The 139,008-nt window shown below is 33.9% G+C and overlaps 22 protein-coding genes and 1 non-coding gene across 31 annotated transcripts; 11 read left to right on the top strand and 12 right to left on the bottom strand.

Annotated features, from left to right (window-relative positions):
- Positions 1-7,792: 7,792 nt before the first annotated feature.
- On the bottom strand, positions 7,793-14,702 carry LOC105179115 (short-chain dehydrogenase TIC 32 B, chloroplastic). Its single transcript, XM_011102712.3, has 8 exons — positions 14,460-14,702; positions 12,251-12,482; positions 11,690-11,769; positions 11,415-11,571; positions 9,627-9,708; positions 9,405-9,492; positions 9,237-9,283; positions 7,793-8,117 (listed from the first exon to the last, which is right to left on the bottom strand). Exons 1-8 carry the CDS (start codon positions 14,581-14,583, stop codon positions 7,893-7,895), a joined length of 1,035 nt encoding a protein of 344 aa, XP_011101014.1. The 5' UTR covers positions 14,584-14,702; the 3' UTR covers positions 7,793-7,892.
- Positions 14,703-20,278: 5,576 nt separating this feature from the next.
- LOC105179116 (uncharacterized) lies at positions 20,279-24,589 on the bottom strand. 2 transcript variants are annotated; one of them, XM_020691246.2, is made up of 6 exons: positions 24,469-24,589; positions 24,245-24,347; positions 22,614-24,140; positions 21,855-22,016; positions 20,866-21,391; positions 20,279-20,713 (listed from the first exon to the last, which is right to left on the bottom strand). In XM_020691246.2, the coding sequence occupies exons 3-6, from the start codon at positions 24,043-24,045 to the stop codon at positions 20,530-20,532; spliced, it is 2,304 nt and encodes a 767-aa protein (XP_020546905.1). In that variant the 5' UTR covers positions 24,046-24,140; positions 24,245-24,347; positions 24,469-24,589; the 3' UTR covers positions 20,279-20,529. The 2 variants fall into 2 exon arrangements, with proteins under 2 accessions (XP_020546905.1, XP_088737400.1); XM_088881274.1 differs by having other exon boundaries at positions 24,454-24,581.
- Positions 24,590-26,908: 2,319 nt separating this feature from the next.
- On the top strand, positions 26,909-38,311 carry LOC105179156 (uncharacterized). The gene is made up of 5 exons (XM_020691247.2): positions 26,909-26,999; positions 27,466-27,618; positions 27,963-30,244; positions 35,056-35,194; positions 35,336-38,311. The coding sequence occupies exons 2-5, from the start codon at positions 27,528-27,530 to the stop codon at positions 37,966-37,968; spliced, it is 5,145 nt and encodes a 1,714-aa protein (XP_020546906.1). The 5' UTR covers positions 26,909-26,999; positions 27,466-27,527; the 3' UTR covers positions 37,969-38,311.
- Positions 38,312-42,094: 3,783 nt separating this feature from the next.
- LOC105179117 (uncharacterized) lies at positions 42,095-47,484 on the top strand. The gene is made up of 6 exons (XM_088881308.1): positions 42,095-42,725; positions 42,830-42,976; positions 43,532-45,782; positions 46,251-46,311; positions 46,453-46,676; positions 47,033-47,484. The coding sequence occupies exons 2-6, from the start codon at positions 42,862-42,864 to the stop codon at positions 47,097-47,099; spliced, it is 2,718 nt and encodes a 905-aa protein (XP_088737434.1). The 5' UTR covers positions 42,095-42,725; positions 42,830-42,861; the 3' UTR covers positions 47,100-47,484.
- Positions 47,485-48,585: 1,101 nt separating this feature from the next.
- Positions 48,586-51,765, top strand: TBL23 (TRICHOME BIREFRINGENCE-LIKE 23). The gene is made up of 3 exons (XM_011102716.3): positions 48,586-49,117; positions 49,451-49,758; positions 50,652-51,765. Exons 1-3 carry the CDS (start codon positions 48,874-48,876, stop codon positions 51,423-51,425), a joined length of 1,326 nt encoding a protein of 441 aa, XP_011101018.1. The 5' UTR covers positions 48,586-48,873; the 3' UTR covers positions 51,426-51,765.
- Positions 51,766-52,176: 411 nt separating this feature from the next.
- LOC105179119 (high mobility group B protein 13) lies at positions 52,177-54,676 on the top strand. The gene is made up of 9 exons (XM_088881717.1): positions 52,177-52,716; positions 52,842-52,961; positions 53,053-53,324; positions 53,408-53,513; positions 53,603-53,668; positions 53,759-53,929; positions 54,032-54,132; positions 54,221-54,305; positions 54,385-54,676. Exons 1-9 carry the CDS (start codon positions 52,246-52,248, stop codon positions 54,511-54,513), a joined length of 1,521 nt encoding a protein of 506 aa, XP_088737843.1. The 5' UTR covers positions 52,177-52,245; the 3' UTR covers positions 54,514-54,676.
- Positions 54,677-54,914: 238 nt separating this feature from the next.
- LOC105179120 (Transmembrane amino acid transporter family protein) lies at positions 54,915-60,189 on the top strand. 3 transcript variants are annotated; one of them, XM_020691236.2, is made up of 9 exons: positions 54,940-55,071; positions 56,683-56,817; positions 56,972-57,049; positions 57,189-57,419; positions 58,034-58,131; positions 58,316-58,502; positions 58,922-59,052; positions 59,291-59,527; positions 59,614-60,189. In XM_020691236.2, the coding sequence occupies exons 4-9, from the start codon at positions 57,308-57,310 to the stop codon at positions 60,001-60,003; spliced, it is 1,155 nt and encodes a 384-aa protein (XP_020546895.1). In that variant the 5' UTR covers positions 54,940-55,071; positions 56,683-56,817; positions 56,972-57,049; positions 57,189-57,307; the 3' UTR covers positions 60,004-60,189. The 3 variants fall into 3 exon arrangements, with proteins under 3 accessions (XP_020546894.1, XP_011101019.1, XP_020546895.1); XM_020691235.1 differs by lacking the exon at positions 56,683-56,817 and having other exon boundaries at positions 54,915-55,071; XM_011102717.3 differs by having other exon boundaries at positions 54,932-55,071; positions 56,683-57,049.
- A 3,243-nt stretch (positions 60,190-63,432) lies between these two features.
- On the top strand, positions 63,433-64,254 carry LOC105179157 (Avr9/Cf-9 rapidly elicited protein). Its single transcript, XM_011102757.3, has one exon. It carries the CDS (start codon positions 63,501-63,503, stop codon positions 63,975-63,977), a length of 477 nt encoding a protein of 158 aa, XP_011101059.1. The 5' UTR covers positions 63,433-63,500; the 3' UTR covers positions 63,978-64,254.
- Positions 64,255-66,848: 2,594 nt separating this feature from the next.
- On the top strand, positions 66,849-71,993 carry SEH1H (Transducin/WD40 repeat-like superfamily protein). Its single transcript, XM_011102718.2, has 8 exons — positions 66,849-67,123; positions 67,449-67,560; positions 67,812-67,912; positions 69,544-69,621; positions 70,253-70,408; positions 70,736-70,848; positions 71,309-71,435; positions 71,670-71,993. Exons 1-8 carry the CDS (start codon positions 66,965-66,967, stop codon positions 71,799-71,801), a joined length of 978 nt encoding a protein of 325 aa, XP_011101020.1. The 5' UTR covers positions 66,849-66,964; the 3' UTR covers positions 71,802-71,993.
- LOC148787643 (small nucleolar RNA snoR104) lies at positions 68,744-68,859 on the top strand. Its single transcript, XR_016066262.1, has one exon. It is a non-coding gene; the product is annotated as a small nucleolar RNA snoR104 (small nucleolar RNA).
- A 1,033-nt stretch (positions 71,994-73,026) lies between the features above and the next one.
- On the top strand, positions 73,027-73,854 carry LOC105179122 (agamous-like MADS-box protein AGL61). The gene has a single exon (XM_011102719.3). The coding sequence runs from the start codon at positions 73,162-73,164 to the stop codon at positions 73,657-73,659; it is 498 nt and encodes a 165-aa protein (XP_011101021.2). The 5' UTR covers positions 73,027-73,161; the 3' UTR covers positions 73,660-73,854.
- A 1,571-nt stretch (positions 73,855-75,425) lies between these two features.
- LOC105179123 (uncharacterized) lies at positions 75,426-77,191 on the top strand. Its single transcript, XM_011102720.3, has 3 exons — positions 75,426-75,972; positions 76,567-76,584; positions 76,684-77,191. Exons 1-3 carry the CDS (start codon positions 75,429-75,431, stop codon positions 76,812-76,814), a joined length of 693 nt encoding a protein of 230 aa, XP_011101022.2. The 5' UTR covers positions 75,426-75,428; the 3' UTR covers positions 76,815-77,191.
- A 426-nt stretch (positions 77,192-77,617) lies between these two features.
- LOC105179124 (putative WRKY transcription factor 53) lies at positions 77,618-79,464 on the bottom strand. Its single transcript, XM_011102721.3, has 3 exons — positions 78,842-79,464; positions 78,620-78,748; positions 77,618-78,452 (listed from the first exon to the last, which is right to left on the bottom strand). The coding sequence occupies exons 1-3, from the start codon at positions 79,162-79,164 to the stop codon at positions 77,837-77,839; spliced, it is 1,068 nt and encodes a 355-aa protein (XP_011101023.1). The 5' UTR covers positions 79,165-79,464; the 3' UTR covers positions 77,618-77,836.
- Positions 79,465-87,010: 7,546 nt separating this feature from the next.
- LOC105179126 (uncharacterized) lies at positions 87,011-88,127 on the bottom strand. Its single transcript, XM_011102722.3, has 2 exons — positions 87,420-88,127; positions 87,011-87,290 (listed from the first exon to the last, which is right to left on the bottom strand). The coding sequence occupies exons 1-2, from the start codon at positions 88,059-88,061 to the stop codon at positions 87,285-87,287; spliced, it is 648 nt and encodes a 215-aa protein (XP_011101024.1). The 5' UTR covers positions 88,062-88,127; the 3' UTR covers positions 87,011-87,284.
- Positions 88,128-89,766: 1,639 nt separating this feature from the next.
- On the bottom strand, positions 89,767-93,340 carry LOC105179127 (alpha/beta-Hydrolases superfamily protein). 3 transcript variants are annotated; one of them, XM_020691232.2, is made up of 6 exons: positions 92,939-93,340; positions 91,503-91,564; positions 91,157-91,292; positions 90,992-91,064; positions 90,598-90,642; positions 89,767-90,305 (listed from the first exon to the last, which is right to left on the bottom strand). In XM_020691232.2, exons 1-6 carry the CDS (start codon positions 93,130-93,132, stop codon positions 90,090-90,092), a joined length of 726 nt encoding a protein of 241 aa, XP_020546891.1. In that variant the 5' UTR covers positions 93,133-93,340; the 3' UTR covers positions 89,767-90,089. The 3 variants fall into 3 exon arrangements, with proteins under 3 accessions (XP_020546891.1, XP_011101025.1, XP_020546892.1); XM_011102723.3 differs by having other exon boundaries at positions 90,577-90,642; positions 92,939-93,339; XM_020691233.2 differs by lacking the exon at positions 90,598-90,642.
- A 1,063-nt stretch (positions 93,341-94,403) lies between these two features.
- Positions 94,404-95,469, bottom strand: LOC105179128 (uncharacterized). Its single transcript, XM_011102724.3, has 2 exons — positions 94,833-95,469; positions 94,404-94,703 (listed from the first exon to the last, which is right to left on the bottom strand). The coding sequence occupies exons 1-2, from the start codon at positions 95,397-95,399 to the stop codon at positions 94,698-94,700; spliced, it is 573 nt and encodes a 190-aa protein (XP_011101026.1). The 5' UTR covers positions 95,400-95,469; the 3' UTR covers positions 94,404-94,697.
- Positions 95,470-99,885: 4,416 nt separating this feature from the next.
- LOC105179129 (uncharacterized) lies at positions 99,886-100,766 on the bottom strand. The gene is made up of 3 exons (XM_011102727.3): positions 100,576-100,766; positions 100,308-100,455; positions 99,886-100,194 (listed from the first exon to the last, which is right to left on the bottom strand). Exons 1-3 carry the CDS (start codon positions 100,650-100,652, stop codon positions 100,132-100,134), a joined length of 288 nt encoding a protein of 95 aa, XP_011101029.3. The 5' UTR covers positions 100,653-100,766; the 3' UTR covers positions 99,886-100,131.
- Positions 100,767-106,687: 5,921 nt separating this feature from the next.
- LOC105179158 (putative inactive receptor kinase RLK902) lies at positions 106,688-108,718 on the bottom strand. The gene is made up of 2 exons (XM_020691248.2): positions 108,124-108,718; positions 106,688-107,214 (listed from the first exon to the last, which is right to left on the bottom strand). The coding sequence occupies exons 1-2, from the start codon at positions 108,635-108,637 to the stop codon at positions 106,688-106,690; spliced, it is 1,041 nt and encodes a 346-aa protein (XP_020546907.2). The 5' UTR covers positions 108,638-108,718.
- A 3,758-nt stretch (positions 108,719-112,476) lies between these two features.
- Positions 112,477-113,424, top strand: LOC105179131 (uncharacterized). Its single transcript, XM_011102729.3, has one exon. It carries the CDS (start codon positions 112,515-112,517, stop codon positions 113,148-113,150), a length of 636 nt encoding a protein of 211 aa, XP_011101031.1. The 5' UTR covers positions 112,477-112,514; the 3' UTR covers positions 113,151-113,424.
- Positions 113,425-113,522: 98 nt separating this feature from the next.
- Positions 113,523-117,337, bottom strand: LOC105179130 (Pectin lyase-like superfamily protein). 2 transcript variants are annotated; one of them, XM_011102728.3, is made up of 6 exons: positions 117,127-117,337; positions 116,278-116,951; positions 115,456-115,576; positions 114,945-115,119; positions 114,401-114,471; positions 113,523-114,286 (listed from the first exon to the last, which is right to left on the bottom strand). In XM_011102728.3, exons 2-6 carry the CDS (start codon positions 116,611-116,613, stop codon positions 113,646-113,648), a joined length of 1,344 nt encoding a protein of 447 aa, XP_011101030.2. In that variant the 5' UTR covers positions 116,614-116,951; positions 117,127-117,337; the 3' UTR covers positions 113,523-113,645. The 2 variants fall into 2 exon arrangements, with proteins under 2 accessions (XP_011101030.2, XP_088737386.1); XM_088881260.1 differs by having other exon boundaries at positions 116,278-117,019.
- Positions 117,338-122,751: 5,414 nt separating this feature from the next.
- LOC105179132 (abscisic acid receptor PYL8) lies at positions 122,752-124,901 on the bottom strand. Its single transcript, XM_011102730.3, has 3 exons — positions 124,549-124,901; positions 124,171-124,386; positions 122,752-123,368 (listed from the first exon to the last, which is right to left on the bottom strand). The coding sequence occupies exons 1-3, from the start codon at positions 124,684-124,686 to the stop codon at positions 123,150-123,152; spliced, it is 573 nt and encodes a 190-aa protein (XP_011101032.1). The 5' UTR covers positions 124,687-124,901; the 3' UTR covers positions 122,752-123,149.
- Positions 124,902-125,749: 848 nt separating this feature from the next.
- Positions 125,750-131,965, bottom strand: POLA3 (DNA primase POLA3). 3 transcript variants are annotated; one of them, XM_011102731.3, is made up of 17 exons: positions 131,834-131,965; positions 131,516-131,661; positions 130,587-130,637; positions 130,314-130,489; positions 129,995-130,072; positions 129,764-129,875; positions 129,073-129,157; positions 128,939-128,990; positions 128,787-128,848; positions 128,594-128,709; positions 128,400-128,512; positions 128,022-128,090; positions 127,798-127,855; positions 127,602-127,675; positions 126,957-127,005; positions 126,773-126,852; positions 125,750-126,157 (listed from the first exon to the last, which is right to left on the bottom strand). In XM_011102731.3, exons 1-17 carry the CDS (start codon positions 131,959-131,961, stop codon positions 126,095-126,097), a joined length of 1,512 nt encoding a protein of 503 aa, XP_011101033.2. In that variant the 5' UTR covers positions 131,962-131,965; the 3' UTR covers positions 125,750-126,094. The 3 variants fall into 3 exon arrangements, with proteins under 3 accessions (XP_011101033.2, XP_088737244.1, XP_011101034.1); XM_088881118.1 differs by having other exon boundaries at positions 131,516-131,631; positions 131,834-131,953; XM_011102732.3 differs by having other exon boundaries at positions 131,516-131,652; positions 131,834-131,953.
- A 2,103-nt stretch (positions 131,966-134,068) lies between these two features.
- Positions 134,069-135,379, bottom strand: LOC105179134 (Integrase-type DNA-binding superfamily protein). Its single transcript, XM_011102733.3, has one exon. It carries the CDS (start codon positions 135,075-135,077, stop codon positions 134,202-134,204), a length of 876 nt encoding a protein of 291 aa, XP_011101035.2. The 5' UTR covers positions 135,078-135,379; the 3' UTR covers positions 134,069-134,201.
- Between the last annotated feature and the right edge of the window lie 3,629 nt (positions 135,380-139,008).

Genomic DNA, 139,008 nt, shown 5'->3' on the forward strand with positions numbered 1-139,008 from the left:
CACAACCATCAGCAAACACAAATTACAGAAAGTTGATTATAATTTGTTACATGTTCACATCAACAAGACAACTAATTTAATAGAAAAGGTTCATAGTGCAGGAACACAATTTTGAGTTATTTCATTAAAATCAAAATTCTCCAATCTATTTTAACAGCATTTGTTGGTGAAGTCCACGTAGGTGCTCAAATAAAGGATATCATCAAATCAAAATCAAGTTAAAGAGGCAGATAAATAGGAAGGATTCTGAAAGAAACCAAAAGCACCTTGTTGAAAGAAACCAAAGCTGAAGCTGCTCATATCACCAGAGCACACATCTTTACTAGTATTTACTACCATGATACTCCTTTTATATTTATCTTTAGTTACTTTAGGTTAAGGTGGGGAAATAGAAGCAATTTTGTAGTACTATGAATGTAGAAAGAATAATCCACTGATTTCAAGTTTTCTGTAGTCTTTAAATTTTTCACAATGATACATCATGGAATTGCTATGCGACCTTATATCCATATGTAAATTGCTATTGCTATGAGAGACATATACATACATATAACAAAGGGGGGACCACCATGTGAAAGCAATAATAAAGCTTCAATTTTTTAACCAAACAACACCATAAAAAGCCTCATTTTTTAACCAAGCAACATTATAAAAATCCATCACATGTCGGAGCACCAGTCAGAATAAATAAACAATGATACAGAATCCATCCACTATCTACTATTTAAGGTGAAAAACCAAAAGCTTCAGTTCAAATGTGCTATATACCGTAATCGGGAGGGGGTTTTCGTTTTCTGAGGGGTCGCGTAGAGCCATGTCAATTACCCACGCTCACCAAAACCTTGCCTTCAACAATGGCCGACACTTTGCTCACCAAAATCTTGCCTTCAAAGCGGGGAACAATAGTATTTCAAAAGAAAAAAAACTGAGCAAAAAGAATTTTTTTCAAAGCAGGGAACAGTGAACGAAGAAGAAGCGCAGGTGACCGAACGAAGAAGAAGCGCAGGTGAACGAACAAAGAAGAAGCGCCGGTGAACGAAGAAGAAGAAGCGCAGGTGAAAAGGGGAAAAAATTAGGGCTTTTGACTGCTGTAAATTTGGGTCTTTTCCTTCTAATTCAGCGTAAGATGAAGTAAAATTTCTCACTTGCAAATCACGTGAGAAACGACCGAACGGCAATCGGCAGCAGCTGTCAAGTTTAACGGAAATCCCCAACTGGGATTGAAATTGGAAAAAAAATCCACTTACGGGACCAAATGTGCGAATTGCACTTAGTATGGGACTAAAATTGGAATCGGGTCCACTTATGGGACCAAAAATGTAATTTACCCGTTACATGTCCTATCCTAACACTATAAATAGGAGAGGTCCTAAGGGTCTAGGCACACACACAACTCACTCTTGCATCTAATTCTCACACTCTTATTCTTCTTATTACATTAACCAACATTTTCAAAACAGTCTAAGATCGTGATGTTTTAATCTTAAATAGTTAGATTTAACGATACATTTTATTTCTCTCTATTACAACTTAATTTTTTTTTGAAATATTTATTCGTTATTGTCCTCATCATTGTGACAAACTTGTTCATATTGATATTGCATGTGGTATAGTTAATATTTACATATATTGAAGTTAATAGTCTATATATTGCTTCACAAATCAAGTTTATTATTTAAATTTTATTCATGCTTGTACAAAAATTTATCATTAATTAATTCTTATATTCAAATTTTGGAAACCAAAACGCATTATATGCATTAGAATTATCTTATAATAACAAGTCATTTTCTTGAATCCTTCCATACATTTTTGTTAAAAGTAGTTTATAAAAGATCGAAAGGGTATACAGATTTTCATTTAATAATTGCATTGTTAAATTAGAATTTATATATGTTGCAATACTAATATAATATATATTGCTCTTATTGTTGATTATTGATATTGTTATTTTTTGACTCCTACAGTGACATCTCCTTTTTTTGCCTTATTATTTCCCAACTTATTTTGGAATAATGGCTTCTCTTGAATATGCTAAACAGTGTTAAGCCTGAAAATTTTAATGGAGTTAATTTTAAAAGATGGCAAAACCAAATGAGATATTGGTTAACTGTTCTTGGATTTATTTATGCTATTAATGATAATGTTGAACCAAATTCTTGGCATACTCGTGAAGAGGTAGATTATCATTGTCATAATCGTTTTTTAAGTGCTTTATCAGAAAGGCTCTATGATATGTTTTGTACTTATGCTAATGCTAAAGAACTTTGGAAAGCCTTAGAAACTGAATATGGGATTGATGATTCTGGAATACAAAGATTTAATGCCTCTACTTTTATGAAATATACTATGGTTGATGGAAAATCTATTAATAAACAAATACATGAATTTCAAGATTTGTTAAGACCATTGGAAGAAAGTGGTTCAAAATTTAGTGAAGATTATAAAGTTTCATGTTTGATTGATAAGCTTCCACCGTCTTGGTCTAATTTTGCTAAAAGTTTAAGACATCAACAAGGTGTATTGATTTTAACACAATTTTTTAAATCATTGAGAATAGAGGAGCAACATAGGATCAATGTTAAATAAGAAGAGATGAAGACCAAAGTTAATATAGTGGAGAATAAAAGAAATTATAATAAAAAGAACTTCAAGTAAAACAATATTAAGTTTAAGAACAATAAAAAAAGGTTGGAGGAACAATTATCGCCACAATAATGCTCAACCTAAAATTCAAAGTCATAGGAATGATAAAGGCAAAGAAGAGGAAGAAAGGAGTGCTTTGTATGTAGAAGGACTAATCATATGGCTAACTATTGTTACTTTCGAAAAACTGAAAAGAATGCTTCTAAGATCAACTTTAAGCCTAACAAACAGCATGAACAAGTGAATATGTTGGTTGAAGAGGGACCGTCTTTCAGGTTACAATCTATACCTTCATTAGTAAACTTTACATATCAAAGCAATGATTGGTGGCTAGACTCTGGAGCTAATATACATGTTTGTTTTGATAAATCAATGTTTAAATCCTATCAGAACTCAAGTGGAGGAAGCGTGACACTAGGAAACAATACTGCCATACAAATTCATGGGATTGGGAGTGTTGATCTAAAGATGACATCTGGAAAGATATTAACTCTTGAAAGAGTGCGACATATTCTCGACAATAGAAAGAATTTAATTAGTGGGTCTTGTTTAGTGCAAAATGGTTACAAACTAGTCATGGAGTCTAATAAAGTTGTAATCACTAGAAATAATATTTTTATTGGGAAATGATTTGTTAGTGATGGATTATTTAAATTGAAATTGCAAATGAAATCAAAGAAGGTTCCAATTTAATTCTCAATATTGAATCTAGTATTTTATGGCATGAAAGATTGGGACATGTAAGTAATAGAAAGGTTAAAAAACTTATGGAACTTAGTTTGATTCCTAAATTTCAAGTAAATATTGATTATAAATGTGAAATATGTGCCCAAGCAAAACAAACTAAAAGGCCTTATAAATCAGTTGAAAGAAATTCAAATATTTTGGATCTTGTACATAGTGATGTTTGTGATTCAAATAGGTCTCCAACTAGAGGTGGTAATAAATATTTTGTAACTTTTGTAGATGATTTTTCCAAGTATTGTTATATTTATCTTATTAAAACTAAGAATAAAGTTTTTGATAAGTTTAAGGTTTAAAAAAATAACGTCGAAAATCAATTAGAGAAAAAGATTAAAATATTGAGGTCTGATAGAGGAGGAGAATATTCTTCAGGAGAGTTGTCAAAATTTTGTGAAGATAATGGTATAATACATGAGTTCACACCTCTTATTCACCACAATCAAATGGTGTAGCTGAAAGAAAAAACAGGACCTTGATGGATATATTTAATGCAATGCTAACAAACTCAGGAGCACCAGAAAATTTATGGGGAGAAGCTATTTTAGCTTCTTGTTGTACATTAAATCGTATAATTGTTAAAGATAATACTAAAACACCTTATAAGTTATGAAAAAATAGGACTCCTAGACTAAATTTTCTCAAAGTGTGGGAGTGTCTAGCGAAAGTAATTATAACTGAATTCAAAACAAAGAAAATAGGTCCTAAAACTGTAGATACTATCTTTATTGGATACGCCCAAAATAGTACTGCAAATAGGTTTTTAGAGTTTAATTTTGAGGTTAGTGGAATATCTAACAATACAATTATTGAAGCTAGAGATGCTGCATACTTTGAAGATATTTTTCCTCTTAAGACTAAAATTCAAAATGAGTCTTACATTTCAAAAATTGAATCTTCTATAGCTGAATCATCTTGTAGTGCGGTGTTAGAAAATAAGCAAGGAGAATCTATAGAACTAAGGAGAAGTAAAAGAGCTAGGGTTGAAAAGAATTTTGGTGATGATTTTATCACATTTTTAGTTGAAGGGGATCCACAAACTTATGATGAAGTAATATCTTCTATTAATGCACCTTTTGGAAAGAAGCGATTAATGATGAATATAGTTCAATTATTCAAAATAATACTTGGGTTTTATCTGATTTACCCCTTGACAGTAAATCAATAGGATGTAGATGGATCTTTAAGAAAAAGTTAAAAGCTGATGGATCAGTAGATAAATATAAGGCAAGATTAGTAGCGAAAGGATTTACTCAACAAGAAGGGATAGATTATTTTGATACTTATTCTCCGGTTGCTAGAATTTCAACTATTAGAACTTTGTTGGCTTTAGCATCTATATATAAGCTGATGATTCATCAAATGGACGTTAAGACTGCATTTTTAAATGGGGATTTAGATGAAGAAATTTATATGGAACAACCTGAAAGTTTTAAGGTTAAAGGACAAGAACATAAGGTGTGAAGGTTAGTGAGATCTTTATATGGATTGAAACAAGCTCCTAAACAATGGCATGAGAAATTTAATAAGGTGATTATAGACTATGGATTCAAATCAAATGAGCATGATAGGTGAGTATATTGTAAAGAAGAAAATGGTGAGCATGTGATCCTATGCCTATATGTAGATGACACATTAATTTTTGGGTCTAGTTTAAAAATTATAGGAAATGTTAAAAGCTATCTATCAAATAGTTTTGAAATGAAAGATATGGGAGAAGTGAATATAATTTTGGGTATGAAAGTTAGTGTAACTCAAGAAGGAATTTTATTAGACCAATCTGTAGCAATTGAAAAATTTATAAGGAAATTCAATTATTATGATCATAAAGTCTGTTTCTACCCCATTTGATTCAAATACACATTTAAATAAAAATTTGGGTGAACCTATTTCTCAATTAAAATATTCTCAAATTAAGGATCATTGTTATATTTTTCTAATAGGACAAGACCAGATATTTCCTATGCAGTTGGTAGACTTAGTAGGTACACTCATAATCCAAGTAAAGATCATTGGAATGCTTTGGAAAGAATTATTAAATATCTCAGAGGAACAATAAACTATTCTTTATATTACAAAGGTTTTTCCAATGTACTTGAAGGATATAGTGATGCTAATTGAATTACTGATAGCTCTGAGGTTAAGTCTACTAGCGGATTTATTTTTATGATGGGTGGAGCAGCAATAACTTGGGGTTCAAATAAACAAACAGTTATATCCAAAAGTACTATGGAAGCTGAATTAATAGCTCTAGATACGGCTTGTACAACTGCTGAATGGTCAAAAGACCTATTACTTGATATCCCATTAGTTAATAAAACTTTGCCAGCTATTTCTATATATTGTGATTGTAAAACAACTATAGATCTTGTGAAGCAGACACATTCTAATAAGAAAATGACTAGACTTCTACAAGCTAGGTGTAAGAGTGTGAAGTCATTATTAAAAAGAAATGTCACTTAATTTTGTGAAATCAGAGAAAAACTTGGCAGATAATTTGACCAAAGGTTTACCCAGAAAGGGTGTATATGAATCATCGAAGTGGATGGGCATAAGCCTACCAGGGAGTCACCTCCAGGAGTAACCCAACCTTTGTGATTGGAGACCGCATGAAGAAGGTTTAATGGGTAGGAACAACCTGTAATGCGTGACTCGTTTAGTACTACTTTATGAGTAGAGCGTCTCCTTCCCATCCCTATGGTGATAGTGCTTTAGAGTGTGATGTTAGGTTGGGATTTAACCCTTAATGAGACCAAGGCGGAAATTCCGCAGGGTATAGTTCACACGTACTGTTGGAGGTTTCACTTAAATGAGAGTTGCTATGATGCCGTAGCTATGGGTTTGGGCTAACTCTAAAAAGTCTCATGAGAATCAAGATTGAGCGCATGGCCGTGAACAGCGCTAACTCGCTTTGAACAAGGACCGATGTCAGTGCTGTGTGTATAACGTATTGAAATTTCACCAAGGGACCTAATTCAAGGCGTAGTCCATTATGGCTCCCTCAAATGGAAATCGTCAATACAAAGTGTAGGCTCAAGCCCAAAAGGCTCCTGCACCAATTGCATAGTATTCAGTTGCCCTATTATATTTGTTTATATTTCATTTGAAGTTTTCAAACTTGTGGGGGATTGTTCCAATTTGATTTGAATTTGAAGTTTTAAAACTTCAAAATATTATTTCAATTTTAATTTTCAAATTAAAGTGTGTAACACCCTATTTAATTTTGTAACACCACACTAATGACTATTATTTCTATTTTAATTTTTGCGTGTTACATGTTCTATCCTAACACTATAAATAGGAGAGGTCCTAAGGGTCTAGGCACACACACAACTCACTCTTGCATCTAAATTCTCACACTCTTATTCTTCTTATTACATTGTTTTGGGCAACTTGATAAGGTCTAATTCTCTAATCTTCTTGTGAACATGCTCACAATAGAAGACACCGGTTGAGGCCTTCTTGGGTTTTATCTTGGGATGGTGGTGAGCCGATAGTACCTGCACGGAGGGAGGCCATCACGATCTTAGGACAGCGTCAAGTGACGTGACTCATACAGGCCAACCGTTTTTATATTTATCTACATATATCACATGCATTATTTATCTTGATTTGCCAAAGCCTTTTTAACAATAAACCAACATTTTCAAAACAGTGTTGGTGTACAAGAAACTTTCCACCATTTCCTTTGAAATTGAATTTAAAATCTATGAAGTCACCATATAATCGGCCCTTATCCATTGCTCCGGTTCTTTCCAATTTTCTTTAGGTCTGACTCCTTCTCCATTGATGAAGCTTAGCTTCACTTTGGCCCCTAAGGTGATTTTCGCCAATCGACTCCATGAGAGATAGTTGGAGCCGTCTAATGGAGTGGATACCAAGTTTAGACCTAGATTATCACTTGGACGCAACTTCAGGATTTCTAGGTCTTCTGCCATATCGCTGTAGAATTTTCTTGCAATTAATAAAGAAAATCAAGAAGAGAAAATGAAATTCCAAAGGAAGAATCAGAGACCATAAAAAATAGCTCTGACACCATGTTATGAAAGTAAAAGAAGGAAGAACTGTAATGTAAAACTCCATTGATGAGATATTTTCTCTGTCAACTATTGCATTCAAGACGAAGAAGAAGTCTCGTTTTGCACCGAAAGTAGTACAGCCGTTTGTTGTAATGTTCAGATCTTGTTAATCGCTAATTAACCAACTGAACTACTATTAACAACTTAACTAACTAGAAAACACTAAGGAAAGAAAAGCGCATACGCGAGTAAGCAACGACTAGCTAAACTCGCATTTACAACTTAAAATAAAGAAAACGTAAAATACAGAGAACGACTTAATAAGTCGAGTTCTTCTTCCTTCGCAGAAAACAGAGCAAGCTCAAGCTCAGGCTCAGCAAACATGGTGGATAACTGGAAGCTGACTTCACTTTATTTACAAGCTATATGTCCATAAGCCCTTCGGTCTTGATTATGACATAAATTTTCCTACTTTTCTGAAACTAACTAGCTATGATCATGAGTGGTCCTACTTAGGATATCTGAGTAATAGTTAAAGAGTGTGTTAGGGTCTGCGGAGAGCATGAATTCAGAAGCAGCCCATAGCCTTGCAGCTTCCGACAAACTGGAGCCCATTTTCGACGTCGAAGCTTCATTACAATCTAAATAGTACCTTCCACTTATGTTCGCCAGCCTTGTGTCTGTTGCCACATAGCAGGTTGTTGCAGCCCCCTGAAAAAATCATATACTATATATATCACACTCTTTTACTATTACTCAAATTTAATTAAATGATATATGCTATTTCCGCTTGTGTCGTGTGTGTAGCCAGACACGGATGGTAAATTCTTTTCTAAAACATTAATTTATAAGAAAATATTGCACTTTTGGCCCTATACGATATAGAAAATTGTACTTTTGGTCCACTTTAGTTCCATAGCATAAAAAATTGTACTACTTTTTATTTCATAGGATAAAAGTTGTAGCACATTTGGTCCTATAAGATAAAAAATTATAATATTTGCTTCCCAAATGCTATAATCTTTTAGCCTATGGGATCAACTGTACTAAGCCTATAATTTACGGGACCAAAAGTACAATTTTTATTTACTCTGTTTATAGGAATTCAAAATAAGATGGTTAGGATCTTACATAAACTTTTCAAGAAAAAAGTAAGCTCAACCCATCTTTTTTTATAAAATCTTTACGCTCGATAATTAGCATCCAACAAACAAAAGCAGTCAACAAAAATTTATTAGTATTTCATTTTTACCCTTCATATAATTGACATTCCCCCTTCAAAACAAAAGCATCTATTTATATTATTTTAAATTCTATTAATATGTTGGCTTTTTTAATAATTATTGCAATATGAAAAGCTTATTATACCGAATACTCTAATACCTTATAAGTTCTGACATCATATTTATTCAAATATTTTAAAAACTTATTTTTAATTAAAATAAGATTCAACGTCTTTAAAACTCTTAAAACATCCCACTTATAAGATTCTTTCAATAAATTTAACCAAACACCAACTTAGATTAAATCAAGAACAACACGCTAAAATCGTGGTAAATAATTATTACTAATTATGATTAAATAAAACAGATGCAAAAAATTAGTCCATCATGAAAAAATTATCTTTTACAACTAAAAGTCATATTAAAATTATTTGTTATGGCTTTTAGCTATAACAAATATTTTAATCACCCTCACAAAAACCACGGCCAACAACTGTTGCATAGTTATAATAAATGACTATATATTATAATTATTTATTAATATAAATATTTCTTATAATCACATGTGATCAGAAGCTAAAATTCAAAAACAAAAAATCAATCTTACCTGAGGAATAGTCTTCAAGAGTTTCGAAGCCAAAAAGAATACCATATCTGTAAACAAAAGAAGCGTACAGATTCTCTTTTAAATTAATTAATTCTCATAAAATAAATTTCCATGATTAGAAAACATTTAATTAATTTTCAATAAAAAAAAGATTATAATTATTATCACCAGTAATAAGGCCCTCACGATCTCTAGTAAGTCTGGTTCTCACAATACCAGGATGAACACAATTTACTGTTACATTTGCCCCCATTTCCTGAAAGAATAATAGAATTAATCAATTTTATAAAATATATTATTACCTTGGAGAATTTACAAAGCAAGAAAAATCACTTTTTTTCTTTTAATTAATTTATAATAATATTAAAATAAAATATAATAAAGGCTTGCCTCAAGTCTCCGGGCAAGTTCCTTGGTGTGCAAAACGTTGGCCAGCTTTGAGAGGGCATATGCACGTGTCCCATCGTATTCACTGTCAAACCAAACAAAACACCAACAAAAGTTATTTCTCAGTTAAGTAAAACATATCTTATGACAGCGAACTCCTCTCATATTTGTAGTATAATAATACTTTCTCATTATTTAAAAAATTATAAATATATTTTTAATATTTAATAAAATTATATAATTTTTTGATAGAGGTATAAAATTAAACTTTGTTCTTATAGTATTTTTCTAAAAAAATTTAAAAACTTATAAAAAAATCAAACGGGGATGAATGAAATTTTTTTAAATATTATAAAAAAAGTTACTAAATCTATTAAAGAGTAAATAAAATTATAATTTTAATCCATATGGGTATTTTGGTCAGTTTATCACAAAAAAATAATGAAAAATCTATCGAATTGGACACTTACCGTAAAATCAGAAGGTATTGATATTTTTCAAACAACGAGTAATATTCATAATTATATCATATCTTAAAAAAGGTCGTTGTAATTTACAGTATGATATAGTTAAAGAAACAAAACAAGTATGACCACCACTCTTTTCAATTTCACGAGTCTTACTAAATTTATTATATTATTTGAATAAGTGTTGAAACATGTAAAATTAAATAGATATTTTTAATATTATTTTAAAGACCAATGCTGATACACCTCTCATAGCAATTGTAGATGGACAGTAACACATTCTGTCCGGTAATTTAATTTTTTTTTAATTTTTGATCTAATTAGTTACGAGATTTTTATTTTTAGTTCTGTAGCTTTTAAGAAGTAGTACTTTTGATCTCATAGCATATTTGCGTTAGATATTTTAATGGCAAATGCCACGTGCTTAACACATAGTCATTAGGGCTTTTACGCTTTTGGTCACGTTCGTTATGTGATTTTTAATTTTGGTCCCACAACTTTTAGAAATGATCATTTTTGGTGCTATAACTTTCCAAAAACTATTCAATCCTATGCTCTTAATGGCCATGTGGTATTTTCTGTTAAATATCGAACAAAAAGATGTCATGAAACCAAAAGTGTTATATTATAAAAATTATGGGACCAAAAAAGTAATAAGTCTGTAAAGGACTATATGTTCCTCTTTTTGTGGCTTTTAGCTCTAAGGTCCACTATCCCTAGCTAGCAAGCCATGCTTTTAAGGTCAAAGCCAGACGATGAGCCTCACAAAACTAGAGTGGAGACTGATCACATCGCAAGCTCATAATAAATAATAGATGTCAAAAATTAAATATGTCAAATCAGTGGATTATTTTCAATATTATAATAAATATAGTTAGGAAATTATAATATACAGTTCAATACTATTAATTATGGTCAAATAAAATCTATATAAAAAATTAAATTATTAACCACATACAACTCAACTTATTAAGAAAACAATTAATTAAAGACTATGGTAATTCAAAATTCAAGAAAAAATTGAAATTATTAATCACGATCAATCAATTGTGATCGCACTCTTTATTATGGCAAAATTATTTGTTATGGTTTCTTAACAATAGCCTAGATTATGATTTCATTACAAAAGATTCGTACTATATTGAAAAAGGAACATTTTTATGGTTAGATTATAAGATTATAGATATTTGTTGCAAACTATGAACTTGAATTGATTACACAAATTTTATTAAACAACAACCCTAATTTTCAAAGTAAACTTTTTTAAGAAAATATTTAATTAGTCATAAATATTATAATTTAAATATTAATTAAGTGGGCTGACCTCTTATCCATTGATATTAAGGCAAGATAAGGGATGACATCGCCGGAAAACCAACCATGAAGATGTGAAGCCACGTTCACTATTCTTCCTTGCACGCCGCTTGCCTCCGCCGTCTCAATCATTTTCGCTAACAATAGCTTTGTTAGCAAAAAGTGACCTAATTTGCTCATTTGTCGATATCAAACACATTTAATTAGTATGTGTAGTTAGAAAATACACAAGTAGACTTTTTGAGGCGTTTATTAATAGTGTAGATGATAAGGTATATAATTTACCTAAGTAATTAGTAGCAAATGTCATCTCAATTCCATCCTCAGAAACGGCATGATCGTGTGAAAATCTCCCTGCATTGTTTCTATCCAAAACAAATACGTAAATGTAAGGGTTAAAAAATGCAACATAATTTCCAGCGAAAATAATGATACCAAAAAGACTCTCTAAAAATAATCAAAGGACAAAATAATAATAGCAAAAAGATGTTTGGGTTTTATGCCTATTAATGTTTTTTTTTACAAGGTAAAATATAATTAACCCTAAATGTTAGTAATAAAGAAAGGGGAAAATGCAAGTAAATGAGCAAATTACTCCTATGAAAAAAGAAATAACAATTTATGTCCCTATATTTTTTATAATGCAGCAATTTATCCCTTTGTGTTTTTTTATAATGGAGCAATCTATTTTAAAAAGTATTCGGAGGTAAATTGCTATTTTGTTTATAGGAGTAATTTGCTTATTTACAATATCAAATGAATGAAAATAGCATTAAACCTAATAAAACAAATGCCGGTTGAAAGAGAGAAATTAATTTTAAAAAAAAAAAATAGAGCGTTTATTACATGAGGAGGTTGAGAGGCAAATTGAGAGAGTGAAAGTTGGCAACAAATGTTCGAACAGAGTGGAGAGAGCTAAGATCAAGACTCATGACGATGATTTCTGCCTCCGGAAACTCCGAAGTTATACGAGCCTTAGTGTCCTCAGCGGCCTTTAGATTTCTGGCCGGCAGCACCAGCCGCGCCCCGCGCTTGGCCAGCACCCTCGCCGTCTCCGCCCCTATCCCAGACGTCGCACCTGTCATAGAACGATATCATATTTGTTTGTTTTCATTTTTTTACTGTTCGAAAAACAGTAAAAATTATTCAGAGTATTAGTCTATATTTTTATAAAGGGTTTAGTGTAATTTATCCCAGTGTGATATTACAAATGAGCAAATTACTTTTGTATAAAAAATATAGCATTTTGTCCTCTTTTGTATTTACAGAGTTAAATTGTTTCATTTTAAAAAATATAAAAAAGTAAATTGCTGCATTTTACAAAATACAGGGGATAAACTGCTAACAAACATTTATATAGAGATAATTTACTCATTTATAATATCATAGAGATTGCTTGCATTTTTTTCTTTTTATAAAAGACTCAGGTCAAAGTGTTTTAAGTTATTTGTATTTAATTTATGTTAAAACAAAATAAAAAATCAAATATGCTAAAAACATTAAAAAAATACATATCTCTGTCTTTCTTTGTCTATTTACTAACAATAAAAACAAAAAAACACTTAAAAAATAGAATTAAACAATGACAGGATTTTTTTTTTTAATTGCGATGTAAAGGTTTATGGTCAACTGGTCAAAAGAGCGTTTTTATTAAAATCTAATAATTAATGGTTAGCACTATTTTTTACTTTAAAATTCATATTATTTTACTATGTTAATTTTATTGCTCTATTTGTTTATATCTTAAAATAAATAATAATCCTCTCAATTTAAGTCGAATTTGACAGCAATGATTGTCAACAATTATATTTCTATTATGATTAATATATAGTTAAACATGCAAAATATTGAACTTTAATTATTAGTATTAAACCTGTAAAATAGAAATAATTAACAATGGAGAAATTATAGGGGTTAAATTCATTTTGACCTCCTGTCATATATCAAAATATCAAAAATTCCCCTATGAAATTTTTAAGATAAAAAATCATCCTTGTGTTATGAATAAATAATCACACCGCCCCCTGGTCAATTTGAACATATTTTAATTTATTTTAATTTACAATTATTTAAATATATTTATAATATATGTAATTATTATTTTTTATAAAAAAATTCAAAATAAAAATTATAATCCCCCCACCCCAACCCGCCTTCCCCCCCCCCCCCCCCAAATCGTCTTCCCCGATCAAAACCCACCTGCCCGTCTCCCCCCCACCCCCCCCCTTCCCTTTTCCCACCGCCCGTTTGGGCAACCAGCATCGCCCAGAAGTCGAGGGCGACTACATTGCCCTTGTTGGAGATGGCGACGGTCGTCACCTTCACTGAGTTGGGCGACAGCCGTTGCCCATGGGTGAGGAGGGCGCACGCCCTCTTCGTTGTCGCCGCCGCTATTTTTTTTTTAAATAAATAATTTTTAATTAATTTAATTAAATTTATATTGTATTATATAAATAATTAAATAATCAGTAATATAAAATAATATTTATTATTAATAAATATATAATATTTTTTAATTAAATAATTATTATATAAAATAATATTTATAAATATATAATATTATATATATTAGATGTGAGAGAAGGGCAAAAATATAAAAAAAAATGCATTTTTATAACAAATTCGCAGTCAAGCGTGTAGGTCAAATTTCTGTACGGAGGGGGTTTTTTCAAATTTATTTTATATCATAGGAGGGTATTCGATATTTTAATTTTTATAGGGGGATTTTTAAATATTCCTATTATCAAAGGGGGGTCTCTGGATTTTTCCCAAAAATTATATTTCAAATCATAACCAAATTTAAACCAATCACATGACAAATCATCAACAATTGAGTAAAAATAATTAATCACATCAAATATATATCACGTGATTAATTCAATTCGATCAAAATTAATCTATTTCTTTTTTCCTTAAGGAAGTGTATCTAAAGTTTACATTTCAACGGGGAAAGAAAAAAAAAAACTGGATGTAAAATTTGCAATTATTATTTGGCATTTATATATATTTTTTTTATTTTGATCAGTTTGTACGATTCTTGTTTGATTCCTGTTACCTGTGATGACGGCGGTGATGGAGCGGAGATGCGGGCAGCGATCGGTGACTTGCTCGGCGGTGGACTTGGAGCTGAAGCCACTCGCTCCGGCGAAGCCTATCAGATACTTCACTGTTTCCAGCATTTCTTTACGAAGGTTATTTCTCTCTGTTGGGTGTGTGTGTGTGTGGGTGTACGTATAGATATAGATGAAAACGAAGGAGATGGGAGAGGTAGTACGTATAGATATAATACAGTAAGGTTTAGGTATATATTGTGAGGGTTGAAAATGGTGGGTGGTGGGGATTAATTAGAGGATCAGATTAAGATAGGATTACACTTTGAATTTATTACTATTTTCCTAATTGTTTTTGAATTCTTACTATATTTGATGTAAGTGAGTAAAGATAGAGAGTGGGATTGGATTTTTTATTTTAAATTATATTATTATCTTTGATTTTATTTGATATATATATCATGTGTATAAAAATGATGAAAAATAAATATTTTTATATATAATGTAATGCATATATATTAAAGAAAATAAAACATAAAATAAGATTTAAAATTAAAATTTTCAATCTGGAAGTCGAGGGCACTGTCGAGTTTATTTTCTTGTAGGATTAGTCTGCAGTGCAAAAATACCTTAATATTTGCAAAGGGTAAGTGGATTCAAGAAATTCTTATTCCAATTATTGTCATCTCCTATTCTATTTAATGTATATATATATATATAGATTTTGTGTATAGAAAGTATGTCATTTACTTTATTTGAATAGATTATATAGAAAAATGCCATAATAAGATTTGGAAAAGAAAGTACCACCCGAAAAATCCGTGGTTGAAAATTTGGCTGGCAAAAATATAGTTTAGCTTTTAATGTCTTTATCTTTTTATTTCTTTAAAGGAATTGATTTCTCAATTCTTTCCTTGGAAATTGAACCCCAATTCATCTTTTATAGGAAGATAGGGGGATACTTTTAGAATATATTTGGTTGGAGTGAAAATTGAGAATATAAGAGAAGTAGAAATAAAAAAAAGTGTATAACATATTGTTTGATGTTTGATGTTTGATGTTTAGCTGTTTTGTTCGATTTTATTAAAATAAATTTGTCTCCATTTTATACTAACTTGAAGTTATCATTACGCTTAGCAAATTTACTATATAAATGCTTCGGTCGAGACCAACGTTTGGGTCAAGTTTCGTGAAATTTTGAAAACGTTCAAAATTTAACTATTTTACATGGTTTTATTAAAACAAGTTTGTTTTCCTTTTATACAAACTTGTAGTTATTATTAAACTTAACAAATTTACCACACAAATGCATGGGTATAGAACTACATTTGGGTCAAATTTTGTGGAATTCTGATAACATTCAAAATTTAGCTGTTTTGCACGATTTTATTAAAGCAAGTTTGTTTTCCCTTTATACTAACTTGTAGTTATTATTACGCTTAGCAAATTTACCACACAAATGCTTTGATCTAGACCAACATTTGGGTCAAGTTTTGTGGAATTTTGAGAACGTTCAAAGTTTAGCTGTTTTGCACGGTTTTATTAAAGCAAGTTTGTTTCTCTTTTATACTAACTTGTAGTTATTATTACGCTTAGAAAATTTTCCACATAAATGATTGGGTCTAGACCTACGTTTGGGTCAAATTTCGTGGAATTCTGAGAACGTTCAAAATTTAACTGTTTTGCACGGTTTTATTAAAAGAAGTTTGTTTTCCTTTTATACTAACTTGTAGTTATTATTACGCTTAGCAAATTTACCACACAAATGCTTGGGTCTAGACCTACGTTTGGGTCAGTTTCGTGGAATTCTGAGAACGTTCAAAATTTAACTGTTCTACACGGTTTTATTAAAGAAAGTTTATTTCCCTTTCATACTAACTTATAGTTATTATTACGCTTAGAAAAGTTACCATGTAAATGCATGGGTTTAGACCAACGATTGAGTCATGTTTCGTGGAATTATGACAACGTAGAAATTTCACTGTTTTACGCAATTTTATTAACGAAAGTTTGTTTCCCTGTCATACTAACTTGTAGTTATTAATATGTTTAGATAATTTGCCATACAAATGCATGGGTTTAGACCTACGTTTGGATCAAGTTTCGTGGAATTTTGAGAACGTAGAAAATTTCGCTATTTTACCCAATTTTATTAAAGAAAGTTTGTTTCCATTTCATACTAACTTGTATTTATTATTACACTTAGAAAATTTAAAGTTTCTTTCCCTTTCATACTAACTTGTAGTTATTATTATGCTTCAAAAATTTAGCATATAAATACATGGGTTTAGACATACTTTTGGCCAAGTTTTTTCGAATTCTGAGAATGTTGAAACTTTCGTTGTTTTACGGGGTTTTTTAAAAGAAAGTTTCCTTCCCTTTCATACTAATTTGTAGTTATTATTACGTTTAGAAAATTTACCACACAAATGCATGGGTTTTGACCTACGTTTGCATCATGATTCGTCGAATTCTGAGAACATTCAAAATTTAGTTGTTTTACGCGGTTTTATTAAAGAAAGTTTGTTTCCCTTTCATATTAACATGTAGTTATTATTACGCTTAGAAAACTTTTCATACAAATGCATGGGTTTTAAACCTTCGTTTGGGTCAAGTTTTATGAAATTCTGAGAAAGTTGAAATTTAGTTGTTTTACGAGGTTTTATTAAAGAAATTTTGATTCCCTTTCACACTATCTTCTAGTTATTATTACGCTTAGAAAATTTACCATACAAATTCAAGGGTTTAAACCTACGTTAGGGTCAAGTTTCATGAAATTCTGAGAACGTTGAAAATTTAGTTGTTTTACACGGTTTTATGAAAGAAAGTTTATTTCCCTTTCATACTAAATTATAGTTATTATTATGGTTAGAAAATTTACGATACAAATGTATGGGTTTAGACCTACATTTGGGTCAAGTTTGGTGTAAATCTTAGAACGTTGAAAATTTAGCTGTTTTGCGCGGTTTTATTAAAGAAAGTTTGATCCCCTTTCACACTAACTTTTTGTTATTATTACGTTTAGAAAATTTACCATACAATTGCATGGGTTTAGACCTATGTTTGGGTCAAGTTTCGTGGAATTTTGATAACATTGAAAATCTAGATATTTGACGCAGTTTTATTAAAGAAAGTTTGATTCCCTTTTACTCTAACATTTATTTATTATTACGGTTAGAAAATTTACCATACAATTGCATGGATTTAGACCTACATTTAGGTCAAGTTTCGTAGAATTATGAGAACGTTGAAAATTTAGTTGTTTTACCCGGTTTTATTAAAGAAAGTTTGTTTCCCTTTCATGCTAACTTTTAGTTATTATTACGCTTAGAAAATTTACCATACATGTGCATGGGTGTATACCTACGTCTGGGTCAAGTTTCGTGAAATTTTGAGAACGTAGAAAATTTCGTTATTTTACGCAGTTTATTAAACAAAGTTTGTTTCCCTTTCATAATAACTTGTAGTTATTATTACGCTTAGAAAATTTAAAGTTTCTTTCCCTTTTATACTAACTTGTAGTTATTATTATGTTCAAAATTTAGCTGTTTTACATGGTTTTATTATAGAAAGTTTATTTCTCTTTCATATTAACTTGTAGTTATTATTACACTTAGAAATTTCACCATGCTAATGCATGGGTTTTGACCTACGTTTGGATCAAGTTTTGTAGAATTTTTATAACGTTCAAAATTTCGTTGTTTAACGCTGTTTTATTAAAAAAAAAATTGTTTTCCTTTCATACTAACTAGAATGTATTATTACGCTTAAAATATTTACGATACAAATGCATGGGTTTAGACCTACGTTTGGGCCAAATTTCATCGAATTTTGAGAACGTTCGAAATTTAATTGTTTTACGCGCTTTTATTAAAAAAAGTTTGTTTTCCTTTCATACTAAGTTGTATTTGTTATTATCCCTTAGAAAATTTATCATACAAATTCATGGGTTTAGACCTACCTTTGGGTCAAATTTCATCGAATTCTGAAAACGTTCAAACTTTAGTTGTTTTACGCGGTTTATTAAAAAAAGTTTGTTTTCCTTTCATATTAACTTGTAGTTATTATTTCGTTTAGAAAATTTTTCATACAAATTCATAGGTTCTAACCTAACGTTGAGGTCAAGTTTCGTCGAATTTTGAAAACGTTGAAAATTTCCCTTTTTTACGCTGTTCAATAAGAACTCGTTCTCTTTATTTCGGTTGTGTGCAACATCAACAGGTTCTGCCACCTCATCATCTACTACTTCGTCCATATCTTGTAAGATCTTCTCATTTGGTCAAATGATTGTTTTTCACTACAAAAAGCTCACGACGTATGGATATCAAATAAACATGTCTAGACTTAAATATATATGCAGTAGATGATGAAAACAGCGACAACAATGATAATCCATATTCTAAGTAGCAATGACAAATATGTGATGAGAACAAGCCATATTCTAAGTAGCAAATGTACATTCTAATCTAGCAGTCAGGTAACCAAGACGAGCATCTTCTGATGCAAACAACTGAACAGAAGTATTTCGACGGATCATATGAGTAGGCATTCAAAATAACAACCAGAAATATCACAGTCCAAAGTCCACAAAAAACCATAAACTCTAAAACCCCATCCCTCATTCCAAAAACTCAACTAGAAAGGCAAGCAAATGCATCACATACAAACAACACACCGTTCCACCATTGCAGAACCACTATTAGCACCCAAACAGTATTGAAATCCCATCAGGAAGCAGAAAAAAGCTGAACACCACAAATTTCCAGGTCACCAACATTGTCAACTAAAAATAGACACCGAAAATCGAATTTAAAACTCAGAGATTGAGCTGAAGCATACCTAAATTGGGCAGAAGACGAAGATTAACCGAGAGATTGAAGAGTGAGGAGAAGTGAGTAAAGTAAAAGGGGAAATTTATGAACCATTGATTTAATTATTGAAAAGCCCTAACAACAAACAGGAGTTAAAGATGTGTGGACTGACATGCTTCTTTAGGAAACATAGATTCTTACCTGAAATGGAAGTAAATATCTCTTCTTCATCTCAAACCTACCCACCCACACATTCTTCCTTAATTTTTCTTAATCACAGTTTAAATTCCTCTAACCAGATATGAATTCATTCTTATTTTTCTGATTTTTTTCTTTTTATTCTTAGAACAATCTTGGTAAATTTAATTGTTATATACCTTCATAATTTAAATATAAGAAACCTAATAAGTAAGAATTTATTATGAAAATAAAATTGTGAGAGTTTCCAGGTGGCAATAGGGCGGGTTGGGGTAGACCTTGGATTCGCACCTTATTAGATTCGTTGCGCCAGTTCTGACCCAAGTAATAAGGACAAGAAATAGAGAGAAAGAATTAGAGCAAGGTGTGTAGAAAAGTGTTTTATAAAGAATTTTAAATATATATGTATATATAAAGTATTCTACTAGGGCATATTTCGATGGACCCAAGACATATCCCTACTCTTGGATGATCCTAATTTTTAGAACCTACTACCCACATTGGTCACCATTTTTTGAACCCGAACCCTCCCATTTGCCAGGTTTAGGTCAAAGTTGTCCCGTTTGGGGTCCAATTGGTACCCCTACAAGAGTTCAACATAGACACGCACCAAAATAATAAATTTAAGATAGTACGCTTACTAAAATATAATATTTGGACTTTCCTAACGTATTTGTCATGATATTTAATTTATTTTTGACATTTTTTCCGACTCGAATGATATTAAAAGTAGCAAAAGCACCCAAAATTTAACAAGACTGACTGTGAAAAACCTGAGAAAAAGCAGAATACATGAGATACACTACCAGTTTCAAACATCAACATGCAAATGTCTTACAATGTCAAAATGCAAAGAACCAACATGAAAATCTATTCAGGACACAACTAATTACCTGCTAACATCCTTAGTAGCCAACACTAAATGCAACAACCAAGTCCAAAAACATTACATGAACTCAGGAAAGAAGGTAAACAATACTACTAGTACTAGGAGGCATAATGCAACGGGGAACGGAAGTCGAGCAGGAGCATAACATAAGATTAGACGTTGTCTGCGCATAGGTTATCATGATCTGAAGAAGGGATCGTCTCCGTTGCAGTACAATGCAAACAGATTCTCGTAGTAATCTGTTGCAATCCTCCGGCAGAGATTGATAGCACAGGGGAATTGTTCTTTTACTTCAGCTCTGGATTTCCTTAGCTTCAGCTCTGGATCCTCACCGATCAGATACTCAGCCAAGGCACATCCGCTGATGAAAATCAAAGCCGACATGTTGACTCAAAGACGTTCAAGAATGATATGTATGCATTTAGGTACTTGAAAAACTAATTGAAATATCTCAAAATTTTGAGAATGTAAGAAGAGTAGTTAAGTATAGTAAAGGAGACAGGTGAAGTATACCTCATTGCTTCAAAGTGGTGAAATATTCCAGCAAAACCAGCATTAGATTTTGATGCAGAAACTTGCTGTCTGTAGAGTGCGCACACGGCGTTCATGCAGAGCTCGTCATCCTCCATGAAGGCCTTCAGCATGTCGGATGGAAACATCCATGTCCTCTGAAGTACTCGATTGTTGAGGTTATGTATAGGTGTCCTCTCATTGAAGTCATCATACTTAAGTATTTGAGAATCACTTGCTTCCCCGACGATGTTCTCATCTCCTTTCTGCCAGTCAATTTCAAATTCGCTTCTTTTCCGTTTCTGGGAAATGAGAGAAACCTCGGAGGCGTAGTCCTTTTGTTTATTTGTCTGATTGGGTGGAGTACTAATATAGGCAGGTTCAGTTGTTTCGTCATCACTGTCAATGATGTCAATAATAACTCCAGCATCTGCACGATAAGGCGTAAGTTCATGGGAACAACATGTTTGGATCATTAACTGCTCACTGACAGACATCCTGAACTCCAAGCCTGAGCCGGCATGTCCACCTGATCATGTGCACTCATAACTTGGTCAGAAGAGGTTTGGAACCCGGCAAAGTGAACTCAGACAGTGCATTTTGTTAGAATGTAAAGCCTTCAATGAAGCTTAGGATTCGGAAAAGACTCAATGGAATTCCAACACAGAAACAACCACCAAAACACAGCCAGATTTAGACACTAGTTGTGCTTAACATATGTTGAACAATTCCTTCATACAAAGAAATCTCAAAGAACATAAGAAATTGAAATAAGAGGACATTAGCTCCGGACAGCTGACAAGGAAATTCGAACACATTTAAAGCAAGATAGAATACGTTAAAGTCGACATTTATGAGAAGCAAAGTGGGTAATAAACAGATTGATCTACACAACATTAATGCGTTAACGAGTTGAATTTAATATCTCAATTTCCAAACACAACCATGCATATTCAAATAAGCTGATAAAAACAGAATAAGTTGTGTGATACCGGAGTCCAGTAATTTTCTAGACCGATTTTCTTGGTCTCCATAGTTGCACTCAGCTTGAGCCGTGGCATAATCAGATTGGACAGGGGAAGATGTCTGATATGCATTGTAAACAATGGTATCTCCGTGTTTTGTCCAAGAAGACTCAGGCAAGTTTCTATCACCTGCGGCCAAGGATGCAACATGTTAGACTTAGACTTCTCTATGCAAACAAATTTTGAAATAGATTCACATAAGCCATGCTTTGTGCATATTACAATACCGAGCTCATGACGTTGTAAGTATTGAACATGCAGCCAGGTTAAGAGGTTGACCTCAAAGGAACAATTTTCTGATTTTCACAAATAAGCTAATAAGGGTCAGCAGAAGCTCAAGTGGTTTCTGTGACATGGTGACAATGCTTAATGTTGTGACAGAGATTGTGGAAACTTTTGACAAAAATATGACCAAATATCATAGGGATACGATGAAAGTGACTATAATAGAGAGCAAATGAAAGAAAACTATGTCCAAATACTCCCTTTTTCAGTTAAGAATACAAATATTGAGACTCAGTTCAGAAATTTAAGATTATGGCACCAATGAGTACTAATTTCTCAACAGAAACTATAGACAAATTTGTTTTATATGAAACATCATTATATTTCCAAACAAATGATGCATTAAGCCTAGAATTTAACACATCGATGATTCTTGTACGTTACCTCTTTTAGGCACACAACTGTATCCACTTTTATTAGAGTTACAAATGGAGCGCATACCTAGTGATTTAACAACCACAATAACATCAGCATTCCCTGCACCCTCAGCACTGTCATTTCTCAAACACCGTTTTCCATCCTTAGAAACTCGGAAAATCAGACCCTCATTCCCCTCTGCAGTGAGAGACTTATCCTCGACAGTTACTAGATTTACCAGATCATCGACTTCCACCTTTAACAAACTGGCTAGTCCCTCTGCCATTGGCGCCAAATTCTCATACCTCCTTTTATGAATTTCAGCAGCATTATAAGCCTCTAGCTTTTGGCGCCTCAACTCCTTCATTGCCCGAGAAACTTCATACTGTTGGCGGCTGAGTTCCTCCACTGTCCGGATGTCTTCAGATTTTCTGGCCTTCATTTCATCTATGGTTTGATCGGATATCTTTTTGCGGTCTTCTGCAGCCAATATATGCTGCCTCAATTCCTCCATGGTTTCCGAAGTCTGCAAATGTCGGCTTTTTAGTTCCTCCACTGTCCGAATGTCTTCCAACTGTCTGGCCCTTATTTCCTCTATTGCCTGATCACAGATCTTTTTGTTCTCTTCTGCAGCCAATACCTGCTGCCTCAACTCCTCCACAGTCCGAGAAGCCTCCAAATTTTGTTTTCTTAGTTCCTGCATTCTACGAACGTCTTCTGACTCTTTGGCCCTCATTTTATCCAACATTCGATTACTCATCTTTTTGTGCTCTTCTCCAGCCAATACCTCTCGCCTCAACTTCTGCACCGTCCGATCAGCCTCCAATTCTTTCCGCTTCAGTTTCTTTATGGCTTCATCAGACCTCATTGTGTGCGCTTCGGCAGCCAAAATTTGTTGCCTTAACTGCTCCAGAAGCTCACAAGCCTCCATATTCTTTTTCCTCAGTTTCTCCTCCCTCCGTTCAAATTTTGACAATTCGTGCTTCAGTTGCTCCACGGTTTCATTAGCTTCCATCTTTTGTTGCTTCAGTGTCTCCACCTCCACGTCCAGCTGCACCATCCTCTCCTCGAAACCCTTAAGCTTATCCTGACATACTCTCACAACCTGATCCCCTTCAAGAATCTGATTTTCCAGCAGAGTCAACTTCTTATTCAGCTCTAATATTATCACGTTTCTCGCCTCTAACATCTTAGTATGATCCTCACAAACCCCAACTAATCCTTCCTGTCCCCTCCTTGCTCCATCATTCGACTCTCTATCTGCATTCAACGTCGCGATTTTCTCCTTCAGTGTCTCGCACTCTCTCTGACTGTCCCTCAATCTCTCCTCAAATTTCGATCTCTCAAGCTCGGTCATGCCCTGCATTCTCTCAAGTGCATCACGACCAAGACTTTCCATCTGGGTTCTAATCATGTTTTCACGGTCCATTAGTATATTCTTGACCTCATCAAACTGACCTAGATAAAATAACTTTGCCATGCTCTCTACCAGTTCAGGGATCGGTAAAGAACTCATCTTTACGTTTCAAAACACCTCCGCTTTTCTACACTAAATCAGATAAGTGAACTCCTGATTGCAGATCTTTCATGCAACATAGAACAATTCAAATCCTGCAATTATTGTGAGGGTTAGAAACTTACCAAACAAGGATAAATTCTTGCAGAGAACACCAAAATGGAAGGTAAAAGAGAGCTGTCTCACCCTTTACACTCACCTTCTGAAGTGAAGTCTCCGAGGCATTGTTTGTTTTCGCTTCTTGGATTTGAAAGATTCAGAGTTGTAAGAATGACTTAGCAACGGTAAGAATTACAGTGCACCTGAGGAAAAAGGGAGAAACATATGAGGAAAAACATGAAGATGATGATGAAATTAAAGGGAAATGAAACAAATTAAAGAACGAAGATTTCTTGAAAGTCAGAGTACTTTTTGTGGGCTTACTAGGACAGAGTTCAAGGGAGTGTTCTCTGCTTCTTGTATGAATGTGAATGAGACAGACAGAGAGGAGGATGGGTGAATTCTTGAGTCTGAATAAATGACACTCAGATATAGAAGAATTTTTCTTGCACTCTGTGAGCGGGTGGGAGGGAGGGGGTGCCTAGTTGTAACTGAACAGGGAGAGTGCCACGTGTACTAGTGGGCCACAAGTATGAGTGTGATTTTGCTGTCCTCTTGAACAGGGGGGAATTTTGAGGTTGTGTTTCTATACTAGGTATCATTTTCCCCATGTATCAATCATTTGCACTTTCTTGAGTCATTTTCAGGCAATCCGTTGCACTGTACTATGACGTCAAGTCCCACAACTTCAAATAACAAAAACACATGTTTGAATGCTTTTTGAGAAAATTGCTTTAATAATACCATCCTCAGAGTAGAGGTATTTTGACACTGGATTGCTATGTTTTGTGAAGTGATTTTTGTCTTATCAAACAACCTATTTTTATTGGTGTTCTAAGTTAGGTACATTAATGATATCCGAATAACGATTTAACTTGTTTGATCAACGAATATACTGTAGTAGTGTCTTACCAAATTTTATCTTTATTGTTGCCGTTTACCAGTTTAGAACTTGAAAACGTACATAACAAGATAACTGTTAACGAATAACAATTTAACTGGTGTTCGTGATTGATGAATTTACTTTACATATCACAGTGCGACTGCTCACTAATTAATGATGCATAAAACAATATGTAGGTAAATTTATTATGGGTCTACAATAAATCATTTTGTATTCGGTAAAAAATTAAATTCAGTCAAAATATTAATATTCAATGAATATTAAAAAAACAATTATGGAACACAAATAAATATTACATGGTTTCAAAGATTCTCCCATGTCCACTAAATTCACGAATGCTTTATCCTAAAATAATTTTGTTTGAGTTGTAATAAAAGATCGTCATCAATTATTTATACTAAAACACCTAAAAAAAGTATTGTAAAATTACTTATACTGTGTCATCCATCATCCAGTTGAGCAAAAATTCCATATGTAGAGGAGGGCAAAAATGGGAGTGAACTATCTATTATTCCAAAATAAGAACGAAAGTGCAAATATCATCAGATTCAGCAATAAATTTTGTTTTGATTCCTTATTTTAAATGATATATACCTTATTTATTGCTAAACATTATCAGTATGTTTGGTTTTGATTTTGGCTCATCTCAATATAGAGTATGTTTGACTTGTTTGGTTTTGTAAGTTTTGGATATATTTTTTATTATTTTAAAACAGTTTTAATTACTTTTTGTCCAAAAAATATAATTAATTAAAAAATAATATTTATTTTAATCACTCACAATTAAATAAATTATATATATTTTTATACATACTCATATATATAAATATATATAAAAGAGACATGATTTGACAATGAACAGTACTTTTCGTCTCCCCACTACCCAACATCAAACATATCATACTTATTTTATATTATCTCCAAAAACAAATCCAAACATACACACTATCTCTAACTTATTTTTATTTATCTTTATTTTTCTCTCTCTATCTTCACAAAACACCCAAAAACAAGTTAAAAACAAAACCAAACATTATGTATAGTTTTGGATAAATCATAATGACCTTCCTTGAAATTTGGTACAATTACGAACACCTTCTTATTATTTGAAAAATTACAAATACCCCCTAATGTTTGATGAACTTATAAAATTTTTGGATGTAGGTGTGAAATTGTTAACTATACACTTGCTATATTTTTTTCTATTTTTAATAAAAACAAAAATTTGTAAAAAAGTTGGACAGAGTGGATGAAAAAATTCAAAAAATTATAAAAAAAAAAAATCCACTTAGTCAATAAAAAAATTAAAAAATAAATAAAATAATAATTTTTAATCCACAAGGGCATTTTGGTCAATTCTTCATAAAAAATAGATGAAAACCTAATGAAGACCAACGGAATGTGCTAATTGTTAGATGACCGTTAAAATCAAGACGTATTGATAATTTTTCAAATAACAAGAAGTATTCGTAATTATATGAGAAATTGCTGCAATTGAGCCAGTAACTTTTTCTACAAACCGAAGCCCTTTGGCGGAAAGTTGCTAACATCTCTGCACTTGGAGACATAGCGATGTATTGTCTCTGCAAGCTGAGTTGGTCTTATGTTTCATGTCTATATTTAGACCGATGATATCCCTAATTTTACTGTGATTTTTTGTAACGTTTGATTTGCAATCAAATCACACAAATACAAACAAAGATGATTTAATATAGCAAATTATATGTGGTTTTTGTGGAGGGGGGCATAATTGGAAATGCAGCAAAAGAGATCCCTACTTCTGGTTGTAATAACAACCAATGAATACATGAGAGATGCTGCTAGCTACATAAGTGGCGAACATTTAGTGAAAGATTGAAGAACCATAATATCAGAGCACACAACTCCCTCACAATTTCCTCATTTCTCCCTTTTCTATCACATTCTTCTCTCTCACTTTCCACCTTTCCAGGTATTCTTCCCATTCTTGTTTGTCTCCTTTTATTACAATGATTTGTGTTTTTTTCTATTTCTTTTTTTCACACACTAAGTGTGTGTTTATATGATCATGCATACACAATAATGCATGCAAATGTTATAACACGTCTGAGTACATATCATTCTGGAATTTTGTTGTTTGATCCAGATTTTACATTGTTATTGATTATCTCTGATGAATTTTAGACGTAATACTAGTATTTGCAACATGGGAGATGTGTTATCAGGATTGATGCTATTGAGACAAGAATTCTGATTATTGAGAAATCATTTCCTTTAGAACAGGATATATTTGTGAAAATACCTACTAGTGAGCATGGATTAGTCCCGGAATCTTGTATGGCGACAGTTGATGTTCGTGCTGATTCTTGTCTACTCTATCTTGATAGATAATACTCTATGTGGTCTTCAATCTAATGTTCTAAACAACGATGTTGCAGATCCCGCGTTCGCTTTGATATAGAGAGGGGGTGAGAAGGGGGAAAGAGAGGGAGAGGCAGATATGGCAAGGCGACGATGGAAGGGATCGTTGATGCCCTTCAGCACTCACATTGATCCTGAAAAGGAGGAACAGCTGAACTGGGTGAAAATAGGTAAACAACCTGAATCTTACAGCTTTACAGTTGATGCAGATAGGGAGGACACCATCCTAAAGGCTCGTCTACCAGCACAACGTTATCCTGAACGTGGATGCTTGTGGTATACAGAATGGCAACTTCTTCTAGTAAGTTGCTCATCATGTGGCTTGGTATGACGAGCTTGCTCTTTTACCAGTGGTTATTGAACGGTAAAATATCTATGTGTTGGGGCCGTGTTTTCCTCAGTTCTTGTGAAATTACACAGCACGTAAAGTTGTTTTCTCCTTGGTGGCCTTATACCTTTTGTCGTTTTTATCATATATTGTGCAAGGGAAATTGAGAAGTTCTCCTTTTTGCAGAAACTGAGAATCAAGTGAAAAGGATATTAAAGCTGACCAAAAGTCTAAACTATGGCAACAAGGAAAGGAACTTGAAGAAAAGGTTGGAGGTGATTCAGCTTATTGAGGATTTCCAGAAGCAGTATGAATCGTTATACTCTTTGTATGAAGACTTAAGAGAGAAGGTGAAGAAAAAAGTTGGTCCCGGAGAAGATGATTGTTCTTCTTCTTATAACTCGGATTCAGAGGCGTATTACTCGTCAGGGGAGTTTAACGTTAGACGCAGTAAAATTAGCAGTTATGTTCCGAAATTTTTTGGTACTGATTATAACCAGGATTCTGATTCTTCAGATTTAGAAGATACTATTCTCAAAGATAAGTTGACTTCTTCAAGTGAAGTGAAGAGAACCATGAATCCTGATTTGCTGTCGGCCTTTGCGAAACCTCTGGAATTTGGGGAAATTGTTAAGGACCTGAAAGTTCAAGGGGAGGAGTCAGAGAAAATGAGCCAGAGGTTGGATCAGATAAAGGATTTAGAAGTACAGGTCGCGAGTTTGAAGCTTGCAAATTCAACACTTTACATGCAGAAAACAAAGTTGGAAGAGCATTTGAAGTATAGTTCAGATCAAATTGTGCAAATGAACGAGAAAATGACCAACAGGTTGGCTCAGATAAAGGATTTAGAGGGTCATGTCGCGAGTTTGAAGCTTGAGAATTCAACACTTTACATGCAGAAAAGAGAGTTGGAAGAGCATTTGGAGGATAGTTCAGACCAAATTGTGCAAATGAATGAAAAAATCACGAGTCTGGAAGCTCAGATTGTGGAATTTGCAGCCACAGCCAAAGAGAATGAATGTCTTGTTGCACAGGCCAATGACATGCAGCTTCAGTTGACTATTGTGGAACATGAGAAAGATGATTTAGAAGGACGGTTGGAGCATGAAAGCAAACAACGGTCGGATCAGGTCAAGGCCCTGTGGGAACAAGTTAACTCTCTGCAGCAGGAGCTAGCGTCTGTGAATACCCAGAAGGAGGAATTGGAGTTAGAACTTAAAAGGAAAATGAAGGAAACATCAGAATGCTTGCTTCAGATAGAGGGTTTGAGAAATGAATTGATGTCGAACGAGAAGGGTGTAAAAGATTTAGAACTAGAGATTCATACCTTAAGCAGCAAGAAGAGTAATCTTGAAGAACAGGTGAAGAAAATAAACCATCAAATGTTTCAGTCTAACGTTGAAAAGGAAAAGCTACATGGGAAAATTTCTGATCTGCAGATAGCTCTTTCAGAGAGGGAAAATGAACTATCAACTGAGCAAAAGAAATCCGAGTCTTGCCAAAATATCATGTCGATGAAGACCAAATCCTTGACTGAGGAGGTGGAAAATCTCAGGGTCAAGCTGGACAACATGCAAAATGAGAGAAACAGTTTGGAGGTGGAGTTCCAAAACAAACAAAAGCAACTGCAGATGGAGCTTGTGAGAGAGAAACATGAGTCGACGTTAAGCATATCCCAGCTGGAGAAAATGAATGCTGAACTGATCAACAAAGTTGCCTATCAGCAGAAAACGCTGCTTGAACTGGAGGCCGTTATAAGAGAGTTGAAAGACGAAAATGCAGAGGCTCAAACAAAATTGGCCTATTGCAAATCAAATTTCCCGATTCTGGAGCGAAAGGTAGACGAAATGGCAGAAGAATTCCGCAAACAGTGTGAAGACAAGTATAGAATGCTGAGCCGGAGGATCAGGGTGGCTGAACAGCTCCAAGTTGAGAACAAAGAATGGTACAGGAAGACAAGAGAGTCCTATGAGCAAGAAAACAAGGACCTCAAAGAAAGGGTAGAAAGAACTGAAAACGGACTAAAAACTGTAAAGGAAATGACCCTTACAGCAAACGACATGCTAACTTCACTAGACTCAATGGCCTTAAAATTTGAGGAGTGCACTGCTAACTTCCTGAATAGGATTTCCAAGGCTTCATGTGAGTTGAAATTTGCAAAGGACTGGGCAATGAGGAAAAACAGAGCACTACTGCACGTGAAAGATGATTTAGACTGCTTACTAGCCCAGCTGGATGACAAAGAAGCAGAGATATTGGTGTTCAGAGAGAAGTTTTGGAAGTCGGAGAATAAAGTGAGGGAGTTGGAGAAGATGATGAAAGAAAAAGAAGATGCAATGCTAGGATTTAAAGAAGAGAAGCGGGAGGCAATAAGGCAGCTATGTGTGTGGATCGACTACCACCGTGGTCGATCAGATTATTACAAGAAAATGGTGTCTGAGATGAAAGCAAGTCGCGGGAGGGCATCTTGACAACATCTCTCACAAGTCAAAACAAACAAACTATGTTTCCAATTTTTGTTAGTGCAAAAATCATAGTCATCAACAGTTTCCTTTCTCTTTTTTTTTTTTTTTTTTTTCTTTTCTTCCATTTCTTTTAACTTGGAAGCAGGGACTGGAAGAATAACTAAGCTTCTTTAGGTCCCCTTTGGATATCATAAGATGAAGAACGATGTACATTTAAGCATACAAGCATGCATGCATGCACCGGGATTGGAGGCCCTTGTGGAGACTTGTGCAGGTATTAACCATGCTGGCTAGAGCTCCATGATTTTGTCCCTCTATCAAGGAGAGATGAGATCCTAAGGCTTATATGCAGCACAAGTTCCTCGTCTCATCGGATACCCATGTAAGGTGGGAGAGCACTGTCTAGTGTTACAACCTAAGTTGTGTAGACCAAACATAGTAGCAGAATATAGTCTTGCAGTTTCATTGTTTTTTCTGTCTGTACATGATAATAGTAGTTATAGTTTCGGCTAAGGTCTGTCATTTGAGCAAATTGTATGATGAAAATGTTGTAAAAGTGTTTCTCTTCTGAAAAATGTTTGATTGTTTAAACATTTGGCACGTCACAGACCTGACAAATTGAAGGCTGCCTTTTTTCTTTTGGGGAATGGATTATCAATGCACTAATCATGGGAAATAACATCATTCTTCAATACATCATCAAGGAAATAAAAAACATGGAGGAACAAGGCCCTCGTTGGGGAAATTTTAACCTAAACCCGACTCGATCAAATCTAAATCAATACAAATACAATAAACTTGTGGTGTGATTGGCGTACAGTTCAAAAACTAATCCGGCTTAAATTTTTCCTCTCAAAGTTAACATAAGCATCTCTAGCTAACAAATGAGCAGCACCTTGGATCTTTCCAAATCTTTTGCCTTCAAACTGTGAATTATATTCCAGCAATCTCCCTCAACCTGAAACGTTACGCAAGACAATTCTTGCAGCAACTCCGCCGCATGCAGTTCTGGCAGCCAATGCTTCCGCATGTTCGGCGTCCATGATATTATGAAAATACCGCGCTCGATCGCAAGCTAAGCATGCACCCTGTGAGTCTCTTGCAAGATCCTGGCCTGCCTGGGCCACACTTACATCAATCGCATGGGTCGCTTGGGCGAGCCCGTTTTGAGGGGCATCGCGTTCTATACCAGTAATCGGGCACAGTCGATGTCCGTTGCAAAGTATTAAATATATATACACCATAGTGACTATAGTAATGAATGACAACAAAAAGGGGGAATTAAAACTTCAAAATATTTGGAATAATCAACAAAAGTAAAAATATATGAATGATTGTAGGGAAGGTGTTAAAATTATTAAGTATTTAGTTGGTAATTTCCACAATAAAATGATGTAAAATAGTTCATTACTTTCCGATAGATTACAGTGAGCATTTCTAGTAAAATCATATTAAAACACAGCATAAGGCCCTTACTCAGAGTATAGATATACAATTCAGCAGAATTCTTATTACATTAATAATTGTCGCAGTTAAATGATTAAAATCGAACATTGTTATAACAATGATGAATTTAAATTCTTACCAAAATATCTAGTGGAACTAAACGTACATCATGATTTATGTGTTAATTCTCGAACCACCTACTTGATTAGGCTTAATTCTTGATAATATTACAGTGAGTCAGCTCTAGAGACTCTAGCCATTTATTGTACCAAAAGAAATAAAGAATGCATAATTACCCTTTATCTATAAAAGTTGAATAGTAAAAATTATATAATTATTTTAAATTTTATTACATAATTTTAAAGAGGGGAATTAGTTTCATAGTATTATAAATTACTTTTAGTGGTAGCTTTTTTTTTTTAAAAAAAAAAAAATCTCGTATACCCTCTCTCTCTCAATTCTTTTGGTGGAATCGTTTTACTTATTTTGGGTATATGCTTTTAAGTATTATCTTTATCTATAACAATTAAATAATATAAGTATCTAACATATTGTTTTTAATAATTTTGAAAAAAAATATACGTACACGTATCAAGTGTTTTATCAATAAACAATTACAAAAACACACCTAATTATAATTAAAAAATATAATTATTATTATTTATGTATTCACACACTCAATACATATACGTACATACATTCAAAATTCGAACACAAGAACTCTCTCTACACTTAACACATGCACACATGTATTGAAGGTAGGAACACAAAACTTGACAATTACAAGCCTAATTTCATTTGTTTCCATTTTCTTTTATTTGGTTTAGTGTTTGGCTCTAAATTTGGCAACGGATGAAATAATAATAATCTAACCACTGTACTCCAATTCTACATTAAAACTCCCACACACTACACGCTCTCTCTCTCTATCTCTCTCTCTCTCGAAATCTCTTTCTCTATCTAAAAGTTTTGGTGTTTCGCTCTGTTGCTGTCGATATTCACGAGCTCTGATTCGAAGGTAATTCCTTAATTCATGAAAATTTTATCAACTTCTCCTTTCGCTTCATCGGTTTGCTTAGTTCGTTATTGAAGTAGATTCGAAGTCCAGTTTCTACTCTTCTCTTCGGCTATAGGAATATGATCTCGTGATGAAGAATTGAGTTGTGTAGTCGGATTGTTTGTGAGTTGTGATGCTCGCGATTTTGAGTTTGTTTACCTGTTTGATGATGTTTTTGTCTCTCTCTGTTTTCTTCATCAGTCGAGTTTGGAGGCTTAAATCTCTGTGGTAATGATAGAGCTCGATCGTTTTCTGTTTCTTGTTTCTTGGGTTTCATATAATCTAATTTATATCAAGTTCTTCTTCCCCAAGAGAAAGGATAAATTGCAATCTCCCATCTAAGGAACCAATTAAGATTCGTCATGTGATTTAAAAGTTTTGGTTCTTTTCGAATATCCAATGATTTCAGTTGCAGATTTCTTTTCTGTTTAAAACTTTCAGAAAAAGCCTGCTAATACGTTATCGATGACGGTAATCATGATTAATTTATTACCATTGCAGCTGTATTGCAATCGGTTTTCTTTTATATTTCATTTTTCGATAATAATAGTAATAATAACGGAAAAACTTTTCTAAACTACGAAACAAAAGAAAAGGGCGAGAAAGAAAACGGAAAAAAAAGATTTTTTGCCTTATTTCGCCTGTGAAATATAAGGTTTGTTTTTTTCTCTGGTATAATAACTAATGGGAAAAACAATAAATTGTCTTTTTCTTTTGAATGAAGTTAAAGAAAAATAGAGCATTTCGGCTGTTTGCTTCTTAAACACTATGAAATAGATTCAAACGGTCAACCCTATTAGCTGGCCCTCATGGTACAGCATTTTTTACAGAAGACAACACATCATCTTTTCGGTACATAGAGCATATCATCATTTTGTAGTGGTGGTCTAGCTGTCTTTTTTGGGTTTCAAATTCGGATTTTTCGTTTCTGAAAATTCGAGATTTGACGTCGCTAATTCGGGTTAGACAAGAATAGTTAACTTATAGTGCTAGTAGTTCTTTTAGTATTTGTTTTTGTAGTGGAAGTACAAAAGTAGAACAGTTCTAATTTTCGGATATTTTTCTGCAGCATTATATTTCTTTTCATTTTTAAGATGGGTTTGATTTGTTTATGGTGTAACATAATTTCGGTGGGCCAGACTTGATCTTATTTAAATCACATGGCCTGTTTTTCCATAGCCTTATTTCCATCCACAATAATCTGGAAAACTGAATAGTCATTCTCTAACTTCTTTGTTCCCTGATTTAATGGCTGACGGATGTGCTGGTACATCTGTTGTATACATTGGATTAAATATCAAAAAAAGGGAAACCAAAAAGATATAGATTGAATTCCCATACTTGTGAATTTCTACTTAATTTTCCATTTAAAAAGGGAAAGAAAGACAGCGGCATGGAGAGTAGAAATATCGGTCTACCCTCCTAAATCTTAATGGGTATAATGCAGCTGGTGAATTGATCAGTGTCTCATTGTGTGACTTATTATTTATATTGATTTTCTATAAAAGTCTCACAAATTTATTTTAAAAAATTCTTTTGCTAGAAAGAGGAGTTTTGGGACTTTATAAAGCATTCAATAATTTTTTATTTACAATCAATAGGAGATGTTTGTTTGATATAAAATTCATATTTAAGTCTTGCTTTGTTCCAAGTTTCATCGTGGAGTACCCATATATGGTTGTTTGTGATAGACTCTTTTCTTCTTAAATACGTCCATATGCCTTTTATTAGTTGTTTACTTTTTTTATGAGGAATATGTTTATCTGTACCGTGGCTCACTAGGATTTAAAAGATCTTGTCTCGAAGTCAATGTTCAAAAGTCTACATAAACAATCCCAAATATTGCAAATTAGCAACAATCCGTGTTATGCACAAAAATTTATAAATTTAATAATAATTTTAGAAATTTTAAATTGCATAATGATATATATATATATATCATATTTTAATGACCATCTTATTATATATAATAGTGCAAATGTATTTATACAAAACTCAATATTATATTCTTTTCTAAGTTGATTTAAATAATTTTTTGAAAATAATAAAATGTTATTATATTACACATTGAGAATAACAATAAAAATATTATTATATTTTCACACTTTTCCGTTTCATGAAAGGAAGTAAGGATTAGAAAACTAATGTCCAGCTGTCTGCAAGGACAGGATCTTCAATGCCCTATTAAATTTACAAAAAAAAAAAAAAACAAAAAAAAGAAAGAAAAAAAAGTTGTAAATTTGTACAACTGAATATTTCTTTATTCCACAGAATTAAGGTTCACTTCCATTGAAAATGAAGACATCGTTGATGTGATCTACAACCCAGAGAAATTGGAGAGGGTTCACGGAAAGAAATGCCTAAGCATCGGTGGCGCGGGTCGCTCAAATCCTTCTTTGGCAGTCACATTGATCCTGAGAAAGATGAGGAACTTAGGGGATTTAAAGCAGGTATAGAATTTGTGGCAGCAAGACTTTACCAGTGATCAACACCTCTGTTTCATGAAGTAGAATATAATTCTTACTTTAACATTCCTGTGCTAACTTGAGACTTTACATGGCTGACATCTGAAAGTGTTTTGTTAACTGCAGAAATTGATGGCAAAGTGCTGCAGATCTTAAAGCTTCTTAAAGAAGAAGATGATAATGATAGGAAAGAGCCAATTGCAAATCTTATTGAGGATTTCCACAGTCATTACCAGTCTCTTTATGCACGTTATGATCATCTGACTGGAGAGTTGAGAAAAAAAGCGCACGGCAATCATGGGAAGGACAGTTCCTCATCCAGCTCGGATTCCTCAGACTCCGATGATTCTCCGAGGAAAAAAGGTAAAAAAAGTGGTGAAGCTGAAAATAATTTTGAGAACCATGCAGTTCGTGTCAAGCAAGAGCTGGAAATGGCACTTCTGGAGATTAGTGAGTTGAAGAGAAAGTTGGCGGTCACCACAGAGGAAAAAGAAGCATTACATCTGGAATATCAAAGTGCTTTGACCAAAGCACAGGAAGCACATAGTATTATGATGGAAACAGCAAATGAAAAGCAGAAGGAGCTGGAGTCTCTGCTCAGCCAAAAAATTGAATCCGAGGCACAGTTGGAAAAAAGAGTTCAAGAAATCTCTGAGTTCCTTATCCAGATAGAGAGTTTAAAAGAAGAATTGGACAACAAAAACTCGGAGCTAAAGAGGAGCACCAATGAAAATGAGAGTCTTTCATCACAGGTGAAGGATCTGGAACTGGAGCTGAGCTCCCTAAGCAATCTAAAAGCTGAACTTGAGGAACAGGTAAAAGGCAAAAGCGGGGAAATTTCGAACTTCCTAATTCAGATAGAGACTCTAAAGGAGGACATGGAGAACAGGATTAAGGAGCAACAGACAACATTGGAAGAGAAAGAGAACCTTGTATTGCAAGTGAAGGACCTAAATCTCGAGCTCAACTCTGTCCGCAGCATGAAAAATGAATTAGAAGAGCAGTTGAGGAACAAAAATGTTGATCTTGATCAGTTGCAAGAAGAAAAGACAAAGCTGCAAATTAGAAGTTCTGACATGGAGAGAGCATTGATAGAAAAAGAGAATGAACTCTCCACCTTACTGAAGAAATATGAAGATGGAGAGAGTGAAGCATCCAGCAAGATTGTGGCATTGACTGCAGACGTAAATAGTCTTCAAGAGCGATTGGATTACTTGGATGCTCAAAAAAGCGAGGCAGATGTAATTCTTGAGAAAAAGAGTGGAGAAATATCAGAATCACTGATTCAGATAGAAAAGTTAAAAGAGGAAATATCAAACCAAACTGCTGATGGAGAAATAGTTCTGGAGCAGAAGGAAAGCCTAGCATTACAGTTAAAGGATCTGCAACTGGAGCTGGAGACTCTTCGCCATCAGAAAAGTGAACTGGAAGATCAAATGAGTAGCAAACTTGATGAAGAAAATCAGTTGAGGGAGGAGAAGGGTGCTTTAGAGAACAAGATTTCTGAGTTGGAAAAGACACTATTAGAGAAAGGAAATGAGGTCATTGCCATCCAGAAAAGCATGGAGGATGTTCAAACTGAAGCATCTGCTCAAATTGCTGCCCTGACAGAACAGATAAATTCCTTACAGCAGCAGCTGGAATTGCTGCATTCCGAGAAAAGCCAGTTGGAAATGCAAATAGAGAGAGGCAAACTAGAGTCTACAGAGAGTTTGGCTCTGGCTGAGAACCAGCACACTGAATTAGTAAACAAGATTATGGAACAGGAGAGAAGGCTGAAAGAACGGGACGACGCATTCATAAAACTGAATGAGGATTACAAACAACTGGAAATTCAGTTCCAAAACTGTGCTGAGAGTCTCAAATCCTCAGAGAAGAAGATAGAAGAGATGACAGAACAGTTCCACAAAGACATTGATGCAAAGAATCAGGAAGTTGATCAATTGGAAGAAAGTATAGAAGACCTGAAGAGAGATTTGGAGATAAAAGAAGATGAAATCAGTACGTTGGTCGAGAACATGAGAACTACTGAAGTTAAGCAGCGGTTAACAAGTCAGAAACTCCGTATTACTGAACAATTATTAGGCGAGAAGGAAGAGAACCACCTGAAAAGAGTAGAGAAGTTACAGGAAGAGCAAAGGTTGCTTGAGCAGAGGATTGTTACGTTGTCAGGTATAATTGCTGCTTATAAAGAAGCTCAAGTGAAACTGGCGACGGAAATCTCTGATAAGGTGAACGGCACATTAATGGGTATTGATACATTCAGTATGAAGTTTGAGGAGGACTATGGTCACTTAGAGTCTCGGATTTACGAAATAGTGAACGAGCTTAAGGTTACAAAAAACTGGATTACTGGAAATAATGCTGAAAAGGATAAGCTGAAGAAGGAAGTTGCTAGTTTACTCCAACAACTTAAAGATGAGAAGGAACATGAGTTGCTATTGACAGAAAAGATTGGGGAGCTGGAGATGGAATTACAAAAGGATGAGCACGAAAGGAAAAGCTTAACTGAAACCATGAAACAACGGGAACAGAAGATGGGAGAACTGGAGAAAATGATTGAAGAGAGGGATGAGAAGATGGGAGAACTGCAAAGAAAGATGAACGAGAAAGACAATGGGATATTGAGCCTGGGAGAGGAGAAAAGAGAAGCCATAAGACAGTTGTGTATTTGGATTGATCATCAGAACAACCGCTATGATGACCTTAAAGACATGGTCTTGAAAGCAGGAGGTCGAAGAAGGCAGATAGCTATTTAACATTCCCAAACAATACTAAGGAGGCATGGTCGGTTCCTACACCCGTTTCTGTATTCGATTGTCGGTATATTTTTCTTTTCTCAGTAGTGCACCATTTGATTGCTAAGGGGGCATTCCTAAGTTGTTATTCAGCAAACAAATTTCCATTCTTTACCATCAGTATAGGGTGTATAGGAAAATATTTATTCTGTTTTTCTCTTCTTGATTTTGGTGTTTCAGTACAGTAACCATCGGATTGTGAAAACATCACTAGCCATTTTGTATAGCAGATACAGCGGAGTGTAACTTATTTGCTCCTTTCCGACAATATGTCTTAATTCTCGTCCAACCGGAGGTTTTCTCATATCATCCTATATTGAATATCTAAGACGCACACGAAAATATTTCACTGACGTGAGATGAGATGAGACGAAACGAGAAGAAATTGACAACCAATCACCGCACGACGCTCCATCCACTTACATTCCTACATGTTTCGAACTGATAATTTTTTTTCTTGGAGTAGTGAAATGTGTTTGAATATATTCTGAAAATTTATCACAAACAAACACGTTTTTATGCGAAAAAAAATTACATCAGACGAGATTTATGTTCTAGTAGGATGTTTTTGCTGAATTACATATGATCAACCATGATTAGATTTTAAAATCTTTTTATTTACTAGTTTTTACAGGAGAAATTGATACTTAGGAATATCACATTATCACAATAAAATTAGGAAAAATTGGCCGGCCATGGAACCTTATTTGGTAGTTTATTAAATTGTTATCTACTATTATATAGGCTTTTTAAAAAGTCAGAACGTCATGCTAGCAACTACAATTAATAATATGCCAACAGTTAGCAATTAAAAATAATCGTACCAGTAGTGAATAAAAGTTCACAATTATTGAAATATTGATATAATTATATAATTAAAATTTATATATATATATATATATATATATACTAGTATGAAACTCGTACTACCTACGAACATTTACAAATTCTATAATATTTTTATCAATTCCGAATTATATAGATGTATGCAATATTTCAATGAACTTCTTGCTATATATAATAATATTAAGTTATGTTTGCAAAACTCAATATTGAATATTTATTAAGTTTATTTACTGAACATTTTGAAAATAACCATAGATGGTTATCATATATTTAGATATTGAGAAAAAATGTTAATTAAGTTTCAAATATAATATATATTTTCTTATTCAATTAATAATTTATTTAGTAAAATAACAAGTATCAATATTTAAATACATTCGTGCCAACAACCCCTAAATTGACCTTGTTGGAACCACTAAGTATTTAACTACCTTAATCAACTTAGATATAAGGAAGAGGTAATTACCAATAACTAATACACGGAAAATAGTGAGGAAAAGAAAGAGAAACATTTCATAATAATCTATTACTATAATCGATTATTCTCACAAAATAAGTCAAAAAAGAATTTCAATATACACAATTATCATGTGGCAAAGTACCAATTAACATACATGCGCACAGGTCACGATGCCACGACTAACATATAGTATTAAAATTGCGACTAATTAAGGAGCAATTTATTACTATAAACGCGATTCTTGTGTTAGAATAGTTATGGAGAAGAACTCAGAAGAAGAAGTCGTGCTCAGAGGAGGAGGAGGAGGTGGAATTGCGGGAGTTCCTTGTACGATGCGTACGAGTTAATTTCAGTTGTGAATATAATCGAAAGGCATATGGTGCCATCACCATTGCTTTCGAGCTCCATCGTTGAATTTCAAGAGGAGGATAGTTTCCGGAGGAGAAGGAAAAAGGAGAAGGTTAGAGGAATGAAGAGTAGATTGTATAGTTTTTGTACTTGTATTGGTTTGATGAAGAAATGATCATGCCCGAAACATAAAATCAAATCAAATTCAAATTTCTTGTTGTACGGTTACGTTACATTTTGTGTTAGGTTGAATAAGATGGAGAAATCAAAATTTATCTTATGGAATTTCGCTATTTTTGAGTTTCACTGATGTTGTGTTTGGATCCGATAAATTCAAATTTAAGAATTCAAAATTCATTAAACTTGTTTGGATAAATTCATGTTGTAATATGGATTTCAAATACTTAGACATTCATTTTTAACTATATTTTGCAAAATTATGATGAATTTCATATCCATTTAATATACAAACAATCATTTAAAACTCTTACTTGAGCCCCTCCTTCTAGTGTCTTTTGATGGGAATGGTCTTGATTTTATTGATTGTACTTTGCCTGCTTTGGGCAGGAAAGGCTAAATTTTGAGTTGAATGCATCGTAGAGTGAGAATTTGAAAATTGGGTGTGATGCAATTTAGAAATATCACACATCAATTATTTTTACGACTTGTCAAACACATTATATAACCCATTTGTCTGTATTTGTATTCAGTTACTGTGATCCCTCTTTACTGCCAAACATCCCTTCTCTCAAAATTATGACATTGTTTTATTAAATTCTTCAGAAAGATTTGTCGTTGAGGCCAATAATTCGTCCTAGCTGCCTGCATTGCCTTAGCTTCTTTGCCTTTCATCCCTTATGTTTGTTTTCGGTTTTGGGCCATCTCAGAGATGGCCCAAAACAGAAGCAATGTTTGTCATTGCTTGTTTTGTCATGTTTTTGACTTGTTTCTAAGTATTTTGTCTTGTTTCTAAGTATTTGATTTTTAAATACAAATATATTTTATTTTAACCACTTAATATTTTATACGTAATATTTTCTACATCATTGGAATAATTAAAAATTTTAAAAAATATAAAATAATATAATTATTCTACACGGTTAATTCATATATTACATTATTTGAATAATGTATTTAAATTTATCACCTCGAATAGAACAACTAACAAAAAATATTGTTAATCCATTATTAGAGTGCATTTAATTATTTTTAAAAGTGTATTTACATAAATTATTTTTTTTCATTTCCATACATATATAATTAGGAAATAATATTTTTTTTAATCCACTCACAACTAAATAAATTATACATATTTTTAAACATATATATATAAATATATATAAAAGAGACATAATTTGACAATGAACAGTATTTTTTGTCTCCCCACTACCCAACATCAAACATAACATACTTATTTTATATTATCTCCAAAAACAAATCCAAACATACACACTATCTCTAACTTATTTTTATTTATCTTTGTTTTTCTCTCTCTATCTCCACAAAATACCCAAAAACAAGTTAAAAACAAAACCAAACATAACAAATTTTCTTGAACTCTTGATATAGTTTCATAATGTCCCTCACCGACCACATCGATCCAAGATTGAAGCATGGTCATATAAATGCCTTAGTGGAAATATCCAACGACTGACTAATAATCCTATTACATGTAAAAATTAGTAGAATTTTGATTGTGAAATATCAAATTTATTACTAAAATAATATTTTATTGACCATATAATTTTATTGAACGCCATGTAATAGAAAGTTTGCGTATTTTTCTTTAGCATGATTGAGCTCTTTTGATAGTAATTATTCATCTATTTTATTTAATTAGGTAATATTAACAATTGAGTTTGATGCTTGCCAAATTTTCATAACCAAAATTTTGTACTATGGGACGATGTGTTTTGTGTAAAAAATGAGGGGTAGTACTTGCAAAAATGGACTTATTTATTTTAATAAATACAAACAATAAATTTAATTTTATTGACAATTTTAGAACAAGTCGAGGATGTCTATTTATTGGCAATTTCATTTATAACTTTATTATGACAAATTTACACTAGGAAATAAAAAAAGGGTAAGTTTGAGTTTTGACAATTGCAATTCGAGTTTTCATCATATGATATGCCAATAATTATATTATTTGATTTGATGTAACCTTATAACAAAAGTGGTATTTTAATTAATTTTGATTTTTCATCTAAAAAAAATTAATTTTGATTTATCCCTCTGGAGTGGACCTTTCCATTGCAATAAAATGTTACTTCTATATGAATGTCAACCACAAAACTTGATTATTACTAATCTCTTGTTAATAATTTGATATTAAGATAATTAATTAATTATGCATTTATAGTGTTGAAATAGAATTAAAACATAAAAAGAAATGAATTTTATAAATTCATAATAAAAATAGAAAACATGAGGGGCAGTTTAGTCATTGCAGACAAGTCAGGGTAAATTTGTTACTTTCAACTACTATTTTCCCAGAAGTTATTGAAGAAAGAGAGAATGTTGTCAGGCCAATGTGGCCGACACGCCGTACGGGCTGTTCCTCCTCGGCGACGACGTCGTTTAGCTGAGGCCCGGCTTCGACCTGCTGATAAACTAATCACCAAATGCAAGAAAAGATAAAAAAGATCATCACAAGAAGTGAAAAAACTGTCGGGAATCGGGTCAGAACTTATCATCGTACTACCCTCTGAATCCAAGACTTCCCTTTCTTGGAAAATCCAAAAACCCACCAAAGGACAAAGAGAAACGAACATGTTGTTCTTGTTTTGTTTTGCTGAGCTTGAACATTTGCTGTTCTTTAAAACCTGTGTAACTGGGAGTACAGGAAAAGTCAAACAATTTGCAGTCCTTTTGATTCAGTAGCGTTGACCCGTCGTGAGTGTGACCACACCATACGACTTTACTATTTCTTCAACAAGTTGAGAGAAGTCCCATTTAAGCAATTATTTACTCGTTTTGGTTGGTTGGGAGTGAGCACTGGTGATGTAGGTGTGGTGGGTTTCAAGATTTTCGAGTTAGTTTTATGGGATTGCTTGCTCAGGTTTTTTCCTTTTGTTTATTTCTTGGTGGGCTGTAATAACATAGACTACATAGTCTACAACGTAAAATATAGATTTATGAATTAAAGATTGTTGTTTGGTGAAGAAATTTGGAGCTGGGAAAATAAAGAAAAGAAAATGACGGTAGCTTCAGATGTACGGTTGGTGCGTTGTCCCAAGTGTGAAAATCTTCTCTCGGAGCTCCCTGACTTCTCCCTCTACCAGTGTGGTGGCTGCGGTGCTGTTCTCAAAGGTACAATTCATACAGTGTGTTTATTCTGTGTGTATATTGTTAAGAGAGAATTTGAACTACAGAAGGGTTAAAATATATTGTGCCGTTTATGATTTGAGTTGTCTCCGAACATAGGATTCAAGAACCGTAGATCATATAATTGCGGAAATCTTTGATCTCAGATGCTATTCACGCGATTGAGCGGGAAGGTGTCGTTTTTTTGGAACGTTTAAGCTAATTGTTTATTAGTCTTGATGCGTGTATGTCTAATTATAACAGGAGTTGCATTGTCCTGATACTAAACGAGTTCCTCTTCGGTTAGTTTTGGTTATATCGTCAGTGATTATTTGAACTTATGAAGTCTTGATTTTGAATTATGGTTATTTGTAATTGTACATCTGGATAAGGGGTTGATATTGTGATCCTGCGTCTGTGTTTGCATTTTATTATTTACAATGAGATACAGATTTTATCTGATGAAAGTTGTTCAAATGATGAGTAGGATATTGTAGTCTTGATGTCAGTGAGTTGATTATAAATCGGTTTTCTTTCTCCTTCTTTTGTTTGGTTTTGCAGCTAAAAAGAACGGGTTTCCGGGAGATGGATCACTGAAGATGTCTGATGTAGAGGATATTGGAACTTCTGAGGCAGGCAATATATCTAATATTTCTGAGGTTCCCATGGAAAGTGCAGATGTAATTGAGAGAGGTCAAGTAGTGTATATCCATAATGAAAGAATGGCTTCCAACGGTAGTTCCATATCACAAGCTGAAAGCGCAGATGTACTATCTAGTTCCAATGCAAGGAAGAAAGGAAAAGAAACGATGAGAAGAAGGGAGGACTTAGATGATGAGTACAGTTCATATTCTCAGGGAGTTCATAACAGAAATGAGGGCAGAAATGGTGAGTTGAAAGTGGATAGGCCAGAATATGTAACTGTTCACAGTGAAAAGACCTTTTATAATATCAGGCCTCCAATTGAGTCATTAAGGTCAAGGCATTTTACAGACATGCAGGGTGTGAAAAGTAAAGGGACGTCGAGTTACAACACAAACTATTATTACGAACAGGGTGACAGGGGAAGATATCTGGATCACGACTGGAATGGGCTTTCTATGGTTGAGAAATCAGAGAATGGTCGAGCAGAGCTCCTAAGGAAACTTGATGAGTTGACGGATCAACTTAGTCGTTCTTGTGAGGTGACAGAGAGATCCAAGGGAAGGATTGGAACTAATCAGAGGATGGGTTCTCCAACTCTCCCTGATCCTTATCCCAGGCATCATGCTGCTTATCTTCAAGAAGGCTTGACTAGTTCACATGGTGAAAACAAGCAACAACTTTGCCCAGATGATATTTCGGCCGCCTATTTAAGCCAAAATCCTGGATTTTTTCCTTATAGAGATGGGTATGGCCCAAGTTTGCAGGAACCCACACATCCTCTAAGAGGACACCCTTATGAGTTCCAGGGTTATGCTGATACACCTCAGCAAGAAATGTTTCAGAGGCTGCATCACCAACCGCAATCTCAATATATGTATTGGCCCCATAATGAGAATTCTCATGGTTTCTATGACCGTGTCAATCACCACCTCCTTATGTTACACCCACATGAAAACTATTTTCACCAGCCGGCTTGCTCTTGTGTTCACTGCTATAATAAGTATTGGCATTTGCCTCCTAAGATTGGTCCCTCTGGTTTGCATGATCAAAGGTCTCAAAATGAACCTTCAAATCCAAATTATCATCACCATCTCACTCCTGTTCAACACGGACCACGGGGTTATGGTTCCGGACGCTCCAGGTTGCATACTTCGTATTCTCAACAACCCCTAACTTTGAGTTCAAATGACGTGGATTCTGAAAATGAACTTAATCACCAACGTCCTCGGAAGGTAGTCGTAGCTCATCGGAGTGGGAAAGTATGTCAACCAATTGCAGGTGGTGCTCCTTTCATAGCATGCTCTAACTGCTTTGAGTTACTCAAACTCTCACGAAAACACATCTCACTGGCAAAGAACCAACAAAAAATGAAATGTGGGGCCTGTTCTTCAATAATCTTGTTAGAACTTGGGAATAAGGGTTTTAGCATGTCAGTTTCTGCACATGTCAGCCATGTGCCAACTGAGATTGAAGACGGCTCTAGTGTGATAGTTGATGAAAATGGGAAAATTTTGCATGGTGGTTCAAATGGAGGCAACAGGACTGCTTGCTCTGATGATTATGATGATTCTGTGCCTCAGTTTCCAGCGGACCAGAAATCAAATTCTGGCGAGTCTGAGAAGTTGTTGGGTCATCTTTCTTCGACTTTGACTGTCTCTGAGGATGAGAAAATCCCAGAAAACTTAGCATCTAAAAAATATAGTTCTCTGTCTGCAGAGCCACAGTTAACAGAAGTCGAGTCTTTTCAGCATCCTGATTTCCCTTCCGTGCAATGCCCTGAGCATTGTTGTGATGATGTTGTTGTCAGCCGATTTGACAAGGGAAACAAAAGTAAACGATCGAAGTTTGACCAGAGTACCTCCGAGCATAATTCTGTAAACAATCCAGCAGTAGCAACTGAGATCGACATGTCCTTAAATGAATTTTCAAACAGCTGTGTATCCCAGGAGTCTATGGACAAAAGTGGAGAAGCTCATCCAATGGTTAACAAAGGAAGGGACTCTTTATTTACAGGTCTTATTAAAAAGGGCTTCAAAGACTTCACAAAATCTAAGCAAAATGTGGAAGTTGGTGGATCAGAAGTTTTTGTCAACGGGCGCTTAATACCAGATCATCTAGTTAAGAAGGCTGAAAAGCTAGCTGGGCCTGTTCAACCCGGAGAGTACTGGTATGTTCATATGCAAAGTTATCTTCGACATCCTTGTTAACTGCAGATCTGATAAAATATATCTGTGTTGGATGGAGACATGTCAAAATATTATTAAGATTACTGAATATGAGCATTAAATTGTCTAGAGATAAGGACAAAAATGAACTAAATGAAGCATTTTCATGAAAATATGGACGTAAATTTGGAAATTTGTATATTGAATATTTCATCCTAAAATATTAAAACTATTTAAGAGGCGTAAGGAGTCATGTTTATTTCTGAAGGTTTGGACATGACGGATATGCTATATTACAATTTACAATGATACAACATAATTACTAAATTGGAGCAGCAAAACATATCTTCCTTTCCTTTAAAAAGGCTCCTCCTTGCATTTGGAATTACTTTTGGAGCTCGAGAAGTATGACAAGACTCTTCTTATATCGTTCCAGAATGCTAATATTTGCCAATCTTCTAATGAACCAGGTACGATATCCAAGCTGGATTTTGGGGTGTGATGGGCCATCCTTGTCTGGGCATTGTTATGGTGAGTTTAATGTATATCTAAAACATTCTCTCTTCGAAAGACCTAAATTTGTATAATGAAAACTTGAATCATACTTGAAAAGATATGCCTTTGTATATACTAATTCATAAGCATCCATGATGGAAAGTTCACATTATGCAGCCAAATATCGAGGAATTCAATTATCCCATGCCAGAGAACTGCGCTGCTGGAAACACAGGGGTCTTTGTCAACGGGCGTGAACTTCACCAGAAAGATTTAGACTTGCTTGTCAGCCGAGGTCTTCCGAAAACAAGACACAAGTCTTATCTCATTGAGATTTCAGGGAAAGTGGTCGACGAGCAAAGCGGGGAAGAACTAGACAGCCTCGGCAAACTTGCAACGACGTAAGTTTTTCTCAGCTTGCTGCAAGAAATTACTAGTATTCTTACTCTTGGTAACTGATACTTCCATCTGAATTCAAAGTAAACAGCAGCGACTGAAGCTGACTAGTCGACATAGTTTAACAACTTCAGATGATTACTCTTTACGGCAATTTCTTTTCCTTATCCCATGAATTATAGTCTATCATTTTAGCAATTTCCGCTAACTGCATTAAAATCTGAGGAGAATAGTCTCAAAACCAGTCATAATATTAGAAGCATTATTCCTCCCAAACTTGAATGTTAAATCTATTAGCCATTGCATTTCTTGTGTCATAGATCAACCTAAGAAAGTGCTTGTGATGATTGATAATTAACAGCGTTGAGAGGGCGAAGCATGGATTCGGTATGAGAGTTCCGAGATTTATTGCTCAATCCCAGAGTTAGCTGAAAGTGCTACATTCTTGCCAACTTCTGCACATAGTAACAGTTCTATCTCCCAGAGCACATTATGCATCATAACTCGTACCTTCCGGGGCAACACATCAGTCCGGAAGTTGCTGTAAATGCTTTCCGTTAGTTCCGGAAACAATGAATTTGTATTTACTGCAATTTCAGGCATGAAACCACCCGATGTATTTCCAACTCAATGTGTGTGGCTGTTTTGGTTTTATTTCTTGGTTCTCAGCAATTTGCAAAGATGGCTGCAGGCTTATGGACGCAGTTGCTGGGATGCCTTTGAACAGATTGATTGATGTATTCATGGTTTGATGACAACGTTGTTGGTGACACACAGTTGGGAACTTTTATTACAAGTTGATATTACATCTCATATTGCACTTCATATATCACATATTTAAAATTCACGTCGTCATCTCTTCATTTTGTTCAAGAGAAATGCTGATCATATCAGTTTTGATCAAATATAACAGAATGTAATACACTTGTTATCAATTTATATACAAATTTAATTCAATCTGATCAACTTTGATTAGAATGAAACCTTTTGTTATTCAAAATAGAAATGTACATAGCAAATTGCTTTGATAATGATAGAATCTCTTGGGGAATGAGTCGCAATTAATTAGGGTTTCGTGATCCAATTCATCACCAGCCCTCATTGAAAAGCGTAAAAGACTAGTTATTTTATATATTTTTTTATTGTATTAGTTGGAGTTTTTATATATTATCTTGTAAATTACATTTTAGTAGTAAATATTAATTATTTAAATCCAACACAACCTATTATTCTACTTCTTTCTTGACATTCAACATTGATGGTAAATGAGGAATTTTTATCTATAAGATTCATGGAGTTAGGGTAAACAAAGCTCAAGTAACTGAATATCGATTGCATCGCTCGTTACAATATATTTAAATATTAATATAATACACATGGAAATTTTAATGTTTTTACTACATCTTCAATTTTAAATCAGTAAAAACACAATTGGACAATTTCCTTTTTAAGTTTAGGAGTCAAAATAGAAAATTAAGGTTAAATTACAACGAATTCTTGTGAGGCTTTTTGAATATTCTTTTACTGTTTGAAAAATTACTAATAATCCCCTGATGAAATTATGTAATTTTTGGATGGAGATATGAAATTATTAACTTTGTCCTTACTGTATTTTTTTTAAAAAAATAAAATAATTGTAAAAAATATGATAATATTGATGAAAAAATTTGAAAATTTATTAAAAAAATCGTTCAATTAGCCAGTTAGATTATTTAAAAATTATAAATATTTTTTTATAGTGATCTAACCCAATTAATGAGAACTAACTAATTGGACTAATCGTTAGATAATATTTAAAATTAAAAAATATTTATAATTTTTAAATAATAATAAAATATTAATAATTATGATAAATTTTGAAGAGAATTGCTAAAATGAAAGATAAAAAGAGAAACATAGTAAGAGTAAATGATTAGTAGGACGTTGGGGAAAGCCCTTTCCTTGGTGCTCCCGTTTTCCGTTGTCGGTTAAGTACTTGAATCCCTTTGCCAAATCATAAGAATACATGTGAACTGCAATCATCTGCTGAAGCACTCGCAAGAAAAATATAATGGAGACAAGATGAGAAGCGCAGAAATAGATAGGGGAAGGACAAAACAAGAACGAACTTGAGAAACTCGCTCTTGAAGACTAAGAGTTATATGTAAGTGCAGATACTGCGGTAGACTTGTCTGAGATTGGGAAGGAGCTGAGAATCAGAAAATGGCGAGGAAAATGGTTTACGATTGGAAATCTTGGTGGAGGGCTCTTCAGAAGAACAATTACTTTGTTATCAAGTTGGGGGTTTCAGTTCTTTTGGTGGGTCTTGCATTTAGGCTTCTTTATAACAGATCTTCCGATATTTCTCCAGTTCCGGGCGCCCCTTTTCTTGAAAACACTCGGATTTCAGCACCCACTGTTGTTTCTGTTGATTCCCAAGAGAATATAGATGAGAATCCCACTCAAGGTAAGATCTTTTGCCTCTCACTCTACTCTTGTTTATACTTACTGATGAAATGGTTATTGTGATGCTAAGGAGATGTCCTGAATATGAGTAAGCAAGATTTTGGCAAAAAGTTGTTTGAGATTTGAGTTGAAGTTCGAATCTACTATGCATTGTTGTTAACCATGTGGTAGAGATACTGAGGGTCTTACAGTGATACTACTAGTGATTTATAAAAATTTCTCTGCATTGTTTAGTTGTGTAAATATGTGATGCTGTCTTGCTCTACTGGTAAAAGTTGGCTGGTTTCTGTTTTATGAGCTCTCTGTGCATTTATGTACTTAAAATTCTTTGCAGAATATGGCACTGAGCCCTCAGACAGTGAAGGAAAGTGTAATCCTTTTATTGGGGATTGGGTTCCTTATGAGGGAGAACCTTTTTACACGAATGTAAGTTGCAGCATCATCGAAGACCACCAGAATTGTATGAAGAATGGGCGACCGGACACGGATTATCTTTACTGGAGGTGGAAACCCCGTGGTTGTGAGTTGCCCCGATTTGACCCCACGAGGTTTCTGGAGTTGATGAGGAACAAAAGTTGGGCATTCATTGGGGATTCAATATCACGAAACCATGTCCAATCATTTCTCTGCATACTCTCAACGGTAAGTCTATGTGGCTACCTCTATAATTGGTTCAGTGTCAAGTTCATGAATTTGCTTTTGTTAGTCATTATGTTAACAGTGAGTTGTGATTTAGGTTTGAATGGATCACTTTGTGTGTGGATAATGCATTGGTTTGTCATTACGATATTATTTTGTGATGGACTTTTGCTAAAATGAATTTGAGCTGTTTTTGTAATATGTGCACCCATGTCAGTGATGATCCAGAAAAAAACCTTTTATTTTGTTTTGGCTGCTAATTAGACCAAAAATTAAGGTAGCAAAGGTCTTGATTGTTGAGTATGGACAGAGACATTATTGTTCACGTTGTGTTGTTTGGGCATTTTAGTACAATTTCGTATGTGTTTATTTTTTGTGCCTTTGTCACCTTGACATGGTTGCTTGATGTCAATTTTCATTTTTGTGTCTAACAAGGAAGCAGAACAAACATAGTAAGATTTCTCTTCTTGTGATTAGAAAAAGAGTTGGTTGATGATATTGCATTGAGCCTTTTTCTCTGTTTTGATTGGTCGAAAAAGGTTCCTCTGGTTAGTACTCATTCTTCAGATTCCCCATATAACATTGCTAGTGAATGGTTAGTAGGTATAGGTTATAGATTCTTATAGATTTGCTGGTCCCCATGTTATTGCTTGAGTAGGAGTACCAGTCATATATAACTATTGTTCATTGCTTGTGTATCCGCTGTTAACTCTTAGTTTTTACTGCTTCTGTTCTGCCTTAAAAGATCTTCTTGATACACTTATTCAGTTGGTCTCTAGTTTCATTTGGTTTTTCAATGTTTTTCTACATGGGCCTAAGTTATTGAAGTTAATATAGCAATGAAGAATTCTTTCCAATACTCAAAATTGACTAAAACTACGTTAAATGCCATTCAGGATGAAAAGGCTATTGAAGTTTACCATGATGAGAACTACAAATCGCGGAGATGGCTCTTCCCCTCGTACAACTTTACTGTTTCTGTTATCTGGTCCCCTTTTCTTACTCAAGCTGCCATTTTCGAAGATATAAACGGTGTTTCTACATCTGAAATCGAACTGCATCTTGACAAACTTGACAAGAATTGGACCGAGCAGTACAAGAGCTTGAATTATATGATCATTGCAGCTGGTAAATGGTTCATTAAAACTGCAATCTACTATGAGAAGGATACCATATTGGGTTGTCATTACTGCCCCAAGAGGAACCTCACCGAGCTTGGTTTCAACTTTGCTTACCGTAAAGTGATCAGGAACGTTTTTGACTACATTATTTCGTCGAATCACAAGGGGATGATCTTTTACAGGACCACCACGCCCGATCACTTCGAGGGTGGGGAATGGTTCAGCGGTGGAGCTTGTAAAAGAAAGGAACCAGCAAAGGAAGGTGAATTCGAGTTGAATGAGCTGAACAAAATTCTCCGGGACATAGAGCTAGATGAATTTGAGAAGGCATCAGCTAAAGCTTCAGAGAAAAGAGTAAATCTGAAGCTTCTTGACGTGACTCCTCTCTCACTATTGAGACCTGACGGACATCCAGGCCCATATAGATTCTTTCAACCATTTGCCAAAGGCAAGAACGCAACGATCATTAATGATTGCCTGCATTGGTGTCTGCCTGGCCCTATCGATGCTTGGAACGATCTGCTGATGGAAATGGTGGTAAATGGTTGAGAAATAATTCATTTTGAACGAGGAATTCATTTGTCGATTTCTTGAAGGACCTGTGCTGGTGTCTTCTCTTCATGGGAACGATCGGTTGACAGAAATGGTTGAGAAATGGAGTTCCCGAATCTGATGCATTTTTTGAGGGATTGGAAGTTGTATTTCACAATATTTAGATGTAAATAAGAGCTACTTCACTTGTATTCAATATCAGGTAAACCTGCATTGGCTGGCGTAATTTACATACATTATTGTAATCAGCAGAAGAGTTCATTTTCTTGCATTAGTTCTGTCCAAATGTTTGAAAGATGTAACCAAATTATGATTTTTGATATAGTCTTTATATTTATATTCCTTGCTACGATATTAATATCGAATCATGCTTTATACTGATAATCCGGCTGGAAAATTGCCTGATGTCTTTTATGAATCTTTTGATTTTATATCGTAATATCAATAGTTTATTTTATAGTATCATAATAATGGCAACATCTTCCATAGTTTATTTTTATTTTTCTAATTTTTTTATTTAGTTTAATTTAATTTAAAATTCTTTTAAAAGGGGATGAAATAATGTGTGACCAAATGTGCTAAATTCGTAAATTGTAACACTAAAAGTGCAATTTCTCCTTTTATAGTTAGTGGTGAGCTCTCCAACGGTAAATTCATTTATGGTGGAATACGAAGCAAAACTCAAACACTGAATTCAAAATTTGAAAACTATCCGACCGTTAGCCTTCCCCCACTATATAATTCTTCTCTCTCTGCGCTCAGGATCAAGCTAACTATTCATCTCTCTCCTCTCTCAACCCTACACAAATTTAACACAATGGCTGCCATTGCTGAAATGCCCGTCGTCGCCGACCCGGCACCCACTAGGAAAGGGCGGTCAAGAAAAGCGCTAAAGCAGAAAAACCCATCATTGAGTGAGGCCAACATCATCGCCGGGACCCTACCGGAATCGTCCCCTGTGGCCGCGCTGCCACCGGAGAACTCGACCGGAAAAGAGAATCACGAGAGCCTCTCCCAACCCAAGTCCCAGAAGAAAACCAAGAAAGGGACGTCGAAGGCGAAACAGCAGTCGTCCGAGGTGTCTTCTTTCGAGAAAGAATTGCAGGAAATGCAAGAGCAGCTTGAGAAGTTGAAGCTGGAGAAGGTGCAGACCGAGGAGATGTTGAAGGCCAGAGAGGAATCGCTCAAGCAGAAGGAGGAAGAGCTAGAAATGAGGGATAGGGAGCAAGAGAAGCTCAAGATTGAACTCAAGAAGTTGCAGAAGATGAAGGAGTTTAAGCCCACCATGGTTAGTTCTTTTTCTATCATTTGCATTGTTGGTTTTCTTGCAGAGATTAATCTTATTTGAGTCAAAGAAAATTTTCATTTCAACCTTATTCTTGTTCTTTTAATGATGGATGTTGTTTCTAACAGGCGTTCCCGATCGGAATCTCGCTCAAAGACCAAGAACAAGAAAAGAAAGACAAGAAGAAGAGTGCAAGAAAGAAGCCATCCCCTCCGTATGTGCTGTGGTGCAAAGACCAGTGGAATGAGGTATATATGGGTGATAGGCGTAGATCTGGTTGGTATTATCAAACCTATTTGTTGAGTTTAGCTGAGGTTTTCTTGTTGCTGATGTTGTCAGGTGAAGAAAGCTAATCCAGATGCTGATTTTAAAGAGATGTCGAACCTCTTGGCCGCAAAATGGAAGACAATCACCGCAGAAGAAAAGAAGCCTTATGAAGAGAGATACCAAGCTGAGAAGGAAGCTTATTTGAAGATCATCGGAAACGAGAAGCGCGAGCATGAAGCGATGAAGCTCTTGGAGGATGAGCAGAAACAGAAGACTGCAATGGAGTTGCTTGAACAATATCTTCAGTTCAAACAGGAAGCAGAGAAAGATAACAAGAAAACAAAGTAAATTTCATGAATTGTTCGGTCCTGTTGAGTATTTTAGGCCTTTGTGATTCTCTTCTGATGTTTTTATTCTGTCGTTGCAGGAAGGGAAAAGACCCTTTGAAACCAAAGCAGCCCATGTCGGCCTATTTCATTTTCGCAAACGAGCGTCGTGCTGCTCTGTTTGCAGAGAACAAGAATGTTTTGGAGGTTAGAACACATCAGGTGTACTGATTTCAAAATCTTTTAACTGTGTGATTATGATTTGAGCTGAATTAGAACATTGGTTTTATTAAAAGGTTGCAAGGATCACTGGTGAGGAGTGGAAGAACATGACTGAGAAACAGAAAGCACCTTATGAACAGGTCAGGGTCAATTCTTTATATGCCGCTAAAACTACTTGTGTTGTTTTATTTCAATGAGTTTGGTTTTAAGTTGCCTGTTTGAATCTTCAGATGGCATTGAAAAGTAAGGAAAAGTACATGCAAGAAATGGAGCTGTACAAACAGAAGAAAGAGGAAGAAGCTGCTAACCTCAAGAAGGAAGAAGAAGAGCTAATGAAACTTCAGAAGCAAGAAGCTATGCAACTGCTCAAAAAGAAAGAAAAAACAGAAACCCTGATTAAGGTTTGTTCATAAGATTCAGGCCCTTTTCACATTTGATGTTTCTTAAAATGTCTGATAATCTAATTGGTAAAATGCTTGTTGATTGTGTATTTTTACTTGCAGAAAACCAAAGAGAAACGGCAAAAGCAGAAGAAAGAGAAGGGAGAGAAGAATGCTGATCCCAACAAACCAAAGAAGCCTGCTTCTTCGTTCCTCCTCTTCAGGTGATCTTTTTAGCATGTACATTTATAGTCTTTATGAAGCCATTTTACTAGAAACTGTTGATTGATCGGAATGTATTCTCCGTTGCAGCAAAGAGGCAAGAAAGAATTTAGTGGAAGAGCGTCCCGGAATCACCAACTCCACCCTCAATGCTCTCATTTCTGTGAAGTGGAAGGTATGCATACATTTAGCACTTGAAGAAAAGCCCGTTTATGGAGCAAATTTGGTCAATTACTTTGGTTTGGTGATTGTAGGAATTGAGTGAGGTAGAGAAGCAAATTTGGAACGAGAAAGCGGCAGAAGCAATGGAAGTGTACAAGAAGGAAATGGAAGCATACAACAAGAAAGTGGCAGCAGAAGAAGAAGCCAACAACAAAAATTAGAGAACAGCTTCTTTTGTTGATGATGTGATGTTCAACTGGAATTATGTTGAACATATCATGTAGGAACTTTATCTTCTTGTCTAGTTAGTTGTGGTAGTTGCAGTGATTGCAAAAGAATGCTGCTCATCTTCTTCTTACAAACGCAAGTGCGCGCTTATTCTCATCTTTACTGTGTTTCTGTCTTGCCCTTCTCCAAACGCATAACAAAAATTCACTAAAGATTTCAGTAGGAATGACTCGAAAATCAGATAAAACTCAAGAAATATCACAATCACGATCAATGTGGTCCCACAATTTACGTAATTAGCACATTTAGTCTGCAAAAACCTGTAGCATTTAGGACCAAGTCAAACATTGACGCCCGCCCGTCTTTGCGTTTTTATGACAAAGTGGTGCAGCACTTTGTTTACGTTTGAAAACCACCACCACCATTTTCTCTCCACTTCTCTCTCATCCAATCAATAGAGAGAGGGTTCCATTGTTGAAGGCAAGAAGAAGAGTTGAGCAGAGAAATGCAGAAGCAAAAAGAGTCAGCCGCCTCCATGCTATTCATATCAGGTGAGCATTTTGAATTTATCCCAAATTTATTTTCCGATGATGTTTATTTTATGTTTTCTTGTTGTTGTTTAGTCTAATTACACAAACACCTTTTAAAAAAAGAAAAAAGGAAAAAGCTGTTATTTTGGAATAGCAGGAGTGGGTCCTGAATTTACTCATTAAGGATGTGGAGAACAACATTTAATTCTAATGGAGTGCAAATTGAGGGGCAAATTACAATTCTAGTGCCACAGTTTATGAATTTTAACATATTTAGTTCTGTATCCTAAAAAATTATAGTATTTTTGGAACAAAAAATACATCATAATTTTTTTATTTTATGGGACCAAAATTATTATATTTTTTTTTTAAAAAAATAAATTCGCCCATTTTTTTTCCAAAACATCTTATAAGCTAATTAATCTAAACATCCAATAGACAAGAACACGATCGTAAATTTTTTCAGTTTTTTACTTTTACCCTCCATATAATTGGAGTTTTTCCTTCCAAAGCAAAAACTCTCTATTTATATATGATTTTAAATTTTAATAATTTAATGACTTTTTCAGTTATTATTACAGTGAGGATACCTTGTTATGCTATACACTCTAACATCTTATGCATTCAAACACTTCAAGAGATTACTATTAAACTAAAATCTAATATCTTTAAGCTTCTAAAACATCTCATAAGACATAGGAGCTTATAAGATATTTTAAATAAACTTAGTTATAAGATAGTTAAAATCAAAACCTCTTGAAATCTCAGCCTTTGATCCTTATGATGATAGTTTATTGAGCACGTCACAATATAATCATAGTAACTCTCCATTAAACTATAACAATCATTAATTCGTTGACTTTAACGTTGTCCCAAGACGAAAAAATAAATAAATATTTTAAATATATTAATACATCTCAAACTCTAATCTCCACTACCTCTTTACCTTAACAAGTAACGAGTGAAAGTCCCCAGTGGGACAATCAACTATAATTTTTCAAAAAGAATCTTAATTCCTCATCGACTCCAATTATCATCATTCAATGGTTTGAATATTGAGTGTTGCTCACTTGCTTCCATCCATGAGTGACGCTTTTAACACGCTTTTTAATTATAAGTCAATACCTCGCAATCATTTAGTTCATCCCCATTTCAATTCAATGTGGACTTTTTCTCACGTGCTCATCTCAAGTACTGGGATTACATGAATGAGAAATTAACACAGTATTTTTAATTGAAAAATATATTAATTATTTGATAATTAGAAATGAAATTGTACATAATGCATACATAAGTGTGTGATATAAAAAGTATGATAAATATTATTCACCATTTAAATTAAGATTATAACACAACTTTATATACAAATGCAAATAGATAATCTAATTCTACTGTGGTAAAGGTATGTTTACGAGTATATTTGATACGTAATGTTCAGACCTCACAAAAAAATAATATTATGAGTTTGATTTTTATAAATACGAATATATATATATATCTTTTTATAGTAGTTGGTTATTTTTTCATAGCATGGAAAGGCATAAAAAGAAAAGAGAGTGTAATTAGTACCTCCTTAATATAATCAAACAAGTTGGACTAAAATAATGTTTTCCTCCTGTATGGAAATTCCAGGCACAAATACGCACTCAAAAATTCCGAATTTAGTTACATCCAAAGCCAACATTTTGATTCGATAATTGATCCCACCATGACCGCGAAAGAAATGCTCTCTGTATTATCCACCAAGAACCCAAGAAAAGCTAAACTGTAAGCACGCAATGCTATCTACATGCACATATCATACTTCCCCGCACGCATCATTTGACGCCAAACTCTCTTCCTTCACGCCCAACCCTTTTTCTTGTTTTCATCTCTAAATTGCTCAATAACATGTGCTGTTGACTGAAAAAATCGATGGCAGAGGAGGCGCAAAATGGGCCCTTTTATGAAATCAGCCGGGAAGAGGACGCCGGAGCGGCGTTTGTCTTGCAGTCCAAGGGTGACCGTTCTGTCCTTCATCTTTCCTACTTTTTGATTCTTGTCTTTGTGGGTTTAAGTTTTGCAGTGGAGTGTGATGAATTGTAGTGATTTGTAGAGTGTTAATTGCAGAGTGTGTTGCTTTGACTTTTAACTGATAGGGAAATGGTGGCACGCCGGATTTCATTTGACGACGGCGATTGTGGGGCCCACAATACTGACGCTGCCGTACGCTTTCCGGGGGTTAGGATGGGGGCTGGGGTTCCTGTGCTTGACGGCGATGGGGGTGGTGACCTTCTACTCCTATTATCTCATGTCGTTGGTGCTGGACCACTGTGAGAAGGCTGGACGCCGCCACATACGGTTCCGGGAGCTCGCCGCCGACGTGTTGGGTAGGTATTGCACCACTTTGTTGATAATACTAATAATTGTTTTCACGCATCATAAATGCTTTGTCTCTAATTTCAGTTGAGGTTGTAATGTTCTGTCACTGTACTGTGTGAAGAGTAATTGATGTGGTTGATTCTGTTTGCTTTGCTCTCCAATCTATATCAATTACACGGCACAGTTTTCTATGTGTTGGAGGGAGAAAAGATTGTTGAGAAAAGACATTAAATTTTGATTATATGACCATCATCTTACAATGAACAAACAAACCCGATTTAAAATGATCAAACCGAAAAAATAAATCAAAAACCCGATGTAAGATCACTACATGAGATTTAAATCCTCGGAACTGAACAATTTGTACGTATCACTGGTTATTCGCCATGTTCTTTTCACCTCGCTTTCCAAGTTTTAGTGAGAAATCATTGCATTTAATCCGTGTGGATGGATTGTACTAGTAAATATTATTCAAATCCAGGGACGGGGGAAGGGAAGTGCAGGATTTAAGCATTGATCAACAACATTTCTCTTATTGAAAATAGAGTAGACTCCATTCCTTATGGTGTACTTTTTCATGGAAACAAAATTTTGATTTCACTCTGCTTGTTGGTTCTAATAGGTTCTGGCTGGATGTTCTATTTTGTGATATTCATTCAGACGGCAATTAATACCGGCATCAGCATTGGAGCTATTCTGCTGGCAGGGGAATGCCTCCAGGTATAGCAATCCAGGGATCTAATTGCCTCGTGTAGCAGACGTGTGACTACAAACGCACATGTTTAACGACATATTTCTATGCTCAAGGCTTGTGAAAAATATATTCAAGTACTTTGTAAAAGTGTTCATTTTTTGGTTTTATTATCTTCATGACCTTATAATTTGTTCTTTCTGGGCAGTGCAGATCATGTACTCGAACCTCTCTCCCCATGGACCATTGAAACTATATCACTTCATAGCGATGGTGACAGTAGTTATGATACTTCTCTCTCAGTTTCCAAGCTTCCATTCTCTGAGGCATATTAACTTCGTCTCGCTGCTTCTCAGCTTGGGCTACACTTTTCTTGTGGTAGGCGCTTGTATTTCCGCAGGTGAACCTCTTTTTAGTGGCTCTTTTTGTGTCAAATTCCTGAATGTGTCATCAAATCTTCAGAGAGCAACTAAGGATGCGGAAGGCAGTGTCTATCAAGTTCCCTCTTATTGCGTCCAATATCTCAATTACTGCATACTCGACAATCTACTTCTCAATTTTAATTGAAAGTTGAGCAATAAATATCCATCATCATCATGCTCGACTTTCATATGAGCTTTGATATCTGCCCTTCATTTTGATTTAAATTTATTTTAGTATATGTTGATTCCTCTACTCTGTAGATTTACTGATTCATCACAGTTCTGTTTCCTGAAACATGCCTTTTGAGTGAAACGAAGGACTAAACATTTGCTAGACGTGCGTAACTATAGTACAAATGGATTGTGATTGTGATCCTTGTGTTTGAATCCGATGCAGGTGCCTCAAAAAATGCACCGCGAAGGGACTATTCTTTGGAATCCTCTGAATCATCAAGGATATTCAGTGCATTCACTTCCATATCCATTATAGCTGCCATTTTCGGGAATGGTATACTACCTGAAATACAGGTAACATCATCTCTCTCGTTGAATTCCTGCAACACGATATAGGAATTTTCTTATATCTTTTCTTGGAAAGTTATAGAAAGCAAAGCCAAGAACATATATACAGAAATATCTGCTAAGAGAGCTAGTTCATCTAAATACTATGCATTGATCATGGACTTATATTAGACAACACTATACCACCTCATATTTTAGTGCATCATAATCAGTCTTGTAATTTTTCCTTCTGGACCAATGACAGGCAACACTGGCTCCACCGGCCACGGGGAAGATGGTGAAAGGCCTAATTATGTGTTACACTGTAATTTTCTTCACCTTCTACTCTGCTGCTGTTTCCGGATATTGGGTATTTGGGAACAAGTCCAACTCAAATATTCTCAAAAGTTTGATGCCGGACGAGGGACCTTCCTTGGCACCGGTATGGCTTTTAGGTCTCGCAATTGTATTCGTTCTTCTTCAACTCCTTGCCATTGGCCTGGTAAGATCAATACAGCAGTCCTACGCATCTTATTTTCAAACTTCCCCTTATTATTTCTTAAAAAAATTTCCGACATTTATTATCAGGTGTATTCCCAAGTAGCTTATGAGATTATGGAAAAGAAATCAGCTGATGTCAAAAAGGGCATGTTCTCCAAAAGAAACTTGATCCCGAGAATAATTCTCCGCTCTCTGTACGTTATAGCTTGTGGATTTTTTGCTGCAATGCTACCTTTCTTCGGTGACATAAGTGCTGTCGTTGGAGCCATCGGCTTTATCCCTCTCGATTTTGTTCTCCCGATGCTTCTCTACAACATGACCTATAAACCAAGAAAATCATCTCTTGCTTATTGGGTGAACTACTCTATCATTGTTGTGTTCTCCTGCGTGGGGATCATGGGCGCGTTCTCTTCTATAAGGAAGCTAGTTCAAGACGCCAGACAGTTCAAGCTTTTTAGCAGCGACGTAGTTGACTGAGTACATAGTGAAGTTGAAGTTGAAACAATTCCACGATTCAGATCATACGGTTTCATGTATAATATAAGTAATTCAGACGACAGTTATCGTGCTATTTGTAGTGTATAATTCAAGTAATTTAGCTGTGAGAAATACAATAAAATTTTGTTAAAACTATAGGAAGCAACAAAATCCCAGGTTCATTAATTTGGAGTGTGTTTGCGTCCATTTGATCCTATTCAACAACATATGAAATTGATTATACTGTGTTGGTGAGTTTGGAATTTTTGGTGGGAAGCCATAGCCATCAATAAACAACATATACCGGCAGTGCAAGGGCTTGTTGTGTTCATACATGTTCGAGGTCTAACTGCATTCAGACATGTGAGTCGATCTATTAGCTGGAAGTCCCATGTTCCAACTTCATCCAGTGGTTGGTCTCGGAGAGCCATAAATTTGGGGATACCTCATCAAAATAAACAAATAAACACATAACAAATGTTTTGCATATAATAGGGAATGATGGTCCGGGCAATTATAGAATTTCAACTTTTCATCACCAGCCACAGTTGGAGTTGCGTATTTGCATGCGTTTATATATTTAAAAGATATTTTATGTGTTACTTGGTTTCGACTTAAGTGTATTTGATTTATTTTTATGTGAGTTTATTATTTTTTATAATTAAATATTATTCAGATTATATTGTCTATATCTAATTAATCGATTCTTTGAGACATTACTATAAAAACAAATTATCGCTTCTATTAAAAAATTAATAATAATACGCACAAGTTACAGTCATTAGGTTTTGAGTCATTTTCCTGAATAGCACGAATGAAAACAACATTATTTCACTAAATTAATTATCGGACAGAAGTAATTTCAGGTAAATTATTTATATCACTACTTACATACACGCATCCTCTTTTTTTTTTTTAAATAAATATGGTGATTACATAATTTTATCAATATCAATTAAGCAAATACAGAGAAAAATGTATTTTTAGTCTCATGTGTTATGATTTTTTTTAATTTTACTCGATTACGATCTTTTCACATATATTGCATCCCATAAATTAAAAATTTTCTCAATTTTAGTCCCCATATGCATTTTATGTCTAATAATTAACAAAATCATTAGAATCCCCCTTACCAACCTGCTAATGTCTTCGTTAATTACTGACCGAAAAAGTGTCATGAGGACTAAAATTGAAAAAAATTTCAACTTATGAGAAACAATGATAGAAGATCGAAATAAATGAGACTGTGTTGAAAAATGACCTAACATATATGGGACAAAACTGTGATTTTTCCGCAACAACACATTGATTTGAAGAATAAAATCACATTATAGAAAATTCATATTAAGTGAGACAAACACCCGTTACAAATAAACACACATTAATTTCATGTGGGTTCCCCTCAGATTATTTATTTTTTTGTCCGATTATTTGTTTCTTCATCAAATTCATGCCATTATTGGATTAGTTTTGTCTGTTTTAGCATCTTTAAGATTAAATAAGGTAGATAAAGCTTTATTGATAATATTAAGGTTTATATATGTATTTCATTTTGGAGTGCTGGAAAACCAAGACAAAACTTCACCCTCCAACATGAATTCCTACATCAGCAAGACCTCCAAATTAGAACAAGCCAATCACACTAAGAAAAGATGCCTTTCAAATAAGATAGAGATGCACTCATAACCATTTTTTTTTTTTTTCCTTTGTCTTTTTTATATACAAAATTTTGAACAGCTTCAACTTCGATCATCGCCGTATAATAGGACAGACCTCCAAAATTATTATTTTTTTAGAAAATAATTGTAAATTATTCATCAACATAATCCTCACATTAACAAAAAGATTCAATTAATCATATTATTTTGTGATAAAAAAGTAATCCATCGTTACAGCTAATTAAAACCAATATTTGTTATATTTCAAGTTCAAATAGATTGTAAAGTCTAATTTAACCATTAAAGTCGGGGAGTTTGCAATTTTGTTTCAATAATATAAGAGTTGTAGCAGTTTCGGTCCATGTTAATTCGAGATTTGAAATAACGAATTATAATTTATGAAAAAAAATAACAATTTTAGTCTAAAGAATCTTAATTTTATCAAAAATTTTAAATTTCTAGGTGTCACGTGCAGGCTATATGAAAAATTACGGCCAAATTAGAATTTTTTTGAACAAAAGTAGTCATTTTTCATAAATTACGGTTCTTTATTTCAAATTTTGATATTGACCAGATCCAAAACTGTCACTACCCCTATATTAATGGACCAAAACTACATGTTTATCATTAAAATCGAGATCCCATGACAGGTACGATATCATAAGTTAATGAACGCACCAAATAAGTAAGCATTTTCACCTATGTCGTGCGAGTCAATTTCTTTAAAGTCTAAGTAATTGATGCATATTTCATTCAAATCCAGCTATATATTTGGACCACTTTATAATTAAAGATGGGTAAATGAATTAAATATAAAATAAAGATGAATGAGGTGTAGAGATCCAGATCTTCACATTGAAGTCATGTGAGGTTCTCAAGTGCGAACCGGAGCCGGTTCAACTTCAACCCCGCCGTGTAAAGTCCGCAGCAAAACAGTAAAGTCAATTTTCTTCATATATATTAAAATTGAAGGTTTCATCATTAATTGTTTTTCTATTCACCGTATCCTCCACATATGTACGCCCATCACATCTCAATTTTTATTTTTTCCACCATTATCATCATTTCAAGAAATTACTTTAGTATTCAAGCCATGTACTTCATTTTATATATAATTATGATGTAATCAGTGGAAATATCAATTTTATGAACAAAAACCCTAAATTAAAAGACCTGTAGAACATGTTTTTTTCAGCAATATTTGTAAACTCCGACTATAGGATCAAATTAGCAAAAAAAATAAAAATTATAGGATCTATTTGCTATCCTTAGAAGATAAATGACTGAAACGTAAAAATACAGAAGATACTAGAAGGGAATTGTATTTAATCCTATGTTTTTATCTCCAGTCAACGTGATATACTATAGAGTTTTTAACGTCCAATAAAGAACGCACGGGAAAATTTTGTTAAATTTAATTATACATTTAATGAACTGATACAAAATCAATATACTAACAATTTTGTCTATAAACGTGGATAAATAATCAATAAGTATAGAGGTTTCTTTTTTTGGTAATAACCACTAGAGTACTAATATTAATATATACGTCGAAAAGTATATATGTATTAAAATGATTAGGGTTTTTAAAAAATAATAATAAGGGTTTTCTTATTCCATAAGAATACATACATACATACATAATCTTCGAAGATATTGTATTCAAATTAACTGTAATGAACCTACTCCCATGACCATTCATAAATGCCCTTTTCACATGCAAGCAATTGTGGTATATATTCAAGAGACGTGAATTCCATCCACCACAAAGAAACTCAACCACCCCCCCCCCCCCCCCCCCAAAATCTCTATTCGATCAATCTTCATTAATTTCCAAAGATGGAGAAAGCAGCAGAGGTAACGGAGCAGAAAAAGTTGGCAAACAAATCATCATCAGAAGTCAAGATCAATCACGTAATATGGGACTGTGGGAGTTCGCTGTACGATTCGTTTGAGTTGAAAGCGTTCGAGAAACAGCTGGATTCAGCCATAGCTTCAAGAACCCTTTCAATGCCCCATTTATCAGGTCGCCGTCCTCCTCCTCCGCCGCCTCCGACCAAGAAACCCGCCTCGAAGATTTCCCGCTCTCTCCACAGGCTGATCCGGGCTGTTTTCCGGCCCAAAAGCAGTAGCAATATGAACAACGTCGACGCGGTTCTTGGAAGAGGGTTTTATGACAGGTCGGGCCCGCTTTCCACGATTCCAGAAAGCCCGGAATTCGACGGGGTGTCGCCGGAAATCATGAGGTCTTTGGTCAGAAGAACCGCGTCGGATAGGTTTACGGCTGCCGCTTCTATTGGTGTATCTTGTTCCTGATGATTAGGGCATGTTTGGTTGCTTGTTTAGTTATATATGTACAGGTGTCCGAATATCAGCAGCTAGCTAGCCTTCTGTTTTTTTTTTTTTTGGCCGGGAATGTTGAATTGACCATAAATAATTATGGGTTTTAGCTTTGTCCTTTGACTATGTGGTTTTCCGGGCAGAAACCACTCAAAGTTGACGGAGGTAATGAAGATTTGGATTAGAACGCTTCATTGTCTGAAAACAAGTAGTGATATTTATTAGCTATGAGTACTTCATGTTCTTGATTCTAGTGTGATTTCTCATTCTGAAATCCAACCATCCTGTTGGCCAATCCTAAATGGGTCGTTTTGTTTTTTTACATGAATCGAGCATTAAAGTATATATGTATATATATCTGTAATATGAATTACACAATATCAGTACAATATAAATTTTATACTTCATATTATTTGATATTTATGCATACAAAAAATAGTTCTAACATTAGAATTTATATGTTGTATTTTCAAGCCATGCTCTAATTTGCTGATCAACATTTGATTGAGCTGACAGACAAGATTTGGATTCAAATTCAAATTATCCCACGCTCATTGTAATTTATAAAAAAAATAACACGGTGTTCCAATTTGTGAAGGTCACTTGTCTGGTTATACATGAAACTTTTGGTTTGAATTTTTGTTTTTATTTGAAACTTTATTACATTTATATTTCGTTTAATATATACATATCCACTGTATATAATTATATATGCACTATGATTGTATAATCTAGGGGTTAAATACAATTTATCTTTGTATTAACGTAAATAAGCAATTTATCCATCGTGTTATCAAAAATAGAGCAATTTACTTTCTTGATGTGCTTTGTGTGTATCCTTATTTAATGACCGTTGGATCTTGATCAATCTACAATCCAAATTTAACTACTCAATGGTGTAGATTTTATCTGTTCAAATCAACAATTTAAATTTAAAATTATAAATTATATACAATTAAATCTTTATATATTATATTTATACTTTTATAATAAAACTATTTATATATATGTATTGATATATACAGAGAAAGAGAGAGAAACCCGTAGGAGAGCGGCGGATCTAGGCGAGGGAAGGGGCCGGAGGAAGGGGGTGGCGATGGGGGAGGAGGAAGGAGGAAGGAGGAGGGGGCGGCGGATCTGGGTGCGAGGATGGCGGAGGTGGCGACGGCAGAAGAGGAAGATGGAAGGGGGAGGGGGAGCGGCAACGGAGGGCGGCGGCGACAAAGGCGCGAGGGGAAGGATGGTGGCGGTAGGGCGGGGGCGAGCGCAACCTGGCAACACTCCGTCGAAGAAGAAAGGAAAATATTTATATATATTATATCACTAAATATTATTTTTACAAAATATATATGTATTAATATATTAAATAATATATATATACAATAATATTTTTATTTGTAAAAATTATGCCCAAATGCATATAGAACGCGTGTAATGCACCACTAGATCCAAGGTTTACTCTATTTTTTATAATATAAAAGATAAATTACTGTTTTATTTTTTTATAAGGGGTAAATAATTGCTCATTTCTATTAATACAGGGGGTAAATTACATTTTTTACTATAATCTAGTTTGTTGAAGAGAATTATATTAATTATATGATGTGGGTATATTAGATGAAATAGGAGGTGTAATTGGATTTGAAATAAAAAATCCAACCCCTTTAAAATTATTGAAGATGTAACACTTAAAAAAAAAGACTACAACAATCGAAGATAAAATGATCAAATATCCATCGCGATTTTGGGGAGGGGATGCTTGGACGTCAACCAGGTTGACTACGCGTATATATGTATATACATTGACGAGAATCGTTTATTACATTATTAAACATAAGATAAATATTCATGTATTTTCTGGCATTTGAACCTCAAACTGAAGCTTAAATGATGGACTAAGACAACTCATATATACGTATACTAATGTAATTGACAGGAGGTTTTGATTCATGAAATTTCTTTCAAGTTTGATCAAATTCAAACGAGCTTTTATTTATTAATGTCAATCGATTATTAATTAATTAAATTTATTTTTCAAACCTACGTGCACACAGTAGTTGGAAATTTGGAAAATAGTTGTAGTGTGCATGTATATATATATATATATATATATATATGAAAAGCACAACATTAATTTATATATGACATGAGGTACATTCACAAAATCAATATCCATAAATGCCAACATTTATAAACACTGAGAGTAAGAGCGTGTGAGTCCAAACGTAATGTTGTCCGCACGATTTTTCGAATTGGCGGAACTACAATTCAAAAAAGTTTTCCAGCCACAGCATTTATACTTCCCTATTTCAAATTCCAATCCAATAAGCACAAGAGAAAAGAGTGTCGGAATCAGGGGAGTGTTTGCAAAAACATAAATTAAGTATTTTTTAGTGGGGGAGAAATATTTTCATTGTTATAAAGATAATTTAGTTATAATATGTGATGTTAGTAATAAGTCAATTAGGGTAAATATCAATTTTTATTCAATTTTTTTATTATTATCGACAAATTCAGTGAATTTTAACTAATAGAGAGACCTAGTTGTTAGACAGATGCAAATTTTATAGATATTAAGTGTAATTTTTAAAACTTTGCAACATTTAGTGATTGAAATTTACAGTGTGATTTGATTGTAACTGATTTATTAAAAAATAAAAATAAAAATGAGTTTAAGACAAAAAGGAGATTGATTTGATCAATATGATTGTCCAATACTTATTTTGGGCTATTTTAAAGGGGTAGTCGGGCGTGTTGGGGTTTTCCTGTGGGCCGGACGCATAACAAATTCATGCTGGAAAAAACATTAATTTAAATTGAATAAAGGAATTCTCTAAAAGAACCCCAATTGAATTAGGGTTTTAGAGCCAAAAACAACACTTGAGTTGTCTGTTGGGTTGTATGAGAAACACCCACAATTGATACTAAAGCGATACATGATTTGTTGATAGCGGGATACAGAGATGGATAAAAGCATTTTGACACTCGATAAAGGCACCCGATGCACAGCTTGGAATTATAGTGGCCAGAGATTGGCAGCAGGACTGGTTGATGGTTCCTTGCTCATATATGATTCTACTGACCCAGCTTCTTCAACCTTCATTTCTACATCCAGGTTTAAGGTCACCCAATTCCCTCTCTCTCTCTCTCTCTCTAATGTTTGTTTGTTTGTTTTTTTTTTTTTTTTTACTATTATTGTAAATTTCGGTGCATTTGGCGTTGCAATTTCTCTGGTGCGGATTTTCTTGTGGTTTACTGATTTTAGTTTGATTGGTGGGTTTGATATTCCGTTATGTCATATTGAAAGGGCTGAATGGTGACCAGTCTTTTAGTAATCAAGATGTTTGTTTTGGATGTATTTCGGTTTACTCTTACGTGGTGTGGCTTACTGAGGAAGTCAGTATTTTCTGATGGATTTGGGCCTGCGTGGTGCTGGTCTGCAATTAGGTCCAGGAGAGCAGCATTTTGAAAGTTGTATGGGTCCCACCGGAGTATGGAGATGCAGTTGCTTGCATTGGTGCTGATGGAACTTTGTCTTTGTGGGAGGAAGTCACTGAAGGTACCTACTGAACTTGCCAATTTAGTTTTTACTCCACAGGTTTGTTATAGTTGAAAATAGACAAAAGAATGATCAGCTTTTGCATAAATAATTCTTGTGATTTTGAATTTTGTTGTTTTTTACTTTTAGTGGATGCAAGATAGGTTTTTATGCTAATGAATGTGGGGAATAAGTAAAGACTGAATTATCCTTTGATTATCTTATATTTACCTCCTGGCTGAAGGTTGCATATTTGCTTTCTTATGCTTTAGATACTGAAGGGCATCACTGGAAGTTGTGCAAGTGCTTTGATAGAAACACGAGTCAAGTTCTTGATATTCAATTTGGAGATGCAGAAACGTGTCTGAAATTGGTTAGTTTGGTCGTTACTTGCTTATAACTGTGCTTTGATAGAAACACATGTCAAGTTCCTGATATTCAATTAGGAGATGCTCAAGAAACGTGTCTGAAATTGGTTAGTTGTGTCATTACTTGCTTAGAACTGGCTTTGCATGGTTTCTGCAGTAGTGGATATAGTTTGCATTTGTTTGTACTTGTGTTGCTTCATCTAGTAAGATTTCTCCTGTCAAAGTTGGCAAGTTCAGTATGTACTTTCAGTGAGTGGAGTAAGTGAGTAAATGTCTTACTGAAAATTTTTAAAGAGTAGTCAAACTTATCCTGCAAAAATGTATTGTTCATACAGAGGTGATTGGTTATGAAGCCAAATTCTGCAATTTGCTTTTGAAAAGCTATGTTGGTCATTTTCTGTTATCAATGAGAGGGTACTGGAAAGAAGGTTGACTATGTTGAATTTGGAAGCTCTACTCTAACTCAATCCTGTAAATCCTTTCTTCATATATATCGATGGTCTGCTGTTTTCATACTTATATTCCTCTTGTTCTGGCAAGCACTACCTTCAAAGTTAGACAATAAATTTAAATCTTTTATGATCATCTTATTCCATGTGATTCTAGTTTAATCTCATCACTTAAGTTCACCAGAATTTCCAATACCACATCTTGCAGCCTCTATTGGATGAGGGTCGTAAAGCATTAACTCTTTCCTCAAAATTTATCTTTGTGCATTGGAGGTTTATAGCTAGTTTCCTGTCGACAAGCCAACACTCAGCATTCTTATTGAAGGGAAGAGAGGGTTGTGAGGAGGGAGGAGGAAATATAAATCTTAGATGTTCGGAAGGAAAGAAGAGGAGCATCTGGAAGCTGTGATGCTACCTGATAGAACCTTCCTAGAATGAATCTTGTATTTTCATTTTCTTCCAGTGCCTGAGTAAGCTCTGCAAGTCAATGATGAGGTACATAAATCATGAACTTAACATCTGTCCAAAAATGGAATAAGTGTGTTTTTGCTGTGATCCAATTGTCTGTATTTATGTCAGATTGTTGGTTCCTTTTATGTTCAAGGCAATAGAAATATTAAATTGACAAGATGTGTGGAGAAGAATTTTATCCAACCTTATTCATTCTTTCAGCATCTACAGCGTTAACCGCTGAAGTGACTGCATGCCTTTAATAGCCCCTTCCTTTCCTCTCAATGATATTATGAGATGCACCATATAGAATTTTAAGAATCTAGGCTTCAAGACTGAAAAATTCTCACTGTAAAGCAGATAATGTAAATGTCATTCTAACTGTTGTGAGTTGGTTGGTACTCTTGCTTTATCATTTTTTGTCCTTAGAATCTGTACAGTGACTTAGTACTTTGTGAGAACCATACTTTCAAAGATCCGCATTTCAAATGGTCAACTTTCATAATCCTGATTTAACTTTCTATGCAGTTCTTTGATCCTTTGGTGTGTGCTTGCTCTTTTGATTGTTTATTTTCTTCAGCTGCTCCATGGCTAAAACTGAAAAGTTTCTGTGGTATTCCTATTATTAAGTTGTCTGAAACTAGACCTCAAATCAAACCTGGGAAGGACACATCATCCTGAAATGCCCTATGATTTGCCAATTACATTAATTTTTTTTGCTTATGATTCATCCACAGGTTGCTGCATATTCAGATGGACAAATAAAAATCTATGAGCTGCTAGATACTCTTGAACTTGAGAAGTGGCAGCTTCAGGTGTTTCTGTTGTTGCTTTCAGAAGTTGTACATCTTGTACAAGATGTTTTGCTCGGCATTTTCCGTATCTTTCAAACTTTTTATTTCACTAAGTATGAGCTTTTCTATATTTTCAATCACTTAAATTGAGCTTGTTAGGTACTAGTTCATATCTATACTGTCTTCAGAGATTTTTTGTTCTTCATATTTTATAAGATGTTTTTGGACTTCAATAAGATATGACACCTTTCTTGAAAATAAAAAATCTGAATTGTTTGTATGAAATAAGAATATGAAGCTATTAAGATAACAGTTGAAATTTTAATTGGTCAACTAAAGGAATATGTCCAGAAATTAGAAGTTTGATAGGATCTCCTTAGCCTTTTAAGGAGCTTATATGATCCTAACTATTTTTGGATTGACGTTTTCTAACTTAGTTTCTGAAAGAAGGTTATTCTTGACCACTTTGATCCTTATATGTCCAGATGGCTCATGGAAATCTCTGGATTCATAATTGACATTCCATTTTGACCTTAATTGAGAAAATTAAAGTGATAATTCTTCTGCCATTTTTGCTGGTGGTATACTGGTTCAGATTTTCCCCAGAATATTGCTTTCCACTGATCAATGAATCTTTGTTTCAAATTTGTAGGCTGAATTTCAAAATGTGATTGATTTGGTATCCAACTTTGGGCATGCTTCTTGCGTGTCCGCGTCCATCTCATGGAATCCACAAAGAAGTGAAGTCCAGCAGTCAAGCTTTGTTTTGGGCTTTAGCTCAAATGTTCCAGCCCTAAATTCTCCTAAGGTGCAGGCTTCAACTTTTACCAACTTGAATCTGTCAGGTGCTGTATGCATCATGATAATCTGGCAATAAGTGTAGTATTTTACTTGCTATTGTTGATGGCCCCAGGAAGATAGGATTCTGCATGAAGTGCATGCGTACTTTCACTTCTGTTTTTCATTTTACTATTCTTTTGCCGGTTAGCCCACTATTGATCCTCAAGTGCTTAAGTACTAGACATATTTTCCCGTAACTGCCATCTTCTAATTTTCAGTAATGTTAGCTACAGCTATGGTAGTACTAACTTCCTGGGAGCATATGTGGAGCTTAATTATATTCCACATTCAACAGGTTTGGGAATTTGACCTGGATCATCAAAGATGGCTTCCAGTTGCTGAGCTTTCATTGCCTGAGGAAAAGACTGATCAGGTTTCCGCAGTTGCTTGGGCACCAAATATAGGAAGGTGAGGTACCAAGATATAAGTGTTAACCCATTTCTCTCTTATGTCAGTCAGCTGGCTATATGCATAGATAATGCCACATTAGAGAACGAACTTGAAACAGAAGGTTTTTCTTATCCTTTTCTATTACATTTCAGTATTTATAAGATGTAAGAGATGGGCCAGGCTTGAATATTGTTGGTGAAGTTTAGATGTTAGCGCAATATGTTGCTTGAAACGGCCACAACAGATATACAAAAACAGACATTTAAGAAGAGAAGTATAAAGAGAAATCGAAAAAAACACAAACAGACACTCTTGCACACATTCTTGAACATGGAACATCCTAAGAAGAGGTTTTTGTGGACAACACATGGGTTTTGTATTGATTGCATATATGAGAAAAAGGTTAATGTAAAGAAGATGATTAACTTTGTTACAAACTGAGAAATATTGATAAATTGTTGTCTCATTTTCAATTCAGGCCTTATGAACTGATCGCCGTTGCCACTCAGAAGGGGATCTCGATCTGGCACCTTGGATCAAATCCTGATGCTGATGGGAGGCTCTCAGCCCAAAAATTGGCAACGCTCTCCGGTCATGACAGTGAGGTACTAACAACCCATGTTGTAATGTGCTTGCTAAAAGACATATCGGCAATCTAGGCAAAACCAATTAAAAACCAAAATGACACAAACTTTCCTTCTCAAGAAAACAAAAATGAAGAGTTCAAAAATATTAATCATGGTGACTCAATAATTTGCTAGTAAAACTTATCAAATAGCTGAGTCATTGTCCATTGAGGTATGATAAACATCTCATTTATCTCTTTGGTTAATTGATAGGTGTGGGAGATGGAATGGGACATGAGTGGAACGACACTTGCTACTACTGGGAGCGATGGCATGGTCAGGCTGTGGCAATCTAACCTAAACGGCATGTGGCACGAGCAAGCTGTTTTGACACCTGCAAGTTAAGTAGAGGTTTGTGTGTGGATTATAGCAGCCATCCCTGTTCTCACATATATCATGTTTAGCTTAGAGTCTGGGGATACTTTGTTGTATTGCTCCTACATAATTGTATAATCTACGTACTGTTGGATTCTTGCTGAGTATTATACCGAGACAAGCGAGTGGTTCGTCCCATATCATCGGACAACCTTATATCAATCGATGAAGTCGTCTTCGATTCAAAATTATGAATATATTATTTAATCAAAATACTATAAACTGTAAACAACTTACCTAAACTATCTTAATTTGAAATTTGAATTTTCAATCTTGAGGAAATCCATCGTACTTGGGAGCACGTAATAATAAGAAATTTGTATGAGGAATTATGTACCACATTTGTCTTATAGCTTCTGTGGACTTTCTAACACGTTGATGAGTTCTAGAAACTAAAATTCGGGCTGAAATGTCATTGTAAGCCAGTGATTTTATGTGTATTCCTCCGAGGGGACTGCTGACTAGCAATAATAATGAAGAACCCAAGAATGAAGAACCCATGTTATCATTTACGGTAAGGTTATGAATATAATAATCTTAGAGACTATAAATACGTCTATATACCAAAAAATTAGTATTGAAATCTATACGGTGTTAAACGTAGACATTAGATTTCGAGATACAACTTAAGATCTTGATGATTTTTTTTCTAGAAATTTATAAGAATTTATTCTATCGGAAATCATACTCAATTCTTGTTATAATGGATGTTTTAATAATTAAAACCCTAGTAATAGTTTCTTTTTTTTTTTATATAGTGGATTCGAATTTTAATTATTAATAATTAATACGTCAATTGTCAATATAAAATATATATAACTAACTAATATTTACTGTTACAGTAGACCAACTACTATTAAAATAGAGTAATACATACATGTTAGTAGAGCTCTCAACTTTGATAATTAAACTATGTCTTATTGCGAAGCCCTTATGATAGTTCGAAAACTAATTTTGCAAGTATTTTTTTTATTTTAAAATGATTGTCAAGTTAGTTGTGTTGTAATTGGAATTTGAATGTATTGAATTATTTTAATTTTATCAATTATTATTATTTAGCTATTTAATGATTTTTCTAGTTTATTATAAAAATAGAAAATAAATAAATTTGGGTTGACTCGCTATCAACTTGAATCGTATTTATTTTAAATAAAAATAAGTTTTTAAATTAAGGTAAGTCATATATGTATGTAACTTGACGAGCAGCGTAAATCCATACGCCATAAAACTTCCTTCTTCCGTCTGCCATCAGAGGGAAAAGAGAAACCCTAGTAATCCCTAATTCACAAATCCATCCTGAAAAATAAAACAAACGCAAGAGGAAGAAATCATGGTGAGGCGAAGGGTGGAAATCAAGCCGATCCAGGATAAATCAAAACGCCACACCACCTTCACAAAACGGCGTTCCGGCCTGTTCAAGAAAGCCGAAGAGTTGTGTGGCTTGTGCGGCGGCGAGGCGGCTGTCATCACCTTCTCCAAGGCCGGGAACGTCTTCGGCTTCGGCCACCCCTCCGTCGAGCACGTCGTCAGCCGCTATCTCGCCGATCCTAATTCTACTTTGGTTACGGAAGACGAGGATAGTCACGTTGAAACATGTCTGCATGCTAGCGGTGGCGGGACCGAGAAGAAAGAGGTTAAGGCGCCTCCATTGACGGAGACGGAAACGAGGATCGCTGAGGCGCTGGCGAACCACCGGCCGGCGTGGGATGTGATGGTGAGAAATTTAGCTTTGAGTGAACTTCATGAGTTGGAAGCGTCGGTGAGGGAGATTAAGAGCACGGTGGAGGCGCGGGCGGCGGAAGCAGAGGCGGAGGCGGCGGGAATTTGAGTTCGAGTAGAACAGTGGTTGCTTGATCCGTTGGAGTTGAAGGAAGTCAAGTTGAGTCGGGTTTCTTTCGCCCAACATACTACATACTCGTTAGGTTTTAGATTTTGTTTTTTAATTTTAATTTTTTATTTTCAGGAAAAGACAAGGAAATAGCAATATATACACATTTATGCTCAAATTATTTAATTTTGTTTCTATTTTTCCTTCAAATATTCTATTTTAATAGTATTATAATGTCTCTTATATTATAAGTTACATATATGTCATGTGCATAAAATTTGTAATATTTGTGTATTTAAATTTGAAAATAAAATATGATGTATTCATTTAATTAATGATATAAAATAGAGAAATCAATTTATAAACTATACTATATATTAAGAGGTCAAGTCTTTAGAGAAATTATTTTTGGTAGACAAAATGTGAATTGATTAATGCATCTTTCCTTATATTAAGTTTGAGCAGTTGGCTTTTTCTTTTCTTATTTTATTTAATTAAACAAATATGATAAAAAAAAAATTATGCAGATATATAGAATTAAAAGTGACCAGCTTAAAAAATGAAATAAAAAACAAGGCCTAACCTTTTTGTACTTTAGATTTGTTAACTTGATACTGAAATATAAATCATAATCCATTAATGAGATAATATTCAATTTCTATTCTGTATGTGTTATAATTTGGTTACAAAAGTTCAAAAGAGTACCTCTTCAGTTTTAAAAAATGGTAAAAAACCTCTTTTTATTTTGTTAAATGTAGCTCAATTGTTTATTTTTGTTAAATCTATTAATTCTTTTTTATAATAACCGTTATACCTTACTTAATATACATTATTTTTTTATTTTAATATCCATTGAATTTGGATTGATTATATCAGAGCGTTAAATAATCTTAACCATTGAATTTTAAATTTATAAAAAAAATTAAGAAATGATATTTTATTGATTAAAAATATATATCTTAAAACAAAATATTATTTAAAAAAAACAAAATTGATCCCCACCACCTGCAACACCACCCCCCCCCCCCCCGCCTCCCCACCCTCGCTCTCCTCCCAAATCTTGGCGACAGCGAGAAAGAGGACGATGGTGATGTCGTCGCCTTTATGTGGGTGACGGAGATCGCGATGGCCGTCGCTCTATATTTTTTTTTAAAAAAAATAGTAATTTTAATCATATTATTTAAATATATTTATAATAATTAAATATATTTTAGTTAATTAAAAAAATTTAATTTTAACAATTATAATTTTAAAGTTTTAGTTTTTAACAATTATAAAGATTATTTAAATTTAAATATAATTTAATTTATATTTTAATTTTAATTATAAAGTTTAAAAAATTATATAATTTTCTCATATTTTTTAAGTAAATATATTTAAAAAATATTTTATTTTTTAATAGATAAAAATACAAAAAAAATCACTTAAATAAATAAAAATATATACATGTAAAATATATAAATACAATGAGGGTGTTTTGGTAAAAAAAAATCAAAAAATAAGGTTATAAATAATTAAACATATCCCCAAATACAAAAGGAGCGTGTGTAATACATATTTCGCTAATTAGTAACAAAAAATATAATTTTTGTTGAATTTTAAAAAATATAAGAGAAATTTTAATTTATTTTTAAAACACATGAGGTTTTTTCATTTTTTTTAATAAAATACAGGGAGTAAAATATATTTTAGCCTAAAAAATACTTGTAATAATGGGCCAATAAGTATTTCTTCAACTGAAATGGGCCGAACCGAAGCCCATTGAAATCATGCCAACAAGAGCTATATTATGTAAAGCGTCCAAAATCAGTTCAGCTTGTTCAATTTGTAATGGAGATAACAATCTACCATCCATAATTCTGTGCTATAGAACAAGTGAAGAAGCTGAAGTTCATTTGCCCGGAAAACGAAAAATGGGTACCTTTGTGCAAATTCATCCTTTGCTCAGGACGCCCCTGCTCATGGGTTCTTCATTCTTGTGTAAAGATAATAATTCCCAAATACAGCCTTGGAGCAATTGCAGAGAAACCATGCTCACACCCAAGAGGCAGTTGGAGCTCAAGTACTGGGCTCAAACTGAAAATGGAAGAACAGGATTGTATAGGAAGGGAAAGGCGATTGTTTGTAATGGGTTTCTGTTGCCAGTGGATCCATGGGCGCCAAACATTGATTCACAGAGCATAGCCTCACAGCTCTTCGCCTTCTCTCTGTTTCCTTATCTGGGTTTCTTGTATTTCATCACTAAATCGAAGTCTGCGCCGAGACTCACACTTTTCGGGTTTTACTTCTTGTTGGCCTTTGTTGGTGCCACAAGTAAGTAATTTTCTTGTTTCATTCTGAATGATGGCTTTGGTTTTTGTATAATTCTGATGATGGTGGGCAGTGCCAAAATTTCTTGTTTCTGTTTGTGGAATGTGTTTGTTGTTGTCTTGAAGATTGGTGTCTCGTGTATTGATGAGTGGATTGGGTGTTTTGGGAGTGTGTTTAATGGTACAGGAAAGGGTGGATTTTAGAATGATGGGTTATTTCATTCAGCTTATGCAATTTAGCTGGAATGAGAAGATGATTTTTGAACTTGTAACTTAACTGGAGCTTTGGCATTTTCAATCAGAATGAAAAACATTTTATTGTTCATGAAGTGATTAATTCGGGTTTGCGTTCCTTTATATTTATAAATAAATCATGCTATGTTATTTTCCGTAGTTTTCTTTATTCCTCACCGGGAAAATCATTTTGAATTCCTGTCAGGCGTCACCCTTTCAAATTTGAAAACATGGTCTAGTTCTTTAATTCGATAAATAACTTCTGCTGTCTAGTCCATATGTTTTTATGTGAGAAAGCATAATTTTCAATCATGTACTAACTTTTTGTCATCTGTCTCTGCTACATTGCCCCCCCGCTGTGCAGTACCGGCAGGAATTTATGGTAACTTTGTTCTATACAACAGTTTCTATTTCTTACCTGGATAAATGTATTAATTATATATCTTCTCATAACATTTCCAAATTTTCACCTTTGGAACAGCCAAAGTGCAGTATGGAACATCCTTGTCCAATGTTGATTGGTTGCATGGTGGAGCTGAGTCACTGCTTACTCTCACCAACATATTCATTGTGTTAGGCCTAAGGGCAGGTCTCAGAAAAGCTAGAGATTAAAATGGGAACACTTCAAGCTTTCCCTCTGAGTCAAAGAGGAGGAGTAGTCATCGATCTAGGTGATGAATGTAACCTTATGATGCTTATGGTTGAGTTGGAGATGAGGACCCTCATCCCCTGTCCTAATGAGATGCCAAGTACTTCATCTTCATAGATACTCTAGCATACAAATTCTGTTATTATCCTGTGTAATTAGTCTCCAAGATAATCCATATGCGTAATGGCTGACATCATACATATCACACCTTCAACTGTGATAAATGGGCTTCTCGGATAAGGCAGGACTTGCAGCTTTATCTATATGTTGATTCTCCATTTTCTGCACTTTCCTGTGCAGCTTTTGTCTTTCCAATATTGTAAATGGTCTCTGTTTATCATTTTCTGTGTTGTGATAGTTTCTCTTTACCTCATTAACAATCTTAGACAACCTGACATATGATAAATATCATATTGGTATTTGTTTTTATAGAATCTTACCTACTAAGCTATTTCACAAGGCATGTTCATTCCTTAGTCCTTTCTGTAGCTCTTGTAATTTGTTCTTTTTGCTGCTTATCATCATTTTGATTGAATGGTGGACTTTAAAAGCTAAGCAGGACGTCTTCTCATATGAGATACAAGAGATCATGTAATGATCTGTAAGTATTTCAATATTTATACACTGCTTGATCTGGGATGAACCTGTTGAAATCTGCCAATTCTGGAAGTTTTTTCAATTTATTTTGTCCATATGAAACCTTAAACTCAAGTTAAAAAGTTTTGGCGTTTGTTTATTGGTTTTGCTTTAATATCACTAGAGGCTGTTACCTGAAAGTCCAAAACCACTCTTTCTATACATGAAAACTATACTGAAGAACTTGTTCTTGATACACAATTAGTTCCTAGTTTTTGACTAGTATATTATCGCATCTTGTAAGTTTCTACAGAATGCCTCTCCCTAATTTTAAATTTCTACGGATCATATCATGGTTTCAAAACCACATCCTTCGCTCTTATCGTCCACTTTTATGAACTTCAAAAGTTCATGTAAAAAATCCAGGGATGTTGAATGGGAAATTTGGATCTAGATATACTGGATCAATTGAGAACTCCATGCCTCCAGTTGGAGAATTAGTTGTCGATGCATGTGCAGAGATTATGTCTGCAGTATCAGTTTCTGACTGTTGTATAGGAGCTTCCACATGGTTTCTCGTGTGGTAATTGGCTGCTGCTGAAGAATAATTTGATTCTGTTGTGGCTGGAGAATAAAACACTGGAGAATACGTGCCGAGTTGATTGTCATCAGCAAGAGCAGAAATGGGAGAACAGTGATTTTCTCTGCCACGGCATGCAAATGTCGATTGAAAGGAGAAGTGGGTTGGCATCTCCTTGATATCCAACTCCTCAGTGTTGACTCTAAGGTTTGCTGTGAAATTTGCAAGTGTTTGATTCTGTTGTTCTAATTGGTAATGAGAATTGTTATTCTTTAATTCTCGTTTTTCTAGTGATGCTGGTGGTGGAACTGCATTAATGGACTGGTTACACGTGTGTCTCCCTTTGTACGTGACGTCAAATATGGTGAGGTCTTCATCTGATCTCTGCACTTGCTTTGTTGCCCAGCAATCTCGAACAAGACGATATGTACATCGATAATAGCTTCTGTAATCATGGGTACACTTATATTAGATTCTTTTTAAACCACATGAATGCAAAGGTATCCAAATGTTCTCTCCCAATCTCTTTCACTATTTTTTTCTGTATGTCCTCTCTGTCTTTGTTTCCGGATTTTGTGCTTTTCCACGTGGGAAAACAGAAAGAGAAAGTACCTGGGATATTTAGCTCCCAAGATGTCTTTCTGCCCATACTTTCTCCAGCTATATCCATCATCTCCAGGTCCTTCAAGTGCATTTTCAGAGTTAACTTTCACCTGCTCTGTCCATATAGGCTGCGACTTTCTGTAATACCATAATTGCAGAAAGTTTCAGTTAAAATTCCAATATTTTTAATCGCTTAAGTGTCTACAATCATCAATTTACATGTAAATTTACCTCTTCCTTGACACATCTCCATGGTTGCGATGATCTCCGAAATTCTTGTTCATATCATCACTTCTTGGACTTCCATCCATGGATACGGAACACTCCCGTGCCGCTGGTAGCGCTGCACACTCTTGGGCTTGTCCAACAGATGCACCCCACTTCAGAATCATCAAAGCCTTCTCAAAAGTGGATATTATCCTCCGCAAAAGCAAATCCTGAGCTTCAGAGGGAAACGTCGAGCACAAATGAATCCTCAGCTGCTTAGCTTTCTCCAACCCTTGAGTTAGTTCATTGATCAGCGCCTTGTTTTCCCAAGTAAATGCACTCTCCATTTCTATCTTTTGGTGCCTATAGTTTTATAGCAAAGACGACACCCGGCGTTCAGGAAAACTATGCTGCAGAAGCAGAATTCTTCATAAATGAGAAGGGCCCAGAATTTCTTTCCCCTTCTGAGTAATGAATTTGGTTTGAGAAAGTTTGATGCTTCTTGGTCGAGACGGTGAGGTTTATATATAAGGGGAGGATAGGGAGATGCAGGTGAAGCTGATGGAGTGGAAAGTGAAGAAGCATTTGAACTTAAAGAGAGAAACAAACCTTTTAGCATTGATTGGAGCAAAGGAGAATTGGAATTTGACCGAGAACGAGTTTTCTTTTTCCTTGTGGACCAGTTATTGAAAGTGTATGTGGTGAGGGAGGGTTGATAAGGAGTACTGACCGATTCAAACCTTCAAATGGTCTCCCCTTTTCATGTTTAAGAGTAACAAATACGGTAAAACTGCGCTGTATCTAAAGTTTAACCTTCTTGCTATGTGGTTATTACTGTTTTGTGTTTATTATGTGGTCATTGCCATAAATTGTTTGGTAAAAGTGTTCTCGGACAGCCAAGTTGAAGTCATATTATAAGGTTATGGGTTCAAATATCACCAATTTGTATGTGTGTTTATGTGTTGCTTCGAATAATAGTTGTTTTTGTACTTTAGACGAAACTGGATCAAACTTGAATCAAATATATGTCAGTTCATATATAATTTTAAAAAAATAATTATACTTGCCCTGATATTGGTTCAATCGGGTCAAACTTGATCTGAGATGGGTATTTTTCAGGAGGAGAAGAGCAGGGACGAGCAATGTTTATGCACGGAACAAACCCTATGGGGTGTGGGTGCCGTACGCATAGCGAGAGTGGAAGGTCCAACTGCTGACCGATTCAAAAGGCAGAAAAGTTGTCATGTGTTCAATGAATAATAATATTAAGTCAATATTATTATTAATTATTAAAAAAGCGATCTTAAGAATCGTCGAATTCCGCGTTATTGGATTGCATTCAATAAATCAGACAAAGGTGGACCGATGATGTCCTTGTCGTGTTGAGATGACGTCGTTTCACCCAATTACCCCACTTTCTTCCTCTTTGCCCTCCGACCTCAACAGATTTAAGTAATATGATTAAATCAATAATATTTTAGTTTAATAGTTAGAATTATAATTGAGATCTAATAAGTTTGAGATGAGTTTTATTTTATATAAGTTATTGTAATTTATTTATTATCATCAGTCATATTATTGAAGTATTGTTCGACAAGTTTTGTAATTTTTATTTATTATTATTCATAAAATAATAGTAATCTGAACACTGTACGTTGATTTCGACTGCTTATAGCATTTTTGTGGCTATCAATGCCAACAAAATTGATTCTCCATAAGTTTCTAGAAGCCTTCATATTTAATTACAACTAATTAGGTGATTAAGGTTAATTAAGTTTACTAATGACGGAATTTATTTTTGTCATGGTAATATTTATTGATTTCGTATTTAATTAATGATTTGTTGTAAGAAAATATGTATCCATCAATAATCAAGTAATAAGGATAAGATTTCAAGACTCTGTAATTAATGAAATATCTGGGGCTAAAAGAATGATATTTGAATGAATCTTATTTGGGGACTAATGCAATTTTGGTCCACTAACATAGGGGTGGTTGTAATTTTAGTCCACAACAATTTGAGATTTACAATAAAGGACTGTAATTTATGAAAAATAGTAATTTTGGTCCAATAAGTTGCAGTCAACTTAGAGTGTTTTTTGGCCAAAATTGTTATTTTTCATAAATTATGGTCCTTTATAGTAAATTTTGAATTAGCCACCACCACTTTAAATGATAATAACGACAATTTTATAATTAGTATAGCAAAAAATGAAAGAAATATGTAAGATCCTAAATGCTATCAAATACTCTGTAAGATTCTTTTTGGAAAAAGGCACAAATACTGCTCAACTATACGAACTAGTATTATTTATTTATTTATTTATTTATTATTTGTTAATTTTATGCTGTCCCCAGATATCATTCAAACTCAAAAAGTGATGCAATACGTTCATCTTTTAAATTAATGAATATATTGTAAGAAAATAAATAACAAAATATTAATATAAAAGTAGACTATGAGAGTGTTTGGGCTAATTTTTTTTAAAATATCTTATAAGCTTCTATATCTCATAAAATATTTTAGAAGCTTATAAGATATTCGATTTTACTTTAAAAATAAGTTATTAAAGCGTTTGGATAAAATACAAAATATTAGCGTGTTTGACATAATAAGGTTTTTTTTATTGATAAACTTACCACAATTATGCGCACAAACTGAGAATATTTTGTTATTTAGAAACTGTGAATTATGCCAATGGTAAAATTTGAATATAACAAAGTAACGAAGTTATTTTTGTCTTATGAATTATTAATTATACAGACCTTTATAAGATGCTATTGTTGTAATTTTAATAAGAATTACATGAAATTCATAGATTAAGTTGAGAAAATGAGAAGAAGAAGATGAGAAAATGTTTTTTTGGAGCAAAACATTCGAATTTTTACCAGTTGAAAATTCTGTTTTAATTCAAACAGTTTTTAAAATCAAATCTGATTCTTGAAGTTTCTGTTTCAGGTTTAAAACCTGAAATTGATTGTCGTTAGTGGCTGAATGTTACATTTGGATATTAAAAGGCCATTATAAGCTATCTTTATGTGTTGTAAAGTGTCTTTGAGTGTTTGATCGATGTGTTTTTCGTTATAGTGTTAAAATCGAAAAAATTGCAACCGTCTTATTTTGAAAGAAATTACGTTGTACTCGGTGCACTACTGATATGTGACATATATTTTCTTCAAGGCAAATAATGAATTCTGCGATTCGGTTAAATTTACGATTACCATTGGACTGAAAAGTGTTACAATACAATTCTCGTTGCAAGTTTACTATTTAATTTACTTATCATAAATTGTATTTCTAACTGTTACAAATATTATTTGTTCCAACGTGCCTTTATTGCTTTTGATTTGTAAATTCGATTATTATATTTCAAAACGTTGTTTCATACCCGAAACTGCAAATTTTCCAATAGTTATAAAAAATGTTAGAGAAGTTTACCTTTTTTAAAAAAATCTTATCAAATTCAAAACATTTTAATTTTGAAATCTTATAAACTCCTATAAAAAAAAATGACAAATAACTTTTAACATCTTAGGAACGTTTAAACTTAATCAAACACTCTCTATATTAATAGGGGTGTCAATGGGTAGGATAAGCCTACACAAACTCATATCCATGAAAGACTCGTTCTATCTAATAATACTCAGGCCCTACCTAACCCTCTCAAGACCCTATGGCTCTGTTTGGACTCGTATCTTCGCATTTTTTGAGACAAAATAAAACACACTCAATGTTTGTTTTTGTGTTTTGACACCTTATCTGCGTGTTTTTCTATTTTTCAACTTTCTATATATAATATATATAGACATTTATATATAATATAAAATAGACATGATTTGACAATAAACAGTAATTTTTGTCTCCAAAAATACAACAATAAACATAAAATATTTGTATATATACATATTTATATATAAAAATATATATGATTCGACAAAATAAACAGTGATTTTTGTCTCCCAAATTCCAACATCAAACCTACACCATTTATTTTAAAATATTTTAAATTACCCCAAAACACAAATCAAAACATATCATTAACACACTTACTTATATATATTTTTCTCTCTCTATCTTCAAAACACAAAACAAAACACTAAAACACAAATCCAAACACAATGTATGGGCCTCTAGACTAAGTGCCAGTATTTTGGACTTGACGTTTTGGGTCTGGGTAGGTTTAGACTCAAAACTTTTTTTTGTTCCTTTATAATGTTGTTGAATAATATTTGCATTTTTATTTAAGATAAAATATTTAAAAAACTAAATTTTAAATTGAATTAAATTCATTTTTTATTTTCTATATTTACACATAAATTTATTAATAAATTTAGAATTATTGAGATCAATTCATAAATAACTCTTTTTCGATAATTTTTTTTAAAATAATGTATCATTTATAATACTGTTCACAAAACGTTAAGATTTGATTTTATCACTTCAAGTTTTCAAGCAAGCATTATTGGCCATCAAGATATTAAAAATATACCTAGCATGATAATATATTTAATTGATTAAAAAGTGTACTTAGACCTCATTTACTTGGTTGGATGAGATTAAGGGAGGATAGATAATTTCATGATTAATGTTGAAATATTTGGTAAGATGATAACGTAATAACTTATTTACTTTATATGAATTATTGGATGATTATTGTGTTGATTATTTTATAGTGTATTTATATTTATAGTTATTATAAGGGATAAGATGTGAAATTGACAGAATTGCCCATTTTTAGGACAAAACATCAATGGCATGAGATCACATCACAAAATACAAAACTTTTTTAACGGTGATTCGATGCACACTTCGATTTGATTGGCCCAATCGAGTTTGGGCTACTGATGTCTTATGGACTACTCGCAGATGGAGCGGCAAACACTATGTTTCTACGGCCTATCGCGCTCTTTTGGCCTCGTGTATGTATCATATCTGGCGTGAACGCAACATTAGGCGATTTGATGGAGTACATAGAGATACACGCACTGTGGGTGCGCTGATGGTTCGAGATGTGCAGCAAAGGATTCTTAGTGTAGAATTACCTACTGCTATTAGCACTTGTGCGCTTTATCGCTTATGGTGGATTCATTGGCCTGTCGAGGAAACCGCTTAGATTAAGCAAGATGTATTGTACTGTTATAATTTTTTTACTTAATGAAATTTACCTTTACCGAAAAAAAATACAAAACATTTAAAAATATTTTAAATTGTTTTATATATGCATCTTATATTTATGTTATTTTCCCTATCACCATCATATTCATCTCCATCAAAAATAATATTTAATAATAGTAATAATATAAAATATATAAATAACAATATTAATTATATATATAATAAAATAATATCAAATATATTTGATATCATATTAATCTAAAAATTATTATAAATTTTTTAAATCAAAAGAAAAATTTTATTTTTAGAATTTATGTATTATTTATTTGTTTTATCCAAATTTAGATTTACAATAAATACTTCTTATAATTTTTAAAGTGAAATTTAAAATATTTTTTTATTTTAAAAGATTTATTAATTTTAATTAATTAATCATAACTAATTATTTTTAATATAAATTATTATAAGTAATCTCCCTCTTCTGTCTTCCCGATCCCACCCTTGTCGGCACTCCAGCCCCTTCCTCGCCTCCCCTCCCCGATTCAACCAAAAATCTAAACATCCGCCTCCGCTTCAGCCCCCCTTTTCGTCCCCCGATACCGCCGGCCCCGCCTCCGCCTCCGCCCCCCTTTTCAAAACAGCCGCATTCATCATGAATCATTGTCGTCTCTTATTCAAAGATGGAGGGTTTGAGATTGTGTGTTTCTTTTATGCATTGGTTGGTTGAGATAATTTATTACAAAGTAAATGAGGCCTTAGTTCAAGAATTATACGACAAATAATGTTATAATATCTTAATTTTTTTATATTTATTCACTTGAATGAAGATCAATTGAAAAAAATAATTTAATTGAATTAGGTAAAGAAATATTTTATGGGTCCAAATTGAGTATTTAGACCAATGGATAATGATGGGTAAAAATCCAACCCAGACCCAATCTGTATTTTTTTAATGAATTTGGATTTAGGTCTGAAACTAATAAGATTTGAGTTTAAATATTAAGCTATGAGTTTGGATAGGGTTTTGCCCTATTTATTGACACCTTTACTTATATATTTATATTTGCAGAATTTAAACTTATAACTGTAAAACATCATCCTTATCACTCGAGTAAAACTTGATTGCCTCGTCATCCTCTAAATCAGAACTTTATCACAATGTTTGGTTTCAATTTTAATTTATTTTGGTGTGTTTTTTGGAAATAGAGAGAGAAAAACAAAGATAAATAAGTATGTGTTAGAAATAGTGTGTATGTTTAGATTTGTATTTGGAGATAATATAAAATAAGTATGGTATATTTGATGTTGTTTAGTAGAAGACAAAAACTACTGTTCATTGTCAAATCATGTCTCTTTTATATATATATTTATATATATGAGTATATATATAATTTTTTTAGTTGTGGGGCTAGTGTGGACTTTATATGACCAAAAATAAATAAGACACTATTTCAAAATATCTCAAAACACTATTAAAACTTCCAAAACAAATCAAGGCAAATATTGTACATATTTGGGATGGGCCAAAAATAAAACCAAATAGTGTGTATAATTTTGGAATCTAGATCCTATCACACAAACAATGTCTGAAAAGGAAGCATGATGGTGTCTGATTCCGTGTTTTTGTGGAAAATTTCAATTTGGTGAAAAGGATTTTCAATTCCAATTTGAATTATTGAAGGGGATAAATGTGTTCAAATGAGGATGCTGTCCCTATTGAAACGTGAGTACGTACTCCACCACATACTCTATCCTAAAACTCTAAATTACTCTCAGTTAATCTATAATTTAGTATAATTACAAATATTTTTTTTAATTTTTTAAAAAATATTATTGTTTTTTATTTTAGCTGTTGCTCTCGATCAACAACTAGCTTAATTTGTTAATTTATATTAGGTTTTGACCTGTTTTTTATGGTGAATTAATCAAAATATCATCGTGAGTTATGAATTATAATTTTATTTATTTATTATTTTTTTAAAACTTTTTTGTAGACAAAATTGATTTTTTTTTACAATTTTTCAAATTTTTGCATCCACCTCGTCTGTTTTCTTTTATTTTTTTTACTTTTTTAAAAAGTTATATAAAAGACAAGGTTGACAATTCAAAACCTTCATCCAAAAATTACATAATTTCATCAAATACCAGAGGAGAATTTGTTACTTTCCAAACAAATATGGATGATGGTATAGGATTCCCTGTTTTGTGGAAATTTTGCATGTATGTAAAGAAGATGCATATATATATATGGTGATGATTATATATTTAATTATTTATTTTTATTATTGATAATTAGCAATAAGTTTATAATGATCGATGATTTATCAATATTTAGCAGCATAAATATATATACTGTGATGATTAATATTTATTGTTTATGTCATTGATTTTTTTTATGGCATTTTATGCATATTTTTGTATCACTAATTATCGGTAGTGATAATTTTTAAAAAGTATTTGTCACCACTGAAATTATAGAACTCTTTATGATAAAATACAAAAAAATACTATTTAATTTGTTTTCAAGTTAATATTCTCTTTTTTACTCCAAAATTTCTTAACATACAGCAAAGAGCGGTATTTTACGTTATCTGCATTTTACATCACATATATAATGGGTGAATAGCAATTTACCCCTCTGTGATATTGAAAATAAGCATATTACTTCCCTATGAAAAAAATATAGCAATTTACCCCCTTGTACTTTTTAATATGAAGCAAATTACCTCCTTATATAGGGAGATAAATTGCTTCATTTTGAAAATTATAGGGGTAACTTATTGTATTTTGAAAAATATAGAGAAGTAAATTGCTATTTATTTTTTCATAAGAGGGTAATTTACTCATTTGAAATATCACAAGGAAATTGCTTATATTTTATCCCATATATAATGTATTTATTTTGATATCATTCGATAATATCTCAATACGCCTCGTCCAACATATAAAATCAACTGATCGATATTATATACGTACTGATCTTTGGACTGATTACGTTAACAAGAATGCAGGACAAATAATATTGACAAGTACAGGCTGTATATATATATATATATATATATATATATACACATCACTTAAAACTAATTATTAAAAACATATTAGAACATAGATGCGGATGTTCTTGGAAGTAAATACAGATACAGTTCATAAGATCCCACAACTGTCTAAAGCTGTAAGGTATCTTAGTACATGATGATCATCATCAGACGCTCTAGATTAGAGCTGCGGATTATTTAATAATATTACACACACTGCAAGCAGAGATCAGATTCTCTTCATTTGTCTTATTTATTATTAGTATATATAGTGGTGCACTTGGATGTCCTGATTAGGACAGGCGGTCTTCTCTCAGTACTGCATGAAAAAGAGTAGCAAAACTAGCTTAGTGACAGTGAATTCAATGAGTGAACACAAGGAAAAGGTACACTTGCTGTACTTGAAAGCATGCATCAGTGTTAAGGGATGATTAACAGGTTAAGTTACCGTCTTTTTCAGTGTCTCGAACTCGCACTCGCACTCGAACTCGCACTCGCTGCTGCTTCCATTCTCACTGCTGCAGCCACTAAGCTTGTTTTCCCTCTGCTTCATCAGCTTCTTGTGTTCATGTGACTTTTGCAAGCTTTGCCCTCCGTTATTCGTAGTGTATCCGTTCAGACCTCCATGAGCAGCACCAGTCGAGTAATTGGCTGTATGTTTATACCCATAACCGTGGGCAGAGTGTCCATGCTCATGACTGTGAGCAGAGTGTCCATGCTCATGACTGTGAGCAGAGTGTCCATGGCCATGACTGTGAGCAGAGTGTCCATGGCCATGACTGTGAGCAGAGTGTCCATGGCCATGGCCTTGGCCTTGACCTTGAGCACAGTATCCATTATGTGCAGCGTGTCCTTGACCTTGAGCATAGTATCCATTATGTGCAGCGTGTCCGTGATGGTCATCATGGTGGAAAATCTTGGTGGCGGAATGGGCCAACTCCTTCACTATGCCAGTGAGAGAGTGTTCATGATGAATGGGTTTGGGCTTGTCATGGCATGCATAAGTTGCGGTGGTCTTTTGGTAATAGTTTGTGGGCTGGGCACAGGGGTTGGTTTGCTCACAAGGCTTGAGGCACTTTTCAGAGGCCATGACAATTGAAAGTTCTGAAGTTGAAGTACAAGACTTGGAGCTCTTTTGGTTGAGATGGGCAGGTTTTGAGTGTGTGCGTATATATAGTGAGATTGGGTAGTGGGGTTGTGGGATTCTGGTGCTCACTTTGTGTTAAATCATACTTTGAATCTCCTTTTGATTTGAGGCCAGATCGAAAGCACGTATTCCATTTTTAGGCACGCATAGCAATTATTTAGTCATATTTCGATTTCTTTGACTATCACGTGCAATTTTGAATTCTGAATTTTGGAAAAAATTCGTACTTAAATCAAATTTGAATGGATCTAAACCAATTATATGATAAACGTATCAAGTAATGAGTTATTTTTTCTGAACTTTATATATCTATCACACCATAAGTGTATTGCATTTGTCATATAATTGATTCGAAGTTCGGCTAAATTCAATTTGAGTTGAAATTTCCCCATTTGAGGAACTAGGTCCTGCTCATCAGCCTTTACTATCTGATCAGGTTTATCCCAGAACGAAGTGGATAAGGAAACAAAAACTGGAGAAGCTGGATATCTCCAGGAAGGAACAACCATATGCCCATCAAAAATAGCAAAAGGAAACAACTGAAAAATTACCCCAAATGGTTTCCAGTTGTTCAATTCAATACAATTCATTCAGTTCACTATTTCAGCATATATGGAAGAACTTAAAGTTATCAACTTCTGTAACATCTCAAACAGTAAATCCTTCGTGTGCACAGCTGCTCTAAAGTAAAGATGCTGACAAGATAAGGACATTCTATCAAGCATGGAGTCCTAGAATATTTACTTTGTCTCTCTGGGAAAAGGGGATGCAAAGTATAAAAATAGTGGGAAATGAAGTCATCCCACTACCGTATTTAATACATTTAAGCTATACCTGCCCCTTCACATACACATACCCATGGGACAAAAGGAAAAATGAAGAAACAAGAATCACCGTAGCTCGGAATGCGATGGATGATTTCATGTAACATATACATGATGATGCAGAACACGAACATTAAAGATAGCACTAACGCCCAAAGATGAAAATAAAGAGAGCACAGATGTGAAGGAAATTATGAATATCACGCATATGAACACCAGAAAATGTCGGCAGAGCACAGCAACACACTTTGACAACTAGAAAGAGCTCAGAATAAGACCCCTTTCACAATCAAGATTGGCAAATCCAGTGGACAGGAAGGAAAAAGTGAACATGTTATTAATTGCACTTGTTACAGATGTTATGATGAGTGATTTTCATGAATACCTAGATAGTATTAACGACATCACAAGCAATTATAATGATATTTGCTGCCAAGGCACCTTGACCTCAAAATTTGAACTTTCCTTTGTCAAAAGGAGAAAAAGGGTAAACAAAATTTAAGAGTTAAAACATTATGATTTCCTTTCTAATGTTTGTGGAAACTAGTAAACGACCTATATGACTAACCTGGTTCCTTTTTCTGTCATGCCTAACTGGACATCCAAAAATGAACTACAGTCATATATTGTCATAGGAAGGGCCAATGATAGACATTAATTTATGAAAAAAAAAGTGGCTGAATAATGTTACACTAAGATTGGAACTGTTAATGAACTCTACTCATAATTTGAGAGAGACAAATTAAGCAATCAAAACAAGAAGCTGCAAGACAATAGACTAACACAAATAACAGTAGAACTCATAATTCTCAAGATACAACACATGTATTAAAACAAGATGTATACTAATAAATACATTAATTAGTCAAGCGTAAAACATGCACTTTACTTATCCTTCCAAAATGACTACAGGTGGAGGATATCCAGACTTTCTTTGCTTAATAACTCCACACTTACTCTGAACTTCGGGAATGTATCATAACACGACTAATTTACATTGTGACTGAAACTTCAGAAAGAAAGAAGCAGTCTGTGATGGTGTGCACTAATGTCATTACTGAGCAAAAATAAAGCTTTCAGAAGACTGGTTCCTTAGGACTAATAACATACTGATGATCTAAGGTCAACACAGTTAAGCAGCAAGATGTCACCTCTCCTTCATAATATTTGATACAAATTTTGCGATGGCCTGAACAGCTATATCTTCTGCTTCTTCCTGATTGTTTCCTGAAGACTGCAGATGCTTTTTTCCAATTTTGAAAGAGTGATCACCCCCTTCAATCACATGTAATGCATTAATGGAGTTCATTTTCTTCCTTACAGCTTCCAACTTTGCTAGTGGACAGAGCCCATCTTTGCTACCCTTCAAGAATAACACAGCATGTCAACACTGATAATTTGCAAATTGAGTTCAATGGAAGATACTAGAATCAACACAGATTTTTCAAGCAAACAGCATTTAATACAAGAATGGAGACACATAAAAGTATAGTGATATAAAATCATTAATCAATTTGTGATACGTGTATTGACTAGCCAGTCAGTCCCTTGCTAATTAATTCCTGATACTTGCTGTTGCTATAGTATATATAATTAGGCATAACAATCAGGTGAACAACATATAATATAATAACCTGCACAAACATGACAGGGACCTTAAGTTGCAGAAGAATTTCATCCCGCAATGCACCATTCATGCCCTAAAACATTATAAGATCAAGTCAGATGATATGCTTTACACATGACAATAGCACAAGGCTGCACAATGACAGAATCCAGAAATTATATTTGAGAAGCTTTAGGTGCAGAACCAGTTCTCAACCCTAATGTACAATGCTCGTAAGTGGTAAACTATGAGCCTCGCTACTGTGCAAAGAAAAACACATGGTATGGATTTATGTCAAAATAATACCAACAACAACAAATATCAGGCATTCTTCCATGCAAGAAACTATTCGTTACCTGATCCTTTAATAGGTTGTCAGGGCAACAGCTTCACAGAAAGGTAGAAAACCACAGAGTAAGACAATTGACAGTTAAATAGCAAACCTTTAGTGGGTATCCCAAACAAACTACAGCTGAAACAGTGATATCTTTTTCTCCAGCAACCATACAACTGACCCTGGATATTGAAATAGCAACATGTTTAATTATGAAGGTGATGACTTTACATGACCATAAAGTTCTAGAAGTGAAGAGAATGTGGCAAAATACCTTGATCCCATGGACTTGCCAGCCAAGATCAGCGGATGACCAGGGTACTTGGCCAAGGTCTTCTGAACAACGTCACGGTGAAAATCAACCAATTTTTCAGCCTTTGGAGGAGCCCTTCGCTTCCCTCCAGCAATGTCTGCCAATATTTCATTTAGAAATCCATAAGCTCTTTGATGTTAAGTAGAAAATTCATCCAAAAATCTCCAAATTTTCATCTAATAATCGAGTGAAGTTTCCAACTTACGGACTATCCTGAAAATATACCATATATCTCACCTTACTATATGTAATAAGTACCTGAGAATCATCTTACTTTATAAACTAGGATAAGTGCATTGGTACTCACAGGGGTAGTCAAAAGTCACCATTTCAACAGCATTTAGTGCCTTTGCCAACATACCTTTCCATCTGCACAAAGTATCAAGTCACAATTGAATAACTAACTGAAGTAATGAAAGGTGCTGTGCTGCCAAGTCATCTGAATCTCTTTTAGAATTCTCCAAGTTAGAGAAAACATAACAGGTCAAGTCTTCTCCCATTCATATATTTAGAGTCTTTAGAAACAACACGAATCGAAACATCCAATGTCGAAATGCGAACAGAACACCCGTACCTCTCATCCCCTACCACAACACAGGTAAAAACTGGCACCCTTTCTACACTAAATATTGTGCCCTTGGTAACTTTTGAGGCAATATATTCAGAGCCAGCAAGTTGTACAGATTCATGTTTGAAAGTTTCCAAGTATATGAATCAATATGAACTTAAAACTCCAGCAACATACCATCACAGTAGTATACACCATAGTAAAGGGAACCACAGCAGCATAACAAAAGGCAGAGATGATGAAACTGTGCAGCTAACTTTCAAACAACAACCACAAACTAACCTCTAAACCTTATAATCAAGAAACACATAACCACGAGTACACAATGCAATTAACCAGTGAAGCTCCTTAAACCTTAAAAAAAATGCTCACAGCCTTCTCAGATAAATTTATCAAGAGTTTTGATACAAAATGTCTAAAATACCCATACTTTTATATTTTTCAAAAATTAATTTTATACTTTTTTTTTCCAAACTAACGGTCCAGATGTCCCATTTTTAGTCCAACAATTTTGGATTTATTTTTGTTATTAGTAATAATTAAAAATATAAAATAGTAAAAATATATTAATTTTTAATTATCATAAAATTATAAATTTTAATTTAATTTTTTACTCACTATTTTAATTTTATTGCCATTATTAGGTAGGGGGTAGAGTGGGTGGTGGGGAGGGATGCGGACAGCCCCCGGCATGGCTGAGGAAGAAAGCAAAAGTTTTTCAAAGAAATATTTTTTAATGTTTTAACTTTTATATATTTAATTATTATACAAATACATATAAATTGCATCAACAGTAGATTCAAATGAGATCAGATATCCACCATTGATTTATATTGTAAACAAGGACTTCAGATCTTAATTGCACCAAATTTTAATAAGGAATGTATAGTCCATTATCTCTAATGATCGAGATCCAACAACATATAGAACATGGGCATAAGTGCTGTTCTTTTTATTTATTTATTTGCGTAAAAACACAATACAAGTCGCACCACACACAAGTGAGGCGCATAGGCAAGTGAAATGCATCCTTTTAAAAGTCCAAAGTGCTTCGTTGAACCTTTTTTCCCCCTCACGTTCAGGGATTTCTTGCCCTTTATCTATTTGACTGGGGTTTAAATTGCGATTAACCCCACACAAACATACACATAGGAGAGGCAGGAGCAAGACTCTACCGAACCATAAAATCAGAGGAGGAAGGAGCACCAGCACCATGAGCAAAAACGACCACCGGACACTTTTCTGATTTCTCCACCGATTTTTCACTCCCTTCATCCACTCCTCCACCTGTTGTTTGTTCTTCCTCCTCTTCTTCTTTACGTTCGTCCTGGTTCATGCGTCTTCTCTTTGAACCGCGCTTCCTCGCCATTTTTCGTCTAGCCTCGAATGCTACACAGAGAAAAGAGACACTCTTCGCTTCCAGAATTCCCCCAAAACAAGAATCCAATTCGAAACCCTAGTTTGCTTTACAGAGGAGGATTTGACTTTCGCGCCAAAGAAGTTTGCGTAAATCTTAAAAGGAAATTCTTAAAATCCCAAAACAAAAAAAAAAAAAGGAAAGGAAAAGATTTTGTTGAAGAGCTCTTGCAGTAAAAGGGAATTTATGCCTGCTATTGGGCCTAACCCTTCCCCAAACAGAACTATTGGGCCTGACTCCGGTCTATTAAATACAAATTGTGCTGATCCATTCTCAAAGAATTATCGACCAGTTCTAACTTCGATAGCATGTTAAACGACTGCTAGTCTGGTCGTTAATCTAATTTAGTAATGTATGGCACACTTTATATATGTTCACTTTTTATAAGTATCATTTAAAATAAATTATTTATAAAAAAATATTATTTAATACAATATATAAAAATCATCGCTATTTGAAAAAAAATTAAACATATATCCTTCAAAATTGTGAATGTTATGTACACAAATCATTTATTTTTTTAGAAAATTACATATATACCCTCAAGAAATGTTAATATCATTAGATGAACTATTATTACTTTTTAATTGTTGATAATAATTTGTGTAATTATAAAAAAATTAGATATATATATATATATATAAATTATAGATGAGGAATGTAAATTTAATTATGGATAATTTTAATGGTGAAGATAATGAGTTGACCTTTGGGATAATATAGCTATAATCTGTGTTTCTTGTAACTAGGTGACAGATGCGAGCAATGTATATCGATTTTTATAATGATAGATGATTTATCAATATTTAGCAGCATAAATATATATACAGTGATGATTATATATTTATTGTTTATGTCATTGATTGTTTTTTATGGCATTTTATGCATATTTTTATATCGCCAATTATTGTTAGTGATAATTTTTAGAAAATATTTGTCACCACTGAAATTATAGAACTCTTTATGATAAAATACAAAAAAAAAAATACTTAATTTGTTTTCAAGTTAATATTCTCTATTTTACTTCAAAATTTCTTAACATACAACAATGAGCAGTATTTTACGTTATCTGCATTTTACATCGCATATATAATGTATTTATTTTAATATTATTTGATAATATCTCAACACGTCTCGTCCAACATATAACATCCACAGATCGATATTATATATGTACTGATCTTTGGACTGATTAGGTTAACAAGAATGCAGTACAAATAATATTGACAAGTACAAGCTGTATATATATATCACTTCAAATTTATTAAAAACATAATAGAACATAGGTACGGATGTTCTTGGAAGTAAATACAGATACAGTTCATAAGGTCCCACAACTGTCTAAAGCTGTAAAGTATCTTAGTACATGATGATCATCATCAGGCGCTCAGCTGCGGATTATTTAATAATATTACACACACTGCATGCAGAAATCAGATTCTCTTCATTTGTCTTATTTATTATTAGTATATATAGTGGTGCACTTGGATCTCTTGATTATGACAGGCGGTCTTCTCTCAGTACTGCATGAAAAAGAGTAGCAAAACTAGCTTAGTGACAGTGAATTCAATGAGTGAACACAAGGAAAAGGTACACTTGCTGTACTTGAAAGCATGCATCAGTGTTAAGGGATGATTAACAGGTTAAGTTACCGTCTTTTTCAGTGTCTCGCACTCGCACTCGCACTCGCACTCGAACTCGCCCTCGCTGCTGCTTCCATTCTCACTGCTGCAGCCACTAAGCTTCTTTTCCCTCTGCTTCATCAGCTTCTTGTGTTCATGTGACTTTTGCAAGCTTTGCCCTCCGTTATTCGTAGTGTATCCGTTCAGACCTCCATGAGCAGCACCAGTCGAGTAATTGGCTGTATGTTTATACCCGTAACCGTGGGCAGAGTGTCCATGGCCATGACTGTGAGCAGAGTGTCCATGGCCATGGCCTTGGCCTTGACCTTGAGCACAGTATCCATTATGTGCAGTGTGTCCTTGACCTTGAGCATAGTATCCGTTATGTGCAGCATGTCCGTGATGGTCATTATGGTGGAAAATCTTGGTGGCGGAATGGGCCAACTCCTTCACTATGCCAGTGAGAGAATGTTCATGATGAATGGGTTTGGGCTTGTCATGGCATGCATAAGTTGCGGTGGTCTTTTGGTAATAGTTTGTGGGCTGGGCACAGGGGTTGGTTTGCTCACAAGGCTTGAGGCACTTTTCAGAGGCCATGACAATTGAAAGTTCTGAAGTTGAAGTATAAGACTTGGAGCTGTTTTGGTTGAGATGGGCAGGTTTTGAGTGTGTGTGTGTATATATATAGTGAGATTGGGTAGTGGGGTTGTGGGATTCTGGTGGTCACTTTGTGTTAAATCATACTTTGAATCTCCATTTGATTTGAGGCCAGATCGAAAGCACATATTCCATTTTTGGGCACGCATAGCAATTATTTTGTCATATTTCAATTTCTTTGACTAGCACGTGCAATTTTGAATTCTGAATTTTGAAAAAAATTTGTACTTAAATCAAATTTGAATGGATCTAAACCAATTATATAATACATGTATCAAGTAATGAGTTATTTTTTCTGAACTTTATATATCAATCACACCGTAAGTGTATTGCATTTATCGTATAAATGATTCAAAGTTCGGCTAAATGCAATTTGAGTTGAAATTTCCCCATTTGAGGAACTAGGTCCTGCTCATCAAATATGCTATAAGCCTTTACTATCTGTTCAGGTTTTTCCTAGAACGAAGTGGATAAGGAAACAAAAATCGGAGAAGCTGGATATCTCCAGGAAGGAACAACCATATGCCCATCAGAAATAGCAGAAGGAAACAACTGAAGGATTACCCCAAATGGTTTCCAGTTGTTCAATTCAATACAATTCATTCAGTTCACTATTTCAGCATATATGGAAGAACTTAAAGTTATCAACTTCTGCAACATCTCAAACAGTAAATCCTTCGTGTGCACAGCTGCTCTAAAGTAAAGATGCTGACAAGATAAGGACATTCTATCAAGCATGGAGTCCTAGAATATTTACTTTGTCTCTCGGGGAAAAGGAGATGCAAAGTATAAAAATAGCGGGAAATGAAGTCATCCCACTACCGTATTTAATACATTTAAGCTATACCTGCCCCTTCACACACACATACCCATGGGAAAAATGGAAAAAGGAAAAATGAAGAAACAAGAATCACCGTAGCTCGGAATGCGATGGATGATTTCATGTAACATATACATGGTGATGCAAAACATGAACATTAAAGATAGCACTAAGGCCCAAAGATCAGAATAAAGAGAGCACAGATGTGAAGGAAAATATGAATATCATGCATAATGAACACCAGAAAATGTCAGCAGAGCAGAGTAACACACTTTGACAACTAGAAAGAGCTCAGAATAAGACCCCTTTCACAATCAAGATTGAAAAATCCAGTGGACAGGAAGGAAAAAGAGAACACATTATGAATTGCACTTGTTACAGATGTTATCATGAGTGACTTTCATGAATACCTAGATGTAGTATTACCCACATCACAAGCAATTATAATGATATTTGCTGCCAAGGCACCTTGACCTCAAAATTTGAACTTTCCTTTGTAAAAAGGAGAAAAAGGGTAAACAAAATTTACGAGTTAAAACATTATCTTTTCTTTTCTAATGTTTGTGGAAACTAGTAAACGATCTATCTATATGACTAACCTGGTTCCTTTTTCTGTCATGCCTAACAAACTGGACATCCAAAAATGAACTACCAGTCATATATTGTCATAGGAAGGGCCAATGATAGACATTAATTTATGAAAAAAAAAAAAAGTGGCTGAATAATGTTACACTAAGATTGGAACTGTTAATGAACTCTACTCATAATTTGAGAGAGACAAATTAAGCAATCAAAAGAAGCTGCAAGACAATAGACTAACACAAATAACAGTAGAACTCATAATTCTCAAGATACAACACATGTATTAAAACAAGATGTATACTAATAAATACATTAAATTAGTCAAGCGTAAAACATGCACTTTACTTATCCTTCCAAAATGACTACAGGTGGAGGATTTCCAGACTTTCTTCCTCCTCTTCTTCTTTACGTTCGTCCCGGTTCATGCGTCTTCTCTTTGAACCGCGCTTCCTCGCCATTTTTCGTCTAGCCTCGAATGCTACACAGAGAAAGAGACACTCTTCGCTTCCAGATTTCCCCCAAAACTAGAACCCAATTCGAAACCCTAGTTTGCTTTACAGAGGATGATTTAATTTTCGCGCCAAAGAAGTTTGTGTAAATCTTAAAAGGAAATTCTTAAAATCCCAAAAAAAAAAAAAAACAGGAAAGGAAAGGAAAAGATTATATTGAAGAGCTCGTGCAGTAAACGGGAATTTATGCCCTTCCACAAAATGAATTATTGGGCCTGACTCGGGTCCTATTAAATAAAAATTGGGCTGATCCATTCTCAAAGAATTCTCTACCAGATTCTTGGTCCAGTTCTAACTTTGATAGCATGTTAGAACGACTGCTGTCGTTAATCAAAATTAGTAATGTATAGCATATTTTATATACGTGCAATTTTTATAAATATCATTTAATATAAAAATTATTACTTAATAAAATATTTATAAAAATTATTACTTAATAAAATGTATAAAAAAAAACCATCCCTATTTATCCATCAGAATTGTGAACGTTACTTATACAAACCACTTATATGTTTTAAAAAATTACATATATACCCTCAAGAAACGTTAATATCATTAGATAAACTATTTTTATTTTTTAACTGTTAATAACAATTTCTGTAATTAAAAAAAATTAGATATATATGAATAAATTATCGATGAGGAATGTAAATTTAATTATGGGTAATTTTAATGGTGAAGATGATGAGTTGACCTTTGGGATAATATAGTTAACCTCTGTGTTTCTTGTAAGTAGGTGGCAGATGCGAGCAATGAATATAAAAAGATGCAAGTATATGGGCAAGACGGTGCGTGAATTTAAATAAGGTGCAGTTAGGACAGGACAGGAGGGGCACACACCACACGAGCAAACCTTGGTACAGAAATACGATATACCCTTACACACGTGTGTCATCTGCCTGCTCAATCCACACTTTAATTAACTTATTTGCTAATCACATTAATTAAGCTTTTTCACCCCCTGCCATGGTAAATTCAGTAGATCTGCTTTCCACACATTATTCAATACACAATGTATATACATATATATATATATATATATATATATTCAATCATCCTCCATATATATATCCAACCAACAAACCCGGATTTACGTATATTAATGTGGGCATATGTCTACTTTTATAATAATTTTTTATTTTTTTGTTTTGTTTGAATGTACGTATTTGTTGTTTTGAAGTATCAATGTATCGTATTGGTGTTTAAATTTAAATATATTGAATAATGTACTGAATCATATAAAAAGTTATTGGTAGATTAATTTTCTTCCTACCCTAACAAATATCCCCTTGTGACAACTCATTTTGAAGAAGTATTTGTTCGGATATTTGTAATTTCAAGAAGATATTTATAATTTTTCAAACAACAACGGAATATTTATAATTATAGCAAATCTCAATCTAATCTGTTGTAATTTATCCTTAAATTAATTAATCTTAAAGAGACTTGTATATAAGTAGTTGGTAACAACATGCATAAAGAGAGTGACCTAAACACCCCACTATGTATATATATAAAAATACATACATACATATCCAACATGAAAAAATTTAACTCGGATTGAGTTTAGCCAAATATGAATCAATAACAGGCAAGTATAATATACTTTCATATGATTGATATACAGTTCAAAGAAAATGATTAATCGCATAACAAGTATATTAAATTTGTTATACGAATTAATTAAATTTGATTTGAATAAAAAGAAATTCTAAAAGTACAGAGGGCACTGGGAGCGAAAAGATTGAGGAAAGTGGCAACATCACACTTGAGCCATACAATGTGGAAACAATAAAAGAGTGGGGACTCCAGAAAAACAAGAAAAATACAAGGAATTCTGTGTAAGAAAAACAAAGAGAGCTTTGATGTGAAGCACTGCATACGAAGTGGCTAAGAGTAGTATACTGCAAAGGGACCCCCACCCCCCCAATGACAGACAGCCTTTGTGTTTCAAACTTTGTACAGAAATGGAAACAGTGTAAGTGAATATATGTATGTCGTATTCTGCTTTGTAACCGTAACTAGATAAAGTGGGAATTCTTGAATGCCAGATGAAAATGTATCACATCAACAACGCACTACTCACCCATACACACCTACCAATTTTTGGAGGAATCTAATTATTTTATTGACTACATTTGTAATTTTGTACTTGCATTTGTGTTTTTTTAATTTGATTTTCGGAGTATGATGTATAACTTTGAAAGAGATTAATGATTTCTTGTTTAGTAATAGACGGGGTCGTGTATTCGATCGATTTTCTATTATAAATTGATTTTAAATATATAAATTAAGGCATTAATTTTGAATATACGGGGTGCACATTTTATACATATAAAATATTTTTTGAAATATATGAGTTACGTTAATTTTATACTTTACATTAACCCATTTTTGGAATTAATAGAATTTGAGAGGACAACTAAGAAAAGGGAAAGGACAAAAAACACCCACGCATCATGCACGCTTTCCCTACAATAGTAGTGGCATATAGCATAATCACAAAGGCGACGGATTTAAAATAAGAACAATTAATTAACATTTCCAATACTATATCCCAAGAGATAAAACAAATAATATTTAACACCATTCATGCTCAAAATAATAAGCAATCGCTCATACAACAATTCCTCCATTTACCCAATCTTTTTGCCCAGCATTTTCTTTAGTTTTCCTTTTTTCAGAAATTAATTAATTGCGACGGATGATTCCAAGTTGCAATCCGTCGCTACTAAGTTTTCTCCCCCAGCAGCATCGATCATCAAGCAAGTTCTTGATTTTTCTCCACGATTCTCACTTCTTCTGCAGATCTAAGCACATTGGCCTAAACCAAACCAAAAACCCATCAAAATTGGCATCAAATGCGTGTATCTGTTGTGTGAGAGATGTAATTAAAGCTTTTCGTCAACGAATAAAAATACGTCCAGACAAACATACCTGATCATCAGTAATCTCGACAGCAAAACCGTCGACAATGACCAAAGAGAGAGTCTTCCTGTAAGTTCCCGCCTGCAGGTTCTTGGCCAAAACCTCCTCGTGTTTCCTACTCAAGTACAAATCCAGCTCGTGCGCCCCTCTCTTTGTTCTGATACACACACACACACACACACAGAAAAAAAAAAAAAAAAAAAACAGGGAATCATTCACACACAGTACACACACTCATCCGTAAAAACACACACACTACAAAGAAATTAAGTCATACTTGTTAGATCGAAGGCGCTCGTATTCGGGATCATAGTTCATGAACACAAAATGTAGCTCAGGTCTTGTGCCATCCATCACAATTTCCTCTTTTTTCTTTTTTCCCCGGATATATTTAGGAAGTTGAAAACCTAGTAAGACAGGCTCAAATGTGTTTGCCGCTCTATGAGGAATGGAGGAGGCAACCCCAGCAAGCATAGGTGACTATTTATGCATATTACCAGCTGGCTCACCCATACATTATTACACTTTTTCCTTTTTCGATTTTATTTCAAAAAAGGGATACATTGAATATGTATAGACGTGCGTAAATTGAATGGAGTATTAGAGTGTATTTTTATTTTTATTTTTTCATATGTTAAGAATGAAAAATGATATATATTATATAGTTTTCTCTTTATATATTTTTAACTTTAATATTTAAATTAGGCCGGCACGTAATAATGATACTGAGTGTAGAATATGGATTTGTACGTATAAAGTAAGAAATTGGGCCTTATTTAGAATAGAAAATACTGTAGAATAAAATACATATACGGGATTGGATCATGCTTGAGGAAGTACCATGATTCTAACTCGAAGTTTCTTGCCTCCCTAGGGTTTCGTAAACTTAAATTAGAATATTACTAAACACGCTTATGGAAGAAAAAGTCAACACCCAATCAAAATTTAATAGGATTAATTAGTAAAATATATGTAATATCGTCGATATATAATAATATTTAGCACGCATATATTAAATAATTTTGATTTACTTTCCGTCGAACCAAAATTTCAACTAAATGTTTCAACTTCATATACAATTAGCAAGATTCAATTTTGAGAATCATATATATCCGAGAGTTTAAAGTTGAACTGATCGAAAAAAAATAAAACTTTTACAATTGTACTTATCAAAAAATTATATTATTAATTAGATACTTACTATGTATATATACGACATTTTCAATAAATGAAAAAATAAATGTGTGTGTCATTTGGGGTGGGTCAAAATATTATTTGTTTTGGTAAGGTTGATGGGGCCAAATTAAACGTATGTTTAAACCAAGCAAATGATCTGTAGCTGCATATATGCCTACACCATACCGGTCATTAGTCATACCGCCTTTTACAATAATCTATTGGTCGAGACATGTGTGTGGGCTTAATTATTTTTTATTATAAAAAGAAAGAAAAATTATATAAATAATATTTTTTTTAAATACATTAACACATTTGTGTCAAGTGTGGTTGACATGAAAAATATTTTTTTTAGAAAAATAAAGGTCATCCACAACTCGACCTCGTGGTTGCTATCCACGACCTCGAGTCGTGGATGTGGTCCATAACTCAAGTCTTGAATGCCAACCACGGCTCGATTTTTTTTAAAGTATATGTATATTACAATTAAAATTATTAATTATAAATTTAAACATTATAATTACAAGCAAATTGGTACAAATATTATAATAAAAATACAAATATTAAAATATTCGTCCATCCAATAATTGCGTCTATGATATTGACGTTGAGGTATTTTTATTTCCTCCCTCGTATTTTGCTCATTTTGTTTATCATTATCTTCACCACCACAATTGATATGCAACTGACTTGATGATGCTGCAGAACTAGACTTCACATTATCACGATATTCACTAAATGATGGAAATGGAATTGGTGAAATGCTATGTCTTGGTGCATATGATTGATTAATCTAATATCAAGATCAAGATCTATATGTGGAAAATAAGCTTCTGCATGGCTGTATATATAGGGTCGATCGAAACCAATCATCTTGTGGCGGTTGAAGTACGTAGTAATCTTGACACGTATGCACTATATAAGGACCAACTATATCCACCCCAATATTATCATGTTCAACTGAACCAATAGATTTTCAGCTAGAATTTCTCCTTTGCCTGTGGCCAGTATGTGGTGGGAGCATTATCAATTGACTTGCAATTTGTTGTGGCTGATGTGTTAGGGCTTTCTTGATAATTTATATTCCGTTTGCAAATCGGTCTACCAACTAGCGATACCCTTCAATATCTAACGGTGTAAATTGACAAATTATTTCAAGGGTATTTACTACTTCTCTCTAAAGAATGTAGAAAAATAATGAATCTTAATGTAAAAAAAAGTCTTTAAAATAAAATATGTGATATTATATAACATACCACAATTTGCAATATAAGTTCATCTCCAAGTTGGTATCCACTTTCTACACGCCTGTCGGTAGACAACGACACGAAATGACGTGTTATATTATTGTACCATTCACAATCCATGTATTGTATGTATAAGTTAGATCCACGACTCGAAATCGTGGATAACAACCACGACTCAGATTTATTTTTCTTAAAAAAGAATGTGTCAAGTTGTGGACAATATCCACAATTTGAGACAAATTCATTATAATATATAAAAAAAAAATATATTATTTTTTATAATAAATAAATAATTAAACCGATATGTGTGTATTGACGGCCGTTGGCGCCATAAGATGCTTCCCATTGATTAATATAAGTTATTTATAGATATATACTAATTAATATGCTAATATTAAATATTGTATATATACATGTAAACAAAATATTTTTTCTAGTTATAGAATAATGTGTTTTATGCAGTAAAATCAACTGATTGAATGTTCTATTTTACATTTTATTAAAAAGATTTACATGGCTTGTGATTTAATTAGTATCGTGTTTTATTTTTGTATGAGCTTTATATTTTTTTTCGTAAAAAAGCGACTCTTTAGAGAGATGAGGCTTGGGGGTATAAGTCGTTCAGACTTATCATTTGCTATTAATGTGGAAGTGTTGGCTACATCAATTTTTTTATTTCATTTAATATATTTGTGTACAATTTTATCTTTAAATAAAATAAAAATATATGACATGAACTTTTGACGCTGATACATTAAAATGGAATATACATAAATGGTATAAATCACGCAAATAAGCCACCATCACAGTCCTGCACATGAACCTGCAAACACATTGACCAAAGACCATAATTGACAATCCATCGTCTTACCTAATTCTTTTCAAATTAATGTATGCTCACTGCACCCCCCCCCCCCCCCAAGTGAAAGCGATTAAATATATATATTTTTTAATAAATTTGAAATCTATGATCTATTATTAAAGTAGAAATATCCCATATATTAGTAAGGTTTGAACCCACGATCTTCAAGTAATGACGTCTCAACTTCGCCAATTGTGCCGTATACTTAATTATATATCCAAAGCAGTAATTACATGATTGCAACAATATTTCAATAAATTGAAACCCATCAGTTCAATCAATACATCAATAATTAAAAATAATAAAATAAATTACAATAAAATCATATAAAATGAGATAAATTTAAATACACATGAACCAAAGGGACTTGAACCCATAATCTCAAATTTGTTCATGGGACCTCAACCTTAACAACTAAGCTAAGACATCATGAATATATGTGGACCGAAAAAATGCAATTTACCCCCTGTGACATTAAAGATGAGCAAAAAATCATGTGAAAAGAAATAGCAAATTATCCTCTGTGTTTTTTAAAAATGAAGCAAATTATCCCACTATTTAAACCATTGATAAGGGGATAATTTGCTCCATTTTCCTAAATACAGTAGAGTAATTTGTTAATTATTTTTTACAGAATTTTTTTCCCTCATTTCATAATTAATTGCATCTAACCCTATATGGACCAATTGAGAAGACTGAAAATGTGAATTATCAATTATTTTAAGTATTGCAACATAAGTCCAACTCAGAAATAACTTAAAATTTTTATAATTTATAACTTTAACACTTATTGATGAACATTTAATAAAAATTGCGTAATTAAAAATCTATCGAAACGATCATCTAATGAACCGAGTGGAATATTGTAAAAAGAAATTGTACTCGTTTTTAATTATTCATACTAGCAATTGAGCACGCCCAATTTGGGTACTGCAAGATGTGAAAAAAGTTTATACTTCTGTAAAAGAAAAAATATTAATTAAAATCTCTATCTTTTTCAAATTTTAGTTGTTGACAATTTTGAATTAAAAGTCGAGTAAAAGTAAAAGTATTATATTAATATAATAATTATAGAACATTAAATTCCAATTATCAAATCGAGCATATATTGTTTAATCCTGTTTATAGAGTGATAGTATGTGGATGGTTACTCTCACTACAAAAATGAATTAACTTAAGTTTTAATCACACATTTAATTAATATTTGTTATAATTATTTGCTACAATTTTTCATTGTAACTCATTAATAACAGTTAATAATCGTTGCAATTGTTATTAATTAGTATTCGTCGAATTTGTAACTTAAAAAATGCATTTCATCTTAGTGTCTGCACGAAAGTTTTAATTTTCTTTTACTAGTTACAGATATATTTTAATGAAATAAGGAATAATTACACACCACTCCTCTAAAGTTAAGTGTATTTACACATAGACCCTTGTAACTTAAAAATCCACATATAGTACCTATAAGATTTGCTAGTGTTAACAAATAAATTCATTCGTTAGTAACAATTTATCGAATTTACTTATATTAACAAAAAAATGGATAAAGAAAAATCAAATTTACCCCTGATTGATTTATTGCATGTCAAATAGATTTTTTTACGATTAATTGTCTTTATACATCTTTCCATGTTAATGAATGTAATGAGTTGTATTTTCATCGTTATAAGAGTAGTTTAGTTAAAAAAAATTATTCGACTTGCAATAAGTCAGTAATAAGTCAATTGACGATAAACATATATTTTTATTCAATTTTTTTGTTAATATCAATAAATTCAATAAATTTTGATTAACGGGTAAACTAATATATTAAACGAAAATAAATATCAGAGGTATTAAATGTAATTTTATAAACAATAAAGAGTTTACATGTAATTAACCATACCTCAAACAAATAAATCGTCCCATAAAATAGCGGAAAAACCAGGTGGGAAGGATCTTCATGTCTTATTAATTTTCTTGAAATTAGATTAAATTCTAAAGAAAATAAAATGAAAATGATTATATAAATCCAATGACCAGGATTGATTTAGATTTGAGTGTTAGAATATGGACTGAAATTTAGCCTGTGAATAGATACAACATTCAGTACAAATTTCTAGTCTTGTCTCTTAGTTTACGTGTAAGGGGTACACGTGTCAACAAACTATGCCTCAACGGAGGGGGGTACACCGTACTTACAAAAATTGCACGTGCATACTGACACATGTCAGTCACTTATTGCTCGGTCCTAGCTGTCTGCTTGAACTGATTTTGTAAGCTATTATATCCTCCGCTCATCCACACGTGAGCTCTACATGAATTCGAATCTTCTGCAATTCTTTATTAATAAAATCTTTCGCGATATTATTGGTTCAGTAATTTGACCCAACAAATAACTAAAAAAATAAAAAATAAAAAATTAAATTTTTTAAATACTTTTTAATTCTCTAATATATCCCGAGATTTTTAGTCAAGCCTATTGGGCTTAATATTAGAGCCCAAAAGGTGAAGAAAAGAGTTAAATCTTATATTAGAGCCCAATTCCTTTCTTCGAGGCCCGTCATCTATACCTCAATAAAAGAAAACTTTGTCTTCGTATCAACTATTGGATATATAAATTTATCGTTTTAATTTATTTCATCCATTCAATAAAATTTGATCAAAATAATAATTTAATATTTTTAATAAAATTATTGAAATACCCCTCAAATTTGCACACCTCAAATTTTTGGTATATTTTATGTTTTGAAGTGTTAATCCCATAACTGATAACCAACGCCAAGACCCCGTGGATACTGAAAGGACCATGGGTCATTTATAAACATATTCACACAATCGAGCAAACAATCATATGACAAAAAGTGGTTGGTCATGATCAATTAAATCGACATGATTGATGAGTATATTAGTGAAGGCTAGAAATTAGAGAAGTGCTTGCCAATTCACTTTGCCTATGCAACATATATAAAATTGAACATAGTGTATGAATTTTTACATAAAATTTATTTAGCATCTCATATTACAATGTAAAACATAAATCTTATAGGCCCACAACCCTTACACCCCAATCCAATAGTCTTAGCACAAAAAATTTCTTACAACAACTAAAAATAAGTGTATCACTTGACATGCTCTCCTAGACAACAAAGGATTTGTTCTATCGTAGGTCTTGCATCAGGCAAACTATTTGTACAACTCAAGGCAATGTCCAAAATCTTGAAAGCTTGCTTCTTCTCTTTCCCTTCCACACAAAACTCAAACAAATCAACGTTTTCAACCCCTAATGAAACCTTAGGCCATCCTAGTATGTCCATCAACACCATACCAAAGTTATATATGTCGCTTTCCTGCGATATCGTCTCGACTAGAGCTCGTTCAGGTGAAGGGGTTGATATCTCAGCCTGGCCGGTGTCATCAACCTCCACCTGATCCGCCAACTGCACGAAGCCATAGTCGGAGAGACGGGCGGTGAAGTCGATGTCGATCATGACGTTGGAGGACTTGATGTTGCCATGCAGGTTTAGCTGCAAGTGCTTCTCTCTTGGAGGGTTTTGTGAATGGATGTATGCAATTGCTTTGGCTATGCCATGGACTATCTTGAACCTGTGCTTCCATTCTAAGGCAGTGTGCCCTTGTTCCCTTGCACCTAATTATAATCAAGAAAATGTCTCATACTACTAGCTTACTACTATATTGAAGTTGAACTTTAGTTTGTAAAAATGATACTTGTTTAGGATTTTTGCATGAAATTTTGGTACTATAAATTGATGCCCATATAATTTTTTGTTATACTTAATTAGGGATTGAAAAACACATAAACTGTGTTGGTGTGATATTATAATATTTTTGTAACATATTATAAGTATAATCATTTTAATTATAAATTGATATTACTATCGTTTCACAAGCTTCAAAGTCATATTGTATCCAAATACTTCAAACTTTTACTATTAAAATAAACTTTAAGGTAAATTACAATGACGCCCCCTCAGATCAGATCTAATTAATGAAGCACTCATTGCCATTTGCAAAATTACAAGTATATATACCCATCAAAGTTGTAATTGTAATTACAAGTATACTTTTCATTCACTGGCAAAATTTTGCACAAACCCCGACTAGCGGGTGTACCCTATAATTTTATAAAGAGTAGGGAGTGTTTGGTAATTAAGCATAAACTCACAAATTTGATGTAATTTACCCTAAAATCAAATGCTTTATAAACTCTAAAAGATCTTATAAGATACATGAGCTTATAAACAAATTTAGCAAAACACCTCTGAATGTAAGTATATCTATAACATGAACATAATTATAGTAGATGATCTGAATTAATAACTATAATGAAGAAATAAAGACACCATGCATATAAATTTTTTAAACACATCAAGTGTACATATTGATTGGAATAGAATATAAAAAAGAAAAAAAAATTGAAATGAAAACCTCAATTTGAAACCACAACATCTTGAAATTGAGACAATAAATACCTCAAAATCAACTCAATCGAAAACAAACATAGGACAAAGCATGTATTAGGAAAAAAAAGAGTTACCAGAAAGCAAATCAGCAAGACTGCCCATGGGATAATAATCACAAACCACAAACTTGATCCTCTTAGCATAGAGATAAGCAGTGACAGGCACCAAGAACTCACACTGGTTTCCCACCTGAGCCACCCTCTCAATCCTCCTCCCAAACTCGCGTTTCCTAATAGCGACTCTCCTAAACCTTTTCACTGCACAAATTTTGCCCCCTAGAAGCACCACCTTCTCAGTCATCCCTAGAGGGCTCTCCCCCACCACCCCAACTGATGCCCTCAAGACCTGCCTAAGTGTCATCGACTCCGAACTATTCGGACTTTGATTATAACTACCCGCAACGACTTTATTGCCACTTACACGACTATTGTAACTATCATTCCATTCGTCGAATGAGACCAATGGGATGTCGTCCATGAACCCTACGATGAAGTCTTCATCGTATTCGGATATGGAGGCCGTCGACCGGAGGCTCGATTCCCCCCCTCGAGGGCTCCTCTTTGGCTTAGTGAAAGCTCTTGATAGCATGTTCTTGCTAAGGCAGAAAGAAGTGTTACAATGGTGGTTTTTTTTCTTTTTTTTTTTTGTTTTCCCTCTTTGTATTTGTGATGTTTCTGCAAGGGTGTGGCATGGAGAAGAGAGGGTGGTGGTGGGCTATTTGATTCAAAGTTTGGATGAGTGTGATTGGTTTGACATATGTTTGTCCTAGGAAACTACGGTTGGAAATTGGATTTATGTGCAGCTTTTGAGGTGGTCATCGATCATGCATATGAAATAACGATATTTTTTTGTACTTGTCTCAGAAATTTGTTGTCCTTACCTATATATGAATCAACTCGAGTTCATCTACGTTTTTGAGTCAATGTAATTTTTTCTTATGAGTTGGGATTGTATCACATCTTATGAGTTGGATTTCTTTGTCTGATGTTGTTGTAATGTTGTAATTTGGCATATAAAACAAACATATGACCTTAATATATGCATTGTTGAAACTTTTCAAGGAGAGATTAAAATGAAAAGGATATAATATAGCATAAAGATCAATAAAGAATTAGATGAGAGAGAAGAAGCAAGATTTTATCATACTATGAAATATAGATAATTGACTGAATCTATTAATTTACAGAATTTTCATTAGGAATCCAACGGCCGTACAATATTTAATTTACAGTAGACAAGATGGTGAAGAGTTCCCGATTTATCTCATTACATATGTGAATTGAGCAAAAAAAAATTAAAAAAAAATGTATAAAAGAATTAATAAATTACATTCTGATTTTGAAAAATAAAGCAAATTACCCTACATTAATAGTTTAGATAGGGGATAGTTTGCTTTATTTCTAAAACACAGAAGTAATTTGCTTTTTTTAATAATTTTTTTTTATTTGCTTTTTATATCACATGAGCTAAATTGCAATATTTCTAATAGCTCCGCTCCAATTCCATGTACTCACTAGTGGAAATAAGGAGGATTAGTTGGTGGGCCTTTTACGCATGTGGGCTTTATGATCTGCAGGCTTAGACACTCCAATCAACTAGTTTAATTTGGGCTTTCCTTCATTTCATCTATAATATATCCTGTTGGAGCCCAAATCATTTCTTGTCACTGACAGATAATTGGGCCTTTTGGCCCACAAACTATTTTTTTTTTTTTCTTGTTAAATACAAGGATGGAGGGGTGAGGAACTTAAATTTGAAATCGATTATTTTTTATTTATACTTTATTATTAAAAAAACACTTTTTTTTTATGTGACCCTTGATTATGATTGGTCATTTATTTAAAGGATAATTACACTCTCTTTTCCTAAGGTTTGATGTAATTATACGTAGTTCTCCTGTGGTTCCGAAAATTACATCTAGCACCCCTGAGTTTGCTGCAGTCTAACTATAAATCCCTTTGTTAGTCAAAATTCACCAAATTTAATGATATTAATAAAAAAAATAGAGAAAAATCTATGTTTGCCTCTGATTGACTTATTACTAATTTATTACAGGTCAAATAAATATTTTTATGTTCAAATTACCCTCATACTTCTCCACGCATTAATATATGAGAGGAGGTATATTTTCATCGTTATAAAGATAGTTTAGTTAGAAAAAAATTATTTAACCTGTAATAAGCCAGTAATAAGTCAATCGAGAGTAAACATCAATTTTTATTCAGTTCTTTTATTAATATCAATAAATTTAGTGAATTTTGACTAACATATGAACTTATTTATTAGACAAAACAAATATTAAGGGTGCTAAATGTAATTTTCAACCCACAGAGGGTGTCTGTGTAACTACACAAAAGTTCAAAGGAAGGGTGTAATTATCCCTTATTTAAAATTAACTATTTTTAACTTATTCATTTATTATAATCTTCCATAATCACCTTTTCGTAGTTATCTTTTCTCTTTTCTCGTGCACTTTTTAATTTCTCCTAAATTATGCATTAGCTTTGTTTATCAATATGTTTTTAGAAATCAAAATATTTATATTAACTTGTTAACTTATATATATTTTTAGGTACTTCTTCCCTCTTCAAAAGTTAAATAATACAATTTATGTATTGATGCTTGTGATTTTAGCATGGATTTAAAGTTCTTCAATTTTGATGTTATTTGGGCTAATTGAACTAAAACACTTGAGAAAAAAAGAACCTATAAAACAACACGTTAGTATTTCGATGCTTAAGTTAGTCCCGAATTTAAGAATAAATAAACGTGGAGATAAATTATAATGACAAATTGTGATAGAGATATGAATCGTAAGCAAGAGCATGAATTTTAAAATGGCAGAATAGCAATGAGAGAGTTATCAGAATACTGAAGGGTTGTTTGTTGAGGAGTGCCACTCATATTTATAGAGGAGCCCTTCTCCGCAAAAAATTTGGAGAGAGTTGTGTATCCGAGAAGGAAGGGGCGAGAGTCTAGTGGATAAGGTCACCTTGTAACTGCTCCTTGCGCAACATGTATTCGGATGAGGAAGGACTCCTTCTTCGTGAAGATTCCTGCCTTGCAAGGAGTCCCCTAAGGCTGAATAGTCCAATCCTTTGAGGACACCTTCCTTCCCTCGGATTGGCCTTGAAAAGGTGCAGCAGACCTTCATACTGGGCCTCCTTCTTGGTCTAATATTGATGGAGCAAGCTTCTTTTTTGGACAGGTTTTGGTATGGTGGACTCCCTCTCGGGTTGAGCCCAGTGGGTCCCCCTTTTGAGCCGAACCATGCAGGGTGCTTCCTTCTTAGGCTAAGCTTAGTGCCCTTGGCAGGCTGACTCTCTCCTGGGCTGGCGGGCTTGGCTTGGGCTTAGCATTTCTTCTTGGACCAATTATTTTTGAGTCATACCCTCATGTATATATACATATATATATATATTACGTTAAATAATTTTTTTAAAAAATTATGTACATATATAGAATATATCACACATACGATTATAAAGAAAAGATGTAATGCCAATTCAAACAATTAATATTCAAATGCCCCAAGGGCAGACAAAATTATTGACATCTTGAATAATACAAGATGTACATTAATCGTAAGTATTTATTCTTTTTATTAATATAAAAAAATAGTATTTCTTGAAGTAATTTGGTGCATTTGATATTTAACATAAATATTAAGTATAGGAATTATCATTTTGCTAAAGTTACTAAGATTGATTCCCCATCCCCATCATTTAAATCGTAATATCCATTTCCACACGCAATGCAAAGTACGTCAAACTTGTGACTAAATTTTGGGGTACATTAAGTCACTTTCTTTAAAGTTTAGTATGATTATAAAATATTATTTAAAAAATTATAAATATTTTTATTTTAACGTTTATTTCATTAATTTTTGTTAAATTGTCATCCAATTTTATAATAAATTAATTAAAATACCCTTTTGAATTATAAATTACAACTTTATATATTTTTTTAAAGCTTTTAAGAATATTTTATGAACTTATATGCATTGTGAATTTTACTTTACTCATTCTTAAAATTTTGTACATTTTTTCAAATATTTAAAGAAGAAATCAGTGAAGGTAAAGTAATAATTTTCGTCTTCCTATTTAGAGGTTATATAATTATTTTTATTTAAAAATTATATAAAAAAAGGAAAGAGGTAGTCATATTTTATCCTAATTTTTAAGGGGAAGAAAAAAAATAAAAAAGAAGTCTAAGCAGAAAAAGAAAGTCAAACCAATCGTAGCGCAGGCTTATATTATATGGTCCTCTTGCGTGACATCTCACGCCCACCGAATTCAGATCCAACCTTAAAATTCGGTCCCCTCCATGACACGTGGACGGTCCACTAGTTGCCCGCAACCTCGTCCACCAGTGCACTCCCATTCCAAACCTACCCGAACTGCCCGGATCTCACCTATATCAAAATTTTCCGCCCCCTCAACATCTTCACTGCAAAATTTTCACCATGGCAAAATTCTACGCCGCCGTCATAGCACTCTTCTGCCTATTCACCCTCTCGCTCGCCCGTACTTCGCCGGAAAACGATGACGTCACCACACAGGTTTCTCTTCCTCTGGCTGAAGCCCGCCCCGCAGACCTTCCTAGCGAGCCGGTCAAAACCGAAACAGAGTCCAACTCCGTAGTCGCTACCTCCGTGCCCTTGACAAAAGTCACTTTTCGTCCGGTCAACCGCCGTTTCCGTGTGGGATCAAAACGTCCCTGCCGCCACCACTTTAGAATTTACCCCACGTTGAGGGAAATCGACGAGATCCCCTTCGGGGATGATATGATCATTCCCTCCGGCGAGAACAGCGACTTCGAGAACCCCGTACTTCACGGAGAAGGGCCGCGGGTTCGCCGGCGGTGGGTGAGGCTGCACCACCACCACGATGAGGACAGCGACAGTGATGACGACGAGGATGACGAACGGATGAAGAAGATCTTTAAGCGGTACGATTACGACAGGTTCAACAGGGAGAAGGAGCTGAAGGTTTTGAAGAAAATGAGGAAGCATTTCAGGCTTCAGCATGAGGAGAAAGAGAGAGAAAAGAGAAGTGGTTTCATGAAGCGCGTGCGCAAGTTCTTGGACCATTATTTCTAGATATTCGACTTTCATCATTTACTGATGGAATTATATATGCTGCTGCTAAAATAATCATGCGAGATAAATAATATGTACGTTTCTCGGTTTCAGATCCAACGTCTTGCATTGGTTCATGGACACACAGTAGTATGTGTAGTGAGTTGTGAAATTTTCATTTTTCCCTTTTGGTTTTTGTGGTCTGTAAATAAGTTTGCATCCGTTTGAGATGTGGAGGATCATATGCATATGTATACATATATATATACAGATATATTCTCTTTGTTTTGTACTATGATTTGATCATGATTCATTAATTCGATCATGGAGTAAAGAGGCCAGCGTAGTTTGCTAAGGAATGATCTGGTTTTGGCTGAAGGAAGATGTTCAAAGTGCCTATGGAAAATTTTCATAGTTGTATATACTAATCAGAAAGTTCTGTCTTCATTCAAACACATAATCATCATATTACAACATGAATTCTTGTAAAAGAGGAACAAATTTGACGAGTTCTAATCAGAAGGAAGACGAGCATGCACCTGTTTGCTGGTGGCTGGTAAGCTGAGAACACGGCCATGGGCTGACTTGAACTGCTGCTCCTTTTACATCAGAGCATTGCCATGGCAAATTCCTCGGCCCTCTCGCACCACGAAGATGGATGTTGGAGAGACAAATCCCAGTAAATGGTGCATTTTTCAGACCATGAATCAGACCAGGTTGCTGCACTCTTTCTCCCCAGATATTCTTGATAACGACATCCTTAAGAACTGGGAGGGCGTTTCGGTTATAGTACTCATCTGGGTGGTCTCCGACATCGCCAGAAATCTTTATCCCTTTTCTTGCATCCTCCATGTAGACGTTTGAGACTGTGATGTTTCTTATAACGCCTCCCCTGCCGACATTGGTCTTCAAATGGATGCCAACTCCCATGTTGAATAGGTTTATGTGCTCGGCTAGAACATCCTCGACACCACCAGAGGTTTCGCTTCCGACTGCGATTCCAGCAAATGGAGACGACCCGGTTACCCGTCTAATGGTGATTCCATGACTAGGACGACCATATGCTATTCCATATTCGTCCCACCCGCTCTTCACGGCTATGAGGTCGTCTCCTGTTGATATGTAGGCGTCCTCGATGCACACATGGGAGCTTGAGTCTGTATCATGAAATAATCTTGATATAAGCAAAATCAGTGTTTTCAAAGGTCATCTAACGGAATTGTGATTACATAGACATTTGAAATATAGCACCGTTCCATTTTGTATCATACCCGGATCAATTCCATCGGTGTTGGGAGAGTCAGCAGGGGCCAGTATCGTCACATATCGAATTACAACATTGCTGGCAAGAGGAAAAGCGTGAGTTAAACCAGCTCACCTATGTATCACATTTTATGCATTTGCAAGCCAAAGTGACTAGAAGTCCAGAGTAATCGATTGTGACAAAAGCTCAATATGAAAAGTTATGGTTCGTGGGAGTCTCCATATTCTATGTTCAGATAATTTATCACAGGTATCAAAGTGAAGTAGATAAAAGTAGTATTTTATAGGACTAGTGTTAGTAGTAGGTGAAAATGGCCATGAAAAGCATATATACAGATTAAGATGAGACTTGGAAATACGTTTCTATGTTGTTCATGATTGAAATCGAACCACGTACTGGCAATTATGTGGTGACTAATCTTTCTAAGAGTAATTTGTTTCCCAGAAAACAAGAAGCATTTTCCTAGTTAATGACCAGAAAGAATAAAACGTTTTTACATGTTATTAACCACTCATGCTAGCTGATAAGAAATTGTGGTATTAGGTCATTACCTGCAATACACAGGGTGTATGTTCCAAAAGGGTGAGTTCTTGAAAATTACATTGGAAATTATTACACCTCTGGAGTTCATTAATTCAATAAGGTTTGGTCTAGTAAACTTGAGAGTTCTTTGCCTCCACATGTTCCACCAGATGCCACCTTGGCCATCTATCGTCCCATTTTCACCTATTAAAAAATAAATAAATTGGAAACAACATGTTATTACTTCCTTTAAGAAAAACAAACATGACATAGAATACACGCTTGATCTTTTATGTTCTTCGTCAAATCAGGTTCTAGTATGTTCACAATTCTTTTCTTTAATGGTAGAAAAGTACAGGAAGAGCGCGACCAGCGTGGAACCATTTTCAAGTCTCTTTCCTAATATCAGTTCTATGCAAAAAAGAATTTAGAGAGGAAAAAAAGATAATTTGAGAGTCATCCAAAAGATTGCCTCAGGATGTTTTTTTCGAAAATGAAACCCAATGTACATTTAGCCCAGATGATCCATCTCAAATGTACCTGTGATTATGACATCATGTAGCCCATCCCCATGGATGAAGCTCATATACCTTCCTCCAGGTCGTTCTCTTCCTCTTCCATAAGATGGCAATGGCGCTACCAAGGGCCATTGCTCTGTATCCTAAAGCATTGAGGACAGAACAAGTCAAAGATCCATGCCACTTGTAAATATTATAACAAGGAGTCAAATACAGAGGAAAAAGAATCCATTTCTAGGTTACACCTCCCAAGAATGAACTTTTGTCCTGTCAGGACTATTTAAACTTATACTGTTGCACAAAGATAAGGACACCAAATATAGCTCAACAATGACATGAGCTATGCCTATTTTGGATCTCCATCAAAACCTCATCATTTTACTCTATCTTTAACGTTTAGTATTATTTGCCAGGCCTACATGACTCTGTTGTCAATTACAATAGCTGGCAGAACATATTTAAATGAACAAGAAGTCCGCCAACTGGATCGTCGGCCCACAAAATTTAATGTGTCCCTCGTAAGCTCTAATTCTTTACCATCTATATCCCTAACCCTATAGCGTATCATACCATTTCAACATAACTCCAGTCCAATGAATCAAACAAATTACAATTAACATTCCACGTGGTCCCATTTCAAGTTCTCATCACAAGTTTGCAATAGATAATAGACTAAACAATACTTCATATGGTAGCAAGTACCAAGAACAGTGCTATCTCAGGTACAAAATTAAGCAGGAGAAATCAAAGAAGAATAAATTGCTCAACATAGTTAGATTCAACTGATAAAGCAGAACACAAACAAGAATTCTCATAGAGAAAACAAAGGAGAAAATTTCAATACCATTGTGGCTTTGATGACCGCTCCTCTAGCCAAGTAAAGAGTCATGTGGCTGGTTAGATTGAAGGGTCCAGTCAAATACTCTCCAGGAGGAATATAAAGAAGAGTGCCACCCCTCCTCCTTAAATGCTCAATTCTATATATTGCTGCCCTGAATGCTTTTGTGTTCAAAGTCACCCCATCACCCACACCTCCAAAATCCGTTATAGATATCTTGTCGTATCGGTTCCTCATGGGGACAATCCACGAGCATGTTTCCCACTCAGCATTGGCATAATTTATGGACAGCAGTAGTATAACCCCAATGCGGAGCAGAATTAAATAATCAAAGCAGTGCATTTTCAGCTTTCTAAAGCAGCTAGGAAAGGAAAAATGGTGGAATTTGGTTGTTGAATAAGTGGATTTACTGGGGAAAAAGAACAAACAGAAGGCAACAAGAAAGAAGCATCTATGTTGAGTATGATATTGTTGAAAAACAGGAGCAAAAATCAATAATATCGCATATGAGTTCAAGGAAACGAGTCAAAAGAAAAGGTTTTCACTTAGATTTTGGTTCAGTAAAGGCACAACACTGGACAAAAGAAGCGCTATTTAATGCTGCACCAACACAAAGTAATGAAGAATCCAACCAGTAAAATCCAAATATAGATCTTCTGTACAATGATGATACAGCAATCCTGCATTCCCAAAGCAAAACGAAGAACACAAGAAACTCAAGCTTCCAGAAATCGGAGAAAACACAGTCCTGTGATGAAAAATGGGGAAGAAAACACACAGAAACAAACAAAATAATAGTAACTGAAACCAAAAACACACTCAGAAACAAGTGTGTGTAAAACAGTAAAAAGCTACCTGAAGCTGAAAGCCGAGTTTCAGTTTGTCAACAAGTGAATGTCTTTGCCGAAGAACACAAAGAGAGAGAGAGAGAGAGAGAGAGAGAGAGAGAGAGAGAGAGAGAGAGAGAGAGAGATGAAGATGGCAGAAGCAGAGGGTGTGCTGAGAGAAATTTTAAAGCAGAGTGTGTGTGTGTAATAATTATTTGATAGTAAGATGTTGGAAATGAGAAATGAAAAAAAAAACTAAGGGATAGTATTTATGTGTTTGAGGGATGATATGTCCCATTGACGCTCACTTATTCTCTTCTTTCTCGGGATAATAATTACTTTTTTCATATATATAAATAAACTAATAAAATAAGCATCTTACTCCAATATTATTAAATTTCTCTACCATCTACATAAAATACAATTTAATCGAATGTTATATGAAATATAACTATCTTTAGCTTCATTTAATACTCATTCATTTGATCCTTCAATAAACATACATGTAAAATCGAGAAATGTTGTTACGATATTATACTATCATAATTTGTCGCAGAATTGAGAAAATTCGATAACTTGTTCCATGCTCATGATAGGATTAAAAGGGTTCGTAAAGATTAAATTGGCCTTGAAAGTTGTGAAAATTACGAAATATGACAAAGGTTACCCTTTTTTTCTTCAGGTCAGATAGTCCGACTCGACAAACCTGTTATTATAGCCATGATCTTGACCCCATAAGAATAGGTAATTAGACACGTGGATTCGTACACCTTTTAACACGTTGACTTCTATAAATACATATAGGCTTTCATAAGAAAAGTATGTATTTTATAATTGTGAGGTCTGCTCTACAATTCTAATACAATTTAAATGAGTTGACTTAGACTTTAAAAGATTTTAACTAGAGGTCACTCAAACAAGCCTAACGACTTGTATTGTAAGTCAATCCGTCATCTAGATCGAGGTAAGACTTAATCCCATCTTAGATAGTAGACATTCAACTTAAGTCAAGTCATCACTTATTTCGACACAAATCACACACCTTATTCATGTTGTACAACTAAGTATCATACATATTATTTGAATGATGAGATGAGACGAAGCAGTTGGCAACACGAATAATGTGGGTGGGAAGAATATGAAATTTTATTAACTTCAACGGTCAAGTCAGTAATTATCCCTGAAAAAATAATGGAATATGACTTGATATTAGTGAAAAATAAGAATTCATTCAAAGTAATAAAATGATCCAATATCTTATAGTTCAACCCCCCAAAGTATTACTTAGATATTTCAATGAGGTATTATCCACAATTTTGGAGGACTCATTCTAATGAGTTTTTATCATTAATAATAAAATATTAAGTAGCAAGTCTAAAATTATCATTAAAAAGATAATCAAGTGATAATAATTTTAATATTTATTACAATATATCTAACATTTAAAAACTAACCAGAAACAAATATCTTTTTTACGTCTTAACTACTAACAACTTGGTGATAATACAAATATAATCGCAACTATTTATAGTCACTAAATTGTCTTTATACATGTGCAATTAGCTCTTTATAGCAATAATTTTAGATGTACAATTGTTTTATCACTAGTTATCACGATCAAAACTATAAATATTATTAAAATTACAAAATAAATCAGTTATATCCTTATATACTTCGAGAAATCACCACTGAAAGTCAAAAAGTATGACTAATTTGTGTAATAATGTTGACATAATTACGAGGTGTATATATAATTTTTCCAAAAATAGTGATGATTTGTGTAATTAATATTAATATTTATGATTAGCATATGTATAATTATTGGAAAGTAATAGTAATTTAGATAAGTAGATTGTAGATGAAGCAGTGAAAACGAAATTATCCCTTTGAATTATTATGTAAAACCCAAATAACTTTACACCAAAGACTTTCACTACCTAAAAGAAGAATACAAGATAAGAAATGGGCAGTGAGTGTCTCAAATCCCAATGCACAAAACATGGGATGGTTTTGCATAAAGAGGAGGAGGAGTTGCAGTAGTAGTGTGCATGTGAGTCCATGACGACAATGGTTGAAGTCCAGAGCAGACAACCACATACTCATACAGTCTCCAAACTCAGACAGCCGAAATAAAAGTGCATGTGCCCTCAACTTGTCGCATTAAACGCATCCATCTCACACCCCTCCCTCCCCATAATTTCAATTCCTCTTTACATTATTAATGTAGTACAATTCAAAAAGTGACAAAAGATTGTCTCTTTTTAAGATAGATTCGAATACGGATTTATTTGCGATAATAAATTCATAATTTGATTATAAAAAAAGTTTTGGTCCATTGTACGTATTAGTGGGTTTGTGGTGATGTGTTTTTTATTTAGTTAGTAATACGGTTTGGATCGTGCATTTTATAGTGGTATAAATATTTTGTGATTAGGATGAAAAAGGGTTGACGTGTTGGTCGTCTCTCTATCAAAAAGAAGAAATGCAAAAGATTCGAGATTTTCTTTTGTTATAAAAAATTATGGTCTATGATCCATCTTGGTAGGCCCAGTCCACACATCTCAAATCATTCACTTGAAAGGCTAAGCCCGATCCACTGTTTTGGCCCATTCTTTGCCAGCCTAATTCATCCACCTGGCCAATTGATCCGGCCCGATTTTTTTTATATTATACCTCACCTTCTGCAGGTGAAGAAACCCTAACCCTATTTCTCCGTCTCCTCGTCTCTTTCACTTCTCTCATTTCCTCATCTAAGTTTCCCCCTCCGACGTTCTTCTCTCTCACTGTCGTCAATGGTTTCCCTCTATTTAAGCCCTCTCAATGACTTCTGGTGGTTACAACGAACAAAAAAACAAAAGTTTTCTTCCTCCTTTCTCCACTCGTGCTCTTGATTAAAAGTTCTTCGTGAACTACGTTTCCTAAGTGGAAATTTTTCAGTGGTTTTCTTGTGGTCCTTGGTGGATCGACCTTAGTGGCGTGTTTTTGGAGATTTTTATAATTATTGAAGTGGTTGTCAGCCTTGGTGGTTGTGAGCTACCCATACCAGATTCGGCCCATGAACCATTTATCTCCTTTCTGTTCTTGTTCTTCATTTACTGTTATTATTAGATTTGTAATTATATCTAATTAATATTTCTGTAATATTGATTTGTAATAATTTTCGTAACCCACGATTCTCTATAATAATTGATTAAGATTTAACATTTTGCGCTAACTACTGAAGGATTATTTTATTTGTTAAGTACACCATAACACGATCCCAAGACCGTAATTAATTGTGACACAACAGCAACAAAGAAGAGTTCTGGTTTAAAAAAATGTTATTTAAATTTGGCCGCACTAAATCTATTACATTATAAGTATTATTTGAGTTACATGTGATGCACACGTTACCTACTTGACATGTGATTAACATGAAATTGACCAAATTTCATCATATTTAAGATTTTTCATCCGATAAGGCAACTTGAATAAATGGTAATAAGTATTTTCTGCAAATTGCTTGAAATAATTTAAGCCTGCAAGTCGAGTGACAATTCAATCAATTATCAACCCTACCTATGAAATTTAGAAATCTAAATAACATCAATAGTGATTTTTCTTTTTTCTTTTTATAAGAAAGGTGCAAAAGTCTCAAATTACAGAATCCTGTTTTTCATATTATGAATAATTACAATTTCTCTTCTTATATAAGCAGTGAATTTTCAATAAAGGGTGTAAGTACAAATTTCAATAAAAATGAAGGAAAAAATATAAATTACATATTTAGAAAGAGGTGTAAATGTAAGTAATCATAACTATAACTATGAAGAAGCCTTTTCCTCCATGAAAAGTGAAATGTAGTGAGGTGTCCAAGTTTTTGGGAATTAGATAACCAAAAGCAAAGGAGAGAGGGAGCTTTAAAGAGCAGAGGTTTGTGGGAGAAAGGTGCATAAGAAGTTGGGGGAACAACAACAATAAAGCTGCCCACTCCCATCATAATTCAACCTCCTCAATTCTCAATTACTAAACTAAGATTTTGATTATATTAATTATTAATGTATTATAAATTTTATAATTTTATTTTTATTCAACAACCTTAAAAACTTATTAAGTAAATTTAATCAAAGTTGGATGGCATTTTATATAAGTTGAAAACTAAAAATCTTGTTGTGATTGTGGTGGAAGGTGGGTACGGTCTCATATTTTGTCCTTGAAGACGTATGCACAAAATTGATGCAACCCAAATATAAAATCATTATTAATTTCTCCTACTTTCTTCACTTGTAAAAGAAATTTATCTTATATGTTAAGATAGTGTAGAACCCATATCCATATTGATGTATTATATTATTAGAATATTCCCATTCAAGACATTCACTTCAACATTATTATCCTACTACCAACCATGAAATTTCCTTAATTTTTTTTAGGTTAATTACATTTTATCATTTAAATTATGATTGATTTTATATTTTAGTATTAAATTTTTTTTTACGCCTACGTAGTATTTCAACTTTATAAAATTTTGTGCTTTGTCATTTATAACTATTTTTTAACCAAGTTTTTTGTTGAAAAAACATCACATACAGTGCAAATATGATACTTAAGTGTTATGTGATGTGATATTTTTCACATATGTACAGCATGTGATATTTTTTTTCAACAAAAAAAATAAGAAAAAAATGATTAAATTTGACAAAATTGAGTTAGTAAGTTGACACAAGAAAAATCAATAAAAAAATATAAAAATAAGTATAATTCGGATGATAAAACGTAATATACCCATTTATATATATACATATAGAAGTCCAAATTGGGCAAAAGAAGGACAATAGGCAATAAGGTGTATTTCTTTCTATTTATAGAGTAGCTAGAATTGGGGGTTGCTTGTCTTTGGGAACAATCGAGTTTCCGTAGCCTTTTAGGAAAGTTTACTTGGATTGGATCTCAAGAACAATGCCCATCCAGTTATGGTTGAAGATTTATTTTGTATTTTCAATTTTCAAAGCAAATGTAGAAATTGCTTTCACAAGTACCACTTTCGGTCCAAAAAGGGGAAAGATTTCTTGAAATAAAAGCTCTTCACAAGTTGCATAACAAATCAACAGCAGCATGCATATCCAACATCCTTGCCTTATTGAAATCAAATGTAAATTGCAAGAGTAATATCATATGAGGCCATGGTGATGAGCCAGCCTATTTAAAACTCATGCACCTTAATGAATCTAGTCTTGTATACGGGCTGTTTGAAACAACTTCTACTGTTGTGACCAAAATAAAATGTAGAAAATATTGCAAGTTAAATACTAGTAAAAATTAAGAGTATCTGAAAATAAAAAGTCCAAGTTGGAGTTTTTGAAAAAACAACTTAGTACTTGCAATTTTGCTAATAAGTTGTAGAATTGGTAGAGAACTTCTTATAGATTTTGATTTACATCAACTTAATTTAAGTGGTTCAAAAGCACAACTTGTAAAACAAAAACACTCTTTTCAACTATAAACTCATAAGCACTTCAAATAAGCTTTGCAATTATCCCTGCAACCAAAAAGCTCAAAGGAGAGAGCAATTTCAGCACAAGAGAGATTCCAAGAAAGATGCTGTTACTTAACCATAAATTCTAACTGAGTTAGGCATATGCGAAAGGATCCAGCAACATGAGAGAACAGGAAATACAAAGGCGTCAAACGCCAAATGTTACTTGTAATAGCAAATAGCAATTTCACGACAGTATCCAACACAAAACATCATCTCCAAACACATTGAAGTCTTTCTTTTATCTCCTACCCTAAAGTATTTACAACCCAATCTCAACACAAAGTCAACAACAAAGAAAAACGGGTGGTCTTCATTCCAGAAAGAGTGGGCTGAACATAGAGACAGTATCGCAAGAAACTAAGCAACAAACCCCCATCATCTTAAAGTAATAATGGATCAGATAAAGATAGCTGCAAGGCCACCGAGGAGGATTGGCAGAATACCAGTCTCTCAACTCACTTCTAGTTAAAAGATCATATTCTTCTGCACAGCTGATCGATTGGTTCCTCAAGCTGCAATCTCAGCAAACCCACTCAGACTCTATCAATTGGCTCGGTTCTGTCCTGCACAGCTAGACGCTCAGAGACATCAGCCAATGACTTGAGGTTGCACTTGATCAAAGCCTCAACAAAGTAGCATGTTTCGTCCTTGGTGTTACCCTCAGGCACATCAACCACAAACGACTCAATCACCATTGTTCCTGGTCTTCCGTCAATGATCTCTGGATGAACAGTGATGGTGGACGAGTAGTTCTGCAAGCAAACATCTGGTTAATAGAAGAAACATTGTTGAACCCCAAAAGAATTATACAATAGTCCCAGTTAAGCATCCTGAATAATTATACTGATTCTCGAAAAGGTTATTATAATAGTTCCCAGTTAAGTATCCTGAATAAGAACTCAATTTCTCTGATGAATGTATCAAGACCCACTAAAGGTATTGTGCAGGCAACTTGGCCGGCATTTGTAACATTAAAGGATGTGAAAAGGTTTCATTCAGGTATATCAAGTTACACATTCCAAGCAGAAATTATAAAAAGAAAAAAATGTTAAGGCACACCATACAGGGAACACATCCCTTCTTTTGGAGCATCTATACTCGCATATTTTTTCAAAGTTGTTTATCCATACATGGCACCAACGGTTGAAAATCAATAAACCAACACCCTTCTTGTTTTAATCTGGATGAATATAGCCAAGAAATAAAAATTATTCTTCTTTCCAGGTGACAGAAGGTTGATAGCAGAAAATGTTCATAACTCAACTCACTAGTCAAACTAACATTCTAATACCCCTACTGAAATACAAGGAAAACGTACTCTACCATCAGACTCCATAAAAATCAGTGCTTACTTCAGTTACTCGTATGAAATTCCGAATGTAGCTACTTGGAATATTCCTACAAATAATCAACTCAGATGCTTTCAAAGTTTACATGACAAAATTCACGTAAAACGATTGTAAAGCAGTCAACGACATCAACAACATGAATTCAATCACACAACATAAGTCAGACAAATCGACAAAATAAATCGAGCTAAAACTGATTAAATACCTTGAGGCGATGATCCCCACCGACAATCCGCATACTGAAAATGTGCTCCTCATCATCCAACAGCTCCAACCTCTCCTTGCTGGTGGTCGCCGGAAGCCCCGACTTCACATTCACCTCTCTAACAGTTCCAATCTGCAAATCACCTTGAACAATACACCTACTCACAAACGGCTTGTACCTCTGCGGCTGATCAAATCGCCTCACCAAAGACCATACCTAAACAGACAAAAAACTCAAATCCAACCACTACTCCAAAAAAATGTCGGACGAAACATCAAACTAATCCCAACAACCTCTCGAATCCATCAAACCCAACAATAGATCCGAGATTTAAGAAAAAAAGAAACACAAAAACAAGAGAATCACATAAAAACTTACAAGAGGCAAAGGAGCCTTGATGTGCTTAACCAAAGAAGAAGTGCACTGGTTTTCCCTGACGTCATGCTTATGGTGCCTCCTGATGAAATCCTCCTCCGGTCCGCCGGTGCGCCTGTCGCCGTTCATTGGGGTGACCATCACCGAAAAAAGCTACCGGTACAAGAAGATTCACCGGAACAGTTGGGTGGGATATTGGAGGAATGGGGTAGTGGGTAAGGGGGAGTGAATGAGAATCAAAGTGAGAGTCAGAAACTTCACAACAGTCCAAAACACACCGCCATTGGCACCTGCAACTTGCCTCAATGGTCCAAATTTAATTCTATATATTTTTCTCTCTCTCATCCACATCTATAAAGAAAGAAATATGGGCTTAATAAATAAATAAATACCCCACCATCTTTTATAATTTAAAATAATAATTTAAGTGGGGAGAAATGAATAGTTGTAAAAGGGGATTGGTGGGAGTGCGAGTTGGGGTAGTATAGGAATAGAGAGGAGTAGACTGCTTTTTACATTTTTATTGGTCTAAAATAGAAACCTACCTTTTTGACAATTGGAAGGTTGGTTATTTTGCTAAGAAAAGGGCAAGTGGCCTTTATTCTAATTTACATTTTTGGGTTTCATGAGTTTGTACTTTAGTGCCAATGGGCAGGGGTAAATTGGGAAGATCAGAAACATGTTCTTCTTCACTTGAATTATCCTCAAAACTAAACATCATGATGATGACTTGGAGTTTGTACTTTTTCATTTCTTCTTTTACTTTCTCAAATCAAACTCCCGCATTCATATTCTAAACCTTATCTTACAAAAATAGATATTTCGATTTTTTTTAAAATAATTATATTATTTAGTAATATGTTAAACACCAACCAACTTGATATTTGTGATTATTTTATATAAACTACAATTTATTATATTTTTCAATAGATTCAAATATTAAACAACTACTAATATATTAAAATTTCAACTTCCTTCAAGGTTTTATTACCACCTAAAAAATAAAAGAATAGGCACCGCGTTGACATTTTGTTTTGCTCGAAATTTTGATGAAGGAACAAATGTTAGAAAACATAGAAAAAGATCGAAAAGAATCGAAATTTAATGTGTGGAGAAAATGAAAGCAAATTTTCCCTCATTGACCCGAAATTGCTTCCTTGCGGACTGCTTCAATGTATATACCATAGTTTCTTAAGAAGAGATGTGAAACTTGATCAACAACATTTCATATGACTCCTTCTTAGGTCAACCCTTCTCAAATAGATAAAGATGATACATTAATGGATGAATTCAACTACGTAAATCCAAGAAAGAGATAGGAGACCAAGAAACACGACTTAGAATATTTTTCAGCGCTGATACATTAGTGATGACATGAAGAGCACATTTACATCAAGCAACGAGTGCGATCGTTCTCCAACTGCAGTTGCCGTCTCATACTCGGAGACGAAGATAACCTCAACTATCTTCAAATGCTTTATATGGAAAGTAATGGAAACTTGTATAGAACCTTCAGTAAGAAGCATTGTTGGGAGTCGAGTATAGCGTCCTACCAGCTTAGGGAGTTCTTTGACTGCTGAATTTTAGCAGCATAAGAGCTTTCAATCTCTTCCTGCATGTCACCCCAGTGGTTCAGAAATTTCTTATATTTATCTTCATTTCTTGAGCAATACGAGAGCAGCTCAATGTAGAATGCAGTTAAGGTATCACTCAAGTTATATACATATGCACATGGGAATTCTTCAGTGACAGCACGAAATAACCACCTCCGTGTGAGAAGACATAGCTTTGAACCACCACAAAAGGTGTACAAATTTCCCTCACTTGAATTAAGTTTTTTAATCACACATAAAGGCGAGAGTTTATTCCAAAAAAAATTATTTACTTGACACTTTAGCAATTTTATAGTCAATTGAAAGTAATGGTGTTAGATTTCCACAGGCCAAGTGCAACTACAGTCAAATTATCGATGTCTCTATAATCATGAGCTTTTGCCAGCTGGGGCATGAGTATTCCTAGAAGATCCCAAAACTTTGGGTTCGAGACAATTCAACCATTCATATAATGCAACAAACAGACCACTATATAGTGTTCGCCATTATACTAAAACCTAGAGATCGAGGCTTCCTAATAATTACACATCAAAATAGTTCAACAAGTAAACAGGTATTTAATGAAAGAGAGCTAGAATTTATCAGAGGCGAGAGATTACGGCTTAAGATAATACCTTGCAAGATTTTAGTAGAGGCTGCAAAAAAGAGGATCTAAAATATCTGATTGATTTGCCAAGCAAGGTATTTTCCAGTTCTGCCACAAAAAATTTCAGAAAAATGGCAAAATGTCACAATGCATCATAGTTATGAATATCACACACAGAGAAAGCATTTTGAACTCCAAAGCTGGTAATGTACCTTCTTCACCCCCAGTTCCTAAAGCTCCCATGTTTAATTCTTTCAAAAGCTGCAGATTGACAAAAAAGTGCGTGAAATATGGTTAGAAGTAAAATTGTCATATATTTATCTGTTCAAAATCATTTGTTTCACTGTACTAAATCTGTAGATTGGGAATAAACATCAGGATTCATGTCCTTGTTAAGGACTAAAATTTGGGAAATAGACATAACCAGAAAACACGTTGTTGGACTACAAGAACACCTAGATAAGCTAGGTATGTCATTCCAGCATGCAACACAATTGATGAACAAGGAAGCACTAATTGCATGTTGCAAAGACCAACAGAGGAAACACATTGCCCTAAGTACCAAGCAAGCCCCCGTTGGCCAATACATGGATATTATAAGAATTAATCTAAAGCGCCTGAATATGGTTTGTTGAAGTATGAGAAGATATCATAAGCTGTATCCATTGGAGTAGCACCATATAGAGGTATTATTCTTCTCAGCAGATTGTCTGTCTGTATGTCCATGTCAATGCATCAATATACATCTCAAAATTGCTAGAGATCTAAAAGGATATAAATCACTTCCACCATGTTACCACCAAGAACTATCCTTGCTGGAAAGCAGTTATTCCTAATTTATGATTATTATTCCTCACCTTGGAAAGAGTTGGGACAGCAGAAGGATCAAACTCTTCACAGTGCTTTGGATCAATGGGAACACAAACACGGCCTGGGACAGAAAAACAGATAACATTCAGTAATCTTGAGGAATCAGGAATCCCAATGACAAGTAGCTGTGATGATTCAATATTCTGGACAATAACATTTGAAGGTACAAGGAAACAATTGTACCAGTTTTGGGGTGTACGCAGAATGGTGCCTTCAACAAATGGTTCATGTGTTTGGAAACCTGAGATGGCAACCAAAACATTTCATGCGCTAATCCACATCCAGATACTGAGTAGTGCGCAATATGCTACTTAGAATTGACCTTATAATCTTCCAGACAGAAATCATGAGGATACGGATTTATTTGAATTGATATATATCAATGAGAAAAGTAACACAAGGCAGACCTCCAAATCAAGTCTCGGATAGGTGAAAGAGAACACAATCTCTTCAACACTCCTGTGAATGCCTTGCACCTGAAATTCAGAGAATAATTCCTTCAGTTCCATTAGTATCTCTAAAGAACTCATGATTTTTGCTTAATGTCTGTCTTCAGTTAAACTAGGAAATCTGGAAGAAGCTTGAGCTAGAATTACAATTAGAAGAATCATACCACAATATTGCATCCTTCAATAGAAAGAGAACCAAAGTAAAATCAGGCAATTCAAAGTCAAAAGTTTGACACTAACAAATGGATCATTTCTAAAAAGGGAGTCGATTACACTTATTCAAGCAAATTCTCCTTAGAGAAAAACAAGAAAAGAATTCCATAGTAGGAGCCATACCTTCTGTTTCCCTGATTGCAACAGATGCTTAAGCTGACCCCATCGAACAACATTGATATCGTCACGTGATCGTTTGTTATCCAGCCATTTTCCCCGGAGCTCAGAAGAAATGGCTGCAGAACTCATGAGTGAGGAAGGCTATAAACTATTTCACCAGAAAGGAGATGAAGCAATTAGGAAGCATATCAGCATACATTCATCTGGAATCATTTCCAGTATCTTCTCATATCTTTCCTCATCTGAAAATAAATTTTGACTCAAAATATACTTTTCCTCGAAGAAATCTTTCAACACTTCAGCATATGATCTCCTGCAAAGGCAGAAAAGAGTGCAAGTGGTGAATTGGGGAACTAGAGTGATGATCAGTAATATATATAATTTGCTTACCCTAGGAACGGATGGAGTGAGCGACCCGCCAAAGTAACCTTTTTAAGGCTATTTTCATTTCCCTGAAGAAAAACAGAAGTTCATTAAAGATAAGGATATTGAAATTATACTATTGAAAGCAAAATGTTCAGAGAGAATCAAGAATAAATAACCTTGTGGACATGTAAATATTCAGTAATTGCAGCCCTTTGTTCATTGTTCAACCTTGTCAAGTATAAGATGCAGATTAGTCTCTAGAAACTATCAGAAAGAGATAATACCCTCACTTGATGCACAGTTACCTTACCTTCTTGCTTTACCATCACAAACCCAACAATGGACACCACGACGACCACTGTACACCCATAAAATGTGGTTAAATCCAAAGTCATCTGTGCAGAACAGCATATAAAGGGGTTAGCACAGTTCAGAACACGCCTAACAGATATCATACATTCAGGTATTGTGGCCTTTGTTATAGATAAATGCTTAAACCAATTCAAAAATACTTTGAAAAGGAACACCAGAAAAGAGAACAAAGAAGGTATTTGTAACACTTTTCTTCTCAAAGACCTATGACAAAGAGCAGTAGAAAAGTCTTCTCTTGGAAGAGAAGTTCCCTTCATTAGAAGACAGAACAAAACCCATCTTGGCGAATATAAACCAAACAAATGAGAAGAAAAGAAATACATATGCACATGCAATATGAAGAAAAAGGTAAAAAGTTTGCAACATGTTCAATTCAAGCTATAGCAGTTCTAAACTAGCTTCCCCCATTCTCATTTATCATAAACAGAATAAATCGGGCTACTCTGTTCTACTTGGCCAAGCAACAAAGAGTCGACATAAAGCACGCATATTTTGATGCCTAAGACTTTAGAGACATCAGAAGCTATGGTAGGTTTACTTTTACTGTTATCCTACTTCTGTTGTTCCAAACATAAGCTTCATACTGTGACCCTCGGACCATTGAATATCTTTTACACAGTTTTTGTTACCTCTAAGTGCAGTATCAATCACTTTAATAGCTACTGTCATCAAGGGCCAGCATTCTGAGCAAACATCAGCCCCAGAGCAGCAAAATCTAACATCATCATAATCTGATATATCCTGTAGCACGCAAAAGGCAGTATCAAAGTCTGTGTACCATCGGAGATTTACTTTTGTTGCCTTAGTCAAACACTCCACCACACTCAAAACACAAAAGTTGAAGAAAATCAACTACTTACTATATCAAATATAAGTTCTCTCTCCACTGGGGTGAAAATATTATCACCAGACTGCGCATAAGCATGTCTCTTTGCAGGCTGGAACACAGTGTAAGTTCAGTTCCAATGGTGAAAACATGAACAATATACTACAATGTTGACAAGGGCGTGGCAAGAATGTACTAGTGTATGATACGGGCTTAAAATGCATGACTTTTCCATTCACAGTAAGTCTACATGAGTATGAATTCTGCCCATAAATTGCAAACAGAGAACTAGACGTTGCATCAAGATTATATATCTATGGCCCATTATGCAAGGTCGACTGAGTTATACTTACATCCACACTGTACACTGGACCAATATCAATTTTGAAAGGGCATTTCTCCTTGATCGCATTTTCTAGTTCGGCAACATTGTTGAAAGACTGAAACCGCAAATATATATCATTATCCAAAGTGAAAGAAAATTCTCTTCTCCCGAAGTAAGATTGATCACAACCAGGATGCTTTCCATCTAAAATAAGCAGCCAAAACATATAGTTACAGAGGACAGCAAACGATAAAGAAACAAGAGTAACTATAAGGAGGAGGCTCTCTAGAATAAGGATTACCATTTCCGTATGACATCCATTTATGCATGTCAGCAAATGGAAAAAGTTTTCCTGCACAGATAAAATTAAACCAAACAATGGCTTCAAGAACTATGTAGAGAAAACTTTACTCCTATTAATTCTTAATTTAAAAAGAGAAAAGCAGGATTGAAACATAATGGATAAGAAAGTTAAGTTATAGTAGTATATCCTTTCATTTTCCATGTTATTAGCTGATGAGTCAGAAATTTTAGAGCCTATTTCAAGCTAACATGAAAAAGCATTCGCTAAACTGAACTCCAGGGCTGCACCCATTTAGTTTATTGGATCCAAAACATCAGTGTGAAGAACACTAACAAATATCTTCTCCTAAGTTTGCTTTCAAAGAAGAACCAGACCTTTACTGTCACTAACATGGTCGAAATATACTTTTTACCCAGTTACATAAATTTATCCTTTTATATTCATATCTGTTCAATACCTTGGAATATATGTAAGTTGGTTTCAATATTTATTAAACATAAGTCTCCATAAAACAGTTCAATTTTGCTTGGCTTTCAATCTTCCCTACTGAAATCTAATATCTAAATACAACCTTAGAAGCCGGCAGAAACATAACAGCAAATGTGAAATACCTGATGATTGATTAACTATAACTCACTTGAATTACATATTTCATAAAGATATCATCCACATTCCACAAAGGAGCAGGATAACATTTTCAGAGTCACCAAATTTCACTTTATTCTCATGCATTAGTTAAAAAGTGAGCATGAAAAATTCATTTAAGCTTCTTAGCATGGAGGGAGCAACAGTTGAGATCATAAAAATAACATTAAACTACAGCAATTTACGAGGAAAAAAGTAAATCAACATTCTTAAGCTGGAGACTAATACAATTGATTGCATCAGCAGCTATAGAGAAGGATGAAAAGAAAAGGACATATCACCATAGTAAATCTTGAGGTAATTAGCGTTGAATCCTTCAGGAAATTCACTACTTGGCTTTTGCTCTGTTCCCACTCCGTCAATTACCATGTCTTCCACCATGTTATCAACTTCTTCTCTGACCATTTCCAAACAATTACTGTTTCCCCTAACAAGTGTAAACACACACACACATCACTAGAACCAATAAAAAAGTTGGGAAAAACGAAAGAAAAAAAGTGATGAAACCACGGCGCAAAATCCCTCGCCATAAAATACTGTTCAACGCTGAGATTGCAGAATACCACTCTTAAATTCAACAATAGGTATGTTCAACTTACAAACGGCAACGGCGGACTGCGAGCGGTGGATGCAGGAGGAGAATTGAGGGAAATGGAGGGAAAATAACGAGCGGGAAAAAGGATTTTGGCGGGAAGAATATATCAAGAGAATGTTTTGGGCTGCGCATACGCCTTTTGGGTCCATACATTTATTTATATTATACTAGCCATTTAGACTATATATTTTAAAATATATAAATAAATACATTATACTAAAAATAAATAGAAAAAAATAATTTATTAATTAATATAAAATTTAAAAAATTAAATAAGTTAATCGTTTTATAAATTGAAGGCCATTTTTTATTTCATAAAAAATTAATACATAATATCATTAATCACCATTTGTAAGTGTGAAATTTTTTTCTTTTTACATAATAGATAGCATAGCATGCTAAGATTCGTTTAGATAATTTTTTTTTGGCATCATTATTTATAGAATTAATATAAAATAAATAAATAACTTGTAATTAACCAAGATATGATGTGTATTCATATATAATTAATTATTTTAGATCAACAAAAAAGTTTAAAAAACTTGTCACGTTTTGCAGCTACCAAAAATTACTTTATTAGTCGATAAGGCCTTACTTGAGTGGTAAGGTTATCAAAAATACATTATTAGAATTTTAGATTTCATTTTTTTATCAATTTCTATTTGATATTTTTTTGAAATAAGTTTGAAACATAAAACAATTTAATAGATTATAAGGTGACTAATTTAACACATATTATAAGTTTGGTATTATCCAAGTTCCAACATGTTTGTTAATTTCATACAGGCCATTCGCTGTTAGCTGTTCATGTATTCGGCCAGTAAGGATCTGGACCGCCCAAGAGTTTATGAGATCTTAGAAAGCCCAACCATCCCAGCTTTAGGTATTTCCGTAAATCGAATGAGTCCAAGGCCCAAGCACAGTTGATTGACATACCTCAACTTTATTGAGATAATTACATCCCCTTCTATGAGATTTTGTACAACTATACGTAAACTCTTTATAGTTTGAAAGTCAAACAAATTTCTTTTGATCAAACTATCATTATACATTTTCACATATTAATAAATGTGAGGAGGTCCATCTCGGATCTTATAAGAGTAATTTGATTAGAAAATATTTGTTTGACTTATAATGTATCTGTAAGTCAATCGAGAGTAAATATGAATTTTTTTTTTATTTTTAATATTTTGTTGGTGTTTAGTAAATTCACGGAATTTACTAACAATTGAATATATTTATCATATAAAAAAAGAAACAACTGACGTATTAACTGTAATTTTTTAAACCACATAAAATCTACATATACTTATACTGAACCTCAGAAAATAACGGTGTAATTATCCCTACTTTACGTTATGCAGTTCTTTTGGGGTCCATCTTGTTACCCACGTACAAAAGTGTCCTATATCATGTGGAAAAGTTACCTAATCAAAGCCCTTACTTATGGCCAATGAGACTTAATTTAGTAGTTGAAGTTGAAATTTCACAGCTACAAGAATATTAGTTCAAATCCCACCAACAAAATAATTGTTGTTCTATTTTAATGATTTATACATTTAATTTCATAATAACTGATTGATTAATTATAAATATTTTATATTATTAATTATATATTAATTGTTATATCGCTATTTAAAAACATGATTTTAATTATAAGCGTAGTCTACTCAAAGAAAGAAAGAGCGCTTATTTTCTATACTGAGTTTGGACCACAAAATTATCCAAAGACGTCTATCTATGTGCATCACAGCTGAGAGTAAGAGATGGGAATGAAATGTGGCTGTATTTGTTCTCCCATATAGCAACACTTAATGCAATTTATCCTTATGAATAATTAAATTGTTTTTTATTATAAAAAAAATTAATTTATATTTTTGTACTTTTAAAATAAAGCAATTTACATCTCTATCTAAAGGAGTAAATTAATTTATTTTAAAAAATATAAGGGAATAAACTGTTATTTTTTTATAAGGGAGTAATTTATAATATCATAAAAAAATTGATTGCGTTTTTTCCTATATATTATGATTATTTTGAGCCCACAATTAGAAAATCCAACATTTACACATTATACCATTATTACCACTATCACTATCACGGAACTAATACATGAAAAATTTTAATTTGAATTGAATTTGATCATATCAAAATAAATTATATGAAAAGTATAATATATTTGTATTGTGATTAGTATACAATTCAAGTCCTAAGATAAGTGATTAATTACACGACAAGCTGTGGTAAACTTGATTTAATTGGATTTGGATAAGATTTTTTCCAAAAACATGGTTCGGCTAAATTTCAACTGATCAACATTAATTCCATAACCCCTCAAACAAACTATTGGCAAGAAATTATTTAAAAAAAAACTAATTGGCAAGAACTTCCCATATCAACTCCGGGTCGTACGACGGCAAGCGGGCAAGCGAGCACCCCACCATCTCCATGTCTCCCGGCGGCGCCACCGTCGAGCACCACTCGGAACCCGGGGACTCATCGCCTCTCCAGAACCCGTCTTCCGAAACACTCCCACTCCAGCTCTCAGTGTTCTCAATTGACGGAGATGAATCTGCTTTTTCCGCCACTTTTTCACTTTCGCTGACTATCGAAGCATTTGTATTTGAATTACCCTCCAATTTCTTGGCATCCCTGCGTGCTTTCTTCTCCCTCTTCACCTTCTGGCAAATCGCCTGAATCTTAGCATCGACGGCATTCTTCAAGGCGTTCACCCGGGCCCCGTCCCCGAGTCCCAACCGGGTCGGGTCACGCAAGTTGGGGAAGTTTAACCGGGCGTACTCACCCCGCAGCTTGTACGCCGCTCTATCGTAGGCGTAGGCGGCGGCTTCCGCCGTGTCGTAGGTGCCAAGCCACACTCTCATTCTGTTCTGTGGAAGTCTGATTTCCGCCACCCATTTCCCCCAGTGCCTCTGCCTAACCCCTCTATACAACTTCCTCTTGCTCGAGCTAAAATACGTCGGATGATAACCCGGTTCAGCTCTTGGAATCAAAGGATTTCCCCGGTTCTCCACTGAGAATTTCTGTAGCAAATCCCTTTGCCTGAGATACACCGACGAGCCCAGGGGCTCGAACCCCTGTTTCGCCACACACTCCGACGGCTGACAGTAGGAGAAAATGGAATCCAAGGTGTTGGAATTAGAGGTCAGAATGAGCTGCGACAACGAAATCCCGATATGAGAAGCGCTCTCAGCGGCGAACGCGAGGTCGGTCTCTTGATTCCCGGCCATTTTTCTTCAAGAAAACAGGGGACAAAAAAACAACAGTCCCTTCTCCTCACAGCCCGAAAGAAAATCCAAAAATCAACAACAAATTCGCAAGAAGAGACGGTGTTCTCACAACTGTTAGCTACGGACGAAGCAAGAACTCAGTGATCCGTACTAAAACACAAGGATCGCATGGAAGAAGTTAGAACAGAGTAATGAAAAACAGAGCAAATATTGAAGTGTTTGAGGAGAGAACAGTTTAGGGTTAGTGTTGTGGACGTTAGGTGACAAGTGACAAGATTTTTGGGGGCTGAAGGGTTGATTTCTTGTTGGTGTATTTATAGCTGGAGTGGGAACCATTTTTTTCTCCCCCATGCTTACTGGTAACTACTTCACATTCATCATTCAACTTTTTGTTTACCTCCTCTATTAAAATGACTATATTGCCACTGATTTATTTATTTTTTAAAAAGATAATTATATAAGGGTAGGAATTTTTTTATTTAATTTTTGTTTATAAATTGTTTATCTGCGTATATTTGGTATAATTTTCTTTTGAATAAAAAAAAAATTAATTAATGTTGGAATATAGTGAAGCAATCATAAAATGACTGGCCTTTTTTTCATTTTATTTTGTATAAGTTTAAGCTAAATTTAGAGTGGCATAAAAAAAATTTGAGAGAAAGGGTCTAATGTCAGATGATAAAGATATGTTGAAAAAAATAATACTGTAGGTTTGTGGTATAGTATGTCGGTATCTCTTAGTTTAGACTTCAGATCAAGATTATGTTTAAGCAATTATTTTAAATGTTATTAAGTATTTAATACGAATTTGATTTGAACCATTGAATGAATATTAAGAGCAACAAATTAAAAACATATCAAATATTTTGAAAATATTTATTCCTAAATAAAGACGATTCGTGTCTTATACATTTTAAAAACATCTAATAAAAAATTAATATATTCTACAAAAATTCAATTGAAAATTGTTTAAAATATATATATATATATTTCATAGTGTGTGATTCTTTGTATCATTCAACATATTTAAGTTTGAATATCGATTTACTATATCAATAATTCAAAGAATAAATAAAAATTGGGTTCTCATGAGGTTCGTCAATATTACAAATACTTTATTATTATTTAAAAAAATATAAATACTCTTTAAAATTAACGATAATCTAACGATTAGACCTAATAATATGCTGTAAAAATAGAGTATGCTTGACGATTAGGGGTAATATAATTTTTTAAATAATAAATAAAAAATTATAATTATGAATAACCTCAAAGAAAACAGCAGTGGGAAAATCTGATGATAGGTGGTTCGATCTTTTGGGTTTGGAGTTCACATTGTGAGTCATCAAATTGATTCACACGTGTGGACCAATCAGTGGTGTGGTCCGTACATCTGAAGAGAAGAAAGCAGCTTTATGAATTAACCACCGCCACGCGTCCTGTTGTGGTTGAGATTTTGAGTTTCCGTTCTGGTTTTCGGCCTTTTTGGCAGGAGAAATCTGCCTCCACTTCGCCCTTTTTTAATTTATTATGTGTAATAAATGAATGCCCATCTCTATGTTTGCAAGCTGGAGATTAGATTTTTACCAATCATGATGGACAGGTTGGAATTGGATGGGGCAAATTGGCTAGATTTTTTTGCACTAAATTTAGAAGGTTTAATATAATTATACGTATATTATTTATAATTTAAAAAATTTATCTAATAAATACATTTATACATGTATACTCCTATTCTTACATTTTATTAAATACACGCACATGCAGCATATATAAAAAAATTAGATAATTATATCTACATTTTCTGATTTATGGTTATTTACACAAATTTATCTTATTTTTAACAAATTATATATATATCTCTCATAATTGTCGACATAATTTACATGAATTGTTCATGTTCTTTTGAAAAACTATATATCCAAAAAAAAAAAATTAATAACATTACACAAACAACTCATACTTTTTTGTTGTTATATGTAGTTTCTATAATTAGTCTAAAAGTAGAGATGATTCGTGTAAATAGATCACAAATCAAAGGATGTAAATGTAATTATTCTAATAAACTATTATACATATATGAATAATTCATATATCAAATAAAATGCAAATTATAAAAGATTTGGCTATTCTTTATGCACGAAAGTTCAAATCCAATGACATTACATAGTGCCCAACTGCCCATTGCAAAATGTACCACAATTGTACAACCAATCCCGACATTCCACATGAATCATACGGACACCGGGGGGGGGGGGGGGGAGACAACAACAAATATATAAAGATATGAGATTATAATGAGCTTATGGTTGGAAATAAGTTTTAAAATTTTCTATTTTGTTAAATTATTTTTAATTTTTTTTTATTTTAATGTATCAACTCAATTTGATATTTATTTAAAATTTATGGCCTCATTATTATAATAATTTAATTGCAATTTTATGAGATTTAATAAGTATTTGATCTTTACATTTTATATATTTATATGACCTATTTATGATTGGATTTATTATATTATTGTGAGTTCTAATTATGCCACTTAATGTTATATAACGGTCAAATTCTTACAACTATTTGAAGGGCCATTGGCTTTCTTCATTTGGCATATCGAGAGAGTGAATCTTGCGTTGATAGTTTACGAGTTTTGACAAACACTTCATACTCTCCCACAAGTATTTTTTTAGAGTTTTGGTAACGTGATTGTGGATTGATTTTTAGTCTCATCGTGGTCGTGCTAATGAGAAGAGACACTGCTGAGAGCTAATGGGATTTTACCTTGAAGTCATGGTCAGCCGTTAAAACATGCACGTAAGGAGGCAATCATGACTTTAAAACAGCGACAAGTGTCGTGACTTTCCATCGGTGCAGTTTCTTTAATTTATAAATTTATTTCATTCATTTCCTTACTATATGTAATTGTGATAATTTATATAACGATATTTTATATATGAACTATGATTATAAACACAAATCACACAATTTCCACAACACTTACATGCTCTGTGGATTAGTGCATCATTGGATCATTATACCGTGTCACAAGGATAATACTTGATGCATATTATCTATAGTACTTTTTCTATAAATACCTTAATCACACATTATTTTTTATCTGAAGGTTCTAGTCGAGACACCTCTCAACTATTCTGGCACTATCATTTTATCTGTATTATAAGTCATTTCGCTTCATCATCATATCACATTTTAACGAGACTTGTAACTTTTTTAACCCGAGATGTATGCAATTAGAAAACATCAGTTTTCATTTGCAGACATGTAATAAAATGTGTTTTACCAATATAGGATCTTTATTTGCGTATGTAGGAATTTCAATTTTTACCAAAAAATCAGGCCGATTATTGTTATAATAGAGAAGTAACTTGCCTCACGACAGCACTCACAAGCAGAATTTGGGGAGACAAAAGGTCATGGGGCAAGAAGTACATTTCAAATAGTAGCAAAAACAGGAACATGCAGTCCAACGAGTGAAGTAATTTAGGCAAACCAGATGAAGTACGACATGTTGACAATACATGTCTCAAGCTATAATTATTACCAGAATTGGTGGTTCAAAATAAGAATTTCCCAAGCCTCAAAATTTAACTAATAATGGTCCATTTTATACAAATTTGTGTGGGCAAACTTTATGAGGATCTCATTCCTAAAGATTTTAGCGGTCTTCCGCTAGACTTTTTACGTGTTTTAAGAAGATTATTCATTTTAAGTCGTGTATGATTTAAATTATCAGCATCATAGTATTGTCTATAATTAATTAAAATCAATCAAAGTTAAATCTGCATGCACAGGTTGAACATGTAGGCAATGAAATTGTCGTTTTACGATAACCACTTATAAATTTGTGATCTGATTATGAAAATTGATTGCAATTCACTTTATATATTAGTGGAATTATAGCGACTCCGACTTAATC

Source organism: Sesamum indicum, linkage group LG6 (genome assembly GCF_026168435.1).
Source record: "Sesamum indicum cultivar Baizhima isolate 11 linkage group LG6, ASM2616843v1, whole genome shotgun sequence".
Taxonomy (NCBI): domain Eukaryota; kingdom Viridiplantae; phylum Streptophyta; class Magnoliopsida; order Lamiales; family Pedaliaceae; genus Sesamum; species Sesamum indicum.

Coding starts and splice junctions, on each gene's coding strand:
- LOC105179132 (XM_011102730.3), bottom strand. CDS start 124,686: ATGGTCACCCCAATGAACGGCGACAGGCGCACCGGCGGACCGGAGGAG. Junction 124,387..124,548: donor TCAAGGCTCCTTTGCCTCTT/GTAAGTTTTTAT, acceptor TTGTCTGTTTAG/GTATGGTCTTTGGTGAGGCG. Junction 123,369..124,170: donor GTGGGGATCATCGCCTCAAG/GTATTTAATCAG, acceptor GTTTGCTTGCAG/AACTACTCGTCCACCATCAC.
- LOC105179120 (XM_020691235.1), top strand. CDS start 55,026: ATGCAGAAGCAAAAAGAGTCAGCCGCCTCCATGCTATTCATATCAG. Junction 57,050..57,188: donor GTTTGTCTTGCAGTCCAAGG/GTGACCGTTCTG, acceptor TTTAACTGATAG/GGAAATGGTGGCACGCCGGA. Junction 58,132..58,315: donor TGGCAGGGGAATGCCTCCAG/GTATAGCAATCC, acceptor TGGGCAGTGCAG/ATCATGTACTCGAACCTCTC.
- LOC105179127 (XM_011102723.3), bottom strand. CDS start 93,132: ATGGCGAGGAAGCGCGGTTCAAAGAGAAGACGCATGAACCAGGACGAA. Junction 91,565..92,938: donor TCCTCTGATTTTATGGTTCG/GTAGAGTCTTGC, acceptor TACTTTGTGCAG/ATGGAAAGGTATGTTGGCAA. Junction 91,293..91,502: donor GGTGACTTTTGACTACCCCT/GTGAGTACCAAT, acceptor AAATATTGGCAG/ACATTGCTGGAGGGAAGCGA.
- LOC105179134 (XM_011102733.3), bottom strand. CDS start 135,077: ATGGCCGGGAATCAAGAGACCGACCTCGCGTTCGCCGCTGAGAGCGCT.
- LOC105179129 (XM_011102727.3), bottom strand. CDS start 100,652: ATGGATGGCACAAGACCTGAGCTACATTTTGTGTTCATGAACTATGAT. Junction 100,456..100,575: donor GAGCGCCTTCGATCTAACAA/GTATGACTTAAT, acceptor TGTGTGTATCAG/AACAAAGAGAGGGGCGCACG. Junction 100,195..100,307: donor TCGAGATTACTGATGATCAG/GTATGTTTGTCT, acceptor GGTTTGGTTTAG/GCCAATGTGCTTAGATCTGC.
- LOC105179124 (XM_011102721.3), bottom strand. CDS start 79,164: ATGGAGAGTGCATTTACTTGGGAAAACAAGGCGCTGATCAATGAACTA. Junction 78,749..78,841: donor GGAGATGTGTCAAGGAAGAG/GTAAATTTACAT, acceptor ATGGTATTACAG/AAAGTCGCAGCCTATATGGA. Junction 78,453..78,619: donor TTGGGAGCTAAATATCCCAG/GTACTTTCTCTT, acceptor CCATGATTACAG/AAGCTATTATCGATGTACAT.
- LOC105179123 (XM_011102720.3), top strand. CDS start 75,429: ATGCCAACAAGAGCTATATTATGTAAAGCGTCCAAAATCAGTTCAGCT.
- LOC105179128 (XM_011102724.3), bottom strand. CDS start 95,399: ATGGCCTCTGAAAAGTGCCTCAAGCCTTGTGAGCAAACCAACCCCTGT.
- SEH1H (XM_011102718.2), top strand. CDS start 66,965: ATGGATAAAAGCATTTTGACACTCGATAAAGGCACCCGATGCACAGCT. Junction 70,409..70,735: donor CAGCCCTAAATTCTCCTAAG/GTGCAGGCTTCA, acceptor CACATTCAACAG/GTTTGGGAATTTGACCTGGA. Junction 71,436..71,669: donor TCTCCGGTCATGACAGTGAG/GTACTAACAACC, acceptor GTTAATTGATAG/GTGTGGGAGATGGAATGGGA.
- LOC105179157 (XM_011102757.3), top strand. CDS start 63,501: ATGGAGAAAGCAGCAGAGGTAACGGAGCAGAAAAAGTTGGCAAACAAA.
- LOC105179130 (XM_011102728.3), bottom strand. CDS start 116,613: ATGCACTGCTTTGATTATTTAATTCTGCTCCGCATTGGGGTTATACTA. Junction 115,120..115,455: donor ACATGATGTCATAATCACAG/GTACATTTGAGA, acceptor ATTTTTTAATAG/GTGAAAATGGGACGATAGAT. Junction 114,472..114,944: donor ATACACCCTGTGTATTGCAG/GTAATGACCTAA, acceptor TCCTCTTGCCAG/CAATGTTGTAATTCGATATG.
- LOC105179116 (XM_020691246.2), bottom strand. CDS start 24,045: ATGAGTTCTTTACCGATCCCTGAACTGGTAGAGAGCATGGCAAAGTTA. Junction 21,392..21,854: donor TAGAAAATTACTGGACTCCG/GTATCACACAAC, acceptor GCACATGATCAG/GTGGACATGCCGGCTCAGGC. Junction 20,714..20,865: donor CACCACTTTGAAGCAATGAG/GTATACTTCACC, acceptor GATTTTCATCAG/CGGATGTGCCTTGGCTGAGT.
- LOC105179131 (XM_011102729.3), top strand. CDS start 112,515: ATGGCAAAATTCTACGCCGCCGTCATAGCACTCTTCTGCCTATTCACC.
- POLA3 (XM_011102731.3), bottom strand. CDS start 131,961: ATGCGCAGCCCAAAACATTCTCTTGATATATTCTTCCCGCCAAAATCC. Junction 128,991..129,072: donor TGTGATGGTAAAGCAAGAAG/GTAAGGTAACTG, acceptor ATACTTGACAAG/GTTGAACAATGAACAAAGGG. Junction 127,856..128,021: donor ATCCGAGACTTGATTTGGAG/GTCTGCCTTGTG, acceptor TTGCCATCTCAG/GTTTCCAAACACATGAACCA.
- LOC105179122 (XM_011102719.3), top strand. CDS start 73,162: ATGGTGAGGCGAAGGGTGGAAATCAAGCCGATCCAGGATAAATCAAAA.
- LOC105179117 (XM_088881308.1), top strand. CDS start 42,862: ATGACGGTAGCTTCAGATGTACGGTTGGTGCGTTGTCCCAAGTGTGAA. Junction 45,783..46,250: donor GTTCAACCCGGAGAGTACTG/GTATGTTCATAT, acceptor CTAATGAACCAG/GTACGATATCCAAGCTGGAT. Junction 46,677..47,032: donor CTCGGCAAACTTGCAACGAC/GTAAGTTTTTCT, acceptor GATAATTAACAG/CGTTGAGAGGGCGAAGCATG.
- LOC105179126 (XM_011102722.3), bottom strand. CDS start 88,061: ATGGCCTCTGAAAAGTGCCTCAAGCCTTGTGAGCAAACCAACCCCTGT.
- LOC105179119 (XM_088881717.1), top strand. CDS start 52,246: ATGGCTGCCATTGCTGAAATGCCCGTCGTCGCCGACCCGGCACCCACT. Junction 52,717..52,841: donor AGGAGTTTAAGCCCACCATG/GTTAGTTCTTTT, acceptor TGTTTCTAACAG/GCGTTCCCGATCGGAATCTC. Junction 53,325..53,407: donor AAAGATAACAAGAAAACAAA/GTAAATTTCATG, acceptor CTGTCGTTGCAG/GAAGGGAAAAGACCCTTTGA.
- LOC105179156 (XM_020691247.2), top strand. CDS start 27,528: ATGGCAAGGCGACGATGGAAGGGATCGTTGATGCCCTTCAGCACTCAC. Junction 27,619..27,962: donor GCTGAACTGGGTGAAAATAG/GTAAACAACCTG, acceptor TCCTTTTTGCAG/AAACTGAGAATCAAGTGAAA. Junction 35,195..35,335: donor ACTTAGGGGATTTAAAGCAG/GTATAGAATTTG, acceptor TGTTAACTGCAG/AAATTGATGGCAAAGTGCTG.
- TBL23 (XM_011102716.3), top strand. CDS start 48,874: ATGGCGAGGAAAATGGTTTACGATTGGAAATCTTGGTGGAGGGCTCTT. Junction 49,118..49,450: donor AGATGAGAATCCCACTCAAG/GTAAGATCTTTT, acceptor AATTCTTTGCAG/AATATGGCACTGAGCCCTCA. Junction 49,759..50,651: donor TTCTCTGCATACTCTCAACG/GTAAGTCTATGT, acceptor AATGCCATTCAG/GATGAAAAGGCTATTGAAGT.
- LOC105179115 (XM_011102712.3), bottom strand. CDS start 14,583: ATGCTGGAAACAGTGAAGTATCTGATAGGCTTCGCCGGAGCGAGTGGC. Junction 9,493..9,626: donor AACTTGCCCGGAGACTTGAG/GCAAGCCTTTAT, acceptor TTATTCTTTCAG/GAAATGGGGGCAAATGTAAC. Junction 8,118..9,236: donor TCTTGAAGACTATTCCTCAG/GTAAGATTGATT, acceptor TGATTTTTTCAG/GGGGCTGCAACAACCTGCTA.
- LOC105179158 (XM_020691248.2), bottom strand. CDS start 108,637: ATGCTATCAAGAGCTTTCACTAAGCCAAAGAGGAGCCCTCGAGGGGGG. Junction 107,215..108,123: donor TCTTGCTGATTTGCTTTCTG/GTAACTCTTTTT, acceptor GATTATAATTAG/GTGCAAGGGAACAAGGGCAC.